Genomic DNA, 144179 nt, shown 5'->3' on the forward strand with positions numbered 1-144179 from the left:
AGCGAGGAAGCGCGGACTCAACAACGCGCAGTCGCGCACACTACACAGGCTAACGGAGGGGCATTTTGGTCCTAGATCACGGAACTGGATTTGAAACCTATGGGAACTTGACCCGAATCAATCTAGGAAAAGTCCTTCCTCACTTCATTCCTACTAACTTCGCTTTCCTGTCCTATTATAATTAGTTGATTAAATCATTAGAGTGTTTGAGTACGTCTCTAATGGCTGTTTGAATATGTAGGAACACCCCAGAACGAACAGAATATGCGAAGCCGACACAAATGACAAACAGAAGACAAGCGAAACAGCAAAGACGAAGAACAAGAGGTATGAAAGGCTAAAGCGTTCTTGATGCATACCTTCCTACCAAGTGGTCGAGGGCAGTAGCAAGCATGGCCGAGAAGGGCCGCAAGGGCCGGGCCGCGTCAGCCAGGCTTGCGGTTGCTACCATAGAGAGTGCCGAGATACCAATGGAGGTTAGCGACAAACTTGAAGTTGATGTAGCGGGCGATGTGGGCGGAGCATCATCAAAGCGCTGACCGCGGGCTGAAGACTTCAAGGCAGCTCAAGCACGGGTACAAGACCTAGATCCGGCTGAAACGAGTTCAAACCCAGAGTCTAGTCCTACACCCAGGTCAAGCGTGGCAGCCTAAGGCCGAACTTAGGCAAATTATGTGGCTAAGCCCTCACGAGTTAAGTTGAACTCAATAATCACCGAGTCTGGGCAACACCGAGACAAGTCCCCTCCTCGAGCTCACAAGGTTCGAAGGGTTCAAAGTTTGAGACGTATTGTAGGTACTATTTTCCCTTATGCATTTACTTTAAGTGAGTCGTTTTATGTTTTAAGTTCAGTGTCTCGATTCACTTAGTAGAACGGTTCTATGTTGGGTATATAAACCCTTTTGTAAGTCATTTCTCATTATCGAATAATAGAATTTGAAGTTGTGTGTGAATTAGCTTGTCTCTCTCCTTCCTCTGATCGACCTTACCGGCGATGACCGGAATTTGCAAAATCCAACCCGTGGTTCTAGTTGAAGTTCAAAAAGACTTGAATTCGATCGCATTTACTTTAAGTGAGTCGTTTTATGTTTTAAGTCTAGTGTCTCGATTCACTTAGTAGAACCGGTTCTATGTTGGGTATATAAACCCTTTTGTAAGTCATTTCTCATTATCGAAGAATAGAATTTGAAGTTGTGTGTGAATTAGCTCGTCTCTCTCCTTCCTCTGCTAGAGCGGTGACTGGAATTTGCAAAACTCCAACCGGTGGTTCTAGTTGAAGTTGGAAAATACTTGAATTTGATCGTAGGAGGCCGTCGGAAAACCTCCTAAGGCATCTTCATCCTAGGTGTAATCCCCGACAGAATTGCATACCTTTTCTCGGTGCAATCTCTTCAATCCTGGAAAAGATTAGCGGCCCGAAGAAGATTTCGAAAAGACTTGGAGAAGATCGTCTCGTGATTCTAACCGACTAGTACCTAAGTGACGACTTTAAGGCCCGTTTGATGGGTGGTTGAAATTCACCGAAGGAGGGAAAATTGGTACGGGCGGGTGAAATTTCACCCGCCCGATTGAAATCCCGTCAAACGTTTAACCCAGAAGGGAGCGGGTGGAATTCCACCCGCTCGAAAGTCCGAGCTCGGAGCTCGGACTTTTGAGTGGCGCTCGACCTCCCTCCTCAGCGCACGACCTCCTTCGGCAGCTCACATCGCACCGCAACTCCTCCTCCCTCGAGCCTTCTCACATCGCACCAGAGTGGAAGGAGGTCGCACCGTCGCCGCTGCCTCTCCGGTCCACCGCCGGTAGGCTTTTTTCCTTTCTCCCTCTGATTCCCTCCCTTTCTCTGATGCCCTACTGCTCTCTCCTTCTTCTCCTCTGTCGCTCTCTCCTTCCTCTTCTACCGCATGCTTGATCGCTCGCCGTGCACGGCCACCGCTCTGCCTCCAGCCATCGCCGTGGTTCTTCAAATTAGGGCTTCGAAGACTCATCCTTCGATTCTCTGCCTTCCTCTTCCACCGCTCGCCCCATCTCTCGCTGTGCACCGCCGCCGCCGCTCTGCTTTGGATGATAGTCACAGCTTGCAGGGAACTTGAGTTCCTCGATGTGAGAGGCTGTTGGGATGTGAAATTGGACGGGGAGGAGTGGCTGGCCAAGAGACAACTGGAGAAGGGCTTGAAGGGAACTTGAATTCCTTGATGTGAGAGGCTGTTGGGATGTAAAATTGGACGGGGAGGAGTGGCTAGCCAAGAGACAACTGGAGAAGGGCTTAAAGGTTTTGGGTCCAGAGGTGGTCGATCCCTATGAACTCCTGGTTTGGAAGATTAAACGTGAGTTTCTATTGATGAAATAGGTTCGTCTTCCCATATCCATTTAATTCCCCTGCCAAGTTATATCATGTGAAGGGTTTTGCAAGTTACTGCTTGTTGAACTGAATTAAATCGCTGGAAGTTGAAAGTTACTTTTTTGTGGTCTACAGATGCTTGTTTGAACTAAAGTGTTGCTTAATTCATTAAGTTGATTGATTATCTGTTGTCCATATCAGTTCACATATACATATCAGAGACCGTCTGCCACAGTTGCCTCTCTGCGCCGTTGCCTCTCTGCCACAGGTGCATAGGTGTTTGATTTGGGCGTTTGGGCTTGTAACCTTACATTGAAATTTCAAAGGGGATTTTGCCTTACATGTTATCCACATACACCAAAACTGTTTGATATCTTGATTTTTCTTTTTGATATTGAAAGGAGAGTGACTTAACTGCTCGTTAGAATGTTGTTCTTCCAGTGCCAGAACAAATCTTCAGCACCACATGCCCTGGTATTTACACATAGGAGGTGTAAAACCCTTTTATCATTTTAAAAGTTGTCAAATAAATGATTTCTGTTTGTGGTATTATTATTTGTTCGAAGGACTCCAACCTTCCTTGATGTTGAGATTCAATCATGCTGTAAAAAATTTGAAAATGTTCAAGAACTTCATATCTTGATTTCATAAAGAAAATCTATGTGTTTTTCTGAAAATCATTGATAGAAGAAACAAAATATAAACTTGTAGCCACTGTATCATCTCAAAAACACGAAACTTTTAGAAGCTGGAAGACAGTAGCAGTGAGTGTTTGTTGTGCATATGTGCCAGGTAAAGCAAAATTGGAAAAAAATTTCTCGTTTGACTTAATATGCAGACTGCTGATTTACTTCGTCTTCTTCACCAATCATCCTCTCTGCTGTCACTCGAGTCTGAAACACTACTTTAAATTAAGGTGAAAATACAACATTACAGTTGTCCATGCGTTGTTGTTGCTTTTGATACTCATAGAAGGTTGTCATGAGTGCATGCATGTGAAGAACAATGTCATCAATTTTGTAGTTGAAGAAATTAGCAGCAGTTTCAAATTACCTTTCTCGGCTACCCATTTGCAGCAGAAATTGATTTGACGACATTCTTTGTATTCAAGTTTTCAATATGTGTACTCATGTTTTTCACATATGCGTTGCATCAGGTTCAACAATTAATCCAGATTATCAGATGTGCATATATATTTAGAAGCAGAGGGAGAAGGAATGGTCTGCCGGAGCTTTTGGCATTATTAATCGGTCATGGTTCCCCGGTAGCAGTTTTACCTGTTCAGTTGGTGCTCCTATTTGCATCTAAGCAACTTCTTCCTTTGGTGGACAGAGGTTTAGCATGGAGAGATTAATCAACATGATTCTCTTATATCTTGTTCTTAACATGATTCTCTTATATCATGTTTTTACATTTTTGACAATGGCTGCATTCGAATCATTCTTTATTGTTTTCAATCACAGTAGCAAATGCCAATTTCTTCAGTTCCTCCTCTTGTCTTTCTTCAATTCCTTCCTTTGGTGGATTTGTAATTCGTCTTCCTACTTTCATTCTCACGATAATTACGCAAATAAAACTAAGAGGAACAGTTGATGTCATGAGGATTAATTGGCTCTGCATTATAGTCGGATCTAAACATAAAGAGAAGTTGAAAAGCTTGTAATTTAGTGTGATCACCAGCAATCTCGGGCCAATACCTGCCGATTTCCCATTTTTTTTAAAAAATAACTAAAGAAAGTTTAAGCTAATAAAGAAAACTAAAACATATCTTATGTTTTTGAAGAACACACATGGGCCCGTTAAGTCTTAGCAATGGTCCGATACAATGCGATGATAATGTACATGGCTATTGAGTGTACATGCATCAAACATATCACTTTTGAGTAAGCAGGATGAGTATTTCATTCCATATAAATGAATGGTAAGGTTTGGTGTGGAACACACACACTCAACATTTTGTTCTTATTTGTTTTTGGATGGTAGGGGCTACACCCTAAACATTTTATTTTTTTGGAAAATCATCTTCCAATTTTTTCTTAAATCAGATTTGGAGAGGAGAAGACACAAAAAAAACAACATTTACCACGTTAAATTCTTCCTGTGCATCAAAAAGGGTTAAATTTACCACGTTAAATTCTTCTTATGCATCAAACAAAATTAAATTTACCACGGTAAATTTCACCCGCCCATCAAACAGAGCCTCAGATTGGAAGAGGGAGAAATTTCATCCTATGAATTTTTCTGAAAAAATTTACCATGGTAAATTTACCGTATTAAATTTAACCCGCCCATTAAATTTAACCCGCCCATCAAACGAGCCCTTAAGTTGGTTTATCTCTATTGGACAATATCTCATGGTGAGAAATCGAGTCGATCATAGGAATTCACCGATAGACAGCGGGTCGAATTGCTGGGAACCCCTCCGTGGATCAGGTAGAGAAACTCGTCCACGACAGCAACAACCCCTCCAAAGTCTATCTTGAAAGCGCACCGCTGGTGGGCCCCAAATCGCCAATCGTCGTCCGACTAGGCTGCTGGCCGACAAATAGCAGGCAGAAGATTACGGCCAAATCTGAAGCAATTGGCACCTGAGTTCGACAAATGGATTTTGCAGATAGGATCGCCCAGGCTTCAGCGTTCTCCATGCGAAATTCTAGCTCGATCAGACCAAAGACGGGTGAGAACAAGCCACAGCCGGAATCCCCTTTGCGGTCGCTGGATAAACTCAACGCTGCTACTTTTCCGGCCTCCCTCCTATCATGTGCCATCATTTCCGCGCATTCCCAAATTGCCCAAGGTTGATTTAATTCGCTACTAAAGTCTGATTTAATTAATGAGGGCAAATCGATACTTTTGGTAACCCCCGAGTTAAGAAGAGGGCACGAGCTGCGAACGTTACACTCCGCAGCCTTCCTCTTGAGCTCCTCGTCATCAAGGCGGGAGTCACCACTCCCCTCACCGCATTCAACCTTAACTGTTCATCCTCCGCATGTCACACATCCACTGCTCCAAGGCCACCTCCTGACCAACGTGCGCACAAGAGGATTAAATCCTCTCCACCTCCTCCACCTCGCATTCAAGATGAGATCTCTCCTTCGTATGCCAAGTGTCCCTCGTCGACCCCCTAGCCTCCATTACCTTGTAACGCCCCTAGCAACTTCACGAGAACCTTAGCCTTCTCTTCCATAATAACTGACCCAATCACTCCACGCGAGTCCACCGTTACTCCCCATCTTGCCTCATCATTCCTTAGCCTTAAACACCACTCCCATAAGCATTAACCTAGCCACCCCTAGCCTTAACTCCCACTCCTTCTCGCGAGACTCTTGGATTGTCTCCCTAGCCGAAACCAGCTCCATTATTGCCCATCACCCCATCTCACATTAACCCTCTATCATCGGCCTTAACCCCCTCTTCAGCAGCCGCCAGCCACCTCTTGCCTTACCCAATCAGTAACCGCTTAGACTTAGCTCAACCTAGTCCTATCTGAGCTCAACCATCCAGCCGAGCTCACCAACCCTAAACCAGCCTACCTCTGGTCCTTCAATTCCCATTGGATAATCGAGAATAAGAAGGCCAGGAAGTGGGCCCGAACCCCTCTATTCTAGCCTGAACCTACCTAACCCACACTGAGTCCACTTCCTTCTTCCGAGCTAGGCCTGTCCCCTTGGAGTCCAGTCGCTGGGTCCATCTCCAAGGCCAGATCGTGAACAGCATCGGCGTCCTGCAGGCACCATCACTGTCGCAACCTATGCCGACGGCAGCCGACATCCTACGCATGCGTGTAAGGCAACCTCGGCCAGGCGAGCCGACGTCCTGCCTTCCTCGGTGCCCCAGCCGCATCCGTTTCAACACACAGCCGACCGAGGCCGACCATAAGCAAGACCACACCAAGTGCCCAAACCGATAGCAACCAGCTCTGTCACCCAGCAGTGCCGAGACCTCTCGGCCAACTCCTGCAGATATGCAGGCGTCCTCGGCCAGGTGGGCTGAGCCCCATTTCTATCTTGCTGTGATATCCGAGAAGTGGCTTTGCCACCGGTATTCTCTCAGATCTTCTTGCTGAATAGACAAAACTCCTCTTTGGCCAAGTAAGCTCTATCTCCCCCTATAGAACGTGGGTACTGAGAGTGCTTGTTTTTCCAAGCTGGGCTATAGCCTATTACTACCTTCGGCAGCCCCTCCGAGGCACCTCACCAAGGACACGGCTGCGGGTTACCGAGACCTCCCAAGGGAAAGGGTGTGGTTTGGCCATTCTTAGGCATGAATGTGCATGGTTTGTATGTGGATGTGAGTGAGTTGCGAGAGAATATTTTGTATCGCTTACGGTTGTACAAGCCTTGAACCCCATAGTTTTGTAGTAGGAGATAAGCTTGGGTTGGGATTAACATCCTTGTATCTTTGACCTAGGGTACTATTAAGTCGGAGTTGTTGTAACGGTGGGAACTTTTGTAAATATAACTTGTTTTAAGTTTGGACTTTTGGCTCCCGCGAGTGATCCTAGAGTCTAAACTCGAGCGGAGAATTCGCATGGTCGGGTCTAGGTTCTCACCAATTCTCGAGCGCTCGGTGAACGCAACTTGAAGGCTTACCACGTAAGCCTTTTGGCCTTCATCTCTTTCTCTCTCTCTCCCCCTCCCTCCCCTACAAACGAAGTCTCTCTGTCATGTCACACCTGCGCAATCTCTTTTTGGCCAGTGATGGTTTGTGCCATCGATCTCTTTTTGAAAGTTCATATACATACATATATATATATACACACACACACACACACACATGATGGCATCTTTTTTTAAGTCAAACACAAATTAAACAAATCGCTCGACTGGTGTGGGCCGTCCAACCCTAAAGTGTCTAATGCTCGAGCGAACATCGGGTGCCTTCCCCTTCTCTTCAACAAGGGCGACAAGGGGGGAGGCGATGGCCTTCCCCCACCTTTAAAAAAAAAAAAAAAAGTTTGGGCAGGGGAGGCTATCACCTCCCCCAGGTGGAGACCTTCCGCCGCCCTGCCGTTACTGGCAACTGCCAAGGACGCCGTGCCAGTGAGGACAGTGTGGCAGGAAGTCGCTGCCCGAAGGAGGCAACAACGTCCACTGCCCAAACCATTTTCCAATAAAAGCAAAACAGAAAGAGTCAAAGAGGCTGGCGGCGGCAATAGCCCCTTCTCAAACAGGTGGGGAAGGCGTCGCCTCCCCAGTAAAAAAAGACAGTGAGAGAGAGGAAAAAAGAAAAAGGAATAGAAGGACAAAACGAACGAGAACGAGAAAACGTGAGAGTGAGAGTGGTAGATCGAGAGAGTGAGAGAGCAAGGGAGAGAATGGGAGAATGCGAGTGAGAGATCGGCAGAGGGTCAGAATGAGAGAGAGAGAGAGAGAGAGAGAGAGAACAAGGGTGAATAACGTGTCGAGCTACTCGAGCTCGACCCGTAAGCGAGTTTGAGCTGCATCATGTGTTGAACGAGTCAAGCTTGAGTTCACGAGTCAACTCGTTTAACTAATCGAGTCGATTTCGAGTTCCCAGAACTTGAACTGTTAAAGCTCGACTCGGCTTGAAAGTGTCACCAACTTGTTTTTTAATTAAAAACCCAGTTTTCAAAAATGTCTCTGGCCGGAAACTCGCTTTTGTGTTTTCACTTTTCACTTTCCTTTTTGTTCTCCCCTTCTTGTCCCAAAACTTCTCCCTCTCCCATTTTGAAACTTTTTCCCCCATTGCAACCCTAACCTAACTCCTAAGATGCTCCGCCCGTGGGCCGCTTTAGTCTTCAGCCTTCAAGGTCATCCGGCAGCTCTGCTTCAGCCTTCAGCCTTCAAGGTTCCTATCACAACGGCAACTCCACTTCAGCCTTCAGCCTTCAAGGTTCCTGTCGCAACTGCAGCTCCGCGTCAGCCTTCAGCATTTGAGGTTCCTATCGCAGCCAACTGCTCTGCTTCAGCCTTCAAGATTCTTGCATGTGCCTACAACAAAGAGGCCAAGTTTCATACGTGCATGTATGCAGTTCTCTCTCTCTCTCTCTCTCTCTCTCTCTCTTGCTTTCTTTTTGCATTTTATTCAGCCCACTACATTTTATTCAGCAAAGAGGGCAAGTTATTTTTGGCACATATCGTTGGAGGCACATGGGCTAGGGAGGAAATCGTTCTAGTAAAAGGAAGGAGAATAGTATGCCTCAAGTTCGACTTTAGGTAAAAGAGAATTTTTTTTTGTCTTTCAGCTCTGTTTCTTTTCTCTTCCTTTACGCACAGAGTTCTTTCTTTGTTTTTGCTTATCTTTCTTCTCTAATATTGAAATGTTTCTGCATCTCATTCTTTTGTTTTATCTCAAACTAATCGCTAAGAGTCTCTCATTCTCTCTTTCAACAATAGAAACCTTGAATATTGAAATGTTTTGCATCTCATAAACAAATAATATAATGCAACAAAAGGGCAAAAACTCTAAAAAAGAGTAGATGTGATAATTAAAGACAAAATATGGATCAAACAATATAAATGTGAAAAATAAGTGTTGTTATCCAGCAAAAGAAAACAACTAATTGGGGAGGAAAAGCAAAAACTTTTCAGGCACTAGGATCTCAAATAGAAGAGACCAAGTTCGCAATATTAATTGGTATCAGGTAGGGACTCAGCATACACGTTGAATGAGTTTCATACATAGAGCTCTGAAGTCTGAAGTAGAAGACATGTAGAAAGGGGATGAACCCACAACTTTTGCTAATTCACCTCACCTACGCACCTCTAAAACATTCAAAAAATATAGAGAGAAAGAGAGACCTTGCTGCAATCAAGAGACAACTTTCAATAGAGAGGATTTACATAGAGGAACGCAGTCCAATTTATGTCAAACTATGTCTATTGTCTAGACCGTTGATCAATCTACATTATCAACATTTGAATGTAAATCTCACCTACTTCAGGAAAGGACTAGCCATATGAATGTTTTGTTTCTTATCTCACTTTCCACGAACAATCATTTGTCTAAGTTTCTATTGTACTTGCATAGTTAATTTGTTATGTAATCTAAATTACTATCAATAATTCATGCATAGATGTTTCTTGAGAGTTTGAACTATTACCAATAATTCGTCATTGGGCAAAATTTTTAATATGGCATTTTAAGAGAAAAATTAAATATGCTTCAACATCGAGCAAATGATAGAAAGATTAGGATATACAACATAAAAAATAAAGAAAAAATTTCATGTAAATAAGAAAAGAAAGCAAAAAGCTTAAACAATTATTCATCAACAGACTGACTGTTAAAGTGAAATGACATCCAAAGTTTTGAAAATAGGGTAAATATCACCAAGTGAAAACTTAGCAAGGATGCTATCTGCATAAATAATATAAAAGGAGGTAAATCTAAAATTTGGTTTCTGATGTTGAATGAATCCAAACCTGTCCCGGTAAGTAGGAAAAATCCCAAAAAAGACTCCCAATATTTCAATATCCTCAATATCTTCTCCTTGGTATAAAAAGGATATCAATGATAACAAAACATAAAAGACACAATTTCATTATTTTTAGAAACTTGAACAGAAATGTGTTGATATGATCCCATGCAAATTAGCAGCATACTATCTCTCAACACGACATACAATCTAAATAAAATGACACAAATGTAAATCATTGTGAAAATATTTATAAGTTCCAACACAGAACATTAGAATGAAGAGGATTGAGAAACGACTGTGAGCACAACATTGTAGAATGAGATGCATGTCGTTTCAAAATAGGAAACAAATTACAGAAGTTTGATTTCTAGGTCAGATTCTATGGATTAAAAACCTTTATAAGATCTGATCTGTACCTTGAATTTTCTGTATAATTTAACTGTTGATGCTTGTTCTGCAAGTTGGAAATATTGGTCTTGTGAGTGGAAGCATCCCTGTTTTTTTTTTAGGTAAACTTTGTTAACGTCCTATGTATGTATATATCTTGTCAATCGAGAACTCTTACTGGAAGAAGAGTGCCCTATATCAATCTAATGTGCTGAGCACAAGTTCTTGAAGTTAGACGAACACAGAACATGCCAACATGGATAGTATCATATTCAGAGAGAGAAAAGAGAGAGAGTAGCTATTTCTTCTAATACGAGAACTTTGACTGCAACTGAGATTTGTTATTTTTTCCATAACACAATAGAGAGACAAGGGGAGAGAGAGTAGCTGTGATTCTTATAACATAACTTTTTTGCAACTGAGATTTGTTCATTCTTGATACATCCAAAAGGAAGACATAGACTATGATGAGACATTCTCCCTAGTTGTCAAACTAACTTTTGTTCACCCCTTTGATAGTTGTCATTTAATATATGAGCAAAAAACTATATTAAATAGTTGTAAAGATAGTGTTTTCCAATAGAAAATTGGATGAGAAAATGTTCATTGAACAACATGAGAGATTTGTTGTCAAAGTCTCTAAGCACAAGGTTTGCAAACTCAAGCAATCTATTTGTGGACTGAAGTAATCATCCATGCTTTAATATTTAAAATTTACTGAAAATATCATGTCTCGTAATTTTGAAATGATCGATGAAAACTATTATGTATATATGTAGAAGGAGAAATGTGTTGTTCTTTCCATGTTGTTGATGACATTTTGTTAGCTGATAATCACATGATGTTAGTAAAGCCATTCAATTATTGGTTATCCATTTATTTAGAGGTAACAAACATAAGTGCAAACATAAGTGAAATGACATATCTGTGGATCACTGTAAAAGTCTTTTTGCTCTCTCATGAGAGAAGAACTTAAATTGATTCAATATGTAAAACTATAAACCTACACACTCCTACAGCTAAGAGTAATAATGTGTCAACTATGATGTGTCCATACACACTAGACGAGAAAAAAGGCAAACCTCCACTGCTCCCTATTTCAATGCAGTTGATTGTCTAATGCACTATACAATGTGTATACCATCTCACATATGTCATGTGATTACAATGCTTAGTTTATATCAATCAAATCCTGAAAAGGCTCATTAGGATACTATTCAGAAAATTATGTAGTGCCTAAAAAGCACAAAAAATTTGACAATGTGTTATTATGGTTATGACATGTGACTTAAGAGGTTGTTTGAATCGATTGAGATGTTGTGGAATTGTAACACCTATAGATTTCTTATAGGGAGAAATTGCAATGGACCTAGACCCAGTCCTCCCATTGGTGCATGTGAGCTAGTGAAGCCTAATATTTGGGAGGCTGCTTCGGTGTTATCTGCAGCACAAAAGAGAAAAGAAGAATAGATGAAGAAGAAGGAGGAGGTGGTAGAGCACATGAAGAAGAAAGAGGAGGCATAAGCAGAGGAAGAACAAGAGGAGGCAAAAAGGTAGAGGAAGAACATGGTACACCTTTTCTCTCCCTCATCTCTCTCTCATTTTATCCATTTCTCACTTCCTCCTTATCTCTCATCCTCTCTCTAGATCTCTCTTGTTCTCCCGAACTCTCACTATCACCCTCTGTCTCTCCCTTTCTCTCTCCAGTTCTAACCTTTCTTGACTTTTCATTCTTACTCCCACTCTCTATCTTGTTATTAGGGGTGAACACAAGCGGAGTTGAGCCCAAGTTCAGTCAGCTCGAGCTCGGCTCAACTAAATATAACCTCGAGCTCGACTCAGCTCGAGCTCAGAAATAGCTCGACTACAGTGGCTCGAACTTGACTTGATAGTCACGTGTTGAGCTCGAGCTCGACTCGATTAAGCTCGACAAACCCGTTTGATACCCTTCGTTACTTGTTGAGCTTGAGCTCGAGCTCAATTAAGGCTCGACAAACTCGTTTGAGTTATTATTGATTCATAGTCAAACAACCTCAACATAGATAATGAATTCGAAATTAATCCAGCCAAAGAAGAGCTTATGCCACTAAGAAAGTAACAACATGCATCATTATCAAAATATATCTTAAGCAACGCCTCCCATGCCTCCAATCAAAATTAACTTGGGCATGAATGATATATCTACATAATTAGCTTGTTCAGAAATATGTAAAAATATGTAAACAAATGTACAGACGACTGGTTTTACTCTTTTCTTTTCTTTCTGACGCCCAATTGAAAATGTGTAAAAAAAGGAAATCTTAACTCCAAGCCCTAGAGTTGTAGAGAGAATCATTTTAGTTTTTGAATGGTTACAAGGAGAACGAGACAGAAAGATGTGGTGCTAAAACTCTTGCCTGTGCACAGGAAAGAATCATCCGTGTAATTCCTGGTTTAGGTTGAAGAGACAATGATCATACCTATTCTCATTCAACAATCAACATGAACAAGCCATCATGACATTTATAAATAACTTAACATTATTAAATTGCAACAACAACTATGTTTTGAGAATCCTCTCTCCTCTCAAGGAACCAAAACATGAAAATGAACCATCCCTTCCTCTGGCCACAATAACAACAAGCTCCTAAATAACATAGAAAAAAGACGGTCACATTATTGTCAAATTTAAAAAATGACTTTTTAAGTGTACAATGGTCATAAACACTGAAAATAATGAAAAAAGGCACCAAAAAGCAAAAGATGCAGCAATAACATTCCTTAAGAGGTGAAGGAAAGTAAATAAATTGTGTCACTAGTTCGAATTCACATACTCACTTCATGTAGAAGATAATGAGATAAAGACTACTGCCCCAACAAGATTATTCTAAAACATTCTACAACCAACAATACACAAATGCTTTAGAATGTGCAACGAAAAAGCATCAAGTAACATTACATGCCCACTATTTAGGATTGAAAATGTGCATATGTTAATATGAGAACTGAATTGATGCTAGTATCTTGTGATAATTTGAAGTTATTTACGAATATAAAAGATATTGAGCCTTACACATTATTTAGAATATGGCTGAAAGCATCTCATTTCTTTAAAAATAACTGTGTGTGAATGGCATAGTTGATGCTAGCTTCCAAAATACTAAAAAATAAAATTATTTTATATCCCGAGAAAGGCTGATAACAGGAAACAAATAAAGAGAACTGTCATCCACATGCACACACACAGAAGCTCTTCACACAATCATGATTCATGAACATTGCACATCAAAGCAGAAAACTGCAAGAGGCAATGGAAATAGACACTAAAATCACATTAGATCAAGAAAAGAAGAAAACAAAAGAACGAGAAAAAACAAGCGTTACCAAGAGGCAACTTGAATTATTCTAATGATACATATTCACTTGATTGATTCATCCTCAACCTGAAAGAAATACATATAGTCAATTAACAAATGATTCATAAACTATTTAATGAATACAATTTCTTCAAAACAAACTTACTTTTGTTAACACTTCATGCATTGGATTACCATTATTCTTTACCAATTATCCAAACAAACCAAATCTTCAACTATTTTTGGTATCACTGAACTACGACTATGATTAAGAATTCGACCTCTTGTACTAAAAGCTTTTTCAAAAGCAATAAAAGTTATTGGAATTGACAACAAATCACGTGTCATTTGTGAAAGAATTTGATACTTGGATTCTTTATCCTTCCACCATTGCAAAATATTAAAAGAATCTTCATCACGATTATCATCATGCTTAATCAATCCATCCTCCAAATATGTGTCTATCTCGGATTTGGTGACCTGAAAAGCAACATTCTCAGCTTCACCTAAGAACTTAAAAAATAGCTTTCTTCCACCGTGTCGTGTGTCTCGACTCTCTCAACCTTGAATATTAGAGGAATTACTTTATATGGTAGAAATATTAGCATCCACTTCATTTTTTTGAATGTAAATTTCATAAACATCTTATAAAGATTGTTTTTTATCATTTCCATTTGTTCTTTCCTTTCTTCTCTTGATTGGTAGATTTTTGAAAAGACAAATTTTAATAATGTGAGTTTTACGCGTGGATCCAATATGGATGCAATAATCATTAACAAGTTACAGGATTTCTAATATTTATCAAATTTCTCATTCATTTTCATTGTCATTGCCTTCCTAAATCCACCTTCATTTTCAACCTTTTCCTACAATATTTCTTGAACTCTCCAAATTTCAAGAAAATACAAGTTTGCTGCTGCATCAGATGACCTATAAAATAAGGTGGAGACATCATAGAAAACTTGAAGAAAATCACACATTGATGCTATTTTTTTCGCAATCCTCAGGTCCAAGCAACCATATCAAGCCTGGGTCTTCCATTCTATATCTTGCAAAACATATTTATATGCAAGAGCTGTTTCCAACATAAAATATATTGAATTCCATTGAGTTGGTACATCTAACACTAACTTCTTTGTTGTTGAATAGCTATAATTGCAAAACCATGGAGTCTTGAAGGTGAAACTTTGATATATTTTACTGCATCTCTAATTTTAATGATTTCATCTTCAATGGCACTCAACCTATCTTGTACCATCAGATTTAAAATATGTGCACAACATCGCACATGAAAAATTTACCTCCATAATACAAAGTGATGCTGCTTTTTTCCTTGTTCTCGCTTAATTTTCTAACAAGAACATAATTTGATGAAACATTGTCAATTGTAATAGATATTATTATTTTTTTAATCCCCCAATTTGCAAAATGCTTGACAATTACATTTGCTAAAACTAACCCAGTATGAGGTGGCTCAACTTCGGTAAAGTTGATGATATGTTGTTGCATTTTCCACCTCTTTATCAATGAAATGTGATGTTAATGCCATATATCCAAGTTATTGGTTTGATGCCCACATATATGCAGTCAAAGCAATCTTATCAATACCCTTCAAGACTTCTTTCAATTTCTTCTTTTCATCTTCATACAATTTAATGACATCTCTCCTAACTATCATTTTTGAAACTTACACCCAATTAGGAAAACCAAGCTTAAGAAGGAACCTAAACCAATAATTATCCACTATAGGAAAAGCATGCTCTCCGATTGCCACTATTTTGTAATTAACTCTCTTATTGATTGAGCATCCATGTTGGAACTCATTTCCATAAGTCTTCATGACATCTGAAGTATTTGTGGATTTAAACCTTAAAATCGCTTGCTTTTTGTTAGCAAAACGTGTCAAACATTTGTGTCTTCTCATTGATGATGTAGATCCTCCTGTACTTATTATAAATAGTGTACTGCAGTACTTACATTTTTCTTTTTTCATACCATTTATAATTACCTCGTCAAAATCATTCCATATTATAGAAGTCTTTGCTCTTGATCTTTTTGCACCACTTACACGTGCTTCATGAACATCTATTGAAACTCCTTCATTTTCAGTGTCTTGCGAATCCATAGGAGTTTCATTAGAGGAATGTACTCCGATTGGGACATCATCTGAGCTTTGTCTCAAATCACATACTTGCTTGCCGTTATCAATGATAATTCTTTCTAAATTTGTCATTCTTCAAACAAGTAATTTTCCCTTTTGCTCAAGCTATTCTCCTATTTGAACATGCAATTTGACAGAAACATATTACAATCTAAGAGAATACGAAATCTTATTCATGAAATGCTAAAGTTCTTGACTGTCATTTTCAGTAAGAATATGAAAAACAACGATGCAAAAACAATCTGAAGGTTTTCTGAAAGATCATGTAGCAGAAGATAGAATAAAAGAAAACCATTTTGCAACCATGACTGCAAAGAAAAAAAATATCAAAAACAAAAAATGGGAAAATTGCCTAAATGGTGAAGCATCTTCTAGTAGGAGCGAGGGGAGGAGGGGAGCAACAGAAGCAAGACAGTGGAGCTATAGTAACGATCTTACATGAAACTACACATTGAAAGGAAGGAAAAAAGAAGAAACTTAGGCCATGACAAGCAAAATTTGTCTTTTAAGAGGAAACACATGATAAAGATTTTGTATCTGGAATATGACAAAATAAAAATCAGTGAAATTAAGATTTTACCAAGTTCAACAATACATTGAGGTTTTGGATTCAAGAACCAAAGTTCATTTTGAATAAGTGATTTGAATTCGTTTTGAAGATTAGAAGATTTTCAAGTTGGTTCAAGAACCTTTGTTTTTGTGCCATCCGATTTGAAATACATAATTCTTGAGGACTTTGAAAAGTGAAATTGAGTTTTTTTTTGTGAACTCTAGGTGGTTCATGAGTTGAAATTATGACCAACTTTTAGAAAATAGCTAAGTTTGTTTAGCAAAGAAACTTGATTTTTGAATTCTTCTTTTGCCAAATCGCGTGATTTGGTTAGGTAGAGTTCATTCTTTTGATAAAACATATGTTCCAAATTGCTAGAAAACATGTTGTTTTTCAAATATACTTTGGCCAAGATCATGAATGCATTGCTTGTGTTTTCTTTTGAAGTTAAAAGAAATTTACAAATTCTTGTTGCAATATGACTTGGTCACTTTTTGCAACTCAAATTTGAATCACTTAACTTCTTGAGAATGTGCATGTGGTGCCATTGATTTTGAATGAAAGTGAATGCATGAAATGAGAATGGAAACTATATGGAACATTCATTCTTCTCTCTCTCATAATCTCTCAAGTTTTATTCATATGAAACATACATTCTTCACTCTCTCATAATCTCTCAAAGTTCATCCATTGTAATTGCATATCATATAATTTACACATAAAGATTGATTTTAATTAAAATGTAGGACTTTCTCTAAATGTGCTTATTATATGATTAAACACATGAATTAGAGATGTAGTCCATAAGCTTGGGACTTAACATAAAATTATCAAAATGATGAAAAATACACAAATGATGCCAAAATCAATCTTTGAAATAGATGGGAGATATTGATGACATCCACTTTTGTCTCAAAGTAGCTAAAAAAATCAGACCTTATGTTGATTTAGATAGCTGAAAATTGTGGACATTGATTCCAATAAAGAGCTTGTTTCTTAGATAGAAATGAGAAGTCCTTGATCAAATTTCAGATTTCGTACTCATGAAATCGTCAACTTCTTTGAATGGTTCTAGGATAGTTGGCATTTCAAATATGTAAAATTTGACATTCTTAAACCAATTCCTATAAAACATGGTCTGATTTCAATAACATACATACATCTTACGTATGGATTGCTGAAATTAAGCAAATTTTAAAATGAAATGAAAATGATTTCATGGTACTATGAAAATCAAAATGAACCATCTTCTTAAAACCAATTGGGAAACGTGTTCCAATATGATTTTAAGAGATGAAATCAATTTTTAACAAGAGATTGAACATGCATATGTATATATATAATAATGTATACATATACGTACTTTACTCTTCAAAATGAAATTTCATGAGGGGATCACATAACTCACAAATCATGAAGATTCATGGCTGGGTTCTTTTACGTGGGAAGATTGAAAACTTGTTCCAAATCTCCTCTACTACCCTTGATCAATTAAATAAAGCATGAAACAAAATAACTTTAAATAGAAAGGGATAAATGAATGTTCAAGCTAGTTCATCCTTAATTTCGCCATGCAAAGGTGGATTGCATTCATGAGAATGCATCCATCCTTAATAGGCTTTTTCGTCATATATATTTTGCAGCAAATCACTCTCTCACCGTGATATTCTCTCATGGTGGGGAGTTCAAAATGGTTTTAAGCTTGTTATTTTGAAAGGGACGTGGCCTTGGGGCCCTTTTCAAAATTTGATACATGAGTTCATCTTTAAGAAAAACCGACTTATGCATGTATGATGCATTAACATGTACATTTAATCGTAGGTTTCCCTTAACTGGACATCATTCCCAGCCATGAAACAAATGAAATAAACCCTCCCACGAATTGCTGGAATTAAAATGAACTAATGAGAAGACAAAATAGATGAGAAATGGTTAAAATCACCTACCTTGCGGTCGGTCTTGATACTTGATCTTCGCCTTTACTTGTTTTCTAAATCGAGCAATCCTAAGCAAGAATCCAAGCTTGGATTCGAGCTTAGCAAAGCTAGAAGTAGAATAGCTTGCTTGCTTGCTGGAATTTATAATAGGAAAGAAGGCTTCTCACCATGAAAATCCTAAGTAAGGGTTCACTTAAGCACCCTAACTTAACAAAATCAATAGAGAGAATAGAAGAAAATGAAGAAGAAAGTAAGATAAAAGAGGAAAGAGTACTTGGACGAATCTCTCCTTTCTTCCTTGGTTTCTCCCTCTTATCTCCTTGGCTGCAGCACTTGATGGAATACCTCAAAATTTCGTTCCCCCCCCCCCCCTTCCCCTTGGTGGCCTAGGGGAGGTTTATTTCGTTCCCCCCCCCCCCACCTCCTTTAATTTGCCTTGGAAGATTAATCAAGGCTTAGGGAGATGAAAAATGGATTAAATGAGTTTTAATGACTCTATTTAATCATTCTTAGCCCATTTGCACGATCTAGGTGGGTTGGGCTAGGTGTGGTCATCCTTGGTTCAGACCTAGCTGACCAACTTTGACTAAAATTTTGGACGAAAATGCCCTTGCATAGGGTTTTGCCTTATTTTGTGCTATTTATTTATTTTTTGTTTGAAATCAAGCTTGTTATGTTAAAACCTAGTTTTAAAGCTCCAAATGCCATTGAATTATGATAATCCAATTTAAATTTGAATAAAATTTGAAAATTCTATCAAATTTGGCTCGAAAATGGTATTTTCATCCATAGTTTGATTGAAGACTGATTTCAACTGAATCAAGCTGAATTTTAATTTGTATTTGATTTATACATTTAACAAATCCAAATGTTTATTTGTCTTTCATAAACCAATTTGGGCTCTGTAAGTTCAATTTGACCATAGAAGGGCAAAATTGTCCGGATTGGTCAATTTCGACCAATTGACGAAAGTCAAAGCTCATTTGTGAGTAGTTTGACTTTGTTTGAGGTAATTTGATAAATTTGAGTAAAGAAAGCTCTTAGTTGAGCTAAATTGTACTTTGACTAAGTTTAGTCAAAGTGGGTTTGGTTCGATCAAAGTCTATTTTCGTTCATTAATTAGATCGTGAGACAAACCTACTTTTTTTGCCAAGTTGAACTCATGTTGACTGATTCTAACTAATATTTTGGTACACTAGGGTCGAACCTACTTGAATTAAGTGGGTTTGACCAGCCTAGTTATTGCTTTTCGAAAATTGAAAACTCTTTAAAGAGAACCTAGTTAAAGAAGAGAGAGATGCATAAATGTTTCTCTTTTCCTAGGTTTTTAGTTATGATATCATTCATTTCTCTTTGAAAATAATTTTTTCATTTAATTGGGGGAAAACATTTATTTATTTATTTATTTATTTTTTTAAATGGGAGGTGTGACCCTGGGGGGCTCTTGACCACACGGGCTAAGTGGGGCCCACAGGTGGGTCTCACAAAGCATTCTAGACCGAATTAGATCTAATTCTTGGATCTAAGTCAAAATTTGAATTTTGCAATTGGATTTGGATTTCAAATCGTAATTTGGACATAGTTTGAACTCATAATTCTGCATTGGGATTTGTGTCACAAGTTAAATTCATGATTCAAATCCAAATTACGTTTAGGTTTGAAATTGGCTTTGAAATTACAAAATTTCACAATTCTTTTGAGAAATTTTCACATTGATTCAATTTTGATGTGGAAAAATTTGAGGTGTTAACAACTCAGAAATTCACAGGCGAGAAAGATACTGAATGTTGCACTTCTCTTTCAAACGGGCGAAACGTACACAATCAAAGGCGAAGATGGCGTCCATGAGAGGGGAAACCAGCAAAGAGGGGAAGATGGGCTTCAACGAGAGGTGAGGCAGCGAGAGAGGAGAGGTGAGTGGTTGGAAGACTCACCAGGAAGATGGCGGGAGGCTTCAAACAGGCAAAACCAGCAAAGATGGGATTGCAGGAATAAGAAGCGAGAGAGGTGAGGCAGCGAGAGAGCTAACGGGTCTCAAAAAAATCCGCGTGAAAAAATCTGTCCTCCACAGGTTAGATTTTTTTGAGGGGTAAACTTCATCCATTCGTACACTTTTTTCATGTTAAAATTTTCAGCGTTTGATGCGCTCAATTAAAACCGGTTGAAATTTCTCACTGTCGTACAATTTTCAACCGCTCCTCAACTTTTACCCCTGCAATCAAACACAGCCTTATTGTCAATAAGATCCAACCCTGGTTGAACGTAGAATAGAATTCACCATTGAAATCAAGATTAAACATATACCAATTATATAATCCCGTTTAAATATAAAATGTGACTCTACTTCTTGTAATATTACGACACAATTGAAAGTCAAGATGACATATTCCAAAGTGTATCTCTAATGTGACTAATGCAACCGCAGACATGATCCGAAGTTTGGAATATCTTAGCGAGTAGCGACCTGAGTTGGTATCCCGAATTTAGCCCTGAAAATAAACACGATTCTCCTTTTTTCCTTGATAAAACAACCAAGGCAATAGTAGAATAGTAGGGGCATTTTAGACGATTCCAGATAGAAAAGGAAAAACAATTAATGGATAAAAATAATTGAGAAAAAAGGAGACTCCCAACGGCTCGCAGATTCAAAAACGACGCTGATTGGCAGCAGCAAGAAAAAAGTAGCCGTTAGCGGAGCGTTCCGAACTTGCCTCCCCTTCTTTTTCTCCGTTTCTCGACAAAAATCCTCAACTCAAGCCAAAGGAATCCCGTTGATCCTCTCTTCCCACCGGAAAATCTCGTTCCGCCCGGCACCACCTTTTTCCTGGCTTTATTCCGGCCACTTCTGGTGAAGAACCAGCGAAGGAAAAGCCTGCCAACAAGATGATGACACCATCGAAGGGAAGGCAAACCTCCAGCCCCCATGTCGATCGAACACGCAGGATTTCAGAGAACTCGAACCCTAATATCTCTCCTGGCTGCCACTTCAACAAATCCGGCAGCTCGCCGTCTGTTTCCGCCAAGGTGAAGCCGTCGTCTACTTTTGCAAACGCCCTCTGTGCAGCCTCCCAAAAAATCAAGCAAAGAAAGTTCGTGGTCGCCAAGAAGAATGCAAAAGCTTCCGTAGAAGATACCGTGATTTGCGAATGTGGAGAAAAGAAGGCTGTAAATTCAAAGAAGTGCCGATGTGTCGCCTATGAAAGCCTCCGGAATTCTCAGGAAGAGTTTTTTCGGCATCGGGAGATTGAAAAAGAGGAGGATGCACCAAATGATCCAGAGAAATCAAGCATCCCGGCCGCTCAAGTGGAAAACCAGGAGCAGAACGCTGAGAATCCAACCCAAACCAAAGAGGATAGTCCGAGGAGATTGAGAACGGAGATTCTTGAGCAGGCACTGAACAGCATGCCGGAGCAGGGATCGGGAAGAGTCAGGCATTTGGTAAAAGCTTTTGAGAGCCTTTTTTCCTTTCCCCAGCATGATGACGCGCACCAAGAAGGCAAAAAACCAAGCAAAGTCATGAAATGGGCATTGCCCGGCTTGCTACCTCCTGGTGCGGGAGAAGCTTCATCTTCGTTTAAGCCATTGTCCGTTTCCTCATCGTCCGAGTTCTTCTTTAATAGACTAAATTCGGGGACGAATTCCATTCTTTCCGCCTCTGTTAACACCAGCGAGGGAAGGTAGGTGCAGTAATTGTATATTTTTTGTAGTTTTCTTTTTTGTTACCTCTTAATTTCATTGGTGTTGTTTCTTTTATTTACAGCTTAGGAAGTAGAACATCCAGCGGGAGCGGAAGAAGCAGAAGAAACGTGATCCTTATTTGATCTCTCTTGAATTTTTACTTTAGTATATGCTTTCAGTGGCTTATTTGTTAACTAATTTGAGTTTGTTTTCCCACGGTACAGAGTACAGATTCTGCGAGCAGAGTGGGAGGAAGAAGCTGGAATAAGCAACTAAGGGTGACCAGTCAGAAACCTTTTAAACTAAGAACAGAGGTACGATTTGTCGTGAACTAGCTGCAGACTGCAGGAAGTCCAAAATTCGGTCACTTCCATGACAATGATTTCTGTTCTTTTCCTTCTTGTGCTGATCAATTAAAAATTTTCACAAAATGGAACAAAATTTTCATCCAATTCAGCAAAGAGGGAAGCAGAAACAGGATGATTTTTTTAAGAGAATACAGGATATGCTAGTAGTGGAGGCAAGCAAACGTATACCAATTGCTCAGGGTCTTCCATGGACAACAGACGAACCACAGGTATATGATGAGACTTCTACTTCTTTCATATGAACTTCCCCTGCTTGTTGCTGGTTCAGATCGCCATTGCCCCCACTACAGCTTCGCCCAATCAGTCTACAGTATGAGTAACTCATGTAGTTCGATCGCTGATTGGTTATCTCTTCCTGTATGATAAATTGGAATTTCTTTCAGTGCAATCCACTAGAAAGTGTTGAACATCGCATAACGTATTGTTCGATACATTACATAGCGGAACTATGGAGGAAAACGTCGTACCTTACGGTGAGAAAAAGGGTGTAAATAAAACTGTCAATTTGCTTTTTTCAAATTTGACGTTACATAAAATTCTTACCATTGATGGACATGAAATACATTCTTGCATATTTGAAATAAAAAAGTAAAATGTAGAACTGATTTCATGCTAAAAAGTAAAGCTTTCATGGTTTTTCTTATACGATCCTATGTTTATTCTGAAAAATGAAAAGAAAAATGAAAATTCATTTCTTGTGTCATAAGTTGCTTAAAGGCTCCAAAAGAATGCCGTAGATAATGAAAACTTAGTTATATTGATGCCCATCTAAGTACCAAAGTAATTTAAGCGGTCAATTTTGATTGTTTCTCGTGAAAGCATGTATGTTGTAGAACATATACCTGTTGTTTTTATGTTTATATAGAGATTTTTACTTTGTATTTTTTCTGATTTTTTAGAATATGTTTTGAACTTTTTAATATAGAGAATCAGGAAAATTAAATTTGTGATTTTTCTTTTGGTTCTTTATGTCATTGGACTTTACTAGTCTGGGTTACATTATACATTTTACATTGCTAGATACAGTTTTTGATTAGCAACTGCCTTGTTACTTGCTTGTATATGGATTTGTTCATTTAGAAGCACTCTAATACCAATTTCATCAACTAGAAGTATACTCAATCATCAATTAGGTTATTTGTAAGGAGTGGCCACCATGTTCTCTTTAAGTGCAATGGGTTATGTTTTGCATTAATTACTGTAGCAATATCTTGTTAGACTATTTCAGTCAGAAGCATATTAAAACCGATCAGTTATTGATTTGTTCCCATATTGCAAACAAAAGCATTCTGAATAACCGTTTTTAGACAAAGTTGAGGCGAGGTCCATGCTTGACATAAGTTACCAACACCATTTCTTTAGCTGTCGTACCCAGTAATCAAATTGTAGCATTATTGTTAATAATTATCAACACCATTTCTTTAGCCGTCGCACCCAGTAATCAAATTGTAGCATTATCGTTAATAACTACCCAGGGCTTTCTAATTGACTGTTGGTTTTTCTTCAGTAGATTCGCTGGAGACCAGTGGTCATTAAATCATTACATCTTTCTCTTGTATGCTTCGTGATTCATTGTTTTGTTACCTTGGTTGCAGTGCCTATTGAAGCCTGCTGTAAAAGAAACTACTAGACCATTAGATGTCAAACTCCACAGTGATGTCCGTGCTGCTGAGCGTGCAGAGTTTGATCAAGCTGTACGTTTTATTAACCGCAATCATCAAAATATAGCAATAATGTGTAAAAAGAATAGACATTGCCTGACATTGTCTCCTGATAATCTTGCATTTGAGTGTCCCTCCTCACCCACCTTTTTTTTTTCTTACTGACAAGGTTTTTTTTTTGGGTTTGTTGCCATCCTAGATGCAAGAGAAGTTGTCTCTCATGGAACAATATAAGCAAGAGCAAGAGAGACAGCAAAAGGTAATTTCTTTTACTAAAACTCCTTACTTTAGTGGTTAAGATGTAGTAGATAGCCCAAAACTTTGCATAATGGAAGAGAATATCGACTGCTACTCCAGCATGCTGCTTCTGCAAAGTTTTTTGTGATGTCAGTTTGACAGTCCACTTCAGGTTCACGCTATGCTGATCATACTTAAGCTAAATGAGCTGCACGGTTGAGATTCAGCTTTGCAGTACCTATGCTGTCCATATCAGGCCGACTCAAGCAAATAAGAAATCAAACCCTGCTGCCAGTTTGATGTGTAACATGGTATTGCTTGGTTTGTTTTTAGCAGCGTCAAGGGCAATTCCTCATCCAGCTTATATCTTCTACATTGCTAAGCTAACGTATCTAGCAAACAAAACCTGCAGGATATAAAAGAAATATAGCTTCTACAGGTTCATGTAATTTAATTATATGATTCTGGCTAGATGTCCCTCACATAGGTTTTGAAAATGTTATGATCTCATAGCAGCATTGCAGAGGTTGATCTAGTGCCAGAATAATGCAATGTCTTCCATCATTAAGGAAAGGGTGAGTTCTTTTAGTTAGTTAAAAAGCACAGTTAACTTTTTATGTCCCAGCTAGGTTATTGTTGACTGAGTTTGAGTTATAGTTGGTTTCCAATAAATATGTTCCTTTTGTCTCATCATCTTCCATCGATTTCTTTGCTATACAATTAGCGCAATCCTTTATTTTCCATTGACATTTGGTTCATATTAGTTGTATCTAAGTTACAAGCAATTCAATATATGTTCTCGCTTGATGCCATGAGGTAGTTGATTTTTTCCTTACTAATAATGCTGTATTTGATATTAGCCCAGTCTAGATGTGAAATTTAAGGTAAAATTAGCCAGTCATAACATGTACGACATCATGATCCAAGTGCTTGACATTTCACATTGCAGATGGCTGAGGAGGAAGAAATTAAACGGCTAAGGAGAGAACTTATACCTAGAGCACAGCCAATGCCATACTTTGACAGGCCTTTCGTCCCTAAAAGGTACAAGACGACAAGTGTGTAATCACACTTCAGCCAACAAATTTTCACTTTTTTCAAAAAATTCTTACTGCACAGATGATTTTTTTTTTTTTTTTTTTGGGGGGGGGGGGGGGTGTTTATCTTTGCATGTAAACAAGATTCTATAAGAATTTCAGATCAAATTTCCAGGAGCCAAACCTTCCAAAATTTTGGAAACCAATACTTGCCATGATGAATTGATCCAACAGATTTTCGTTTATTTTCCTAAAAAAAAAAAATCTAACCATAATTTTGTAAACCAACGCTGCTACATACCCTAATGAACTTGATTCAGCGCATGTAGAATGCAAGTGCACAGACGTGTGTTATATTGCACCCGATCCCATTCTAGGAGACAAGTTGAGTTGCAAAAATCTGTGATTTTCAACTTCAGCGGCAGTAACATCCATTTCTGCAACTACTGGTGGTTTCCTCAAGATCCTGTGGTTGCAGAACTGTGAAGCACTGTAGAGATTTTCTCATGTGAGCTTCAACTAGAGTGACATCTATTTCTGCAACTACTTTTGATTTCCTCGAGACCTTTGTGCTGGTTACAGACCTGTAAGTGCAGTTCAGATTTTCTCAGAAAAAAAGTGAGCTTCTACTTTCCTGGATTTGACTCTTTATCCCCACACACACACTATGAATAGTGTTCAGTTCACAATCAGCATTCAGGACACAAGAGATGTGATAAATATAATAATGTATGGGCATTTGCAGGTCACTGAAACACCCAACAATTCCAAGGGAGCCTAAATTTCACGCTCCACATCAGAAGAAGATAAGGTGCATGTCATGGAATGACATCAATTTCAACTAAAGTGGAATGTAAAGTGGAGCATACAATAAATTGCATTTTCTCATTTTTCTATCTTTTTTTTCTTTAAAGAGGAAATATTTGGAAGCATTCTGTCGCATTAACCTCGTGTTGGGCCGTTTCAAGTCAAAATGCCATTGACAAATTTTATGTAAAAACTCTGATAAGGCTGTCCATATACTATGCAATATTTGATAGAAAGGGTTGCTGTTGAGTTTTTTCGTTCTTTGACAACCTGTTATACAATATTTCTTTATTGCTTAAAAGTTGTCGGTTTGTATACTTCCGTGCTTTGATGATGTGACAAGTGCCTTGAGTGATAAACAGAGGACCAAATATATGACTGTTCTATAAAGGGAGAACAGAAAAACTATGTCAGATTTAGCATGGAAGGATCAGATTCAAATATTGGCTAGAAATATCTTTTTATTGTGTTTCTGGGAGGTTGAGGTGAAGACCGCGCCGGAGGATGCCGCCCTAGTGTTGGACGCCGTCAAATAGAAAGGTGCATTAACGTGAGGAGGAGGAAGTTGCCAAATCCGGGCAAGGAGTTACAACTGCCCTCGTTAATTTTGGAAGGCCTCTCACGTCCAAGTGGGGAAGTTTTCAAATTGATTGGCGAGAAGTTAGGAAGGGTCTAAACTCGGAAGGTAGAAGCACCACGTGTACCAAGGGGCCAAATCCGGAAGGATAATCAGCCCGATCTAGGAGGAGCGTGTAGGAGGAGCTTAAAACGGAAAGTGACTCTCTCGTGGAAAGATCTTGCATCAATTCAGGGAGAAGCTTTAGACTGGAACTTGTGACAATAGCTATCATCTTCTGCATGCACATTCTCTCTCAAGTGTTTGTAACATCCCGCAGTGCTGCATATATAATGGATGGATGTGCTGAGAGAATGGCCAATCTGTACCAATCAAGCAATTATAAGAAGCTGGATTTGAGTAAAACGAACTAAACAACTAGTATTAAACAACTAGTAATGTCCTTCACCAGACCTCAAGCGTCTGAAACATACAGCAGATCTGAATATATATAATCGATGGTTGTGCTGAGAGAATGGCCAATCTGTAATCATGCTTTACTGCAATTAGAAGAAGCAGGATTTGAGTTAAACGAGCTAAACAACTAGTAGTGTCCACCAGCTCTGAAATCATCAAATAAGTAATGGGCAAGGCCGCACCAGTTGCGTGAGTTGGCTTCCAAATGCTTATAATATTAGATAATCAGTATTCTTGGGCGGACCATGAAAGTCATATTCTTCCATGAATAATGCTGTGCCGCCAAATAGCGTCGTTTTTTGTGACAGCTGTAGTTGGGGACTGAGAGCAACGAGCCACCTGTTTCCAGCTGCGCCGACAATTGTATCTTCTCTGGCGATTCGATCCTAAACTTATACACCGGCGGGCCAAGGGATTGAGTCCACTTTCTCCTGTATTACTTTCCGCTTTCGTCTGACTCACGGGTAGCCGTTGAACGTCGGTTATCAGTCAATCCATGCGCCACCTCGGGCCGAGACGCTCGCCGGAGAAGGCAAGGTCAGTGGAAGACCAGGCCTTGGGCAGCGGCATCGACAGAACAGAATGGAACGATCGCTGCTAGCAAACATCGACGACCAACTGATCTGCAACGCTCCTTTTCTACGATTATGCCGCAAATAACTGCGGACGCGCCTGCACAAGTCAGGGGAACCCGCACAAAGGGCATTTTAATAATTTCTTACGGAGAGCGAGAACGACAGGAAAAGCGTTTAGCCACAGAAAATTTCATATTTTTTCTTTTCGTCTTGCGATGATATTGGCCGACAGCAAGTCGGTGGAGCCTTGGCCTTTGAAAAGGGAGGGAGGGCAAAAAAGGCTTTGTGTCACGACCTCAATGATTTTTACTTTTTCCCTTTACAGCAGCTTTGATGGCTTAGATTAATTGCCCATGGTACAAAAGTTCAGGATATTCTTGGGCAATTTATTATGAGTGAATCCATTGTCTGATTGCCTGGATGAAAGATTTTTCCTTTTGGGCGTTTGAGTTACAAGGATTTACTAAATCCGGATGGTGGGTGGCGATGAAAGAAACTGCTAAATCCAAGTTCTTTTTGTCATGTTTGATTTTATTAATTTTTTATCACATAATATGAGTATGTATGAATTGTAGTGGCATTCTAGTCATTACGCTAAAAGGAAGTCGTTGTATGTAACTTCATTTTTTTTCTTGCCACCAACGATAAACAAACACGAAACACACAATTTGAGATCTCATGTCTACTAAACTCACCGGTGTTATAGACTAATAGTCTGCATGTCCTCTAGCGCCACATGTCCCATGCATTTCATGGCTAGGCAAACACACCCTCTCCTCCCCTTACGTTTAAGACGTGGTGAATTTACTGACAGACTGGTGAAAATATAGTGGTTAATTTGATTTTCCTAAACATTACTTTCTTGTACTACAAATGGTTATTGTAAATGTAAATGGTAGATGTATGATACTTTAGTTGATAAATGTCTCACTCTTTACATAGATTTCGAAAAACATAAAAAAAACAAAAAAAAACTTCAAATATCCTCTCAAAATTAATAATTTTGACCATTGAAACAATAGTTACACTACACAACAACGACAACAAACTAAAGCAAGTTTGCTCAAGTCGTTGAACTCTCCATTAGGGAATTGAAATCAAAATTTGGTTACTTTTGGAAGTATGAACTTAATGGTTGTTAAAAAATACATTTTTTGTTTTATCTGTCACATTTTGAGAAATTTTAATCCAAGCGCACTTCATTCAAATAAACAGGTTTAGGTAGCAGCCATCTAGCAAGGCGATATCTCGGTTCAACTCAACCTCACAAAACCAGGTAAAACTCGAAGGAAATTTATTATGATTGTTTCAGTACTATTTTATTTACTAACATGATGTTCTGTCTTTCTAGTGTTTCACATAATTAAAGTGGCTACACCGCCCAGTCGCAGCGTTGACATTTTTTTTTTTAAAGGATACCAAAATAATTTTCAAAATATTCATGAGGACACAAAAACTTCTAGAAATGTTAATAGTAAGGGGCTATGGTCCATACCGGTTCCCTTTGATTCTGTTCTTGCACATCTTGCTTCAAAAGGTATAGTATTAGGGGTGAAGCTAGATTTTGTTTTTTTAAGAGATACTAAATATATGATTAGCAAAATTTCAGTCGTCGTGAGGTTAATCCATATAACTGGACCCAAGTTCATGTAAGTTTCAATACTAATTTAACATTTCAAAAAGTGGAGTCAGTGGAACCGAGACCCCACCTATCTCCACCCTTGTATAGCATAGTCACCCTAGCTAGCGGCATGAGGACCGATGTATCCCCAATTTGATGTTCATGGTGCTATGCTCTTGACTAAATGCAATGCCAAATTAAAGATATATTACCTTCTTACTAGTTATCGAGGTGGCCATTGAACCTGGTGACAAAGAAAAAGAGAGAAGTTTGCAGTTATGAATAATAATCCTTGAGTTTACTCGTAACTTGGGTGGAGATAAATGCTTGCTTACTTATATGTTCTTTGACAATAACAGTACATTGTAAAAAGTATGCAAATTAAACACTATAACCATGTTTTATGAATCAGCACAAATTTTATGATAAATTCATGGAATAATAACAATATGTTACTATTGTTAACAGTCTATTGTCCAAAATCACATTACTATAGTGGCAGAGTTATATAGGGCAGTGGTGCCCACACCAGCCCACGAAAAAAATAATTACAATGACTTAAAAAAATCATTATAATGACTTAAAATCATATTATTAAAAAATTAATAGTTCCCCAAACTACACCTATGATTCAAGTGCCTCTCAACAAAAAAAAATCTCTGATTCTGCCATTACCCCTTTTCCCTTTTCCCTCAAAGCAAGACATGCAGTGAGATATTGGGAAGATAGATGAGCACTAACTCACAACGGCCGGCGGAACTGCCGCTACTGCTACGCAGGTCCTCCTTTGAGGTGCCTCTTAATTCCACTTAATCATTGTTGTAAGAGTGTCTTTTTTATAATAATACGATATTTGCGATACATTTGTTAATAGTTTATAAATGGTAGGTGCTTTTTTTGAATTTTTTAGTCGTTGTCTTTTTACAGCCCGCTGCTGATTCTGTGTGTGGGTGTGGGCGTGTGAGCGAGCAAGAGAGAGTGTGAAAGAGTTGAGGAGGGGGCTGAGTGCTGGTCCTTGGTCTGTCGCTGTGGCCTAGCACATTTGAGGTGACTTCTGGCGATGTTCAGAGAGTGAGAGAAGAAGAAGAAGAAGAAGAAGAAGAAGGATGTGGAGATTTCTTCTTCTGCTTGTCTGCACCTTGACATTGACTCTGGGATCCGTTGGTACGAGCACAGATCCGTCAGATGGTGAGGCCGTCCACTTCTGTGCTGTTCCACGCGTTAACAAGCCTCTTGATTCTGTACTCTCTCTGTTTCTCTGTGTGGGTGCTTGAAGGATTTGGTCTACGACTTTTATTTTTTCATTTCATGGATGAATGCATCAGTTTGATGCCCTGTCTTTATGGGAAGAAATCGAGCTGGTTTCTGAGGACATTGACAATCGATGTCCATGGAAAGTGAAAATGCTGGACTAAGGGCTTTCATACGATTGCTTGTTTTTTCTTTCATCTGGAGCAACATTTGATCAGACTCTGAGAGAGAGAGAGAGAGAGAGAGAGAGAGAGAGAGAGAGAGAGAGAGAGAGAGCCTGATGTGGAAACATCTAGGCTCGTCAAAGTCGAACTTTCTTGTCGTCTTCAGGATGAGTTTAATTGTATTTAGAAGAAATTTTTTCTGCTTCTTCTGTCTGCGCTCTCGCTCTATTTTTCTCTGGCCGAAGATGGAAAACAAGTTGTTTTGACCACTGATCTCACCTGTTTTTGCCTGAATGACGTTTGAATGCAGCTTCTGCCCTCAACATTTGGTATTCTACCATTGGTTCTCCCCCTCAGCTGACCGGATGGAGCGCAAGCGGAGGAGATCCTTGTGGGCTGCCCTGGAGAGGCATCACGTGTTCTGGGTCGTCAGTTACAGAAATGTAAACAGTTCTTGCACCTGTTTTGTGTTTCCGAACTCTCCATATTAAACGTTTTATTTGACGTTTCTTGCTGATGGACAATACCATTTTATTAAGAAAAAAGAGAAGAAAAAAGAAAGGAAAAAAGAACAGACAGTGAAATGTCAATGTCGCCTTTGAGTTGTTGGATTTTGGTACTTTTTTTTCATTGTGAAGTAAATAACGTTTACGTCGCATGCGCTATTAACGTTTACGTCGCATGCGCTATAAAAATTGCATCCAATATTTATTCTGTCTACTTGACCTTGAGCAGCCAGCTACCTAATGCGGGGTTAAGCGGGCAGCTGGGGTACAATCTCAATAGCTTTAAGTCTCTGGTGAACTTGTGAGTTTCATTCTTTGGTTCTCCAGTTATGATCAATTTGGTGGATCTTTCTTTCATTCTGAAGCATAGTTTGATGGACATATATCCTGCAGGGACTTGAGTAATAATAACTTCAATGGAGATATAAATTACAATCTTCCTTTAAGCTGTGAGCAGATGTAAGTTGTTGACATGATTTCTATTTCCGGAGCAAGTCTTTTTCGTGATTATCTGAGTTGTATCAGTGGACATTTGTCTAGAAATCTTTCTGGGAATAAATTCACTGGACGTGTCCCCTATTCAATTTCACAAATGCCTTCTCTTAAGTATTTGTGAGTCCCATTCTTCCATCTCTCTCTCTGTTTCTCTCTTTTTCTTTCTTTACAAAAATGCAAAAATCCCTTATTTTCATTTGACACTCAGTAAAACTTTCGTGTTCTGGATGGTTGCAGAAATCTTGCCCACAATCAACTTCAAGTTCCACTGGATGATATGTTTGGAAGCTTACCAAATCTGGCAAAGTTGTAAGTCGGCTCTTCTTTTTTCCATTTTTTTTATATGATATTCCCAAAAAGTAAACACATAGTTTGGTCCCGAGTGTAATATTTTTTCTCCATGTCTCTATATTGACCTATAGAAATGAACAGGTACTATTGTATTCCTGAGTGTGGAGGTACTTTTTTTCCAAGAAGTTGTTTTCCTATTTTTTACATTTATTATCTTTACTTGCCTTTACCATTCCTGAACCCAGTTATTGCATTCTGATTGCAAAACGGAATGGTAAATCACCTTTCCTGTCCTTTCCACAAGGCATTATTGAAGCTTGAAAAATTTTTCTTCATTGTTTAAACTCTAGGAGAAAATGAACAACACGATGGTATTACCCAAACCCATCTACCTCTCAAAGTTATTGGCCAAAAAAATACCCTAGGTCATAAAGCAGCTCTGCGTCCACTTGACTTGAAACTGACCTAAGTGCCTTGGTGTTCTTGCTCTCTATATCTTACTTAATTTTGAACACTCAAAATGGTTTTGAACCAAAGTAGTTATTAGGTTTATGTATATATCTCCACCATAAATTTCTCAAGATTTTCAATATGAGACTGTGTCCAAGGCATTCAGAGGCATGAAATGTTGTAATAACTTTCTTAAGGAAACACTTAATTGCATGTTCTATCTTAGACTTTAAAGTTCAACACTGCATAAGTATTGTTACAGTCGGCAGTCTTTGAGAGAGAAACTTATGTTCATTCACTAACCCTAACCTCCATAATAAAGAGATTAGGGAAGAGAGATTTACAAATTACATCAACCAAAAATAGAGGAATGTTTAAAGAGAACTCCTAACTATTAAATATTGTAAAAAACCACCTACAAACATAAAATCTTCTAATTCAACACTCCTCCTCAAGCTGGAGCATACATATTAATCATGCTCAGCTTGACACAACATATAGAAAAATCGCCAATAAGAAGAGCTTTGGTGAAGACATTTGCAGCTTGATAGCATGGATTTAGCGCAAGTCATTTCAGCGGCAGTTTGAACTTTGAGCCATAACTCTGTATTTAGATTCTGCACTAGATCTTGACATCACACATTGCTTTTTGCTTCTCTATGATGTAAGGTTACCTCCCACAAATACACAGAATCTTGTGGTTGACTTCTTGTCTTCGACTGAGCCAGCATAGTCAACATCACTATAGGCTTCCACTTCCAGGGTCTTGCCTTTTGTGAACAAAAATCCTTTGCCAGGATACAATTTCAAATATTTGACCACCATTAAAGCAACACCCCAATGAACTTTCCTGGGTCTTTCCATAAATTGACTTAGCTTCCCCACAGCAAAGCTAATGTCTGGTCTGGTTACAGTAACATAGAGGAGCTTTCCAATACCAGATTTGTATGATTGATAATCCACTGATTCTGATTGGTCATCATAAAGATGTATGCATGGATTCATAGGTAGATTGGCTAGTTTAGCTCGTAGCATCTCGGTGTCCTGCAACAATAAATCAAGAATATACTTCCGTTGAGAGAGAACTACACATTCCTTGTTGCGAGCAACCTCTATTCCCAAGAAAAATAGTAGTTGACCAAGATCTTTCATCACAAAATGTTTTTGAAGAAACAACTTTGTATCAGAATTTTCTTGATCGGAGTCACCTGTCAGGATAATATCATCAACATAAACCACTAGAACGGTCATACCACTAGAGTTTTTCTTGATAAATAGAGAATGATCAAGAGTGGATCTCGGAAAGCCACGCTTTGAGACTACCTCATAGAACTTGTGAAACCACGCACGAGGACTTTGCTTGAGTCCATAAATAGCTTTCTTCAGTTTGCACACCTTTCCACACTCCCCCTGTCGCTCAAACCCCGGTAGTTGTTGCATATAAACAGGGGCAGAGCCAGGATTTTTTTTAGGGGCGACAGTCCAACCTCTGAATCCGGGTAGGGCCAACTGAATTCAAATACAAAAAATACATCGCGCAATTAAAAAATTTTATTTTTTTCAATGTATTTTTTTTTTTTCATTGGCCGGGGTGGGGCCATGGCCTAGGCGGCCCCCCCTTCCCTCCGCCCCTGCATATAGACAGTTTCATTAAGATCACCGTACAAAAAGACATTTTTGACATCAAGCTGATACATGTGCCAATCATGGTGGACAACTACAAAGATGATAAGATGAATGGTTCCCAACCGAGCAACAAGAGAGAAAATCTCAAAAAAATCAACCCCGTAAGTCTGCGTGTAGCCCTTAGCAACCAACTGAGCTTTGTATCTTTCCATAGAACCATCAGAATTATATTTCATTGTGAATACCTACTTGGAGCCAATAATGTCACAATTAGGAGGAGGATCAACAAGTTCCCAGGTGCTTCGTTGAACTAATGCATCCATCTTATTTTGCAATGCTTGTCTCCATTGGGTATCTAATAAAGCATGTTGGTGACAAGTAGGAACTGCATGGGCAGTCAAAACTTGAATAAACTGTTGCATACTTTTATCAATACGTCAGTAGAAAAAAAATGAGATATAGGATGCAGAGTACATTGTTGCTTGCCTTTGTAAACAACAATAGGTAAGTCTTGACAGGGTTTAGAGCTCGCTATCGTGGGTTTAGATGGACTAGGTATACTCACTTTAGATGTACTTACCTCCTAAGAAGTGGTTGGGGAAGGATCAGGAGAAGGGTCCTGTCGACGTGTGTAGACCAGCGGAAGATCACGAAACTTGGACATCCCTAGAAGGAGACTCACAAGGGAATGACTCCAAAGGAATGAGAAGAATAAGTAGTGGGTCAGATGATGGTGGCATCTCAGTAGAGATAGGAGAATGACTATAATAAGGTTGAGACTCAAAGAATGTGACATCCGCACTGATATTCTCCTTTTAAATCATGGGGTCAAAACATTTGTAACCTTTCATGATTTTTGGAGTAGCCAATAAAGATACACTTAATGGTTTGAGCACCCAATTTATCACGTGTAGGTCCAAGGATGTGAAAAAAGTCTGTGCAACCAAATACTTTGGGAGCTATTGAAAGCAATGGTCATTGTGGGTGCACAAGTTTAATGAGAACCTGGTTGTCAATGAAGGATAAAGGTAAACGATGGTCAAGTAACAAGCAGTGAGGATGACATCTCCCAAAAAATATGCAGGTAGATTAGTAGAAGCATTAGGGAACGTGCCACATTTGAAGGTTGGCGATGTTTTTGCTCAGCTACTTCATTTTGCTGGGAGGTATGAGGACAAGTAAACTTAGGAGAAATGCCATTATCAGAATAAAATTTCATTAAGGTAGACGGTTTGAACTGAAGAGCGTTATGAGTGCGAATACTTTTAACAATAATACCAAACTGGGTCTTTATTTCAAATATAAGGTTCTTGAGAGTACATATGACTTCATACCTTTCTTTTAAAAGGAAAACTTAAGAGACTCGAGAATAATCATTAACAATGACAAGAAAATAATAAAATCTAGACCTACTAGCAACTCTGCTAGAACCCCACACATCAACATGAAGAAGATCAAATAGTCCACAACTGGATGGACTAAGACTCGATGAATAACTGCTACGGGTGTGCTTGCCAAGTTGGTAGACTTCACACTAGAACGACTCTGGTACTGATAGATGATGAAGTAGGTGACAAAGCTTGGAGACAGATGGATGACCAAGTCTGAGATGCCACTAGAAGGAGGAGGACAATGAAGAAGTCGAGAAGACTGCAATGCCCACAGAATCATACAAGAAGTAGATGCTCATTTCTCATAGTCTCTACCAATCGTCTTCCCAGTTTTCAAGTCCTGAAATGAACATACACCAGAGTCAAATGTAACACGACAATGTAAATCATTAATCAATTGTCCAATTGATAAAAAATTAGTGGGAAATAGGGGCATATAACACATTATAGACTGAGAAATCTTAATATCCTAATAACCCATAATAGGAGACCATCTACCATCTACCATCTGCAAGTCTCACATGACGTGTTTGAGGTAATGTGTGTACCACGGTAAACATAGAAGGTTTACTACAAAAGTGCCTCGATGCTCCTCAATCACTAATCCAAGTAGTACCTATATCAGGTGAAGCAATATCGACAGACATAGCATTGTCTATCATAACTATAGAGGCTGACAAATGAATAGATTTGTGTGCTAAGAACTCCTCATACTCTGACTTGTTGATATTCACAGTCACAGTCTCAGGATAGAAAGAAGATAAAGACCCCTCTACTACTGATGAAGCTGCCTGGACATATCCAATAGTAGACTGTAAGGAATTCTTGTCCTGCTTAGATGCAACATTGTTTATCCCAATATCTGTCTTCAAAATGCCTTATTTTTCTATAGTAAGTGCACTGAAATCTCCCCCGACCTTCTCCTGACCTTCGACCTATGCCCCTCCCCTGGAGAAACTACATCCACGACCTCCTGAAGCCACCAAGGCAGAGACATGAGCATCACTAGAAGGCAGAGAAAGGGTCACAACAACACAACTGAGTCTGTTGTAAGCTTTAGCTAGGTCAGGGATTTCTGTTCTAGTCAACATCTGTGCCTTTGCTATTGAGTATTCGGAAGAGAGACACTGTAGAAACTTTGCAACCATAGACTGTTCACCATGAGTCTTATGGCATGTTGGACGTGGGGGACGTAATGTTTTAAGTCTTTCATAGATTAACTTGAGGGAAAGCAAAGTACTCAACAAGACTTTACAGTAGAACCATAAGAGAATGAATTTCTTCAAATTTTAAACTCATAAGAGAAATCAGGTTTGAGATTTTTAACCAAAAAACAGAGAAGAACATATAGAGTAGAATGAGACTGATCAGCAATAAACAATTGTCCAACACCACATAGCAGGAGTAAACACTATCATGTAGATGCACAACACTTCTTCCAAACAAAAACAAATACCTCCACAGTAGATTGTTGTCCACCTGCTAACAGCCACCCCACGTATGACAGAGACTAATCCACAACTACTTGTGCTGTCTCCAACAATGACTAGTTTTTTTTTAGTGCATCTGACATTGCTGTATCAGTAGATTATCCTCCACGAATCTCGCAAAGCCACACTTTGAGATTACCTCAGAGAACTTATGAAACCACGCACGAGGACTCTTGAGTCCATAAATAACTTTTTTTAGTTTGCACACTTTTCTACACTCCCCTTGTCATTCAAACCCCTTGCAGTCTTCCACGTGCCAAATCTGGAAAAATATAAACCCCTTGCAGCTACTCTTCCATGTGCCAGATTAAAAAAAAATATTGTACAACAACTCCCACACACAACTTCCACATAGTTGCTTATGCTCCACTACATCCACGTTGGGGACCTAATCACACATACCTCTCATGTGTGATTAGGTTCCCCTTCCACGTTGCTCCACTATTTCCAAATCAGCAGAGAGAACAGAAAAAGGAAGGGTAGAGAAAGAAAAGAAATAGGAAGAGATGGGAGAGTGAGAATAGGAGAAGAGGTCGCCGGAAAATCACGTCGCCATTGTTAAAATATAAATCCTTCACCAGCACGTTGAAGAGGAGTCTCTTAGGATTCCACCTCCTTATAGAATGTGTTATTTAATGTCCTTGTAACATGTGAAGAGTCTCCTAGGATTCTATGTTGTAGTTAATATCCTTGTTATTTGGGAAGTCTCCTAGGATTCTATGTTGTAGTTAATATCCTTGTAATATGTGAAGTCTCTTAGGTTTCTATGATGTAATTAATGTCCTTGGAGCTTGTGAAATCTCCTAGGATTCTACGATTGGAGACTCTTAGAATTCTGGAAATGAGATTATAAATAGAGGCCGTGCAAACCATTTTGGCTACGGCTTCTTCTCCTCAGTTTCTTCTTGTTTTCATTCTCTCTCTCCCTCTCTCTCTCTCTCTCTCTATCTCTATCTTCCTGCGTGAGTGCTGTTTTCTGGTTACAGATATTGGTGCTAGATTTCTATCATGGTATCAGAGCGCCAGGTTACGTTATCTCTACCAAACGAAATGCCCAAACAGGTCTGATCTGGTTAGAACTCTTTTCTCATCTTGTCTCTATCCTGAATTTACTTTTCTCTTGCGCAATTCTTGTTCCTTTTTCTTCTTGCTTACCCAAGGACACATCTTGTTATATCATGTCTTCTTTCCCTCTCATCTTCTACCTATATACCATTCCTTTCTGCTGTCATGGAAAACCTTTCGCATTCTGGCATGTCCTCAAGTTTTCTTCCTCACCTTATTACCGAAAAACTCAACCATGAGAATTATCTGATCTGGAAAAGGCAAATCATGCCTTTCATAAGAAGTCAAGGCCTCTTTGGACATCTCGATGGTTCAACAAAGGCTCCACCAATATCCGTCTTACAGGAAATAAAAAATGAGGCAGGAGAAGTTATTGCTGTTCATGAAGACAACAATCCTGAACATGCTATGTGGATGAGACGTGATCAAAGTCTGGTTGCGTATATTTTGTCCACTTTATCTCAACAAGTGTTACTTTCAGTTTCTGATGATTGTACTGCAGAAGAATTATGGAAAACCCTTGCTGATACCTTTTTCCAAATATCAGAAGCTCGAATTATGTACTTAAAGAAAGAATTTCAGAATTTGAGCAAAGGTTCAACGTCTATCATGGATTATTTGGGGCGTATTAAGGCCGTCGCAGACCAACTTGCTGCCTCAGGGAATAACATTTCTGATAAGGAAAAGGTGCAGCAAACCTTGAATGGACTTGGGCATGATTATCATGCTTTTATTACAGCTCTTGAGGTCCTTCCTGTTCTGCCTTCCTTCAACGAACTACAAGGTAAACTTCTCCAACATGAAATGAATATGAAAAGAGTCATTGAAAGGACTGATCAAGGGAACTCTCAAAATGTGTTGGCTATGAATGTAAAGTTTGGTAAGAGCCATGGGAATTCCAACCATGGTGGTCGTGGCATTCTACCAACACCACATAACCAAGGTATGTCTCCTTTGGATACTTCAAGAAAAATACCAATTTGTTTTCAGTGCAACAAGAAAGGACACATGAAGGCACAATGTTGGTTTAATCCTCAAAATAAAAACAAATGGGTAAGACATGATTATAAACAAGGAGGACAAAGTTCTAAATCCACCGCTGAAGATATGCAACAGCTATTGATGACCGCATTCTCAAAGATGACTATAAAACAAAATGAGCAGGGAGAATGGTTCTTTGATTCAGGTGCAGCTACCCATGTGACAGGAAATGCAGGTAAATTGACTAACTTATCCCCTCATTATGGTAGAAGTTGCATTATAACAGGTGATGGAAAATCTCATCCTATTACACATATTGGAAATGCACATATTCCATTGTCATCCTCGTCTCTATCACTGTCTAATGTTGTTCTTGCTCCCAATATCAAAAAGAACATCATATCCATTTCTAAACTCATTGATGATACAATCTCTTCTGTTGAATTCACACTTTCTTCTGTCTATGTCAAGGACCTCCAAACGAAGAAAATGTTCGGTAGAGGGGAGCGTCAAGGGAATATGTACGTCCTCAAGGAATGTCTACCCAAGGATTCATCCACTTTTGATATAGGATTGAAGACATTTTCTCTTTCTCATAATGCGTCATCAGTGCCAAGTTCTTGCCATTTTCAATCAAAAGTAAGGGGCCCTAACCAATTTTTGGAGTCTGATTTGTGGCATAGTCGGCTAGGACACTGTGGTCGACATTTCATTGAAAAACTTGTCACAGATAGTCTCATTCCAAGATCAAGTTTACCTCTTACTTCAAGTGTCAAAAAATGTTCAAGTTGTGGACTTTGTAAGAGTCATGTTTTACCTTTCCATAATATAAATCAAAGAGCTTTCAAACCTTTTGAAACTATTTTTTCTGATGTATGGGGGCCAGCCCCTATTGATTCCATGTCTGGGTCAAGATATTATGTCTTATTCATTGACTCTTACTCACGTTTCACCTGGATTTACTTCATGAAACACAAATCAGAAGTACCTCACATATTTCGAAACTTCTATGCCATGATTCAAACTAAATTTTCATCCAATGTGGTGCATTTTCAATGTGATGGAGGGGGAGAATATTCCTCGCTTGATTTTATTGAATTTCTACGTGAAAAAGGGATAACTAGACAAATTTCCTGCCCTTACACACCACAACAAAATGGTGTAGTTGAGCGGAAACATCGACATATAGTTGAAAGCGCCATGAGCATGATGCATGATACTAATGTGCCCATTTCCTTGTGGACTGAAGCCTTCCATACTGCTGTATACATAATAAATTGTTTGCCTATGACACTCTTGATGTCTAAATCGCCATATTTTACACTCTTAGGCAAACAACCTGATTACAAGAACTTGAAGGTTTTTGGTTGTGTATGCTATGTTCACGTTGATGCTGCCTTGAGGAACAAGTTTCAAGACAAAGCTATTCAATGTAGATTCGTTGGATATGCTGATGAATATAAAGGTTTTCGATGCTATGATCCAACAACTAAACTAATCAAAACTTCAAGAAATGTCATTTTTGATGAACATAGTTTTGATAATACAAATGAAATGCCTATGACCATTGAATCTTATGATCCCTGGACCAGTACACAGTTATTCAATGCAGATCCTGTTATAGAAAATGATGTGCCTCAAAGTGAAGATTCAGAGAGAGCAATACAACCGTCGGATATGGCTCAAAGTGAAAATCAAGAAGATCCAACACAGTCGTCAAGTCATCACGAAAACAATAATGAAGAACAGAGCAACGATGCACATCGGTATTCAGGTCTTATCTACAGTCGACGACTAAGGGACAGAGATGCTCACAGTGAAGAAGACAACATGCCCCACCTTAGAAGATCCCAACGCATTCGTCATCCCATTCACAGGTGGGTTAGCTATGATTCTTTATCACTTGATTTTCAGTTATTCATGGCAAAAGTTGGCAAGGAGGAAGAACCTACTTCATTTGATCAAACATCAAAATCACATCATTGGAGAAAGGCTATGAAAGAAGAAATGGATGCCTTGCATGAATGTGGAACATGGGAAATCGTTCCGAGGCCACACGAAAAGAACGTAGTGGGCTCCAAATGGGTATACAAAATTAAATACAAACCTGACGGCAACATAGAAAAACACAAAACAAAGTTAGTAGCAAAAGGGTTTACACAACAATATGGAGAAGATTATGATGAGACATTCAGCCCTGTGATCAAAATGGGAACAATTCGCGTGATTATATCATTGGCAGTTGAATATGGATGGAGACTACATCAAATGGACGTGAAGAATGCTTTTCTTCATGGTGATTTAAGGGAGGAAGTATATATGGAACAACCTCCAGGATACACGAAAGGAGACTCTCATGCATGAGTTTGCAAACTAAGAAAATCTATTTATGGACTTAAGCAGGCCTCACGTTCGTGGTTTGACAGTTTCTCTTGCAAGATTCAAGAATGTGGTTTTCGGAGATGTCCTCTAGATCACTCTCTTTTCATTTATCGAAAGGAAAACATATTTACTTTACTTCTTATATATGTTGATGATATTGTTATCACAGGCAATTCAGAAAAACACATAGAAGAAGCTAAAGTTTTGATGATGCAAAACTTCAAAATGAAAGAGCTTGGTGATTTACGATTCTTTCTTGGAGTGGAGATTGATAGGCACAATAATCGCCTCACATTGACACAACAGAAATACACGTTGGATCTGCTGAAAAAGTCAGGTATGTCTGATTGTAAGCCTGTTGGAACTCCTAGTGTTCTAAATCAAAGACTAAGTGCTCAAGATGGGGAGTTATATGAAGATCCTACGCAATATCGAAGTATTGTTGGGGCACTTCAATATCTTACATTTACTAGACCAGATATTATATATGCTGTGAATCAAGTATCTCAATTTATGCATGCACCTAGAGATACTCACATGAATGCTGTCAAAAGAATATTAAGATATCTTAAAGGGACAGCAGGAGATGGCTTAGTTTATGGTAAGAGTGAAAATATAACTACTGGACATCAACTTATGACATTCACAGATGCAGATTGGGCTGGAGATCCCGATCAAAGAAAGTCCATTTCTGGTTTTTGTATTTTCATTGGACGTAATCTTGTGTCTTGGAGTTGTCGAAAGCAAAAGGCAGTAGCAAGATCCAGCACTGAAGCTGAATACAGATGCATGGCTGCAGGTACTGCTGAAGTTACATGGGTTAGACATTTGCTAGAAGACATTGGAGAAAAGATTAAAACATCAATGTTAATGTGCGATAATCAAAGCGCTATTAACATTGCCTTTAATCCCGTACAACATGGTCGAAAAAAGCACATTGAGATTGATCAACACTTTGTTAGACAAAAGGTGGAAGACAAGGAGATTCAGCCTATTTATGTTCGTACAGATGAACAAGTTGCAGACTTATTTACAAAAAGATTAACAAAGGAACGATTCTGGTTTCTAAAAGGCAAGTTGTACATGGTGCAAAACCATGCACAACTTGAGGGAGGGTGTTAAAATATAAATCCTTCACCAGCACGTTGAAGAGGAGTCTCTTAGGATTCCACCTCCTTGTAGAATGTGTTAAGATATTTAATGTCCTTGTAACATGTGAAGAGTCTCCTAGGATTCTATGTTGTAGTTAATATCCTTGTTATATGGGAAGTCTCCTAGGATTCTATGTTGTAGTTAATATCCTTGTAATATGTGAAGTCTCTTAGGTTTCTATGATGTAATTAATGTCCTTGGAGCTTGTGAAATCTCTTAGGATTCTACGATTAGAGACTCTTAGAATTCTGGAAATGGGATTATAAATAGAGGCCGTGCAAACCATTTTGGCTACGGCTTCTTCTCTTCAGTTTCTTCTTGTTTTCATTCTCTCTCTCCCTCTCTCTCTCTCTCTCTCTCTCTCTCTCTCTCTCTCTCTCTCTCTCTCTCTATCTTCCTGCGTGAGTGCTGTTTTCTGGTTACAGATATTGGTGCTAGATTTCTATCAGCCATTGCCGGAGGAGGATGGAGATCACCGGCTCTGATACCATGTTACAGCCGGCAGTCTTTGAAAGAGAAACATATGTTCATTCACTAACCCTAATCTCCATAATGAAGATATTAGGGTTGAAGAGAGATTTACAAATTACATCAACCAAAAATAGAGGAATGTTTAAAGAGAACTCCTAATTATTAAATATTGCAAAAAACCACCTAAAAACAGAAAATCTTCTAATTCAACAAGTATCAACTGTAACAATTTAGTCCAACACTGACTCCAGTAGCTAGTCAGACAGTCTCAACCTGCTGCATAGCCTAGCCTTGTTTGACACCTAAAAGAGCTATCTCAGGAGATTGTATGTCGTAAGTTGTAACTTAGATTTAAATGTTGAATGTGACTTTATTACCACATTTAGGAACCCAGTCCAAAGTTGACCTGAATGCCCAGTCTGATGGACTTCAACCTGTAACATAGCTATCTTTTGTTTTGATGCTTAAAAGTGCTGAAAGTGATGGCAGAAGTGATATGAACCATCATTAATCCTCAAAAATCAATATGACCCTGGCATTGGAGGTTATAGGACTCGTCTTAGGTACGAGCATAATATGGAACAAGTAACAAATCCATTCTCTTGAAGCTAGTCCTTCCTTTTGTGATGAAGAATACGATTGTCTGAAATCACATAACCAATGCCAAAATCTTAGGCTGTTGAACCTCATGTTCTTATTATTCCTCCACCTTTTGCACTTTTTTCATGGTCAAGATTGCAAAATACAGTGCAATCATCTTTATTGACAACACTACTCTCTGATTGCTAACTGATGCTAGATTCTTCTATCTCTGAAAGGTAGTAGCAAGTTGCAAATGGTTATTTTCTGCTTTTCTTTCTCAAATACCTCAGAAAATTTAAAATTTATGACATTTTCTACAATATTTCAGTTTAGTCCACAGCTTGTACCACAATTTGCATGCTAAACCAGGCGCTTAAATATTTTAAATCATGGATCACTAATTGACTTTTAAATGGTAATGGAATCTTTTCTTTCTTGGTGAGCTTCCCTCACTAACCACTTTGGTTTTGCTGCACTAATCATAAGTTGGCTATCTTTGGGTTCCAAACATCCAAATGCTTCTCATAAATTTCTAAACATAAAAATGGCAATACTCATTTAGTACAAGAAACAGGTCAATTAAGGACTAACTGTTAGGTTTGTGATGCTCATTATTTACTTTATTACTTCTTTCTGTACTTGGAATATCATTATTTTTCTTCTGGTTGCACATCAGTTCTCTGTTTGATTGCATTTCAGGGATTTATCTTATAACAATCTGTCTGGCAATCTCCCATCTACTTTCAGTTCTCTTGCAAGCCTTAACACACTGTAAGTGAATACTGGGAGCCTATTGATTGTTCACATTTTAATGTTTGTTGTCCTAAGTCACACGGGTGCGCCAACTATGGTGGCACACCCACACCCACACCCCGCATCGGTACAGGTGCTGGTGCGGCCTGACACAGCGTCACATGAGTTTTGGCTGTTTTGAAAAATGCTTTGGCCGAGTTTTCATTGATATATCGATTCAAGGTGACCTTGATAAAAACAGTTTAAAAATATAGACAAATAAAATTACTTATATAACAAATAACATATATATATATATATATATGTTATTTGTTATATATATATATATATATATATATATGCTCTTGCTGCACCCTCACCCAATTCTTTTTTGAACTTGCTGCATCCCGCACCGGCACCCGCATCTGCACCAACACCGGCATCCCGCACCCATGTGACATAGGTGTTCTCATGCAATTTCATTTCTCTTTTCTCTTGCAGGTACTTGCAGGACAACCAGTTCACAGGCTCCATTAATGTCCTCGCCGATCTTGCCCTCAAAGACTTGTACGTGAATGTGTACCTTTTTTCGTGCAAAGCATTCATCTCAACTTATTAGGTTATAGAGTACATTACAAGTTTGTTCTGCTTTCAGAAATGTTGCACATAACCATTTTACTGGTTGGATACCTGCCAAGTTGAAAAATATCCATATCATGTAAGTAATTATAAAATATTAAAAATTTCTATTTATATGTGAGGAAGAGACTTGAAACAAAATGGTCGCTACCTTTTTGACATTTTAAGGCATTGATTCTGAAAGACTGATGCTTTATCTCATTAATTTTCCAGAAGCGATGGTAATTCTTGGAACACAGGTCCAGCACCACCACCACCACCATATACGCCACCACCACCCGGCAGAAGTAATCATAATTCTGATGGTAATGACAATCCAAATGGTGGTGGGAAAAAATCAGGTGTCAGTGGTGGAGGCATAGCTGGCATAATAATCACCCTTTTGTTTATTGGAGGAGTTTTAGCATTTTTCCTTTTAAGGAAGAGGAGGAGGTCTAGGAGGTCCTCTGATGAAGAAAAGCTCAACCAAGATCAACCCGTTAGCATTCTTGGATCAAATGAAGTTAAAGGTAACTAGATATGTTCCTATAGTGTATGCATTTTAGAAAATGTATGTATTCATCCTCTCTTGGATTACTTGTGCTCATTGTGCCGCTGATGTAGTCTGTAAATTGTGTGTATACCTGATTGTCAGGATAAGATCTAAAAGACTAAAACATCCTATTCCTCCTTTAAGAACTATTTATACTTCATTTTCATGGCAATGCTACATGATTTATAATCAAGCTTTAGGAACCCATAATCTAGGTTTAAGGTTTTAAACCAATGCCAAACAAAAACTATGCTCTGTAATCATTTTGGATGCCATGGAGCTTAATTTTCAAATTAAGTTTCTGGTGACAACTGAGTTTTCCCTAGAAATGAAGGGGCAGGCTTCCTGCATGCATCAATCGAATGCATGAATAAATGGTCCCATGACTACTCCATCATTCTCTCTCATGCTTTAGTGGCCACCACCATGGCATTGGCAATGGAGCTTATGCTGTCTGGTCAGCCTCTGGCTGTATGCACTCCATCATCTTTCATGGTCATGGGAGCTGGTTACTGTGAAAGAGAAGCAAGGAGGGGTCACAAGGCTGTTAGCACCAATTTGCCTCTTTTGGCCTAGAAGGTGGTTGGAAATTGGCCAAAAGAATATTTCTGATGGGCTCCTTTTTTCTTTGTCAATGTTTGGTGGCACATCCTTCGACTGCCTACTGATCTTGCTCAGTGCTCCTTGTAAATGGGGTTTCCTAAGAGTCTCTCATCTTCTTCAAGTCAAGTTTATTCCTTTCTGCAAGCCCTTCTTTTTCTTCTCCTCACAATTCCCAAACAATAAAATTGTTTTCCTCAAGTCCTTTCTTCTTCTTTTCCTTCTCTTGATTCCTAAATGGAAATTTATATTTTCCAATCTGTTTTGTTTCAACCTATCATTCCTCTTATTGGTTCCTCGCTGTTAGGGTATTTTAATAAAACCTAATTTCTCCTGGAAAAAAACTACTTTCTCTTTGTGCTCTTCTTCCTTAACATTATCTTAAACAGGTGTCCTTAAGTTATTTCATTGTTCCTGCAGATGTTGCCTTCTTTTTGACCTATTTTTTTTTAATATTTTGGGTTTACAGTAAAAATTCGGCCAAGTTTAGCCTATTGATTGAAGAATCAAGTTTCTCAATTGCTCACAAAAGATCATTCATTTATTGCGTTAGACTAGTACAAATTAGTGGAATTGTCTGCCTGCTAATTGATCAGATGAGCGATCTAGTTGTTCATCCTTTCTGTGTTCCCAAAGCTCGATAAAGGAAGCGAGGAAGACAGAAAAAGAAGAAGGAATAAAGAGAAGGACACCTTTTATCATCAAGATTTGGAATATATCCAAGTATGTCATTGAAACTGCCTTCTGGTCCACAATTCTCTTTTTTATTTTAGTTGTCTTTCTTTCGTATGTGGTTATTTATCCTTCAGTCGTGGGTTCGTTTTATCCTTCAGTCGTGGGTTCGTCTCATTATTGATCTAAGTTTTTATATTTTTCTTGAGCCAACTGGTTTGTGGGAAACTCAACAGTTTTAGCTTTCTGGCTTATGAAAGACGGATTGCTCCTATCATCAGGAGCCAATATTTCCCTGGGTGCTTAGATGAATGAATTCCTAATCCCTCCAGAATTACTCATGAAACAAAGGATGAAAAGAAGGTTGCTGCCACTAAAGTTGATTCAGACAATGTAGCAAGATCAAGCTTTAGTTGCATATATTACCTTTACTTTGTCTCTGCTCTCCGGAGGCACTAGTGACTGTTCAGAATGATAGTTCAACCACAGAACAACGGGTTAAATTGGTTCTCACATCTCAAGTACCAGAGGCAAGGGTTTTGTACCTCAAACATGAATTTTTTGGCTTTTTTAGAAAGGGCTCTATATCAGTGATGGAATCCTTAAATCAAGAGCATTACCAATCAACAGTTCTTGGTTGTAAAGTGTCTGATAAGGATAAAGTGCAAAAGACAGCTGGTTGGGGCCAGAATATCATGTGCTTATAACATCACTATTATGGACCAGAATATCATGTGCTTGCAACGTCACTATTATTTCTGCTGTTTTACCTACATTGAGGATCTGTGTGCAAACTGCAAGGCTCCTGCTTAGATGGGACAACTGATGATTCTGGTCTGCAGTCTAACCCAAATGATTTCCTTTCTGCTTGCATGTCTTGTGGATGTGAGCATGGATTTTTTTTTTTTTTTAGGAGCGAAAGGTTGAGATATAAATGCACAAGGTGGTTGAGGGCTGTCACGTACTCCTAATATGAATGTAGAAACTTGAAATTTAGAATTTGAGGACCGTTCCCACATGTTTGCTATGCAACAATGAGGGCACCTTAAGCAAACTGCTGGTTACACCCAGAAACAAAGGGAAAATTCAGAAAGGATAGTCCTTGTTGAGTATGAAACAACCATAAATGCAAAACATTAGTGGATGTCTGAAGGAGGTTTTCTTGGTTGCACTATTAATGTTGAATTTGAGACAAAATGATCAGACTTTGGCACACATCTCATGTTACAAAAAATGCTAATAAGCTCTTTGACGGTTTCTGAATTTGGTAAAACATTATTGTAACTAGAGATGGATCTTATTACCCTATTTCACTTATTGGAAATGTCTCTTTATTTGTCAAACTCCTAACCACTCAACAGACAGAACATATTCAGCCGACAGCCTTCAAAAGTGTTAAACCAGATTTATTTCCCAGAACTTCTGGTTGATTTTACAGTCATGTTGGCCGTGGCTCCTTATCTTGCACCACTTTAAGCCATTGTATTCATTTCTTGTGTGTCTGGAAAAGGTTGTCAGCTGCACGCTGTCCATCAAAATCCTTCTTTCAACCTGCACAACTCTCCCTATCCTCTATTTTGACTCGATAGGGTTGGCATCTAAAGCTGGACTATTGATAGATTCCTTTGCCCTAGTCTGCACTGTCTTTGCGCAGATTCAAATTCAATATTTTAATTTTTTTTTACCGAATGGCTGTCATGCTTAGTGTGTATCAGCAATAACCATTTACTAAATTTATGGTGCGTATGTGTATGTCTCAGTTAGTGCATGCACACATGCATGGGTGTGTGTAAAATAGTTACAATTTCGAGGTCAGCTTCTTAAAAATAACGGTGCGAGTTTAGTACTATGTGAGTCACTTTCACTTTTCAGGTAAAATTATTGATGTGAAGACGGTCATTTTTGAAAGATCTTCAATTTTTTTTCCCTGTAAGCAGAAAGACTAATTCAGGCTAAAGTGGCTCTATTCTTGATACTTGGTGTTTCAATTTGTTGAAAAATGCTTAAATACTTGTTTAAGGTTATACCTATGTAAGCAGACATGCGTATGTACACTGTGTTATACGTATTCATACACTTTTCAATTTTCATTATTCATTTGTTTTTTTTTTTTTAAGATTTTCTGCTATGTACATCTGGCTTTGTTTTTCTTACTTAATGTAGTCAGAGACTTGTTTTTGGTTTGACAGAAATGAAATCTGTGCAATCATCTACTTCTGCTATGCACGTGCCCTTACAGCCAGCACCATGTGACATTGTTAAGCCCTTAGCTCCTGAGCATCACAACCCATCCAACGATGATGAACCTTTCAAAAAGAAGCCTACTGTCAAGAGAGCTAATATTCCTCCAATAAATGCATCAATGTACTCCGTAGCAGACCTGCAAATGGCAACTTGCAGTTTCAGTATAGACAATCTTGTTGGTGAAGGGTCAATCGGTCGTGTTTATAAGGCTCAATTTCCTGATGGGAAGGTATGTTTTTCTTTCATCTTTAACAAAATTCTGTTATTCTTGTGTTTTTATTTCCTTGTATTACTGCAATCCTGCTGATAGCAATAGTTATAAATTCTGCTACCTGTTAGTCCTGTACTATTGCTGAATTTAATAATTGTCATCTGCCTGTTTATCAATCCTTAGCATACAAGCAAGCTTTTCTAAATATTGCAGCCGTAGGTAATATCAGTGGAGGCCGGAGTCTTGAATTGGCAAAAGAGTTTCTCTGTGGTGAATAATGCATAATAGCAAGTAGCTGTAGGAGCTTGCCTGAGTTTGACCATTTCCTTGTAATTTGAGCTATTCTAAGGAGTAAGGATAACTAGCCTTTCAACAGCAATCACACTTAGATGACCCAGTATTTGAATTGCCCAGCCTTTAGGACGACTCAAAATTTCTGTTTCCTTCTTTCCTTTGTATCTGGCCAATGCACAAGGCCTTGGAAATTAATGGGGTGAGAAGTATCTAGCGTGGGTCAAATAAAAGCAATGGCTGGACCATGTCATTGATTAGCTGGAGTGATCTCCAGGAATAGCTTAATTGTCAGTTGTTGCTTACCAGATTCTGGAGCTACAAATTTGACTAAATAGCTCTTTTTGACCCTCAGGATGGAAAAAATATTTAAATTCAAGTTACCATGGGAAGATAATCATTCTGTGACTTATTTAAAGATTTGAGGAGACATTCAAATGCCAATTCTAAAGGTCAAGTTCATTATTGAGATTTTATAAGGTTGTCCCATAGAATTGTCTTTTTTTTTGTAGAACTGAAATGTACATCTAGAAGCATCATAGACTGCTGGTAAAACAATTGATAGTTAATTCTTATTTTGCTTTGTCTTTTAAGAAAGGGATATCACCATTAAAAGTGGATGTAGCTCCATTTCTAGAAGGCTTTTATGACCAATTATTATAACCTATGCAGACAAAAGCACCAGACAGTGCTCAGGAAGTGGACCTTCAAAAAGACCTACACGGCTAGATTGGCTGGCAAAAAACAATTGACTAAAAAAATGAGCTACATAGTATTGGCATCAAATTAAACATGTGAAACACAGTAATTTAATATTGAAAGTCAAACTTAAAACATGCATGATATTAGACATCAAACACGATGAAAATGTTAATTGAGGGAGTTCAAATCTGCTAGATGGTTGTTGTAGCCAGATGACTAAAAAATAAAAATCTATGGCTAAATAGCAGTCACCATAGGAGCATTAGTGGCAGTCTATAGTGCGGCAGAGTTTGGATCTAATAAATATATGTTCCATTATCATAAACATTTTTTTTAGAAGTATCCCACTTAGAATATGGGAAAAGAAGCATGAAAAATTGAGATTTGAATGGCCTATCAAACAAAAATAACATGTTTCCTTTTCACATAATTTTTACATTTAAAAAAAAAGATTTTTTAATATATTTTAATTTTTGGGGTTTCGTTTGACATTTAATAACTGTTTTGAATTTGTCAAAATTTTCATAAAAGAATCAGTGGAAACTTAAAATTTCATCAGTTTTCCGACTGCATAAGTAGGAGGGGTGGCTAATTGAGGAATGGCTGGTGGAATGGAAGCCCATGCGCCTGTGGAAGCTACGCAGGATAATGCAGGTAAAAATATCCAGAGGTTTGCTCATTAGCCATTTTACACCTTGTGGATAAGGTGTTGTCTTAAGGGGAGGGAATTGATGATATAACCTTTTTGACCTTTTAAAAATTTTAGTCTTTATTTGTAGATGAGTGCTTAAGCATTATTGGGCATAGTGAAGAACTTCAACTTTCTAGTCCTGGGGCTTGTTTGGAGACATGACCCACTTTATGAACATTTGTATATAGAACTCTTTTTACCCCAGTTAGGGCATCCTGAATGTCTTTTAAATGAAACAAAGCTGGAAGGCCTTTTCCTTGAATGAGTGTGAAACCTTTTCTTTAACGCTCTTTTTCATCTCTGGGAGCAACAGACACCTTTTCCTTGGAGGTAATTCATTGATGCCTAGACAGTTCTTGGGAGACTAGGCGGGGCCCACGTTGCCCATTATGTACAGTGGCCTATATGAAGAAGGAGCTGCCCGGTGCCTTGACCTTTTTGCAGCCACAAAGACTATAATGAATAACTTATTCATATGTAAAGTTGATGCATGAATAAACTGTGAATTATAGGTGCCAGAGGATGACCAGTTTAGTCAGCTTCTCTTCAGTGCATGTAGGGTTATAAGGGTTGTTAAGTCATGCAGGATTCTGATGTTGCTGTTATTCTTCTCTAAAGGCAATCCATGTTCAACCAGCCCTTTTGCCCAGTGGATAGGAATTTATACGTCCCTATTATGATACACGGGTGCACCATTTTGGGTGCCAAACTGGCATCAACACGATGCAAGAGTAGTTTTCTGGCATGGTGATGCTTTAGTGTGGCAGTCCTCATTTGTGTCACACAGAGTTCAGAAAAGGGGCAGCACCCATGTCGATGCGACACAGGTGCAGCTTTGACATGCATCCTGACTGCCCTCACGTATTCTCTTTTAATTTTTTTGCCCTCTTTCTTTCCTTTTTCATTTTATTTTTCTCTCTTTTTATTTCGATCCAGTTTTCCCTCCTCTCTCCGTCTCCTTTTTTAAGTGATTTTTAAGTCATGCCTGCTCTCTCCCTCTTTCTCTCTCTGTCTTTTGAAAAGGAGTACACCTCTGGTATAGGGTCTACCAATATTAAAAAAAAGACTTTACTTTATTCAATATAAAATTATAAGAACAACTAGAATGTCCTTTGTTAAGAAGAGAGAGAGAGAGCCCAAAAGAAAATGATCATTACCATAACCCTAATCTCAAGTTAAAAGAGATTAGGGCTGGTGATACAGAAATTACAAAAACAGTCCAACAAGTATAAGAAAATATTTAAAACCTCTTCTCTAACTTTCTACTATTTCAGAAACACTCTTTAACATCCTTCTTATAGAATTTGATTTACAGCAAAAAGTATAAATATATAACATTATACACACACACACACACATGTATATATATATATATATATATATATATATATAGATTAATGCCACCCCCCTGCACCCCTTTTTTTTTTTTTCTGCACACGCATCCACACCCATATCAGCAGCCTCACCCTGTAACCATGAGATATAGGCCTTCATAAGAACTGACATGGAAGAGCAAAGAGGAGGAAAAAGGAGGAAAGAGGAAGAAGGAGGGAGGAAGAAAAAGGAGGACTGGAGACTTATCTGGCTATAGCTAGAAAGGCAGGGCCTGGGTAACGATGGATAGGGTTTTTGTAATATGTTTTTTGCTTTTAACCTCTCTTTTGTTGCCATTTACAAAAAGAGATTTATCTTATGAAGTTTTTTTTTACTTTTTACATTCTTGCTTCTAAAATTCTTTTCTATTACAATAGGAGGCTCTCTCTTTACTTTCAACTTTTTCACGCACACAAACACATACACATACACATAGAGGAATTGAAATAAGATAGTTGCTGAATGTTGCTTGATGGTTAAATATTTTAAATTCATCAATAAAAATCTTTAGCCAAATGGTTTATGATGTAACAATGGTTTTATGATGTTTTTAGTGATGGTTTTGTGGCATTTGTAGCAACATATTTTAAACATTTAGCCATTTGGCAACATCCTGCAACCAGCTGATCTTATATATATATATATATATATATATATTTATATATATATATATATATATTAAATCATTCGATTGTCAGATGTTGCTAGATAACAACATATTTAAAAACTGTTGCTAAAAACATCATATAATGGAAGCAGTAGCAACAATTTACATATAGAGACAGTTTATAGTATTTTTAGCGATGGTTTATGTTGAATTTAACCATAATTTTTAAATATTTAGCCATCTAGCAACGTCCGGCAGTTAGCAGATTGATGAAAAGTGCCGCACCTGCACCCACACTTGTGTAGCATTACCTATTACCAAAGCCTAAGGTTTTGTTCCTAGTTTTTTTCTTGTCGATGCGAACTGGATATTTATCATTCTTGACAAAGTTTATTTGTGAGTTACTTTCAAGGCCTATGTTTTGTTCAGGAAAGCCTCCAAAGTTCTATAAATTGAAAAATTTAAAGATCTAAGAAAAAAACTATGAAATAATACGTCTCAACATTGTGTTAGAACCTTTTTTAAAATGTAAAAGAGAGAGAGATGTATGTACAACATAATCCTCCTTTTGTGAAATTTTTAAAAATATCATGCTATCATTGTTATACACACACACACACACATACATACATACATAATGTATATATGAATGTGTTTGTGTGTGTAAGATCCCAAATATGGGGATATTTTCAAAATCTTGGAGGAAGTATTTTTTCTGATTGATAAAATTTTAGAAGGATCATTATGATTGACAGGTTATTTGGTTTAATATTTAGTTGTTTGCACTCTTTGCATAAGACTTAATGTGTGCCTTGTTTTACAAATTATAACCATGGTCACCAATTTCCTTTTTGACAGGATTCTCATTTCAAAAAGTGGTTTCCTCACAAGAATTCTGACAATTCTAGAAACTGAACAGGTTAGAAAAATTAAAGGACGTAAGACAGTAGACGCCTAATATTCTCCTGCCAAAGAAATGAACAACTAGGAAAGTCCAAAATTTTGAGAAGAAATGAGAAATAATATACTCAAAATATATTAAACGAGGACTTTTTTTTTTTAAGAAATCTAATGATGTTCATGGTATTGTTGGCTTTGTGGAGATGACATTATTGTTCTGATGTTTTTAAAGCTATTTCCAGGATTGGTACTCAAACTTTAGGACCTTTGGAATATGCAAATATATATATATATATATATATATATCAGGAAATCAAATTGAATAGAACTGATGTTCATAATATAAAACATAGACAATAGTATCCTAAACTAGTTACCACTGGCCGACAGCTAGTGGTCTTAAATGAAAAAATAACAAAGGTTATTTGTAAAAAAAGGTCAAAAAGAGTAGGTGTACCAGCAGTATACTATTTTGAGACAAATTTTAGATGTGCATTACAATCCACAGATAATACACAACTTACAGAAAGCAGTAGCATGCATTGTTGATGACCATTAGCGTCATAACCAGATCTTCATTGTACACCAACCAAGTCTAGCAATGAACACTAAATTGTGTAAGCCCAAGAAGACGAGCAGAAGAAGGGGAAAGAACAAAAGCACACCTCAGTATACTCGTACTGTATACATGGGTTTTCCCACAAGGAAAATGAGAACTTCATATCAGCATCAGGCTGTATTGATGTTTTCAAAGGATTTTAGAAGTTAGAACTTGTTCTGGAATGCCTTTTTCTAAAATTTTCTGTATTTTTGGTTCTTTCCTTACAGGAAAGAACTAAGAAAACTTTTCTTGTCCTACAACTGTGGATTGTGCTTAGCAAGTTTAAGACACCATGGCACTTTTATTTCGTCAATAGTACAGAGAAAGAACTGAGGAAGAATGCTCACTTTATGTTTAAGGGTGTCCAAACTCCAAAGTATGCATATTTGCATGTCACTAGTTCTCAGGAGAGTTCATCAAGTGCAACTGAACTTGAAAATGTATTCCAATCATATTGTGCAAAACTTCACTTCTCTGCTATTGCCTTTTCCACTAGTTTGTAAGTGTATTGATCAGTAGCTGAAAGTTCAGATAGTCTTCCAGAAGAGTGGCAGCTTGTGGATTTTAATATGATGAGCTGATTAATCATCTCTTATAACATTGACTTACTTCTATGCTATATGAGCTGATTAACATCCCCATTAAATTGACTTGCTCCTATGCTACCACTTAATTCACTATGTTAATTGTGTTAGTCAGAAACTTATATTATAGCTAAATTTAACACGATGGTGGGTTCAGCAGTTAGTATATGTGAGCTGGTGTGATGATTCCCTGTGAAGCATTCTTGAGATTTTATTTGTGGTTTTGTTAAATGCCTTGAACATGCATCCTCAGCTGCTCCTGTATCTGTTATATTGATAAGTGCTGTCAAGTGATTCTTTCTATACTCCTTGCAAATGGTTTTCATTTCTTCCTACAATGTTTTGTCTTTTAACTTTCCAAAGAAATTGGTGTGCCATAGGTTCTAGCTGTGAAGAAAATAGATTCATCCTCACTGCCAAATCAAGATCCTGAAGACTTTGTGGAAGTTGTTTCAAATATCTCGCAGTTTCACCATCCAAACATCACTGAGCTTGTTGGATATTGTTCTGAACATGGTCAATGTTTGCTGGTCTATGAATTTCTGAAGAATGGGTCACTTCATGACTATCTTCACCTGGCTGATGATTTTAGTAAACCGTTGACTTGGAATACTCGTGTGAAGATTGCTCTTGGCACTGCTAGAGCATTAGAGTAAGTACCTATATGCCAATTTACATCAGTTGGTGTTTGCTTGGAAAATGATTTTTTTTTTTCCATGAGTGCCCATTGTTAAAGTTGGTGAAAATGAAAGTGGTGGACAGGTTAACCTAAGCGAATTACTTTTTTCTCATGGCTTTTTCCCCTGAGGTGCTACAAGTTCGTTTTGGCAGTGCTAGTTCATGTTTTTGTCTTAATGTCTCCTATGTTACAGTTTTCTGCTCATCTGACTGGAAAGTCATAGTACTTTTAATTCCTGAAAGGTCATAAAGGACTACAAACAATGTTCACAACAGCCAACAAAAACAACTAAATCGGCTTGGGATATCACAAGTGCACTAGCACAGAAAGTAATATTGTTGAGGTAAAATTTTCAAGAGAAGCATCCATAAGAAACGAACCTCATGCCTTTATTCTAAGAATGAGAGGTGCACTAGCCATTACGAGCTAGCAAAGGGCTGCTTGTGGGGTTGGGCAAAGAAACCAAACTGCAGAATATATATATATATATATATATATTGTTGCTGGAAACAAGAAGGAAGAAAAGAAGAGGTCGAGAGAGAGAAAATTCTGTACGTTATTTCAATAATCGGCCCTATCCTCATGTTAAATGGGAATTAGGGTATAAGTCCACAACTAAAACATTTATTTGTAAAGAACTGTTCCTAAAACTCTTAAATATTCAAAACACCACCTAACACAAATATTATTCAACACTCCCCCTCAAACTGGAGCATAGCTGTTAATCATGCTTAGCTTGTCACAACATCTAGAAAACTTTGCAATAGGGAAGGCTTTAGTGAAGATATCAGCGGCTTGATCTTCAGAGGCTACGTGTATAGTAGAGAGGGTTACCTCTTGAACCATATCACGAATGTAATGACAATCTACTTCAATGTGCCTAGTCTTCTCATAAAATACAGGATTATCGGCAACGTAGGTGGCAGTCCTGTTATCACAAAATATCTTCATAGGTATAGGAATAGAAATTACCAAGACACCATATCATTTCAGTTGGGGTTTGAGCCATAGCTCGATATTCAGACTCCGCGTTGAACTTAGAAATAACATTCTATTTCTTGCTTCTCTAAGATATGAGATTTCCTCCCACAAACACACAAAACCCTGTGGTAAACTTCCCATCATCAACTGAGCCTGCATAATCTGCATCGCTATAAGCTTCAACATCAAGAAATGGACCCTTTTTAAAGAAAAGACCTTTGCTAGGGAAGAACTTCAAATACTTGACAATTAACATAGCTGCATCCTAATGTGACTTTTTTGGTTTTTTCATGAATTGACTTAATTTTTCCAGAGCTTCACACTGGACTTACAAACAACATTCTGTTTCTTGCTTCTCTAAGATATGAGATTTCCTCCCACAAACACACAAAACCCTATGGTCTATGTGACACAGACACGGCAATCTGGGTCAAGTACCAGTGTCGACACGCCGACACGTGGATCCCGACACTCCGACACTACTGGATACGTTTTGGATCAGGTCTGGGTCAGACCCGATCCAATCTACCTTTCATAACCCGATTTCTGTTTTAACCCTCGATGACTTACGCTTTACCCTTTACCTTCGACGACCTCGACGACTTGCGGCGACAACAGTTCGGCAATGGCGGGCTCCGGCGACGAGCTCCGGCAATCAACGGCGACGGCGACGAGCTCCGGCGACGGCGACGAGCTCCGGTGACGGCGACGAGCTCCGGCGATCGACGGTTTTTCTTGCCGATTTGGGGATGTTTTCGTTTGAAGATTGGACGGTTAATGATCTTATTCTTCAATGCTATGTGCAATATTTTCTTTTTTTGTTTGATTTGGGGACTTTGCCGATTTGGGGATTTTGCCTATGTGCAATATTTTCTTGCAGATTTATTCAGAAATAAATCTGCGACTGCATGTTTATACTGTCAGTTTGTTGTATTGTTTTATTTCATAAATTTTATGTTCATTATATATTTATATGTTTTTTTACATCTTTTTATTATGTTTAATGTAGTAGGACTTTCTTTCTTATGAGTTATGACTTATGAGATTGGTGATGAAAAAACAATGTTTTGTATGAGATTCTCATGTTTTTTTTTTATTATCATTTTTATTTTTTTTGAATATAATATTCACCATGTCCGCGTATCTTAAATTTTGAAAAATGCCGTGTCCCTGTACCGGTACCCATAGGATACCCGTACCCGTATCCGTGTGACATAGCCTGTGGTAAACTTCTTGTCATCAACTGAGCCTGCATAATCTGCATCACTATAAGCTTCAACATCAAGAGATGTACCCTTTTTAAAGAAAAGACCTTTGCTAGGGAAAGACTTCAAATACTTGACAATTAACATAGCGGCATCCTAATGTGACTTTTTTGGTTTTTCTATGAATTGACTTAATTTTCCCACAACAAAGCTAATATATGGCCGAGTCACTGTCACTTAAAGAAGCTTACCAATCAACGATCTGTAGGCTTGTGAAGCTATTTCTTTTGAGTCATCATCGTATAGATGTACCCGTAGGTTCATAAGAAGAGTTGCAGGTTTAGCTCCTAGCATCCCTGTGTCCTGTAAAAGATCAAAAACATACTTCCTTTGTGATAACACCACTCCTTCCTTACTACGAGCAACTTCAATGCCAAAGAAGTACCGTACCTAGCCAAGATCTTTGGTAACAAAGTGTTTATGTAGAAATTTCTTTGTTTGAGCTACCTCCTGCTCACATTCACCTGTCAAAACAATATCATCAACATACACCACTAGCACAACTGTACCTCTCGATCCTTTCTTGATAAACAATGAATGGTCTAGCTGAGACCTCTTAAAGCCACATTCTAACACAACTTGTGAGAATTTGTGAAACCAAGCACGTAGACTTTGTTTCAAGCCATATATAACTTTCTTCAGCCTGCACACCTTACCACACTCTCCCTGACGTTCAAAGCCAGAAGGCTACTACATATAAACCGTCTCATCAAGATCCCCATACAAAAATACATTTTTGACATCCAACTGATATAAATGCCAATCATAATGTACAATAACAAACACAATAAGACGTATGGTGCCTATCCTGGCCATAGGAGAAAAGGTCTCAAAGAAATCGACACCATATGTTTGAGTATACTCTTTTGCAACAAGACGAGCTTTGTAGCGTTCCACTGAGCCATTAGATAAATACTTTATGGTAAAAACAAAAAACCATTTGGAGCCCACAACATCACAACCAAAAGGGGGATCAACTAATTCCCATGTTCCTCGTTGCAGTAGTGTCTCCATCTCATCCTGCATTGCTTACCGCCACTTCGGGTCAAGTAATGCCTGTTGGTGACTAGGAGGAACCGAATGCACTGACAAGGCCGACACAAACTGCTGTAAGCTACCACCAATCTTGTCAGTAGAAGCAAATTGAGATATAGGATGCAAAGTATATTGTCGTTTTTTTTTTGCGTAAGGCAATTGGTAAGTCCAAGTGAGGTCAGGTATACATACATCCTGAGAAGCAACTGGTGGGCAGTCATGGGTAGAAGCATGTCAGAATAAAAAGAGAGAGAGAGAGAAGAAAACCGATCAACCTTCATTAGCTAACCCTAATCTCTAATTAAAGAGAGATTAGGGGTCGGTAGATGTTCTTACATATGAGAGACACACAAATATATAAAATGACTAAAGAAGACTAATTCTTTAAATAATTAGAAAGCTATCAAACTTAAACATAAACTTTCTAATTTCAACACTCCTCAAGCTGGAGCATAGATACCAACTATGCTCAGCTTGTTACATCATTTAGAAAAATCACCAATACGAAGAGCTTTCATAAACATATCTGCTGCTTGATCTTCAGAAGCTACATGAATCGTAGACACAACACCTCCTTGTATAAGATCCTAAACATAATGACAATCCACCTCTATGTACTTTGTTCTCTCATGAAATACTGGATTATTTGCAATGTAAGTGGCAACTTTGTTATCACAATACATTTTCATAGGAAGAGGAACATGAATACTCATATTTGTTAGAGTATAGGTTTAACCCAAGTCATCTCAGTAGTCGTTTGAGCCATTGCTCTATATTTAGATTATGCACTTGATCTAGAAACTACATTTTGTTTCTTGCTTTTCCATGATATGAGGTTGCATCCAATAAAGCTACAGAAGCCTGTGGTGGATTTTCTGTCGTCAACAGACCCTGCATAGTCAGCGACTCAGTGTTAGATTTAGGGTGTCGAAGTATAACCCACGTCCAGATTGAGCAAAGGAAAGATAAGAGAGAGAGTAGGAAAAGAGAAATGAGGAAGGGAGGTGAGTATTCACATTCTCACACAACCCATTTATATAGTGATCCTTCTACACAACTTACAAGAATCTAGAACGAAACAATCACAATAATCTAGAGCCTAGAGTGAAGCAACACATTAATCTAGAGCCTAGAGTGAAACAACACAATAACCTAGAGTCTAGAATAAAACAATTACAAAAATTACAATCATAACCCTGCCTAGATAAATGCGCTCAGACATGGTTAGACGTGTTGGAACTGGATCAGATCAACATCTTATCATCCTCCCTCAAGTTGTATATGGTTTTGCACCATGTACAACTTGCCTTTTAGAAACCAGAATCGTTGCTTCGTTAGCCCTTTTGTAAATAAGTCTGCAACTTGTTCATCTGTACGAACATAAATAGGCCGAATCTCCTTGTCTTCCACCTTTTGTCTAATAAAGTGTTGATCAATCTCAATGTGCTTTGTTCGACCATATTGTATGAGATTAAAAGCAATGTTAATTAATAGCGCTTTGATTATCGCACATTAACATTGACATTTTAATCTTTTTTCAATGTCTTCTAGCAAATGTCTAACCCATGTAACTTCAGCAGTGCCTGCAGCCATGCATCTGTATTCAGCTTCAGTGCTGGATCTTGCCACCGCCTTTTGCTTTCAACAACTCCAAGACACAAGATTATGTCCAATGAAAATACAAAAACCAGAAATGGACTTTCTTTGATCGGGATCTCCAGCCCAATCTGCATCTGTGAATGTCATAAGTTGATGTCCAGCAGTTATATTTTCACTCTTACCATAAACTAAGCCATCTCCTGTTGTTCTTTTTAGATATCTTAATATTCTTTTGACAACATCCATGTGAGTATCTCTAGGTGCATGCATAAATTGAGATACTTGATTCACAACATATATAATATCTGGTCTAGTGAATGTAAGATATTGAAGTGCCCCAACAACACTTCGATATTGTGTAGGATCTTCATATAACTCTCCATCCTGAGCACTTAGCCTTTGATTTAGAATACTAGGAGTTCCAACAGGCTTACAATCAGACATACCTGTTTTTTTCAGCAGATCCAATGTGTATTTTGTTGTGTCAATGTGAGGCGATCATTGTGCCTATCAATCTCCACTCCAAAAAAGAATTGTAAATCACCAAGCTCTTTCATTTTGAAGTTTTGCATCATCAAAACTTTAACTTCTTCTATGTGTTTTTTTGAATTGCCTGTGATAACAATATCATCAACATATATAAGAAGTAAAGTAAATATTTTTTCTTTCGATACATGAAAAGAGAGTGATCTAGAGGACATCTCCGAAAATCACTTCCTTGAATCTTGCAGGAGAAACTGTCAAACCACGAGCGTGAGGCCTGTTTGAGTCTATAAATAGATTTTCTTAGTTTACAAACCCATGCATGAGAATCTCCTTTCGTATATCTTGGAGGTTGTTCCATATATACTTCCTCCCTCAAATCACCATGAAGAAAAGCATTCTTCACGTCCATTTGATGTAGTCTCCATCCATATTCAACTGCCAATGATATAATCACACGGATTGTTCCCATTTTGATCACAGGGCTGAATGTTTCTTCATAATCTTCTCCATATTGTTGTGTGAAGCCTCGTGCCACCAATCTTGCATTGTATCTTTCTATACTGCCATCAGGTTTATATTTAATTTTATAAATCCATTTCGAACCTACTACATTCTTTTCTTTGGGTCTAGGAACAACTTTCCATGTCTCACATTCATGTAATGCATTTATTTCTTCATTCATTGCCTTGATCCAATGCGACGACTTGGATGCTTCCTTAAAAGAAGTAGGTTCATCTCGTTTTATAACTTGAGACGTAAAGAGTTGAAAATCTAAGGAGAAATGATCATAACTTACCCATCTATGAATGGGGTGTCGCACTCGCACAGATCTTCTAACAGGCTGATCATAGACTTCAACGTGGGAAGAGGTTAGATTGTCATCTCTCCTTCTTTTCTGACGAGTATAAACCTGTCCTGAAAATCGACATGAAGCATTGTTTTCTCCTTCTTTCATAGCTGGAACAAGTTCTTTGTTTCCTTCTGTTTGTATGATATGTGAAGATCCTGTCTCATCATGTAGATGTGATTCTAGACTGCCTCTTGCAAATAACTCAGCACTTACCCAAGGATCATATGATTCCACGGGTTGAGAATTCTTAGTAGAAATGTTAAAGTTGTGTTCATCAAACACAACATTTCTCGATACTTTGATGCGTCTGGTTGTAGGGTCATAACATCTGAAACCTTTGTATTCATCTGCATAGCCAACGAACCTGCACTGCATTGCTTTGCTCTGAAATTTATTTCTCAATGACGAGTTAATGTGAACATAGCACACACATCCAAAAACCCTTAAATCGTTGTTGTTTGGATTTTGACCAAAAAGAGTGAAGTAAGGAGATTTTGAATCCAAAACTGTCATAGGCAGACGATTTATTATATGCACAGCAGTGTTAAAAGCCTCCGTCCATAAAGTAATAGGAGTATTACTATCATGCATCATACTGATACCACTTTCCACGATGTGACGATGTTTTCGTTCAGCTACACCATTTTGTTGTGAGGTGTATGGGCATGAAATCTGTCGAGTATATCATGGCATGAAATTTAGACGAGAACTGTGTTTGGATCATGGCATGAAATTCTCGAAAGATACTAAACACTTCTTATTTTTGTTTCATGAAGTGAATCCAAGTATATCGAGAATAAGAATCTATGAACAAAACATAATAGCGAGAGCCAGACAAAGAATCAATGAGAGCTGGCCCCCATACATCAGAATAGACAATCTAAAAAGGTTTAGAAGCTCTTTTATTGATATTATGAAAAGGAAGTATGTGACTCTTACATAGTTCACAATTAGAACATTTTTTGTCATAAGAATCAAAAGATAGACTGGATTTTGGAATGAGATTATCTGATGCAAGTTTTTCCAAAAAACCACGACTACAATGTCCCATACGACCATGCCATAAGTTTGACTTACTGATGTCTGATTGGAGACAGCTAGAACTTGGAATTTGTGAAGGTTTGGAAGGAAAGCAGGTCGCTTGAGCTGGACTTGAAGAGGACTGGAAGAAATAAGGATTTTCCTTGAAGACATACATATTTCCTTGGCGTTCCCCTTCAGCGAATGTTTTCTTCGTTAGAAGATCCTTGACATACACAGAAGAAGAAGTAAATTCAATAGATGAGTTTGTATCATCTACAAGTTTAGAAATAGAAATAATATTCTTTTTGATATTTGGAGCAAGGGCAACATTTGACAAAGATAGTGGAAATGGTGATGTTGGAAGAGAAATTTGTGCATTTCCAATATGTGTGATAGGATGAAAACCTCCGTCACCTGTAACTATATTACTTTTACCAGAATAAGGAAGAAGGTCATGTAACTTACCAGCATTTCCAGTTACATGAGTAGCAACACCTGAATCCAAATACCATTCGCCTTGATCATTTTGTTTCACTGTCATCTTGGAGAGGGCAGTCATAAGTATTTGTTGTGCATCAGCTTCAGGTTTATTGCTTCTGTTTTGTGGATTGAACCAGCAATTTGCTTTGATGTGACCCTTCTTGTTACATTGGAAACACGTCGGCACCTTTTTTGTGGTATTAGTTTGAAATCTTCTTGTAACACTTGGAGTTGGCAGAATACCTTTGCCAGTTTGTTCATCATGCCCACGATTCATGCCTCCTTGATGAGCCCCATTCCCTTTTCTATGACCTGCAGCAGCTTCCATAACTAAAACATTGTGAGCATTACCTTGGTTTGTTCCTCTCATCAGTTGTTTCATGTTCATTTCATGTTGAAGCAGTTTGCCCTGAAGTTCATTGAAGGTGGGCAAGATAGGCAAAACTTCAAGAGCAGTAGTGAAGGCATAAAAATCTGGTCCAAGGCCACTAAGAGTCTGATGGACTTTTTCTTTGTCGGAAACAACATATCCAACAACTCCCAACTGATCAGCTATCCCTTTAAGACGTCCCAAATATTCCATAATCGACATTGATCTTTTGCTAAGATTTTGAAATTCTTTCTTCAAATATAGAATACGTGCCTCTGAAATTTGAGAATAGGTTTCAGCAAGACTGATCCATAACTGTTCTGTTGTACAGTCATCAGAAAGAGAAATGAACACTTCTTGAGAGAGCGTTGATGTGATATACGCAACAAGGCTTTGATCTAGTTTCATCCATGTTATAAATTGAGGGTTACGAATTTCCTGAGTGGCAATTGTCTCTCCTCTCTCATTCTTAACCTCTTGTTGAATGAACTGTGGTGGGATTAGAATGGAGCCATCAAGATGTCCATACAGATCCTGACTCCTTGTGAAATGAGTGATCTGCCTTTTCCAGGTAAGATAGTTGGAGTGGTTCAGTTTTTCAGAAATAAGGTGTGGCAAGAAGTTGGAGGACATATTGGATTGTGAGAGAATATCCATTATATATCTACCAACGTAGATATATATGAACAGAAATATAAGAGAGTTGTCAAGATAGATGAAGGATTAGGAGCAGAATGTTAGAAGGAGTATAAGAGAAAACCAACCAGGAATTTCAAGTCTGTTCAAACATTCTCCTTGGTAGAAACAGCCAGACCGTGCTCTGATACCATGTTAGATTTAGGGTGTCGAAGTATAACCCACGTCCAGATTGAGCAAAGGAAAGATAAGAGAGAGAGTAGGGAAAGAGAAATGAGGAAGGGAGGTGAGTATTCACATTCTCACACAACCCATTTATATAGTGATCCTTCTACACAACTTACAAGAATCTAGAATGAAACAATCACAATAATCTAGAGCCTAGAGTGAAGCAACACATTAATCTAGAGCCTAGAGTGAAGCAACACAATAACCTAGAGTATAGAATAAAACAATTACAATCATAACCCTACCTAGATAAATGCGCTCAGACATGGTTAGACGTGTTGGATCTGGATCAGATCAACATCTTATCACTCAGCATCACTGTAAGCAACAATTTATAGAGATTCACCTTTCTTGAAAAAGAGGCCTATGCTCGGGGATGATTTTAGATATTTCAAAACCATCAACGCAGCATCCCAAATGACTTTTCTAGGCTTTTTCATAAACTGACTTAGTTTCCCAAGTCCCAACAACAAAGCTAATGTCTGGTCTAGTCACAACGATATAAAGAAGTTTGCCAATGAGAGACCTGTAAGATCATGAATCCACTAGCTCTGATTGATTATCATAGAAATGAAAACGTGGATTCATAGGAAGATTAGTCGGCTTGGCTCCTACAACGCTGTATCCTACAGTAGGTCAAATACATATTTTCTCTGAGACAAAACTATAACTTCTTTGCTATGAGCAACCTCAATCCCAATAAAATATTACAAGTGACCAGGATTTTTCATGACAAAGTACTTTTGAAAGGAAAGTCTTTGTAACCAAAATTTCTTGATCACAATCACCTGCTAGGATAATGTCATCAACATATACTACCATAACAACTATACCTTTGGAGGTCTTCTTGATGAATAGAGAATGGTCCAAAGAAGATCTTTCAAATCGACACTGTGAAACAACCTCAGGTAATTTGTGAAACCACGCCTTGGGACTTTGTTTGAGTCTATAATGTTAAGATAGGATTCAGGTCAAGACATACCCGACCCATCTTCACCACGCGCCACACATAATGGGTGGTGGCCTACTTGTATTTTTTTATTATTGTTTTGTGTATTTATTTGTAACAATGCCTGGATATTCCTGAACCAATCATCCATATCATAGTTGGGTCATTGGTAGGGGCACCAACCGAGAAAGCCGACTCTATTGCAGCAATGCTGGTTGATGCAGAGGAGGACCTCTGAGCTAGAACCAGATGATATTCCTCCTTACTTAAGTTGAGAGAATGCGATGGAGGTATAGAACAGGTAGGGGACTCAACCATAGAAGCTGTAGCCTATGAGGAAGTTGCATTAGATGAAGAAGACCTTTTTCCTGCAATGGTTCTCCCTCCACCATGCCCTGGTGGACCAGCAGAACGGAGATGAGGATGCTTGTCCCAACATCGGTCCTCTAAATCACCTATTTTGCCACAATAAGGGCACTGAAATCTGCTGCGTCCTACACCATTGCCTGCACCATGTCCCCTAGTTCCAACAAAAGAACTATGGCCGCGTGCTCCTGACATCACAAGTGTAGAGACTGGTGTGTCATGGGTAGGCTGAGAAAGAGTGACTGCAAGACGACTCAACCTATTATATGTGTATGCTAAGTTAGAAGATCACTGCTTGTGAGGATTTCAGACTTTGCCACAGAGTACTCTGAAGATAACTCAGATAGAAACTTTGCTACCATATCAGTTTCAAGATGTGATGCATATCAGTGCTTGCAAGGTAGGTGAAGAGCTTTTAACCGTTCATATGCAGCAGTCGATGTAGCAAAATATTGTGACCAGTCTTGATCACCATGCCGTATATTACAAAGCTCATCTTCTAGTTGTAAAATCTTAATAACATTAGTAGCATGAGAATATGTCTTCTTCAAGAAAGACCACATATCTTTAGCTCTAGTGTAGTATGCAATTGTTGGAGCTATACGGGACTCTACACTGTTTACAATCCACGACAGTACAATGTCACGTCAAGTGCAAAGTTAAAACAACCTCCACGATCATCACACCTTAAACATCATCCAATAATAACAGATTTGCTCCACACGATCTGCTGTTCCACATACCAAACAACAGCCGCGAGATCCATTTAAGGATCTGATCACGCCTTCCACATAAGCGTGATCAGTCCCTCTCCACGCAGCACACCCAAACTCTATTTCCTTAACGCCTCCTTGTTGGTGGATAAGAAGGAATATAGATGGGCGACGAGAAGAAGAAAGAGGAAGGAAGTCGCCGGAGAACTTACTTGGCTGTCAACGCTGGAGAAGGCTCTGATACCATGTTGCGATCAGCGAGAGAGAGAGAGAGAGAGAGAGAGAGAGAGAGAGAGAGAGAGAGAAAGAACTTTCTAAAATGTTATTCACGTCCTAATCTCAGATTAAAAAAAGATTAGGGGGGCGGTAACCAAATTACAGATTCAATCCACTAATAATAAGATAACAATAAAATAGACACATTTCAACTTTCTAATATTTCAAAAAGACTCTAACTGACTCCTAGAAGTATTTAACAAGTGCCATAAGTTTCTATTTATTTTATGAAGTTATCTGTTTTATTTTTTAATGTGTTGTTAACATGCCATGACTTATGAATGATGAATCATGAATGCTCATTATGTGTGTGATGAGTTTTTATATAGAACACATTTTTCATGATTTTTATGAATTTTCGTTATTATTTTTTATTTTTTATGAATTAAACAATAATTTTACGATATGTTTATGATACATTATGATCCATCATGATATGGCATACAGGTTGGCCCAACTGATATTATAATGTCTTTTACAACATTGAAGTAGACTACAGTGTCTAGCAACAACAATTAATGTGAATTGAAGTTCATGTACGGAAAAATAAATGGGGAAAGTAGATTCATTTTCCTTCAGTATAAATCTTCAATGCATTAACTGTCCTCAAAATATTGCTTGACCTGTTATAACTTTGTCTTCACAACCTTGATATGCTTAATTCATATCTATTTAACACCCTTCAGGACATGTTTTCTGAACTACTTACCAGCACAACACTTTCTAAGTCAACACAAGTTACCTGAAAATCCAACCAGATATTGCAGCATACTTCGGATGTTTTCAATATCTTGCCTTTACGAATCCAGACATCTATTCTGCTAAATAAATATCACGGTTTATGCATGAATGAGGAACTGGAGATAGGGAAGCAATGAAAAGAATTCTCAGATACCTGAAAGGGGCAGTTGGGAATGGTCTTCTCGACAGGAAATATTGGATGGAGGGTCACATGATGTCATCACTTATATCGATGACACTTATATCGATGCAAAACGAGCAGGAGATGTAGATTATAAATCATTTTTAGGATGTTGTCTATTTCTCACTGAACTTATATCTTGGAGTGGTAGAAAGCAGAAGGACATCACAAGGGTGAGTATAAAAGCTGAATACAGGTCTATGGCTGCAGCCAATGCTCAGATACATGGATTAGACATACTTTGGGAGAGTTAGGTGAGGTGGCTTCTGGAACATTTCTGTTGCTCGACAATCAAGGTGACATAAACATTTCCTTTAATTATATTTATCATAATCTCACCAAAAACATGGAGATAGATCAACACTTCATTAGGCAAAAGGTTGTAGATAAAGTAATAAATCCCCAGTATGTAGGAAATGTGATCAAGTTGTTACTTTGTCTACAAAAAGGCTTGGCAAGACAGTTCTTGTTATTTAAAGAATAAATTAGTATGGTTAAAAGTGAAGTACAACTGGAGAGACGATATTATGACATGATAGGTTTGGATTTGGATCTCAATTTAAATCTGTTTGATATCTACATGTGTATGTTATTTGGGTAAGGTTGTAAACCAGGGGTAATTGTACTTATTGTCGTAGGGTGTAGGTACTAGGTTTGCCCTAATATAAAATAAACGGAGTGCTGTTTTGTGCCCCATGTCAGGGATTGTGAGCAACACAACCTATCTCTCATCCTTTCCTCATATTTCTGAAATGTTTTGTGTTGAAACTAATAATAAGTTCGTAACTATAAGTCTATAATCCTTCGCTCATCCTTCTGAAATGTTCTGTTTTTAAACTAATAATAAGTTCTGATGCCCATGTGGCAGCCACATCATGTAGAAGTTGTTTTATACTAAAAACTGTATATAGCTCATATCTACAATGTTTCATGAATATTAAAACTCATCAACAATGAAAAATATAGTTTCTTTTTAGTAGATATATACATACCTTATGTAGCATTATACAGTCATTACCAAGATTTGCCAGTCATTGTCTTTTTTTTCTGTTACTAAACTTTTTCCGTGCTTGTTGAGCACTTTTGAACATCTTCATGGTTGTACAAAGATATTAACAATTTTTCACAAGCCTGTTAAGTTTGTTTGTTTGTTTTTTTTTTTTTAATTTTGTGCTAACTAGCATGTTAGTCTATTTCATGATGAATTTATGGCACTAAATTAAGCAGTATCATTGGCACTAGCACAGTGTAGGTTTTTTTTTTAGTTTGTTCTGACTAGTATGTTGATCTATTTCATGATGAATTTATGGCACTAAATTAAGCAGTATCATTGGCATTAGCACAGTGTAGACTCACCATGATCTCCTTTCATTAATTACTCCCTATATATATATATGTTAGATGAACAGCCATTACGAAGATCTGATAATCATTGTTTTACTTCTCTCTGATCAAACATATTCCATATTTATTTAGCCCGTTTGGGTGAGAATCCCATCCTTCATGGTTGTACAAAAATATTAACAATTTTGCTTGAGCTTGTTTGAAAAATTCTTTTCATTTGTGCTAACTGGTGTGTTACTTCCTTTGGTAATGAAGGCTAACATGGTTTTACTACAGGTATCTGCATGAAGTTTGCTCGCCTTCTGTTGTACATAAGAATTTCAAGTCTGCCAACATCCTGCTAGATGCAGAATTAAATCCTCATCTGTCAGATTGTGGATTGGCTAATCTTGTTCCTAGCACAGATCGGCAGGTTCTAATCTGACCCTACACACAGACAAAATGAATGCTATTACTATATTTGAGATTCTGAATATAATATAAAAAAAGATAGATACAACAAATATTCTTAGAAGGAAGAAATTATTTGATTGTTATATAAACTTATAAAGGTGGCAGGGAGGGAGCAAGAATGCCAGTCATTTTGCTTGTTGTACTTGGATATTCAATGGATGCCCATTATTTAAAATCTTTAAAGAGTATGGACATATGATATACCAATAGTGTGAAGTTTTACACATCACGCCACGAAAAAACTAGTCCATCTTTTAATTTAATTTATGCGAGACTCTAATTCCTATGAAAATTGGCAGTCATGAAAGGGAATCGTGACCATTTTGCTTCCCATGACAATTTTCTAGAATGAAATCCATTATATCTTTGTGGACAATTTCAAAGTCAATCATTGGTTTCTTATCTTTACCAAGTCATGAACAGCTACCATTTATTGCCCTCATGAAATAAGGTCTAATGTAGTGAAATGATGATGTCAATGAGAAATTTCCAGTAGGATGTCGCAGAGATGGCTTATGGATAGGAATCTATTACTAGGTTTAGTTGTGCCATAGGATATGTATATCCAGTTTCCAATCTTTCTTGTGCCCATAAGGCCTATCTAGTAGATAGTATGGTGAATGAAGTAATAAGAAGGTGGTTTGTTAAACAAAGATGCTGTTACAAGAAAATATTGAGCCATGCATTATAAGTTTTACATGTAGTTTGAAATTCTGCACAAACTAAAGGCTTCAGATTGTCCACACATAAAAGGAGCTCGACAAATGTATGTTTAAATGTGGAACCTAGTTCATATTGAAAATTTGAGAGGTGAAAGGTCAATGAAGACTTAGACCACACTCGCAGGAGGTAAAGAACCTGTGGACGATGAATCCATTTTTTATTATATAAACCAAAGTTGGGATATGTTCAGTATAAAAGATATACATATTTATCTGCAATTTTTTGGAAGTTTAATAATATTATTTGCCCATATTATCATCATTTCTGCTCCAATAATATCATGACATTGCGAATATGCCAGAGACGTTGGACCACCTTCTCAAATTTTATGGATAGTGGTTTTTCCTGGCCATTAAAGTCCCTTGATAACATTATCGTCCTCGGCACAGATATTGTATATTTGTTGAAATATTGCACAATAATATTGGAACACAGAGAGAGAAAATAGAAGCGGAAAATATTGTAATATTTTAAAAATGTCAGCAAAAAAGAAATTGTGACAGTATTATCGAGATGTATGACGATGGCTTTTCCCTATCACAACAAGAAAATAATATTTAATGTATTTTAAAGTTTAAACCTTTGTTTTCCATTGTTTTGTTTGTTTTAGCATTTCCAAATTATTTTAAATCTTTTATCGATGTATTTGAAAGGAAAATCGTAGAAAATCCTTGCCAATGAAAACCCAATAATTGGCATTTGTGACGATAGATATTTCCTTCTTTTATTCCTCGTGGTGCCTATATTTCATACAAGCACATCTCAAAGAATGGATCGTGTGTTTTCTTTTATCAGGCCTCACATCAAAATTCTGGTTCTGGCTACAATGCTCCTGAGGTTGCAATGTCTGGTCAATACACCCTTAAGAGTGACGTGTACAGCTTTGGGGTCGTCATGTTGGAGCTTATGACTGGTCGCATGCCATTTGACAGGTTGGAATTGATAGCACAAATGCATCAATTGAATATGATTTTTTTTTTGTTCCTCATCCCAGCAAGGATATTAGTTGTCAATTGCTTCTGTAGAATTGCCAGAGAAAAAGTCAGTGTTGTGGTTCTCCTTTTTAAAGTTATGTTCTGAGATGGTTAAGGTTTGGGATGCAAAAATCTATGCAGCCTATGATCTGGATGCGGGTCACTTGATGGACTAGTTCTCCCATTTTTTCGTATTATGTATGCATGTGCGTGTCTTTGTCCTTTCTGGTTGTGTAAACCGTGCATGGTTTATTCTTGATCTTTGGCATTACATGTGAAAGTTCTCTGATTTACTTTTGCTTGCACCAGTCACGTACTCTGTCTGGAAGATGGGGCATTAGCTTTGTTCTTCTGTGGAAAAGCCAAGTAGTAGCGACTTCATTTTTTATGGAAAACCACTCCTTTGGTGTAGAACCCTGTGCTATTGCTTTGGCTTATGCATGGGAAGTTGGGAACTGTTACTCTTGCTAAGAAGTCAGTAGATGCTCTTGCTAATCAATCCTAATTTTCTTGGTGTACCTAATGATATGGCCATTGGCGTGGATGGCTTCCTTTTTTTCAAATGGTGTTTAGAAGCTTGGTTTACCCTTATAAAACCTAAAACTGGGTCAGTTCAGTATGATAATGGAAAGCTAATAGTTTCCTAAATGGTGGCGGCTCTTAACTCATTTTGACTGATTCCACCTTGGAACAATTCATGTGCAGCTCAAGGCCAAGGCAGGAACAATCCTTAGTTAGGTGGGCAACACCACAGCTCCATGATATTGATGCTCTGACAAAAATGGTCGATCCAGCCCTCAAGGAACTTTATCCTGTCAAATCACTCTCTCGGTTTGCTGATGTCATCGCCTTGTGTGTACAGGTATTTTTTTTACTTTTGTCTTCCTGATACATTGGAAATGGAAACTTAATATGCTTTATTCTCTCAAAACATTGGTCAGTGATTCTTGAACACTGATGGCTGGCATTTGTATGGTTTTATCTGCAACTGTTAAAAATTCTGTTTCAGCTGGTGGAGTAGAAAAATGGGGCATGAGATAGTTGGGGCTTTGGATTCTTAAATTTCAGAAAGTGTCAAATTGATGTTACTTCAGCTCCAAACTAACTTTTATATTTTCCTGTCTTAGGATGAAATATAATAGAGAATAAGAATGATGCGGCTTCAGAGGTGACCCGATAACTAACAAGTTCATTAGCACAGACCCTCTACTTGAACAACCCTGATGTCCATACCCAGTGCGCTGCATGCTCATCCTGTTGGAATAGGTTGTCAAACTGTAGAGAGGATAAGAATGATGTCACTTGAGAGGTGCTCCGATAATTAACTAGTTCATTAGCACAGACCCTCAACTTGAAACTTGATGTCCATACCAGTGCGTGGCAGGCTCATCCTGTTGGAATAGGTTGTCATACTATAGAGAGATCATATTCCAATGCTGTCAAACTATTCGGCTGGACAATTATCTATTCTGGTCCTGAAATTTTGTTCATGATAATGTTAGTTTGAATATTTTGTATAGCTTGCTATGCTCTTCTCAACTGCCATCTGTTCTTGCATAACTAACCATGACAATCTGCTCGCTGTTTCACAGCTGGAGCCTGAGTTCCGCCCACCGATGTCTGAAGTAGTGCAATCTCTTGTAACACTGGTGCAGCGAGCAAATATGAGCAAGAGAACAATCGGCAGCGACTCTTTTACTTCACGTCCAGTTGATGCCTAAATTTGATGTATAAAAGCTTATGGATGTACAAAATAGCCCCAATTCTTCTCAAGTGCTGCTCGGTTCTGCTAAGTTGTCCTGGTGAAGGAACTGTAGAATATAGGCTGTGTATAATTGTGGTACGCTGGAACCTCCTCCAACAAATTTGTTGTATTATTTGGATAGCGTTATTTGGCTTTGTTCTTATAAATGACAGACTACAATCGAACTGTTTTGACGTGGTATCAGAGTTAGCACACGAGAGAGAGAGAGAGAGAGAGAGGTGTTTTTTGATGGCTACAAATGCTTGGTATTTGAACGTTTAGCATTTTTATGATTTTCTCATGGGCAAGTCTTTCATAAATTCTCAGAAGCTGAAGCTGTGCTAGGTGGCATTGGAGGCGTGTTTATGAGTAAAGGAAAGGACGGACGAGACATGCCTTTTGACCAAATTGTGGTGGACAAGAACAAGTTTAGAATGTTATGAATACCTTTCCAAGAGTAATACCAAGGTTGCCGTATTGCTTTTCTATTCCGTCGGATTTTGCAGAAAACAAGTGAATTCTTTTACAACCACTGAACAAGGAAAGAGGAATCTAAAGCAAAACATTAGGCCTGTTGTAGACGGACTTTTCTTGTGTTGGCCAAGTGGTACGAAGCAGTCACTTGATCAGGTTAAGCATTACCCATAAAACATGTGGAAGCAGTTGAAGGTAGGTAGGAGAATTTGCCTTCTGGTGTAAAGATCAAAATATTGGTGCAAACTTATATTTAAGAAAGTTGAAATCTTCCCCACTAACGACCATCACCAAACAAATATGGATAAAAAAAATATATATTTTGCACAGCAAGATCTTGACAAGAAGCGTAATATGAACGGGAGAAACCATGCACTAAGGCAGACAATAAAGTTAGTAATTCACACACAATAGCTTCAAAGAATCTTACAAAGAAGAGAGTTATTTATGCCCTTAAATAGAAGAAAGAGAGCTGTTGGAATCTCCAATAGCTAGAAGCTTAGTAGTTGTAGGGTCTAACAACTCTGTTGGCTGAGATTTTCTTAACGGCAAATCATTAACGAATAAGATGCAAAAAAAAAAAGAAAAAAGAAAAGGGAAATGAAGATGGCCTTCTACTAATTCTTGACAGCCCCTCAAGCTTAATTAAATTATCAAAAGTTTACTAAGATGAAATGAAAGCTAAGGAGCTTTCAAGTTTCAACATAGATTCATTTTTTTCTGTAAATTCTCATGCTGGTTGGAGTGTTGATTTTGAGGCTTTCATTGGCATTGAATATGTGTTGTCTTCCATGTTTTCTATTTTATGTTGAAATATATTTGTTTTGCATAAACTTTTGTAACTATCTTTGAGTCATTAGGTATTAATAATGAATTATTTATGGCGAATTATGGATCCCATTCATATCAAACACATTTATTTTTTTGTAGTTGATGTTTCCTACAAGACGTTTAATCATTTGAAGTTGATATTACAGCCAGGTTCCCTTGTTTACTATACTTATCTATTGAAAATTTCAAATTAAGAACCTATGTTATTGTCTTCAAAATTATTGATTAGTAAGCCCATAGTTAGCTTGTTACATGTACTTGAGTATGCATGTTTTTGTTCATTTCTCTCACTCCATCTATTTATATTAATTTATTTAATATCAATGGTTTTTGAATGTAGGTTGTGTTTTGTTGGCAGTCACTCATGTTTTCTTTTGATATAGGATATGGTGTGCGTGCAAATGAAATTAATGATAATAATTCTATTGAAATTGAGGTTGCCCCTCACCCGAAAACAAGGACTTCAAATGTGTGGGTGGATTTTGAGCTGGTTAAGTACAAGAAAAAAGTACGAGCTAAATGTTCACATTGTGGTGAACAATTAAATGGGGACAACTCAGGGACCAGTCACTTCATTCGGCATAGGAAAACATGTTAAAAGAAACACACAATTGACAGCAGACAACAAACTTCGTCACTTTGACCTAATGAATCTGTTGCAACTTATCTTCCATTATAAAAAATCGATATGGATCGTACAAAGAAGTTGATAGTTAAAGCAGTAATAGTATATGAGCGTTCATTTAGGCTGGTGGAGGAAATATCTAATCAAGGCTTTTGTCCCCTACCCAAACAGACATTTGTGATGGTAGCAACTTGTGACCAGCCGTTATAGCTTTCGCACAAGCTTCAATCGCTATAGAGGTCCAATAAGCCACCACAAAACTTGGCCGGTACTATCTGAGAAGAGGAAAGTACCATGACCCAATTGTATGGGTCCAGAAAATGCGAGTACCATGGCATAAACTAGGTGCAGGCTCCCTCTGCACGACGACTACAGTTACAATCATAATTCGTCTTTCAGCTGCACAGCCTACATTCCTCACTGGTGCCCTCTGTGGGTACTTGAGTTCAGCTGTTCCTGGCTGAGTCGACTAGAAATTTAAATTTGATGAGCTATGACACACACATCACTTCCAATCCAGCATATCCAGAAGCCACAAAACCTCATCCTCAGAGTTTGCAGCATCAAAGAAATCCATTTCGATCCCAAAAACAACATTACCACCATCCCCGTCTTCCATTAACAGCAGAGACAGCCAGGCCCTGATGCCTGATATAAATGGATGCAAAGGTGAGAATTCCAAATAGTCATAAGCAAATGCCCTGCCCATCCCATCCACATAATCAAAACTTGACTTATTGATTATGCGAGCAAGCTTCTTCGTGTCTTGTCGAGAAACAAGAACAGAAGCACTAATACTCTCGCTTTGGACCATTGGGAACCATGGGTCAATCGCCATCATCATCTTGTACCCAGGGCCTTCTAAGCGAAGCCTGAGAACGTCAGAAATGCCAGGAGGTGGATTCTTGATGCCTGCTTGCAAGATAGGGCCAGGAACAACCTCTGAAAATACAAGTTTCTCATCGGACCAGACATCAATATAGAATTCCAGGTTGGTAAAGGAGAGATTTGGAGGTAGGAGCGGCCGTGGAGGTTGTTTCTTACAGAATGTTAGATAGAGTTTATAGTAGCCAAAAGGTGGTGGTGAAGACTTCTTGCAGATGGATGGCCATCTTTCTGCACAAAGACCTTTCCAGAAGTACTCATCTCTGCCTATGTCTCGCCATTGGCGGCACACACACATGCATGCTGCCAAGTCTGAACCACTCAACAAAGGAAAGACAGCCTTCAAAATCACCTCATAGGGCCAATCCTTGCTCATTCTGTATTTGTTTCCAATAATGTTGAGTTCTGGTTGTTGCCCAGAGATGGCTGATCAACAACAAAAAGAAGCAGATAAAACTGGATTTAGTTCAAGAAAGAAATATTTCATCATTTATCACCAGCTTTAGAGAAGACCAAGTCAATCTAATCACATAGTGCCTTGTTTGTAATCATAAGTTGCAGTGTATAATCCTAAAAACTCAATCACTTGATACTGAAACCAGTGTTGTACGTATTGTATGATACGGGGCTGTATCGTACTATATGTACCGTCACTTTTTTAAATTTACAATATGATACACCACCTGTATCGCAAACAGGTGGTGTACCGTATGTGTATCACATGTATCATGCAATACACAATTGTATTGTACGATACAAGGCGATACACCCAGTATCGCATGATACATGTCTATTTTGAAAAATATGAGGTTAAAACCATCTTTTTTCAAACTAATTTTTAAAACTTGCCTCCCACTTCATTTCTAAACATATCTAATAGTTGAAGGAGGGGGAGATTGTGACAATTTTCAAAAGGAATAATCACTTTCACCATGAATCGTCAATTTGAGGGCAGATTTATGCATGCATAGATAAAGCGGGTTTATATATTCTACGAAAGATGAAAATGAGAATGAGATGATAAAGATTATGAATGAAGCTGTTTTCATTTGTTATTTGCATTAACATTGAATGATATTATGACCACTTATTAATGTTTGTGAAGTAAATTCATACCTATAATAAGCCTGCCATTCTCTATAACATGTTTTTTCATTAAAAAATACATAATTTTTATTTTATTGACATATCTGTTTTTTCTTTATATTTTTCTAAGTTTTTCTTTTTTTTAATTAAAATAAATTTATGATACACATACGATACATTACGATACTAGTGGCCGAACCGATACGACTTACAATACGCTTTTTACAACATTGACTAAAACAGGCTTTTCTTTGCAAATTCAAAGCTATCTACATTCTGACAGCTGCAGTAGTTCATTAGGTTTTCAGATAAGTACCTTTCAACCTCAGGCGTGAAAATCCTGACTAGTCCAACTAGCCAATTGAGTTGGTTATTGACTGACCTTTGTGTCAACCCAACAACTTGTTTGTCAGACCAATCAATTAGTCAGCCTAGTCATTGACCAGCCAACCAATCATTGACCTAGAAACATATTTATGTATTTGACAATATATATTTAATTGTTTATAGTCAATTAACTTGGACTAAGTCGGACCAACTAGTCCCAATTAGTTCTTCTACCAAACGTTTTAGCAAATTGAACTTAAATTTTTGGATTTGCATTTTGTGAAAAGCACCACCACTCACTTCTAGCTTATCCATATAAGATTCTGCAACTTCACTTGTTCCGCATGAAGGAAAGTTCAATATTTGAGACCAAAAGATCTAAATACTCTTGTATGGTCTTGCATGACTTTCAATCAGGAAGGAATAAGGTATTTCAAGACTAGTTGCAGATATTATGATGAGCAGTGTAAGGGGCTATAATCAAATGATGACACATGATATCATTCAACAAACTCAAAAGTCATATGCCAGTGGGAAGTTCATATCCAGTCCATAGTCACAGATAATGTTTTGGAGTTTGAGACGGCGAGGTTTTTCTTGGCTATAATATGGCGAGCTTGAAAAAAGGGGAAAAAAAGGGAGAAATATGGTAAATTTTTAAAAACTTAAAAAAAACCTTAAAAATCCTAAATATTAGGGAAGAATAAAATAAATGAAAGTGGCATGCTTTTTCTGATATCAATACTAATAGCTATCAACAAACCAATTGTGTATGGCATGCTTTCTCATATCATTTGTCATTTGTAATCTGCTGTAAATGTAATTTGCATAGTAGCATAAGGGTCTTAGTTTTTCTAATTGAAAATATTGCAATGTGATAGTATTCTATAAAAGAAATGACATATACATCATTGTGACCACTCAGATTTAATTTTAAATAGCTCTTATGGCCCGAGAAAGGCTATATAGGAATACTTTAACTTATGCTCTGCGTTTTCCTGTATATAATTATAAACAACATGCAAGAAAACTTCTCCACATTAAAGAAAGGCAAAGTCGGAGAAAGGGAATGAACGTGGCCTGCATTGTTGGCTAACGCACAAAAAAATAATTGAAGGCATGGAAATTCCAACGCACAAAGTTTCTAAGCTCTAACTTCTGACACACATATGCAAATCGACTGAAAAATCGACATATGCAAATAGACTGAAAGAAAGCAGAAACTAGAAAACTACAGATCCTGTACTTTTCAGTATTGCTTACTTCAAAAAATCCAACGCAAATCTGCAAATCTACTGAAAAAACTAACGCAAATCCTACCTGAGCAGGCGTAGAACGAGGTCCGACAGGCGGAGGTTTGCAGGGTGCCGGCAAATGCACCCAGCCGTCGGAGGTTTGCTGTGGCTGCCCCTCGACGGAAGCCGCCCAACAAAGAGACGCCGGTGTGGTCAGCCGGTGAGTTTGCAGGTCGGAACCTCGCCGGAAGTCGGAAATGTTATCTCCCACTCTTTTGTTCCCTGGATATCAATCCAGAACCCTATAAATCCCTCACCTTTCACTCCACCAAAATCCGAATTCTAAACAGGTTCTCGCCATCATAATCCAATTCAATATGCATATAATACAATTCATTCCCAAACTCCTAAACCGCTACTTATACGATAACGTTCAAGCAACGATTAGAACATGAAAAATGCCAGAACGAAGAAAAGAAATTATCAGATCAGACACGAAATAATTCTCTTATCACGAAAACAGAATCAAATCAAACTCTAGCCATAATTCAAAATTGGCGTTCTCCAGTTGAAAATACCAAACAAGAGAAGATACCTTCGAAACTCATAAATCAATGTCAAATAGAAGGTCAACAACGGATGGTAGTGAACGATCGATTTACAAAACCAACTCCAAACCAAAAGCCAACATCTACTCCACCACCGAGAGAGAGAGACCTGACGATTTGATAGAAAGCCCGAGAGACAGAGAAAAATGAACCGAGTCCGATGGTTTTCGAAACGGAGCTTTATAGACCAGTTGCAGTTACATAATTACCCTCGAATTGATCAGCGAAGGGCAGGAAAGAGTTACATTTGTTACGAAAAAAAAAAAAAATACTACGAGGGTGAAAAATGTTAGCCGTTTAGAATATCCTACGCGGCGAATCATGATTGCGGGCTGTTAAAGAGTGGATCTGGATCACGTGGTGCCTTGTAGTTTCAGATCCGCGTGTAATTTCTGGTGTCAAGTTTGGTTAATAGGCAGAAACACCCAGAACAAGTGAGGATAGATATTTCTTATTAATTTGTTAAGATGTTCGGTTTGGAAGGGTTTGGTTTTGTTTAGTTTGGTTGCAACAGGAACACCCAATTAAAAAAAAAAGAAGTTTTTTTAGAGAGAGATGAAGAACATGCCCCTTTAGGTTTTTGATCCTAAAACCTAGTTTTGGCAGCGGTGGGTCATTAAGGCCGGGTGCTTGTCGGGCTTGTCCAGCTCTCAGCCCAGCTTGACAATTAATAATCTGGCCAAGGTCGGGCAGTGCTTGGCCGGACTCGATTTGATCCAATAAAAAATATTATTATTAACTTTTAAAAATTATTATATACTATACACATAATATAAATATTTTAATGTGAACGGGACCGAGCCTAGGCTGAATCATACCTGGGTCAGCCTGTGCAGGAATCGAGCAGGGGCTGCATCATTGGCAGGTCCATGAATGGCCACTGTGATCGCAATCTCCAGTCTCTCGCTCACTATAACTAACGATTGCACATCCTTTTCTTGCAATCCCTAGATTCAGGTACTCTCTAGCTCTCTCTTTATTTTGTTGATTGTTATTCAATATTAGTGTATTTACTCAATAGTGTGCTGCTGTCATGGTCTGACTCCTTCAGCCCGTGCGGCACGGCAAGAACCTAATTGCCGTCAACCTTCAAACCACCGAAAGGAGTGCAAAAAGCATTTCAAAAACAGTGTATAAAGAAAACAGTGTGAATAAAGAACTCGCAATGTATTTAACTTGGAAAACTTAGTACATCACGAGGAAGGTATGAAAGGAGAAAAGATTTCAACTTACCTATAGGATGGCTGAAGCCACATACAAAGGATTCCAATGCCGACTATCCAAAACATAGAATCTCCATACATGACACTTAGACTGGTGGGAGCCGGGAGAGTACTCCCTTACAAGTAAACAAGCAATAAGCAAAAGACTCAACATAAGCAAAGGAAGTACATTGCAAAACAAAGCAAAAGACTGTACAAACTCTTAGGCACAGGAGAACAACCGCAATCGCAATGATGAAATTAATGCTCCCTACATTTGATGAAGTGCAATTTTGAACATTGACTTTTCTAGTTTGCTATATGAAGTGGTCCCATTGTTTTTTGGCTCTATCAATGTGGTGGTCCCATAGATTATCTTTTTTTGAAAATGAAGTATGAAAAAGAATGATTTTTTAGATTCTACAAATATGTTGTCTCCCCATGAATAACCTTAAGAAAGCTAAGATGCTTTTAATGTCCACCTTGTGGATATAACGTGTTCTTGCTTTTCAGTTTGTAAATATGTTTGCTCACTTTCTATGTTACAGAGACATGTAACTTCACTTAGGACAAAAATTAATAAAGTTTTTTCTTTTCTAAAAAATTAAACATGATGGCATAATGTTTAATTACTTGAATTTATTTTATATTTAGTGCATAGTATTATATTTTTATTTAAGTAGTAAAATTTTAGTGGTAAGTCATGTTACTGTTGACATAAAAAAAGGGCCGTCCTTGTGATGAGAGTTACAAATAAGTCAATATGCTAAAGGGAGCATTTAATTTGTTAGTCAATCCTTTTGTGATATAGCCATTTCCTTTTCCATGAGATTTGTCTTTCAGTTTTTTTTTTTTCAATTTATTCAGACTGAGTATGTCATGGATTTGGTTCTAGCCATATCTCAGATTCAGAAGCAAACACTCAACTTTCAATGCAAACTTGCAAGAGTTTAACTTAGTGACATTGGTTAGGGTTTTCTATTTTGGCCTAGAACACTAGGTTCTGTTCAAAATTTCAAATATGAGCCACATGAGAGACTTTCCAAACAAGAGCTGGATACTTTGATAGAACTGAAATATTCTAACTTCACGCTGTAAGTGTGGTAACCTTCTTCTATGCAAACACATATATTTTCTAGAGATGATACATCTAAAGACTGACCTTGGAAAGACAATTCCCATAACAGATTATTCTCTAGCGACCCAAAACTTTATAGCTCAGGTCTTTTGAATTTTTTTTCATTCACATGAAAAATTTATAGCGACCCATTGCATATGTGAAAGTAGTGTGCCTTTTGGTTTCAAAATAGTCTTCAATGAGGAATTTTAGGAGAGTCATTAAATAGTAAGAGGAGAAATTCAGTGTGGACTATCCATACTTGATTACAAATGTGCCAGTCTTATGTGACATGTAATGTCTTCTTGTTGATCTTTCACAGGTATTGTTTTGCAAAGCTTCGTGAAAGGTAAGTTTGTAGTCAATCATCTAATTACTACCTCATCGTGCTTTTGCTTTTCTTGACACGTTTAGTAAATTAGTCTTCTTTTTGCTGCATTTATGATAATAATATCCTTCATGTCTTTGTGCAATTTGACATGTACCATTAGAAACCAAAGACTAATGAAACTTTCATATAACTCATGACTTTTGCTTTATGTGCATGTTCATTATTATCATGAAGTTTAGCACATGCTGTTAAGATTGTTTGTGTTTATAGATATGAAAATGCATCCATTTTATGAGGAATGGGGCACTGAGTTTGTGATCATGAGACTGCTACCATTGGGATTCTACATATTTATGATTGATTGCTATTTTGAACATCATATATCTCCTCTTCATATGCCTTTAAGGTTCTTTATTCTTATCTTATCCTTAATATATTTTTCTATAGCTTTCAATTTATCTTGCACAATTTTTTTATCACTAGCTTCAGGTGTGTCATCAGCCTCATCCATTACAAGTTAAGAACACGATATAGAACATTATGGATGATAAAGCAAATTTAATGAGGCTTACCACTAGTTTAAAGGAACATTACAATCTGGCTTATTGTCTTATTGATATTATCCTAACAATTTTCTGCAGAGCAAGAAATATGATATGGATGACTACCTAGAAATATGATATGGATGGCTACCTTAAATTAGAGTTCTTAAATTACTCTTAGTGCTACAAATAAAAGTCTTTTACTTCAGTATTCATCTTCACATGGGTCTCTTGCTATTTGTTACAGGAAATTGGGCTTGCATTTATGATGGTGTGGGTTCTTTACTTTAACTATGTGGTTTGTAACAATATAGAAACTGCTAAAGGCAACTAAAAGTTTTTTTTTCTTTTTTTTTTTTATTTTTATTGTGCAGAGGTGTGATTTTGGGATATTTTGTCTTGTTTCCCATCTAAATGCCTTACCAAGAATGACTTTGAGTGGTGATTTTGGAGCTTGTTTAATGTAAGAAAATACCTTTCCTTTTTGAACATGTATTTTGCTGATAGGAAATTGGAATATTATGGTGCAAGATTGTAATATAACCGTATGTGTGTTGGCTAATTTCATATACACCTTGGTAATTTATGCATGTGTGATAACAACAAGCCAACTGTAATTTAACTACTTTCCAATATACAATGAATGAAAAACTAGTTTTGAAAAGAAAAAAACCTGGTTTTTTGCCATCCAAATAGACTAACCTGGTTTTAAAAACTGGTGAAAAAAACAAATTTTCACAAAACCTGATTTCTTCAAAACCAAGTTTTTTGCCTTTGTCATCCAAACACTGCCTATTTTTTTTGTCTAGTTTGCAAGGACATGAAACCACTTTGCCTAATTTGTTAATTGTTAAATGCAGATCAAATAAATTATCCATGGGATGCACAACTCCAAGTTTTCCCACTTTCATCTTTGAACTTGCATTTGTAAAGCTTGAGGGCAGGAGGCAACCATGCTCTAGCTCTTTTCATACATCTTTCATTTCTTCAAGATGTTTCAACCTTCATTGCCTTATGATATGAGTATATGTGACCTTTTCACAAAGCTAACATCAAGTGCGAATGGTGTGTGGTTTTTCTCTTTAGCACCTTCTCGTTCCTTAGGTTTACTTTCTCTTGGGTATAGGATCACACACCCAACCACATGGCCTTGGCATGGATATTCCTGCCACTGGTGAAGTGCAATTTGCAAGGTGGGAAAAATCCTAAGACTATGCCCTAGTACTCGCTAGTAGATGGTTCATACACTAATTTCTAAGGTATTATTGAGGTGTTGTCTCTATAATTTATTTATTAACCCACCTTTCTTTGTATGTCATCCCAAGGAAGGGCTACTCACATACCTTGTATATTCTAGCTTTTCTAAAATCACAATATAAAACCCATGATTTCTATCAGGATTAACGTAGATACACTTTCCTACAATATATTCAATGAGTTCAAGAATATAAAATAGGACTAAGTCATGATGTAAGTATGTGGGCAAACAAAGCCTATTCTGCTCACATCAAAATTACAAACTAGGTTTTTTACTTTGATACTAACATTGTCACTCGCTTTACTTCAATTCTTTTTCTTTAAATATACAAAGCACAGTAGACACAAAACTTGGAGATGTGTCAAATGCTTGAACAAATTTACATAAAATGTGGAACACCATATGTCTTGTTTATTTTTATTATATAGAAAACAAACATATACAATTACATTTAGACAAAATAGACATCTAGCTATTCTACATTTTATAGAAAGGTTTACAAAAGAAAAAAGAAAAAAAAGACACGAACCAAAGATAATGCATATGCAAACAAACTCTTTTCTTGGTGGGATGTGAACTATGCCCTCTAATCTATTTGTTGCCTTGGTCTACTAAATCTTGAAAACAAAATATCAATAGAAGATTGAGCCTTCAAAGTATGGTAGACAATTAATCATTTCATTAAACCATAGAGTGGTGCATTATTTTTAAAGTGTGTGCATGCTAACATGTTTAAAGGTGCTACACTACCGGATACATAAAACTTTTTTGCTATAATTCGTATTACACTACGAATTCTTATCAATTGTTCCTCACCAGCCACAACTTTCAAACTAAATTTACTATCATGATACAATTTCATATAATAATAAGCCACAATGCACTTGATCAACTATTCATCCAATTACCATTCACTTAGTCATTCATTCATTCAATCACAATACACCCAGTCATAATGCAATCGATCAATCATTTATTTGATTTTTCGATTACATAGATAGGATATACATAATGGGGTGATCAATCACTCATTCGATCTTTCAATTATATAGATAGGGCATACATGATGGCCCATTGTTCACCCAATCAAATAAGTTTTCATACAAACCAGGAACATATCCTTAGTATTACAATTTGATCAAAAATATCATTTCAATTACTTTGTACCATTGTAAACTCACTCATCCTATATCACTGGAGTGAATGTGTGTATGGGATTAATATGTCTACCTCTTAAGTTATATACTTAAAATGTGGTTAGGTGTGTTTTACTTTTAAGGACCTAAACTTTCAATTTATGTGGTCTTTTCAGTCTTTTACCATACCACATTATTGTCCATTGACATTTCTATTTTTTTGATTTTAGCGCATATGAGCATAAAACACATATGCATGCACACCAAGAGCAACCTCTTAGTAAGAAAAACTCCCATGATGTACAAAAACATTACAAATCCTGACATGTTAGAGTGGTAAAGCAACCTACTAGGAAGTCCCACAACTAGGGATGCTTGGCCTCCCTTTAGGATATCCAGGTTGGAAAGGCATCAGTGTTCCACTTTAAACACATAATATGATATGATAATTCATGGTCTTGCACTACCTACCGTTTGAGTAAGCTAGCCAATTGAAAGGAAGTGAGGCAAATCCACACAGAGTGACCCATCCGTTTGGCCTTCACACTTTTAGTACATTATTAAATTTAGATGTTGGGCATAAAATAGATAAGCTTCATTTTCAATTGAATAGCAAATTACAATATGCCCAAAAGCCTTGTTCAATTCCATTCAAGTTCATTGGCTCATAGTTCGATCAAAATAGAATGTGGATGTCAATTGTTAGATGAGACCCAGTCTAGGCTCTTTTATCATTAGCACTATTGAAGATATTAATGGCAAGACCATGACAAATAAGTTGATGTTTGATAATAGTTGACATCCAGACATTGGTGCATCACATCACATCATATCCATACAAATGTTAGTTGCATATTGTAGGTATCAGTTCTATCAATTTACTTCTTAATTGAACCCATTTTAGTTTAAAGTTTATTTTGCATATGTTGATGTCAACACCCCAAATTTTTTTCACCAAATGACCATTTTACCACTCTACAAGAAGGTTTTAAACTGAACTTTCAAAAGTGATCTTAAATATAAGAGCAAACTATAGAGAGAATTAGAGACAAACCATGTTATTTAGACATCTGGTACCTAGACCAAGGTCACCTAGGTTGTTGTCATCATGTCAAATGACCATTTTGCTCTTGAATGTTAGAAAATCCTAAAAACCCTAGAAATGATTTAAAACAAACACAAATAAGGTAATTCTGAGCTCTACAAGTCTCTGAGGGCAATTAAAATCAGCTCACCATCTCTTTTGAACAACTCAAGTTGGCTGGTGCTATATCAATTGAGCTCACAAGAACCTAAAACTGCATTTTTAGCTCGATCTTATATCCTTAAGTCCAACCAAGTTTAGAATAAATTTAACTTAGTTGAAAGAAATTATTATCACTTAGTTTGAGTTACCATGCCCAAATTTCAGTATAAAGTAACTCGCAAGTTTCCACTGGGTCATTGTCTCTCTTATTTAGTTGGGTCCGAGTTGAATTTCAGTTCAGCTGGTTTGACTTAGCTCGAACCGAACTAGAATCATGCATAAATCTATCTTCCTTTAGTTCATATTGAATTCATTCTTCCTGGTTTAAGTTCAATTTAGTTTCGAAGGTCCAAGAGGTCACTCTCTCTCTTCTCTTTTGTTTTCAAGGGTTTGAACTGAATATGAACTCAATTTGATGGTGAACTAAAACCAAGCTAGGATCATGCTTATTATGTAAAAGTTATATTTTCTTAGTTTGGTTTGAGTTCACTCATCTCTATTTGAATTCAATTTAGTTTTGAATGTCCTAGAGGTCACACTCTCTCCTATTTTCAAGAATTTGAGCTGAATTTGAGTTCAACTTGATGAAGTGAGCTGAAACCAAGCTTATCATGTATAAATTTATCTTCTCTTAGATCAGATTGTGTTCATTCATCATAGTTTAAGTTCAATTTAGTTCCAAAGGTCCCAATTGCTCATTCTTAGTACTTGTTACACTCTACAAATAGCTGTCAAACTGAATTCAGCAAAATTATATTAATTTTTTTTAATTTTTCAACATACTTTTACCGATAAATAGTTGATCTAAGCACCCTTAGCTCCACCAGTGGAAATTCCAATTTTAACATGATTTACAAGTTCTTAGGTTTCCTTTATAGATATGACATGTAGAACTTGTAAATTTTAGAAAATTTGATTTCTACAACAATCTAGAAGGAAATTTTCAGTAAAATTTTAACCAAAGCCGATACAGGCTGCTCTACTCGAATACATAAAAAAAAACTTAACCTAGGGTAAAAAATTTCTCTAGATTCATATCTTGATTCAAATCTCAGATCCATGTCAATATTTGTCTTCTCAAATTTACTCTAAATTCAGATCTTGATTTGAATGTCAAAGCCATATCTCAATCCAAGATCCAAATGCATAAATGTGCATATGTAAGAAAAATGTCATGCTTGATTTCGTACACTATGCATGATGTCAATCCAAATGGTTAGTCATGATTCATGTAGAACCTTGAGCTGAGCACTTTGGTCCAGACAAAATTGAAATGTGTGTTCGTATGGCTCCGATATGATCAATTTTTTGTTTCAATATCTCATTTAATATATGGTTTTAAGATTTAACATATGGTTTGCATGGGAGGGGACCTCTCTCTCTTTCCAAAACTTTAGTCCTGTATGGATGGAGAGGGAGAGGATTTTCTCTCTCCCCATGCTATAAAAGGGAACCCTTCCATCTCTTTACACATGTTTTTTGCACTTTGCTTGTACTTGCAAAGAGTTTGGAAATAATCAAAACAAGTACCCAAGCTACAATTGAGTAAAAACTTGTAGAGTTTAAGTGAGGTCTTGGATTCGAGCTGGAGTCGCACCAACCAAGAACTAAAGGAGACTCAAATAAGGCTTGTGGGGGCACACTCAGTTAGGTCTTCAGAGTTAAGGCAATTTCTTTTCCCTTCTCGTTCTTCTCTTCATTTTTTAGTTTAGTTCTTTTAGTAGCATGTCTTAAAATTTTCCTTTTAGCATGTTTAGTTTAAGTTATTTTTACTGTAGTTTTTTGTTTAATTTAATTTAAGCATGCTTAGGTTTAAGAATTTCCAGCTTTCTTAGAATTAGAGTTTTAATTTTTCAATCCATATGCTAGGGATGCGGTCAGGTATGCCCCTCCTTCCTCTCTCTCTCTCTCTCTCTCTTTCATTTCAGTACTTTAATTTTGGTTTATATCCTTTAATGCATGTGAAAATCTTTTGTAGTGTTGGAGGAAAGAAATTATTGAATCATGAATTTGATGAACCTTTCATGAATGTGGTATGATAGGGTAGACATCTTGTCCCTATTCCAATCAATAGAATGAGCTAGTTCAGAGAAAACATCAGCATACAAAAGAAAGCTGTTATGTATGATAGTTCCTAGTTTTAGGTTGACACCTTCAGACGTGCTGCTTATATCATTAATTAGCTCTCAAGTGCAAATACTATTTGTGCCTCACCATTTGAACTCCTTTTAAAAAAGAAGCCCTCCATGGATCTATCATGGTGTAATTGGCAACACTTATACCATTATCTTGTTCCATACAATAATAATAAGCTTGAACCAAAGTCTCAAATTGCATCTATCTTTGGGTAGTAGATAATTACAAAGGTGTATTATATTTTAATCATGTGATTATGAAAATTTACATTTCATGGCACATGCATTTTGATGAGATTACTTGCCTACTGTGCTGACAAGTGTGTGCGTTTTGAGGTGTTAAGTGCATGCCTCAAAACATATCAACACATAAAATGCCTCAATGCATTCAGGGAAGGTGCACATTTACCAGATGTGTGTGCACATCAGCGTTGTGTGCCTTGTTTCCTTTTGACAAACCATGTCAAACAATGGCTATTTTGCATTATTTTTTATTTTCACATTAAACAAGAAGAACACCCGCTTCTTCAAGTGCCTTAAGGTAGTGTTTGATGGCCTGGAAATCTGGAATTGGAAATATATTTCTGGAAATATATTTCCTAGAAAAATGGAATGGGAAAAATTTTTCCGATTCCCATTTTGATGTGTGTGAGATGACTGAGAAATAAATGTCCAAAAATTTATTTCTTAGTTTGATGAAAAGAAATATATTTCTAGGTCTAGGGGAAAAAGGGAGCGAGGAAGGAAGAAAGGAGGCGGAGGAAGAAGGAAGCGAGGAAGGAAGAAGGGAGGCGAAGAAAGAAGGAAGCAAGGGAGGAAGAAGGGAGGGAGAGGAAGATTTTCAAACCATAAAAGATGGCATGGTTGTGCTTTCCATCTATGGGGATTTTTTTCCATAGTTCACAATTGCTTACTTTTTAGTTGGAAATCAATATGCAACTGACTAAGTAGGCACATGAAAACTCTGCTCTTGTCACCTCATACTTGTTACTTTTTACTTGGAAGTCACAGTCGTCTAACTTCAATTGCAGCATCAATAAGTAGCTGAATTAGCAAAGGTAGTCCATAATATGATATGAAGTTCAGCAAATTGCTGCAACATGGCATTAAAAAGAGAATTGCAGAAACCACTTCAACCACCACAGAAGAAAAAAGGCAAGAACAGGGGACATGAACAAGAGGTTTATCTTGTTCTCCTGGCTTTCACTGCTGCCGTGATCAATTCCCCTGAAAGATAATGATGAAGTTGTTTCAGATGTTTTTGGATTGTTTTGCATCCACAACACTTGTACAGGCACATGAAAACTCTGCTCTTGCTAGCTGAAGCAATACCTCAAACCAAAATGTGGAGGATGAACCAAACGTGAAAACCTACTAAAACTTACAAACCAAAGATTGCATTGTACGTGCTTTACATATCAGACCCATTTGGGTAGTTTTCATTGAGAAGAAATGATGAAAGTCAAACTGATCATCAGCTAGGTTTTGAAAACAAATGTTCTTGGAGACCATCAGCAACCTAAGGTTGAAAGTACAATCAATATGCAACTGACTAAGTAGATATAGCTGTTGAACCTTTGGATAACACGAAGTCATCACACTGGTTTATGCTAGAATTCCTATAGGAAAGCACACAGAATCACATATATATTTTCACATCCCATCATCAAGAAATCAGTTGCATTTGTTCAACTGAAGAGCAAGGCAGGATTCAATTGCCATAACATTGTGTACATGACGAGCAATTAGATGCTGAACAGCAGAGCGCAACTAACTATCATCCTATCTCACACACAACTTGTTCGATGAACAACAGAGCACAACCTACAAGTCTGAGCTCCCTTGGTCGAGTGGGGCATTAAACGAAACGAAAAGCAAAAATATTAAACGAGGTGTTAACCCAAACCAAAAGCAAGGGAGAGATGGAAGGCGGCCTGGGTCGACGCTACAAGCGACCGTCTGGCTGGAGTAGGAGAAGGCCGGGGCAAGGGCTGAGAAGGGGAGAGAGAGAGGGAGAGTGAAAGAGAGTCAAGGAAAGGGGACAGGTACCTGCGTAGACCGAATGGGCAGAGAAGAGCAAGGTGCAAGAATCTGAATGTGCAAGGGAGACGACGACGATGAAGAGGCAGCGCAGTGGCTGCGGCTGCGTGAGGATGAAGAGGGCTGCAGCTGCGTGAGGCAAGTGGCGTGAGGACAAAGAGGGTTGCGGCTGCGTGAGGAACTCGTTTTCCGCGTTTGTTACGCTGGAAATATTTTGAAAATTTGGAAAATCTTTCTCGGTAAACAGTGGATTTCCAGGGCATCAAACGTGCCCTAAGGAAAACCACCCCGTCAAGAAAAAGTGACCCTCTTTCAGTCTTTCAGGTTTCCGAAGTTTTTTTTTTTTTGCAAGGAAAAACCCTTGCCATCTTTCACCCAGTGGCTCAGCCTTCCCCCACTCTCCAGTCGATGTCCCTTTCCACCTGACCACACTCTCTAGATGACGACCAAGCTGCCGCTGCCTCTTTGAACCTCCGACGATTTGTTTTCATTAAACAAGCGAGTGTTTTTCAAATTTTGACGTGTTCTTTCTCTCAAGCATGGTCTATCACTTCGTAATTTCAGTCCTGCCGGTCTCTTTCTGTGCATGAAGCCGGAACTATCATGTCTGACCAGCCATTAGCCATTACCTCTGCCTCTCGAGTCTCTCCGTCCATCCGTCTGAGTCCTCTCGCCAGTGGTCTTGCTTCCTGTTTCGACTTCTCAAGAGGCAATGATTACCCCTGGCTGATAGTACGACAACAATAACAATAAACAATAGTCTTCAGCTTGTATAACAATTTTTCAATTGCTTGGTAGTTGGCATAGCTGCGTTATAATTTGTCCCAAATAAATCTATGGCTGGGAAAAGGCCCACTATAAACTATTAGTTGAACACCCAGTTTCCTTAACAGTTTAATTAGATTCATAATAGGCCTAATCAAACAAGAAATTAACCCCATGAAAGCTAATAGGATGAAAAGTTATTGTCTCAAATTAATAAGATTAACGAGCATATCCTATACACCTAAATATGCAAAATATACTAGGTGCATCAACAAGCAAAGCACATTAAAACATTGTCCTTTGTGGCATTTGTTTCTATGAGTTAACTAACATACATTACATGTTCCATAAGAGAAAATTTGAAAAATGAAAGGAAAGTTGATTATTACAAGTCTGTCATGCTTGTTAGCCCTTTCAATGTTGTTGGTAATGGTCCTATGAATAATTTGAAGAGAGGATCGATATGTGCAATTGTATGATATTGTCAAGAGCAAATAATTTTTTCACATTGTTCTTTATTTTCTTTGTTGCTATTTTAATAGATGTTCATATTTTTAACATTATTTTTATGGATATTATATATTTAATGATTTTGGTCTTGAAGCTTATTCTTCGCTTCACCTCGTAGAGCTCCGCATCACTTCATAGGCCACTTCGCTGTGCTTCATCACATTTAACAACATTGATTTCTTATACGTTCAATCTCGTGAACATGTGCCACAATGGATGCAAAATCAGTCCAACAGTGGCTATCTAGATTGTTCCCACACTCTTCAAAGATAGAAGGAGAGATGAGTCTACAATCATAATCTGGTCCTCTTTGCTTGTTTATCCTCACCAACGGCTTGATGTACACAGACTTGAGGATAAAAATTGCAATGAAATTCGGTGACACAACAGTTGAATGGTTGCAGTGTGAACCTTATCTCAGGTAATGGGGCAGCTAGCTCCAATTCTAATGGGTCGGCTGAAATTGAGATGGCTAATGAAAGCTTGTCTGCTGCCACAAATTAAGCCTGGGCACCGGTCCGGGCCGCTGCCGGGTACCCGGCCCGACTCAGGCCTGGGCCCGGGCCTTGGAAAACCAATTTTGGGCCCGTTAGTTACCGGGCTCGGCCCGGCCCGGTAACTAATGGGCCGGGCTCAGGCCAGCCGCTTTGATCGCCAGCGGCCCGTGAAGCCCGTCTTTTTTTTTTTCTGAAAAATGAAGGGTTTAATAAAAATGAACTTAGTTAGGGTTTCTTCCTCACCTGTTTCGTTTCTCACTTTCTCTTTCTTCCCGTCGGCCGTCGAGAGACTGAGATTGCCTCCTCGTCACCACTGCCTTCTCCGGTGGTCGCTGTCGCCATCGGCTGCCTTCTCCGGTGACCGGTCCTCCCAGTTGGTCATCGCCGACGCCGTCGCCCATCCGCTGCCTTTTCCAGTTCTCCCCGTCGCCCATCGGCTGCATCCTCCGGTCCATCCGTCGCCGTCCCCGTCGCCCATTGGCTGCATCCTCCGGTCCGTCTGTCGCCGTCCCTGTCGCCCATCTGTTGTCCCCCTGTCCGTCCTTCTTGCAGGTGCGCCATTTTCCCCTTTCTCCCTCCCTGTTCGTCTCAACACTGTCTTTTTTTCAATGTCATGATCTTAAATGAAATGCTTTCTTCTTTTGTACTTTCTCAATGTGAATGCTTTCAGAAGGTTACGCTTTTTATTATTCGATACCGACATCCATACCGACATCCTGCAAATGTATTTTTTCCATTGTTGGTATTAATCGTGCAACTTTATAAAGTTCATCCTTGTGGAATTCTTTAGCTCTTTCTTTCTGTCGTTTTTCTCTGTTGCTCCTTTACTCACATTTTCTGCAACACAATTCACCCAATATTCATTTTTTGTTTGGTGTGTGTGTCTATATATATGTATGCTCATATGATCTACTGTGATAGATGGTTGAGAGCAGTAGTGGAGCCACAAAATTAAAAATAAAGAAACCTTGAGGGGCTGGTGCCCATATATGGCTCTGCTGCTCAAAAAATGGATTCTTTTTTTTTTTTTGAAATTTTGGTTTAGAAGGAATTGAACGAACTGAAGCAGACTAGACTAGAATAATATCCTAACTATAAAACTTTGTTTCAATGATTCATAACCGTTATAATATAATAAAAATATATTCTTAGCTAACTCGTGGGTCTGTATCAATGGAGCCAAGTTGGGCAGCGCTCCACCTTCAACTTCCCAACTCGTTTCAAATTTTCTTGTTTACTTCAACTTCTTTGTGAGCTTGAGCAGTGCTCCACCTTCATGGCTTATTTACTGCATATTCCTAACAATGTTATCAGAATCAGCTGATCAGAATATAATAGCGGCGAATGATTCGATTGGATGGATGGTTCGAGGGTGCAATGTATATTTTTTGAAAACATTTGAAAGTGTTCTGTTTTTATTTAAGTATATAGATCTCTTTTGATATCTTTCAAAAATGAACTTTTTCATATTTATCACCTAGTCACGATCGGCTCAGTCGAATCATTGAATTGGAGTCGCCATTGATTTCAAAACCTTATCCCTACTATAGAATATTCTTTCAAAATATGCATGATTCCATTCCTTCATTTTCACTGTCAGCATCATGGTCATCCTTGAACCAATGAATGAATGGTATTACTGTTTTTCCTTGCATTACTGTTTTTTGGTTCGAATGAATGATATTTTTCCTTGCAGTACTTATGTCAGTTATGTCGCACGGTATCTCTGATAAAGAATATTGTCCAACTTCTAATATGGAATCATTGGAATCATCTACCGAAAGAGAAGCTGTCTCTAAGAGAAAAAGGACTTCAAAAGTATGGATTGATTTTATATTGGTTACATATAAAAGAGAAGATTTTGCAAAGTGCAAACATTGTGGAGAACGATTGAAAGCAAGCAGTGCTCATGGAACTAGCCATTTAAGTCGACATATAAAATCTTGCTTAAGTAGGCAAATCAATGAAGGAAAACAAAGAACTTTAGCTCTTGCAGTTAATGATTCTGGTGCCGCTTCTGTATCTATACAAAAATTTGACATGGAGTCTATAAGTCAAAGTGTGTAATAGCACATGAGCTTCCGTTCAATTTGGCAGAATATAAATATCATAATTAACTTCTTCAAGTTTGCAATCATAGGTTCGTTCCATTTTCTAGAAGAACTTTGAAAAGAGAAATTATTTCAATGTACAAGATTGAGAAAGCCCGACTTGAAGGATTTATAAATGATTCTACCCAGCGAGTTTCATTGACATTTGATATGTGGACTTCATAGCAAACATTGGGTTATCTATGCGTGACAGGACAATATGTTGATAGATATTGGAAGTTGCATGCTCATATGTTCAGTTTTGTACATGTACCTCCGCCACATAATGCAAATAGTTTGTGTGAGGCTTTATTAGATTGCATCTCTAAATGGAACATTCAGTCAAAGTTATTTTCTGTTACTGCTGACAATTGTTCGACGAATGATAGTGCAATAACTACATTGAAAAGGAACTTAAGAAGAAGACATCTTATTCCAATGCAAGGGCAACATTTGCATATTCGCTGTGGTGCACATATTCTAAATCTTATGGTTCAAGATGGTATGCAGGATCTACATGATACAATTTCAAAAGTTCGTGAAAGTGTTAAATATGTAAATGGATCACCAAAGCGATTACATTCCTTTAAGGATTGTATAAGAACAGTGGGCTTGATTGGTACAAAGAAATTAACCTATGATGTTCCAACTCGATGGAACTCTACATATATTATGTTGAGAGATGCATTGTTCTACAAAGATGCATTTCAACATTTGGCTTCTGTAGATCCCAATTATATAAATTTGCCTTCTGAGGATGAATGGTCATATGCAACTACCTTCTGCCAATTTTTGAAGTTATTCTATAATGTTACAAATATCTTCTCTGCTACTAGAAGTGTAACAGCTAATGTGGTTTTTGAAGAAATACAGAAGGTACGCAACCATTTGCATACACATAGTGTGGCAGGCAATGATTATATAAGATCATTAGCCATCAAAATGCAAGAAAAATTTGACAAATATTGGAAAAATGACTACAATGTCCTCTTTGCAATTGCATTTGTCTTAGATCCCAGGTCCAAATTGGGATATTTGAAGTATGAGCTTGAGAATTTAAATGAACGTGATGCAATGGTACAATATGAAAAAGTAGAGAGAAGTCTTCATGAATTGTATGCTGAGTACAAAAATGTGTATGCAACATATGATGAAGAAAATGAGAATGCAAACAACACCAATGTGGAATTTAAAGAAGAGAGACCTTCAGCTTTTTCAAGAGATGCTTTCTTCACATATTACATGAGTTCTGTATCTCCTCAAGTACCTCGCACAGATCTGGAAGCATATTTAACTGATCCAATAAAACGACCTCGGCCCAATGAAAACTTCTGTATATTAAATTGGTGGAAGGCAAATGAAATTAAATATAGAGTTTTATCCAAAATGGCTCGAGATATATAGACCACTGATTAAGTGATTTTTATTTTGTCTATAGACCCCTTGGAGGGTTATTCAGATTTGTTAGTGAAACATATGTAACCAGGCCACTAATTAAGTGATTTTCAATTGTTCTTCCAACTTAGAAGGTTATTCAGATTGAACTGTTGAATGCTTCATTGAATGCTTACTGCTTGTTCATTGTTGGGTGATTATCATGTTTCATTCCAGCTTATTGAATTGGTCTTTCGCTCTGTAACTTGCTCAGCAAGATGTCCTTGTTTTTCTCCTTCTGTTTCAGAATTCTAGTTAGATAGCATACTCATTCCTGTCCTCTCATTTTCCTATATTGTTCTTCCAACTTTGTTGCCATTTTCTAAATTATTTCAGTATGTTTCCTTTCTGTTATTGTATTGTTTTGGTGCTTAGAACAATGATATGTCGCTTCTAACCTGAAAATCGGGTTCTCATTATAGCCTACCAGTCTACAAGGTACAGACCTGCAATCAGTTGAAGCTGACCAAATGAGCAGCGTTGGTGACTTGGTGTTGGCAAATTTTGTAAACGTTTGAAATCAAATACATTTTTTTATTGTCTATGCTGAGACTATAATTAAAAGAAATGCAGGGTTTTGCAGAACTTGATATGGCATGTTGCGTTATATGGGAGCAATAAATGAACTGATTGCATGAGATTATCTCTTTGCTAATTCTGCAATTATTAGCAAATTGTCATCTGTTTAGCTTTTGACGTTTGAGGTTCTTGCAAATGTGGCAGGCATTTATTGGGAAAAATTGTCTCTCGAGCCCGTCTCAAGGCCCGGCCCAACCCGCCCGGCCCGTGAACAATCTGGCCGGGCCTCGGGCATAAAGTGAAGCCCGAGGCCCGATATTATGTAAGCCCAGCCCGGCCCATCTAGAAACGGGCCGGGCCTCGGGCCGGCCCGTTTCTAATGCCGGGCTTTCATTTTTACATTGTTATTGGGCCGGGCCGGGCCGGCCCGGCCCGATGCCCAGCCCTACCACAAATCCTCAAACAACACATCCCATAATCAACATGATGGAACAAGAAGACTATAGGTGTTCATGACATCACCATATTGTTTAAATTTTGCCACGGCTTGATTGTAACTAATGCTAAATGCAAACCAATAGAATTGTCGCAAGCCCTTGCTCAACCTAAATTGCGTAATGATATGAACAACATGATCTGTTGATAAGGAACAATATTTTGGAGCTTGTTCCCTTACATATGTCAAATAATATTGTTGGTTGTTAGTGGGTTTTCAAAAATGATAAGTTTTATAAAACACATTTGGTCACAAAGGGATACAATCGCTATGAGGGTGTTGACTACTTTGAGACTTATAATCAAGCCTGTCACAATACATATTATTTTGTTTATTATTGTTAGTAAAAACTGGACCGTCCAACAATCAAATTTCAATAGTGCGTTCTCTCATGCACAACTCCAAGAGGAATACTTCATGCAACAACCACTGTGTTTTGAAGATAGAACGTGAAATTTTTGAATTGAAAAAAACCTTATACAATTTAACACAAGTCATACAGTCTTGGTTTGATTGCCTTAAAATGGTGGGATGTCATTGTTCTTCAAAATAACGAAGGAAATCAAATTTTTGGGCTAATGTATGTTCTTCCGCAACAATTTTCTATCAAAGACTTGAGCGAACTGATATTCCCTCTAGCCAAATCATGTATATTCTCTTGTGTATGTTTTTTTGTTTCTCTTTAGCTTTATACATTTCAAGCACAAACACAAAAACCATGTCAATCTACCATCTTAGGTGTTCAATTATATTTTTTGCCTCTTACATTCATTCCTGCTGGATTATACACTTGGAATAGGTGATCCTAAATTGCTATTCATATACAAAGTTCACCTGAGATAAATGTATTCATTATGTTATTATTTAATTACGGGTTCAAATTCTTTTTAAGTTAAATTCAATTCACAAGTTTATACACATTTGTCCAAACCACAAAGAGCAATCTCACTCTGCATTTAGTGAAATGCTGTTCTACACAATTATCAATCTATGATGTGTTGTGCTCGAGGAATCAATCACCACTATCAGATAGACCTACAACTATTGGAAACAAAAATAATATTATATGCATATGCATATTCATATTCAATTTGAAACAGATTCAAATTAATAGTAATAATCAGAATTCTCCAAAAATTCATAGTCAATCAATCCAGTCAAATGCTACAATTTACTATGTGAATATTGAGACACAATTTAACTGAGAAACAACCATAACCACTCAAAATTCTTAACTCTGGCACTTCTGCAAGCAACCACCTATCACTGCTGCCCCCATCTTTACCTGCATTTTTTTCCCTTCCTCCTCCTCCCTTTTTCCCCTTTCCTTATCATATTTATTCTTTCTCTTTCATTCTTTTCTTTCCTTCCTTTTGTTCTTTTCCTTTTTTCTCCTCACTGTGGTGGCTGCTTAATTGCAGGCTACTTTCCATCTCTCTTGTATCTCCATCCTCCTTCTATCTATGTTATTTCCCTCTTCTTTCTTTTGTTTCCTTTTTTTCTCTTTCCTCTAGCTGCTAAAGCAGACCCAATTGCTTCTTCTCCCATCTTGCAATAAAAAAAAAACATAACAGACCCTTCCTAAAATGTTGTAGATATTATGACATGAACAAGAAATCATAACTATGTATACCATAAATAGAAGGAAAACCTGAAATGATTCTGATTGGAGGATAGCATACTTCTATTCCAAAGCCTATAATAAGCACATACAGTCAACCATAACTATGTATAATCTTCCTACACAAAACCTATAATAAGCTCATACAGTCAAAACACCTGTATATCTGACCCAAAAACCATCATGATATGAACCATACCTAATGCTGGAAGCATGAAATCATGAACTAAACATTGAAGGATACAACAAACAACCTATTTAAGAGAACAATCAAAGAAATTGGCGAGTGAGTAGAGAGATACAACCAGCCAATATCTAACCTATGTTATATATATTATATAGAATACACAATAACACACACAGTACATTAATACTATAAAACGAAATACAGCCACAAGCACTATCAAAACTCAAAGACGAACAAAAGCTACCTAGCAATTGGCCATCAAAATTTTAAGCATTTTTGTTAAAAACGGCTCGAATCGATCTGAATTAGCCTATTTGAATCAAATAGGCCTCCTTACAATTTGATTCAGGGGACGATTCTAGGGCTACCCAAAATCAGTGGATTTTAAGTTTTTAACTCACTACAGTCACCATTGTAGATAGCATCGGAATATCCTATACGGGTGATGACATCACTGGTATTGGTATCAATAGCGAGTGACCTTTTTGACCGTTGTTAGCATTCATACTGGTGATGATTGGCATCAGTATAGTCTGTACCAGTGATTTTTCACTGCTGCTTTCCCTGGCTAATCGTTCCATGTCACTGCTATAGAATCTACACCAGTGAAAAATGTCGCTGGTATAAAAACTTATACCAGTGACAAGTGCCATGACTATAGTTCAGCGGGTAATATCCTCTACTGCGGTGAAATTTGTCACCGCTATTCCAGCATGAATGTAGAATTTTTATGAACGATTTACGTAAATCCTGCATACATCTAATGGAAATAACTTGTTGCTAGTAACAAAGAAAATAAAATATTAATATAAAATAGGCAAGAGATTGGTCAACTAATTGATGCATAAAGCCGAATACTTGAATTTCGCCACTAAAAGGAGGAACCATAACAACAAGAATGAGCTCTTCTTACATCCTAAAGATTCAAAAGTTGAAACACATAATCCACCAAATGAAATTCCATGGGCCACCTTCTCTTTCATTTAATATAAAACAGGGGAAATACAAAGGACAACACTACTTACAGCCCAATTTGGAAGCAATGCTAAAATTGTAGGTGAGAGGCCACGGAACATGCCACGCATGCCTGCCTTCTTGAATATTTGTTCCAAAGTCCCAAATATGAGACTTCCTGCAACAAACCCGAGAATAAATACTAGTATCTAAGATCAAACATGATACTAAAATCATCTACATGCATTGCACATGGAATAAAGACTCTTAGACGAAGTGCTAGCAGTAGATGACCAATTGATGTGTTCAAACTTTCAAAAATGCAATTTCTTTTGTCCCTTTACCTCATGTTTTAACAAAAGAACATGACTAACTAGAATGGCCAACATAAAACAAAAAGTACTTCCAAAAGATGTCAATATGAAACATGCATACCTAGGAAAAGAAAACAGCTTTCCTTTTCCATGTTAGCTTTTTTTTTCTTAGTATTTTTTGAGATTGGCATAAAGAAAGTTCTTCATACTGTATGCAGAAGGTTGACCAGGATGGACCAACTATAAAGCTTGAATACTCGATTACTTTTCATATTGAATTTAATACTACCAACCCGCATGGTATACATATCAAGCAACAATATCTCCAACAACTATAAGATTTAATATGTTTATAGCAGTATGTCAAAGTAAAAGAACTTCCCAAAGATAAAGAGACACTTTTACTTAAACGCTGTTGTTACTGAGCTGCAGGAGTCCATGAACCTGAAACCTTGCTTTGATGACATGCAAAGGGCACATAAAAATGGCGGCAAATAGCTCCTAAACATTTACGTTTAACATATGAACATCTTTGTTCCACATACGTGGCTCATGCTTCCAGGCAATTGGGAAAAATAGCAGAAGCTATTTCATGCACAATAAAAGCTTTCTACTTTCTAGTAAGCTTAAACTGTATATACAACTCAAAGAAAGGAAACAAACCAAACGTACAGAAATCAACACGATGTTCAGCTACAATCTAGAAAGAAAGGTATCAAAAGTAAGAAGCCTAAAAGCTTACAAAAATTGACCAAGTTTTAGAAAATATGTGCATCATGTGCTTGTGTATGAAACAATGCAAGTGCTGCTGGTTCACATGTGCATACATGAGTGAAGCGAGGGTTTGTTGGTAGGGTGAGAAGAATTACTAGTGGATGCCCCAGTAACACAGCTCCACCATGCACATTAATTAACTTTATCCTGCAATAATATAGAAGATCTTGTAAGATTTTGATATCTAATACCAAACCAACATATGAAGTTAGATGCAAGAGGAGGAAGAGAGAAGTAGGCTGCACGTCCAAGCAAGAGAGAGATGAAAGAGAGCAACAACAAATGACGTCTGTCTCATGTTATCATTATATACTAATCCCAATTTAGGGTACAACATAAAATACACAAAATAACAATAAAATTTACAAGTATGCCACCGCCCATGATGTGTTGGGTGTGTGGATCAAATGGGTTGGGTCTGGGTGACCCGATCCATATCGTACAAACTTAATAGTGCCTCTCAAGTTGTGCATGAGGTTTGATCATGCACAAATTGTTCTTCAATTCCTAGAAATGGTGCCCTGTGAGTCCCTTGGTAAAAAGATCAACCACTTGTTGAGACGTGGCTATATAAGTGGGAACAATCTCCTCTTCCGCAACCTTTTGACGAATGAAGTGTTATATCAATCTCTATATGCTTAGTGCGATTATGTAGAACAAGATTGAAGGCAATCTTTATCGCACTTTGGTTGTCACAAAATAGGAGCAGGCCCCCAAACATCAGAATATATGGTATCAAATAACTTCGAAGCTCTCTTATTTGTTGACTGAAAATGAAGAGCATGACTCTTACAAATATGACAACTTGAGCACATGCTAGACTCATTTACTGGACTTTTGTAATAGTCTTTCTGTAACAAGACTTTGAATGAAAGACCGACTACAATGGGGTAGATGAGCATGCCAAATAGATGGCTTATCATATTATGTTATATTGACTTCACTATGACTGGGGAAGGATAAATCTGAAACACAAGATTTGGACACCTTTGGAGCTTCTTCAATAACGTACATGTCTCATTTACAAACACCTTCAGCAAATGTCTTCTTGGTTCGAACTTCCTTGACATAAACAGAAGAAGGAGTAAACTCAAAAGATAAATGAGTATCATCGATAAGCTTTGATACAGAAATGATATTTTTCTTGACATTTGGAACAACAGAACATTCTTTAAAGGTATGGAGGAATGAGCCATGGATATATGTGCATTTCCAATGTACGATATTTTGTGATGGGAACCATCTCGTGTAACAATTGAGCCTTTAGCTAAATAAGGGAGAGCACTAGAAAGCTTACCTACATCACCGGTCACATGGGTTGCAGCACCAGAATCCACATACCATTGTCCTTCCTCATTTTGCCTGAGATTGACTTTAGACAAAGTTGTTATTAAAATTTGTTGCACATCAGGAGAAATATTCAATGCTACAATCGAGTTTGATACAATGAACCCTATTGCCTTATTGTCACACTTGACATGTTTTCCCTTGTTTTGAGGATTATGCCAACTTTCTGACTTCACATGTCCTTTCTTATTGCAATAGAAACAAGTAGGTATCCTTCGTGGTACATTTGTTTGTGCATTTGTGTTAGGTGTAGGAAGAATACCTTTCTCAATCCCTGCCTATGAGTTTCAAACTCTTGGATGACTACCATGCAAAGCTTGGGCTCCGGTGACCAACACATTGTGACTACCAGAATGCACTAATTCATGTCATTGTACACGACTCGCTTCATGTTGAATCAATTTCGCTTTCAGATCTTCAAAAGATGAAAGAACAAGCAATACTTCTAAAGCAGTGCAGAAAACGCCCACCAGGACTTCTTCTGATAGTGTGTAGGTGATATAGGCAACGAGAGACTGATCATGTGCCATCCACGTCTCATACTCAGGATTGACTTCTGTAATGGTTTCTTGAACTTGCCCTGCAACATTCTTCACCTCTTGCATGATCCATTCAAGTGGCGTAGGTGTGGTGCCATTGAGATGTCCATAAAGACAGTGACTTTTGGTGAACAAGACTATTTGACATTTTCATGTCAAATAGTTGGTATGATTTAGCTTTTGTGAGATAAGTTGGGAGACGAAATTAGACAACAAGATGTTGGAATTGCAGTGGGGATCCATAGATGTAATAATAAAAAAACAAGGGGAAAATAGAAGTTTTGAGGTTAGGGTTAGGTGGCTGACAGGAATTAGGGCAAAAGTGGCATACGGTAGGGATTAATGCAGGCAAATTAGGGCTGAAAATTTGGGGATTAGGAAAATTAGGGCAGAATTTTGGGGATTAGGGCAAACATAGGATTAGGGCAGAATTTTGGGGATTAGGGCAGACATAGGATTAGGGCAGAAATTTGGGGATTAGGGTTAGGGAATAAATTTGGGGATTAGGCAGATGTAGGATTAGTGCAGAAGTTTGCAGACTAGGGTTAGGGCAGAAATTTAAGGATTAAGGCAGAGATTTGAGGATTAGGGCAGAAAAGAAACAAAGATTATGGTAGAAATTAGAGATTCTTACCGGACATTCTTATTGGCAAAACCCTGCTCTGATACCATGTAAGATTTTGATATCTAATACCAAACCACCTGATGAAGTTAGATGCAATAGGAGGAAGAGAGAAGTAGACTGCACGTCCAAGCAAGAGAGAGATGAAAGAGAGCAGCAACAAATGACGTCAGCCTCATGTTATCATTATATACTAATCACAATTTTGGGTATAACATAAAATACACAAAATAACATTAAGATTTACAAGTATGCCACCGCCCATGATGTGTTGAGCATGTGGATCAAATGAGTCAGGTCTGGGTGATCTGATCCATATCATACAAACTTAACATATCTCAGCAGGTAGCAGGCTTTGAAAAGTTCCATAAACTCCACAAAGGATGACAAAAAGATATATAAATTTCAAAATATTTGGAAAACCAAAACCTTTTGTCTATCTATGATTTTTGTCTTGCCTTTTGAGAACCCTAAAGAGATTAATGTGGATACAGAAGCAACACCAACCACAAGTAGAACAAAAAAGGCCGCCAATAGACCACATAAAGAGAGATCCATGCTTCCTTCTTTCCCTTATATATTTTGTGATATATATGAAACACCAACAAATAAACAACCTTTCGTCGACATCAAAATCTTTTCAAGGAAGGTTGAGACCCAAGAGATGATTCACCAAAGAGGAAGAGCAAAAAAGACAGCCAAAATGAATTAAACTGCAATGCAAATGAAATCAACGATCTAGAAGAACTTCAAACATGATGCTAGCAAAAGCTGAAATATTTGTGACAGTTTGCAGACAACTCTCAATGAACTTTTAAAAAGTGGTATCATGCATTTTTTCCCAAAAAATGCACAACTCCCTACAGTCCCGACTTTCAAACTAACAAAGAAAAACACTATTTCCTCCACAAAAACCAATTATTTCAACTTCTGTGCCATCACAAGAATTATGGCCACCCAAAGACCCTCGCAAAATCAACTCCAAAAGACTCTTCAGCAAGAGAAAGAACACTACTTTCTGATAAGAGAACTCAACAAAAAAAAACTAAGACATAAGAGAGGAAGAAAGAGGAAGCCAACACCCAATACCTTTAGTTGAGCATCTGAGTGACCCATGATGGCTTTGGTAGGAAGGATATAGTACTGCTATATTATGGTCAAATATATTAGTAAAGTTAATAGACTATGAACTAGACCTATGTATTAAGAATTTAAACATGTCTTTCTAGAACCAAATAAACTAACTACACTAGGTCTGCAACATCCAGTTCTATATCCTTTCATAGTTATAGTTTGGCATGTAAAAATTTTGAGTTAGAATACCTTTTGATGAATGGATAAGGCAATTGAACCTTCTCTTGCAAATGATTAGGCATATGCTCCTGGAGAAAAATAAGTTTTCAATTCATAGCATTGCCCCTGGGATGCACAAAACTATTAGTATGTGGCATAACTCATCATGGGATGAGGATCAAAATATTCAAGTGAAGGGCTTACGACTGCCAATGATGGATACAGAAGGAAACATCATACAACAGATTGGCTTTCACTGTCATGATGCTTTTTGCCACTTATGAGAAAAGAAGATAAGACAATTTCCCACTAAAACCCTTATTGGTAATGACAAACTTGTGCAAATATAGGTTAAACATGCTGTAACTGGATTTTCTCAAGGCGCACTAGAAGTCTGCTCATTAGACAAGAAAGAAGAAGCATGTTGCAAGATGAGTATTGCATATAGAAAAAATACACATGAATACTTATCATATCCCAACTGCTAGAATGTGGGTCAAAGAATTAAAAAAGGCCAAGGCATGAAATGGACAGACTTTTTTCACATGAAATATGTAAAAATAGAAAAGAAACAATTTTGTAGAAGAAGAGTTGAAGAAAAAATCATTTTCTAAACTCAAGACCAAAGAAACCCCTCAATATTTAGTAGTAGACGATCAACATAACAGTCACAACTTAAAAAAAATAATATAGCAGAAAAAGATAGAAAGATATTTGCTTGACTTGCATCTTGTTTTCTAATATAGGAGAATGTTCATGGATGCATTGGACCTTATGGAGCTACTGATTGAGCCTTTTTTTCAAGGACTGTTCGTATAGGTGAGAAGGAAAATTTACTTTTCATTATTGATGTTCAAGTCTTCAAAAATAAGATACAGTTAACTGATGGACAAAGCAAAGTTTTTAATATCCATTCCTTTTTAGTTTTCAACATAACCCAACTTCTTTGCCATAACGTCATCCATATTACTGATTAGCAAGTTTTAATATACAACCCTTCATTTGTGGCTTGTATAATATCAAGAAAATTAACTAACAAGCTGCAAGCATTAAAATGCAAACACTTGGAGGCACTTGACAAATCGAGGCATAATGAGCAAGTCTCGATGCTGCTTCCTTGACATCAAAGGCAGACGGTCCATGGGAATGCTAACAACAGTACTATGCCTGTAAATGTGATTTTACTCTCGCAAATTAAACACGTTCAAGTTAAGAATTATATAGATGATCAGAAGCAGTTGAGGGAAAAAAATTGCTTATATTTTATATATCATACTTAGCTCAAGTTGTCTCTCTATTTCTTATATTTTATATATCATACTTAGCTCAAACTGATTTACCTAAAAATCTTTTACTTTGTCTATCAGTTCATATGAGTTATCAATTCCTTGTCTTTTTATTGCTAAAAGAAAAGGTATTCCAGCACACCATATTATCACACCACATGATTGGAGCTTTAGGCACTTGAAGCCTAGTTCAGGTAGTAATGATTTTATCCAAAGTAGTTCAACAACTCCTCTGCCAGTGCTTTCTATTCTGCCTCTGTACTTGATAGAGCAATGGTCATCTTTTCCTTGAATATCAAGTAATAGCATTGTTGCCTAGATACACGATGCAACCTTTTGTGACTTTCTGTCGTCCACACACCATGCCCAACATCGGCAAAAGCTTTCAAAAGAAGAGGATTATGGAATCATGTAAAACACAATCCAAGATCATGTGTGCCCTTTAGATAAGGCTAGGCACCAAGCTAGGCCACTGAGGGGTACCTGATACCATGCTTGACTTGGGCGGGGCCTGGGTTGAAAACATGACTGTAACAGTCACTAATGAAACATATAACAGAAATAAGCACTAAGGTAAAGTGAAAAAGTATAATCCTTATTCAAATGAACATTGAATGACTGTAAAACACAACTTAAATCTGTACAAAGAATAGTATGCCTATTTATACAAGAGAGAGGGCTGAACTAGCCGCGGGGACTAGTTCTAATTGCTCATACAAGAAACGTTGGAACTAGCCAACGACTAGAACATAAACAGAAAATAAAAACAAAAAAGAAAATAAAAATGTTAAAACCTAACTATGATAACATCTAACTAAGACATCCTAAATATGAATATTAGCCTATATTCCTAAATGTAATATACATACATAAACATAGGTAATATCTGTATACATATAGCCTATTTCTTAACACCCCCCTTAAACTTACAGTGCTATCACCAAAAGTTTATTTAAAAGAAAGGTGAATCTAGGAGAACATAGAGGCTTTGTGAAGAAATCAGCCAGCTGGAATTCTGAGGAGCTATATGGAAGCTTAATGGTTTTCTTCAAAAATTATTCACAAACATAATGACAATCCATTTCGATATGCTTGGTTCGTTCATGGAATGTTTGATTTTTAGCAATATAGATAGAACTCTTGTTATCGCAACACAAATCAGTGGGTTCTTCTATTCTTATTCCCACATCGAGGAGCATTTGACGAAGCCAGACAATTTCCATGGTTGTTTTTTGCTTCAGTAGAAGAAAGGGAGACCTTCTATTGTTTTTTGCACTTCCATGATATGAGTGATTCTTTTAAAAGAATGCAAAACCTAGTAGTTGAGTGTCTATCACTTGGACCTCCTCCCCAGTCAGCATCAGTGTAAGCAATTAAGTTTAAGGAGAAGGAAGAAGCCATAAATACTCCTTTTTTATTGTCCCTTTGATGTATCTAATGATACGAAAAACTGATCCTATATGAACCGTTGATAGAGCATGTTGAAATTGACTTATACTAAGTTACATTAAGCATCCCACAAGCTACTGGTAGGGAGTAGGATTAGTAAGAGGAATTCCATCATCGAGATTCATTTTACTTTCTATTGCTTCATGAGTTTCTGTGATCTTATCATCTGTTATACCTGACTTAGTAATAATCTCTGTAGTAAACTTAGTTTGTGACAAAAAATAGTCTCTAGTGGAGTATGCAACCTCAATACCCAAGAAATATATTAGAAAACCTAAAGCTTTCATTTCAAAAGTTTTTTGTAGTAATTTCTTATATTTTTTAATACATTCCTTATCACTACCAGTAATGATCATGTCATCAACATGCAGTAGGAGGATTATGATACTTGCAGTAGTATTCTTAACAAATAAAGCAGCGTCAGTCAAACATGAATGAAATCCATAGTTAGAGATAACATAGTTAAAACGATCAAACCAAGCTTTAGGAGCCTGTTTGAGGCCATATAGAGCCTTCTTAAGTCCAACAACTTTTTCTTGTGGAAGTGACAAACTTGGTGGTACTTTCATATAAACTTCTTACATAAGATCTCTATTTAAAAATGCATTTTTAACACCCATTTGATAGATATTCTAGTTTTTAATAGATTCTAAATCAATAAGGGTCCTAACCGTAGTCATTCTAACTACAGGGGTAAATGTCTTACATTTCTAGTGGATCTTCTAAGGTTTTCTTCACTCAAAGTTGGTTGGAGGTCAATAGTCTCATGATGTTCTTCTTCACCAACGTCTTATTGCTGGTTCCTTCTATGATATGTAATTATATCCTTCGCTACTCCACTTTTATCATTATCATTAATGTTGCTATCATCAATATCATACATTTCATCATCACATTGAGAGAGATACTTGAATAGAAAAAAATAATCATTGTTGTATTGTAACTCTCTACAATTTTTGAATCCATTTTTTTCTTCACTAAACTTTACATTCCTTGAAACTATAATTTGTCTTTGACTGTGTCATAACATTTGTAGCCATTTTGTGTCTTAGAATAACTAATGAATATACATTCAATAACCTTTGAACTTAGTTTATCAACCTTGTCATTAAGAACAAAACATTTGCATCCAAAAAATACAAAGCCTGTTGAGATTGGGTTCATACTTGAACAATTTTTCAAAAGGAGTTGTATTAGATAAAACTTTTGAAGGTGTTGTCATGTGTTATTATTTGTATCCTGTCTTTATCTGGGCCTGGACCCCATCCATGCTATAGTTCTGTTGGGCTTTATTTAAACCATTGTAACCCTAATTCAAAAGTGTGAATGAAAATCAAGGAGAGAGGTAGGCTAGCAGCTAGTGGGCGCCAGAGTCATCCCCATCGTGGCTTTTTCCTTGAGTCGAGGGTTTTCCACATTACGTCCATCTCCATTTACTGTTTTATCAGATTTTACTATTACTACATGGTATCAGAGCCAAGTTGGTTTTGATTTTTCTGTTCTGCTTGAGTTAGATGAGGGTTTGTGCTGTTGTTGTTACCGAACCATTATCGCCTGACCCTGCCGATTCTGCCATGAAGCTCTGGTGTCGCCCAACTCGGTCGACTCTGCTGATTTTGCCGTGAAGCTCTGGCATCGCCCAAGTCTGCGGACTCTGCCTGACTCTGCTAACTTTGCCTTGAAGTTTCAGCATCGCCTCTCTCTCCGTCCACTGCTCTTCAGTGTGGGGTAAGCTCCTCTGCCATTTCTTGCTCCTACTATCTGAGCAGCTACAGCTACTGTTGACGCTTGAGCTGCATCGCCTGATTCTTCATCGGAGACCCCTGCATCACCAACGTTGTCGCCTAACACGCATGAAGCTTTGCCACCGACTGGAGTTGTTGTCTGTTGCTACACTCTGCATCTCTGCCATTTCCCAAGCAGTCGGTCGACGTTTGATTCACACTCGTTGTCCAGTGGTCATTGTCTGCTCATTGCCTCATCCTACTGCGATTGCCATGGAAGAGTTCTTTCTCTCGATGCCCTTTGTCTATCTTCTGTTGGGATCGCTCTACTGCATTGCCCGGTAAAGTTTGCAGCATCTTCTGACCTACCGTGCCTTCACCTAGGTTTGCCCAATGCATGTGGAGGGCTATCTCTTTCTTCTGCCGACTGCATCTTTCGACGAGGTTGCCTGCACATCTCTTTGCTTGTTTCCTGCATTTTTTTTGCGCTTTGCCTAGTGTGCACTGTATCTATTGCATCTGTATTTCCTTGTTGTGCACCTGCACAACTGTTATTGTTGCTACATTGTTGAGCCTCTGTGATGGCGGGATCATCCTCCATTGTTGTTAGTACAAACCAGGTTGAAGTTGGGGCCTCTAGAATCGAAAATATCCCTGTACAAGTCACCACTATTCGTCTTACCAAGGATAATTATCTTCAATGGTCCGTTGCTATCACTATGGGTATTGCTGGTCGGGGGCAGATTGCTTATGTCAATGGGAAGAAGATTGAATTTCCTGAGAATAGTCCAACATGAGATACATGGTTTCTTGAGGACAACCAAGTCAAAACTAGGATTATCAACTCTGTATCTTCCGATATTCAACCCTTCATTCTTTGTAAGAGGACTGTGAGAGATATGTTAGTTATTTTAGATCAGATGTATGTCCAGAAGAAGAAGGATGTTCGAGTGTATGAACTGATGAATGATGTCTTTGCCTTTCGGCAAGGAGAACTTTCTGTGGCAGACTTTTATGCGGCATGGAATCAAAATGAGAGGAACTTGACTATTACTCTGATGATACTTGGAATTTTCCCCAAGACCAACTGCATCATCTGGCCAAGGAATGGAAGAGCAGAGCGTTTTTGTTCTTGGCAGGACTAAATGATGACTTTGAAGGGATAAGGAGTCAAATTCTTAATTCTGAAGAAACGCTTAGCATTGAACATGTCTACTAATGCATCGAAGCTAAAGAACAAAGACATCTTGTTATAACAAGAAAAAGGGGGTCTCATACCTCATATACTGAAAGGTCTGATCTTGTTACCTGTGTTCCTATGGGGACTACTCGATCATCTCAGAAATGTACTGACTGCAAGAAAATTGGTCACACCATGGAATTTTGTTGGGATTTTCATCCTGAAAAAGGGAATAGTCATGGGAGGTCTTCTATTGGGAAGAAGCCTATTTCTGATGTTACTAACCCTAATGGAGGGAAAACATCTATCTCTATTGAACAAATTCGTGAACTTCGTGCATATCTAAGCCAGATTGAGACCAATTAGACTGATGCATCAAATGATGTGAGAGTTAATCGTGCCCTTGCTATTTCTGGAGAAAAAGGTAATTCTTATATAAGAGAGTGGATTGTTGACAGTGGTGCTCCACCACATGACTGGCAATTCTAAGTTTTTTCATGAGCATAAACTTTTGTCAGGGAAGGAACATGTTTCTCTTGCGGACGGTTCCTCTATCTCTATGGCTGGGAAAGGGAGTCTCTCACTTTTAAACAATTTCTTAGTTCACAATGCTCTACATGTTCTTCACATTCCCTTGAACCTCTTGTTAGTTAGCAAGTTTACGAAAGAATTGAATTGTGAGCTTATTTTTTCTGCTAATCATTGTGTTCTACAGGACTTGGTGACAGGGAAGATGATTGAGATTGGTTTGGTTTCTGAGGGGCTATACCCATGCATGTCGCTACAGCTCTCATGACGGGGGTCAAGAAAACAAAGAAGAATAGAGAGGACCCCCTCCAATTGATTTTGTTGGCATGAGCACCTTGGATACCTTCCTTTTGGAATCCTTAGACAACTGTTTCCTAATACATGTTCTAGTTTAGATATGAGTATGATGTTGTGTGATATATGTCATTTGACTAAACATGTTAGGGCTTCATACCCTGTTTCTATGAATCGTTCTAATGAAGTTTTTGCCTTGATCCGTTCTCCTTCTTGTCATGGTTTTCAGTATTTTATCACTTTTATAGATGATTGTTCTCGTAACACCTTTATATACTTGTTGAAAAACCGTAGTGAAGTACCTAATGTCATAGAGACTTTCATTGCTCTTGTGGAACCCAATTTATAACCTTTATTAAGACCTTTCGGTCTAGCAATACTTGTGAATATATGTGTCAATCTGTTGATGGCCACTTTCAAAAAAGGGGATTGTTCATGAGATGTCTTATAGTTATACTCCTCCTCAAAATGGAGTTGTTGAATGAAAGAATCGCAAGTTATTGAATGTGACTCGAGCTTTTTTTTTTCAGCGCCATGTTCCAAAGAAGTGTTGGGGGGATGCTGTGTTTACTAGTGCATATCTAATTAACTGTGTGCCTAGTCAGGTATTGAATGGGTAGACGCCTCATTCTATGTTACCCGGGAATTGTGAACCCTTCTTTCTTCCGCCTAGAGTTTTTGGTTGTGTCTCTTTCCTTCACAATCACATTCCTAACATTAAAAAGTTTGATCCAAGGTCGATTAAAGGCATACTTTTAAGTTATTCCCCCACTCAAAAAGGATATAAGTGTTGAGTTACCAAAGATGTCTCCTTCCTAGAACACACTTCCTATTTTGGTGAGAATTCTTTTCAGAAGGAGAGATCCATAATGAGAGAAGAGTATTCTCCTAATCAAGAGATTCAGTTTATAGACTTTCTGGAATACAAAAAGGAAGAGATTTAGGGTACTGACCCTCTAGAACACAATGAGGATGGTGGCTGTTCAACTAGGAATGAGGAGGAACACAACTGCTTGTTTGGGCAGGTTTACTCTAGGCAAAGATTGCCTATGGCAGAGCCCACTGGTGACAAAAATCCTACTCCCAATCCTAATGCTACTCTTTCCCTAGATGACCCAAGTCATGCTCATCAGATGTCAGTTGAAGGTACTCAGGCAAGGGTTGAAAATGAAGAATTACCCATTGCTCTTATAAAGGGTATCAAGTCATGCACTCAATACCCTATTGGTAATTTTATATCTTACTCTAAACTGAGTAAGAACTACAAATGTTTATATCATCTCTTTCTACAATTGTGATTCCCAGGATTGTTACTAAGGCACAGAGTAATTCCAAGTGGGTTCATGTGATGCAAGAAGATATGGAAGCACTAAACAAAAACAGAACATGGGTGGTGGTTAATATCTTTGAAGCGGCTCAGCTGTGAGGATCCAAGTGGGTTTACACCATTAAGTATAAACCAAATGAGAGTGTAGACAGATATAAAGCTCGACTTGTTGCCAATGGGTTCAGTCAAAAATATGGAATTGACTATTTGGAAACGTTTGCTCCCATTGCAAAGATGAAGATTATCAGAGTTATTATCTCTTTAGCAGTGATAAAGGATTGGAAGATGTATCAACTTAATGTCAAAAACACATTTCTCAATGGAGACCTTAAAGAGGATGTATATATGTGTATGCTTCTAGGATATGAGAAACCTGAAAAATGTTGTAAGCTAAGAAAAACTTTGTATGGGCTTAAGCAATCCCCTTGGGAATGGTTTGAATGTCTTAGACTTGTAATAAGATACTATGGATATCATCAAGGGAATAGAGATCATACACTCTTTGTGAAGAGTAAGGAGCTTAAAGTCACTCTTCTATTGGTATATGTTGATGATATGATTGTCACACGTGACGATAAAGATGAAATAACAAAGTTAAGGGAACTGTTGGCCATTGAGTTCGATCTCAAAGATCTTGGTAAGTTAAAATATTTCCTTGGCATTGAAATTGCTAAGTCGGGTACTAGTCTTGTGTTAAATCAATGAAAGTACACTCTAGATTTATTAAAAAAGACTGGAAAATTGGGGTGTAGACCTCCTTCTACTCCTTTAGATGCTAGACACAAGTTGAGCCTTAAAGGTGTGGAGCTTCTCTATGAAGAGGCCAAGGAAAGATATCTATGCCTTGTTGGGAAGTTGATCTATTTTACTCTGACTAGACCCGATATTACCTTCACTATAAATGTGATGAGTCAGTTCATGCATCCTCCTATGGATGCTCACATGAAGGTGGTCGACATGATCTTGTGCTACTTAAAGAGGATTCTTGGCAAGGGTCTCTTGTATATTAAGCAAGATAATCTCGACTTGAACGTTATTCAAATGCTGACTGGGCAGGCTATGTTGATACTAGGAGGTCTACCTCATGCTACTTGGGAGGAAATCTTGTAGTGTGGAAGAGTAAGAGACAAGACATTTGCTCTCGCTCCAGTGCTGAGGCTGAATATAGAGCTGTGGCCATGGGAGTTTCTGAGTTGTTGTGACTGAAAGTATTATTGGCCAACATTGAAATAAAAATCAAGGAACCAATGAAGATGTACTGCGATAACAAGTCTGCAATTAACTTTGCCAACAATCTGGTTCTACACAACATAACAAAGCATGTCTAGATTGACCATCATTTCATTCGAGAGAGAATTGATGCCAAAGAACTTGTTATATCTTACATGAGGTCCAAAGACCAGATAGCTGATGTTCTGACCAAAGCCTTGTCATCAACTTCATTTGAGAGAAATGTATCCAAGTTGAGCATGTTTGATTTGTACGTCCAACTTGAGGGGGAGTGTTGATGTGTGTTGTAATTTGTATCCTGTCTGGATCTGGTCTAGACCTGATCCATACTGTAGTTCTATTGGGCTTTATTTAAACCATTGTAACCCTAATTCAAAAGTGTGAATGAAAATTAAGGAGAGAGACATACTGGCAGCTAGTGGGTGCCAGAGTCATCTTTATCGTGGTTTTTTTCTCGAGTCAAGGGTTTTCCACATTACATCCATCTCCATTTACTGTTTTATCAGATTTTACTATTACAATAGAAGGCATTCTATTTATGAGATATAGAAGCAAGATTTGTTTCAGCCCAAAAGTTTTTAGGTATTTTTTGCAATAATAAGAGTTCTTATTGTTTCAGTTATGTGTCTATGTTTTCTTTCAGAAAGTCCATTTTATTGAGGTGTTCTTGGACATGATTTTTGATGAACTGTTTAATAGTTTTTCAAATATCTTTCGAATTCATTTGAAATATATTCACCTCTAGAATTGGTCCTTAGAATTTTTAATTTAGCATTAAACTGTGTTTGTACTAAGTTGTGAAAATTTTTGAACATATCAAAAACTTCATATTTGTATCTTAGGAAATATATCCAACAATATCTAGTAAAATCATAAAAAAATATCACATAATACGATACCTCTCCTTTTGACATGATAGGGGAGGGTCCCCATACATCGGAATGAACAAGCTCAAAGGGCGTAGATGAAAAGAAGTTTCTTTGTCCAAAATATAAAGATTTCATTTTTTTCATGTATGCAATCATTACATTTGAAATTTTCTATTCAAATATCTTTGGTAGGAGTCATCATAGATAATTTTCTAATGTTTGGATGACCTAATCTTTGATGCCAAATATTGATGTCCATATTTTTGACATAGTGACAAAATTTTTCTTTAGGGATACATAAATTGTTCATGTAGTAAATGTCTCATTTTCTAAAACCTTCCCCAATCAATCTCCCAGTTTGGTGATCCTGCCCCAAACATTTATTTGACGAAAAAACTATATCAAAACCAAGATCTGAAATTTAAGATATAGAAAGTAAGTTAAGATTAAGTCTAGGGACATAACTGACTTTTTGAACAAAGAATTTTTTGTTTTACAAATTATTTTTCAAAATTCTCAATTCCTTTAACACTCAAAGATGTTCCATCAACGGTAAAAATATTTTATTCTTTTCTTGCTTATTTAAAATTGGTCAAGGAAGATATATTTGATGTCATATAAAAAGATGCAACAAAATCTAGAAGCCAAGGAAACATACCGGGAGTGTTGGAGGTGGATGTCGTTGTCACTAGTGCTCTAAAATTTGACTCCTTGATTATGGGTTGAAGAGCCGTTGTGATTTGGTTCAATGTTGTAGAGATTGACGTAAGATCATATCTTTCATTTTAAACATTTGCATCATTCCTTTGATCAAATTGTCTAGTGTTGTACTGCCCACCTTGAGGATATGAAGTTCCTTGGTTGTGTTGCCCGCCTGGAGGATATAAAGCTCCTCCTTTGAAAAAATTTCATCCATAGTTTCATGATTGTTCTTCATTGTTGTTCAACTGTGGACAACTAGGTCTTATGTGACCCGGTTCATGACAAAAGTGGCAAACAACCTTAGATTCTCCTCTATTTTGATTTGTAAAGTGAGGATGTCTAAAAGATCTAATGTTGTTTCCGGGTCTAGAGGCGGCTAAAACTTTTTCTTCTTCTTGTTTGGAAATAAGGACACCATCCATTTCTTTGGATAATTTCATTCTAGTTTCTTCTCCACTTAATTTTATTAGAAGTTCATGAATGAGTGGAGGACTAAGGATAGTAGGGCTGACCTTATTTGTTCAAATTTGGGTCGTAGTCCTTGAAGAAATTGAAAAAATCTAAATTCATCGACTTTATCTATTATAATCTCATGGCACTTACAATGCATTCCTAGTTTAGGACTAAGTTGATCTAACTCATTCCATATACTAGAGATTTTCATAAAATAATTTCTAACATTTTCCCCTCCTTGTTTGATATTTTGGGTCTTTTGAATCAAAAGATACTTTCGAGCTATATCTTTTTGGGTAAACATTCCTTTGAGATATTCCCATACTTCACTTGCTTTTTCATAATACATAAGGTTTTGGGTAATTCTAGGATCAATACTTCCATAAATCCATTCTTTAATCCTAGAGTTTTTGGCTTCCCAATCATCTAATTTCTTATAATATTCATTCATAGCATTTTATCTTTCCTCCCCGTCTAATTCTTTCACAATTCCATTTTCTACTTTGGTTAACTTGAGAGAAGGAGGGATGAACATACCTCTTATAAAACCCCATAAATATTTTCCTTTGATGTGTATCTCCAAACATTTTGCCAATAGTATGTAGTTCGTTCCATCAAGCTTGTATGGAGCATGATAGCTTCCTCCTTTGATCAAAATTTTGGAATCCTCAATAAGAGCAAGATTTAAATAACAATCTTCAAAGAAGTCAAAATAAAAGTCCTTCTAGAAGTTTTACCAAACATTTGGTGAACAGTGACAGTAATAGTCTTCAAGAAGCAGCAATAAGAAGGCTTTTATTTCTTCAACAAACAGAATTTGAAACCTGAATCTGGTGCAAGCATGTACTGGAAGTGCAGTGAAGACAACTGCCTATATTAGGCAAAACAACTGATTATGTTCACCAAAATGTGAGCAAGAAAAAAAAAACAGTTTGTAAACCTGAAGGATTGTATTTGACTCAATCTCAGCAATAACCATCTTCAGAAATCCTTCAACGAACCAACAGCTCAAATCAGTAAAGCAACTTCTAAAAATTCTTCAAGGAGCAGCCCAATGGCTCTGATACCATGAATACGTGACTGTAACAGTCACTAATGAAGCATATAACAGAAATAGGCACTAAGGCCAAGTGAAAAAGTATAATCCTTGTTCAAATGAACATTGAATGGCTGTAAAACACAGCTTAAATCTGTACAAAGAATAGTATGCCTATTTATACAAGAGAGAGGGCTGAACTAGCCATTGGGACTAGTTCCAACCAGCCAATGGCTATAACATAAACAAAAAATAAAAACAAAAAAAGAAAATAAAAAATGTTAAAACCTAACTATGATAACATCTAACTAGGCATCCTAAATATGAATATTAACTTATATTCATATATATAATATACATACATAAACATAGGTAATATCTGTATACATATATCCTATTACTTAACATGGGTACCATATGTGGCCCCATTGGGCGTAGACTTACTGAGTCTGGCCAGACCCAAAAAGCTAATGGCATGGGCCTGGGCATTACAGTCTCCTGTCTATGGCCCGGTAAAGTTTTTGCAATTTTTTTAGAAAAAATTGTTTTTAATTTTTTTAATTTTTGAAATTAGAGCACAATATATATCTTTTTTGGTATGCATTTTTCATATATATGCTGGGCTGATATGAGCTGGCTGGACCCGGTCGGGCCCAGTTAAGGCCCAAACAACCCATTAAAACAATCATTATAGGCCAGACCTCAGGCAAATGATTCGGCCTGAGGCTTGATAATCCATCGGCCCAAACCGGCCAGATTACTACTAGGCTGTGTCTCGGGCTGACCTGCTTAAATAAATGAGCTTTTATATGGGCATATTAAATAAGTTGGGCTGGCCCGGCCCAATGGGCTGCCCTACATTTAGATTCATGAGAATCTGTTTAACAACTTTCTAGTGATCCCCTATTGGGGCATGCATATACTACAAAGGATATATTAGGTCTAGTGAGGCAGACATATTGTAAAGCACCTTTAATACTTCTGTACTGGGTGACCATTTCAAAATATTGAGTAAATAGTTCCTTTGACTCAAGTACATGTCATCACCATGGCATTTGATTTCCACCCCGAAAAAATAAGATAGCCATCCCATATCATTAACAGAAAAATGCTTTGTCAGTTGAGATATAATATTGCATATAGTAGAGGATGATGTTGTGGTGATGACTATGACATCGACATAAACCAAGATATATATTTTGTTGCCTTAGATACAAATAGGGAGGCATCAAACTGATATACTAGGAAACCTTGTTCAAGTATGAATTGACTCAATTGTAGGTACCAAGCTTGTGATACTTGTTTCAATTCATAGAGAGCCTCGACAAGTTTTGCAAACATGATTTGGGTAATGTGGATTAGCATATCCTACTGGTTAGGCCATGTATATTTCTTCAGTAATAAAGCCATAGAAGAAAGCATTATTGAAGTTCGATTGACGAATATCCCAGTGATAATGTGTGGCTAAACATAGCAAAATTCTGATTGAGGTAGGCTTAATAACTGGACTAAAAGTTTCAGTAAAATCAATTCCAGCTTCTTACAAATATCCTTTCGTTATTAGTTGTGCCTTGTACCTATATATAAGACCATCTAGATTTCATTCAAGTTTGTATACCCATTTGGAACAGATGACATTAAAATGTGGTTCTTTGGGTATAAGAACCCAGGTCTTGTTATGTTGAAGAGCAACATATTCTTTATCCATGGCAGTGCTCCATTCTTTCACCTTGAAGGCCTCTTGGTAGGTTGATGGTTCATAAAGATATGGGGATGGCGTGGTTGACACAAAGGCTTTCAGTTTAGGGACCCTATCACTGACTTAGTGATCATTCTATGTGTGTGGGTTAAGGGTGGTGGGTATGGTAAAGTCAATTAAAAAACTCTTAAAGAAAAAGTTATAGGTCAGATTTTAGATATCTAATGTGACACTCGACATTTTTGCAGGTGGGCCGGATTGGGTCCAGACCCGGGCTCGAACCCACCCCTGCAAAGAGCCCGATGTGGGGGCACTTCTCACTTGCCTTCCTCAGTGGCTCACTCTTCTTTGTTCTCTCGTCTCGCTGGTGGGTAGGCGTTACAGAGAAGCAGGAGGCCAGAAAGAGCAGCAGCAGCAGTGGCAGCACACAGGTGAGCAATGACAGTCTCTCCCCGTTTCTTCTTTCTTTTTCTCTTCATGCTCACATTGTTCTCTGTCATTTTTCTTTCCTTTTTGTTCTGAGCCTTCTCTGATTGGTCTCTCTCTCCCTCTCACTCCCGCATGCTCTCATGACCATGATGCGATTGAATTGTTATGAGATAAATTTTGTTTTAAAAATTACTATGCAATTGCATGTGCATGCTAGAAATGATAACTTCTTATGACAGATTAGGTAGGGTATCGAGTCAAGTATCTCCTTAACTCCGATTGAGCAGTAGAAAACATCCTAGAATGATAATTACATCGGATAACTACAAGCCAATCACGGATTGAGACTACTCTCTATGGTTTGGCTAAGTTTTGAAAGATGTTGATGTGTTTGATTAATGTGAATGTTGTGATATGTTGCATATCTATTGTCATGGGCATTATGCAAATGAATGAACTTGAAGGGTAGTTGTAACCCGTAATGTTATGATATCTAGCTACGAATGTTGACTATATGTGTTGTCATCGTGTGGAGGCATTTGAAGGTATGGATGTACTCGTGAAGTGAACCAACCTCATGAGCTAGCCGGTCATATTGTGAATGTGCTTTTATAATGATAAGTAAGAAAGAATTATAGATGAGAGGCCAGTGGGTTGTGGCAATGTGTTTGAAAGATGTCCAACCTTCGCCACTGGTCTTGCCTGTTAGAGAGCGTAGCCGGTGCAAGGCCCCAAGGTATCGTTGTGTGATGTGCTTGGAGTGTTGGGCTCCTATCTTCCCAAACTGGGTGTCATAGGGAAAGCTGAGCAACTCTCCTTGAAATTCATACATCCATGGATGATTGCTCTTCTGCTGCAGTTTGAATGGATGAATCCATATCGTTTTGGGCCACCACTGGGGTTGTCTTCCGACTATAGGTCGCCTGTGGTGTGGAACTATCAATTCACTACAGCTAATGTAAATGAAAAGAATGTGAATGAAGTGAATGTGATTGTTAAATGTGTTTTTTGTGGCCATTGAGAGACCTTTACATGTCGGGGTATATGTGAGGGGCTTCCATGACAAGTCATGAGATTGCATGCCCCATCAAGACATGATAGTGGTTTGCTTTTGTAATTGTTATATTCCAGATTTGAGCCATTACCTTAAAGGGTTATGGATTTATCTGGTTTGTTGCCATACTGCGAAGGCTAAGCCTTCAGTTGTTTTTCTTTTTCATGTTTTGGCAGACCCAAGGCAACATGTTGATCAGATGGCTGAACTCACATCCTACTAGGAAGGTTTTGGGTCTATTGTAGTGCCGACGCATCATGTTTTGGTTTCATTGATACATTGTTTTTGTTAGGCATAAATGTTGTCATTTGAGGCATTTTGTCATATGTAATATTGAGAAATATGTGTAATTTTTATATGAACTGAAATTATTATATAATGAAAAGTTGCCCCATTGTTTTTGACTTGCATAGATCCTTTCTTTTTTTATCGTTGTGTCGTTGCACCTCAATGTTTTATGTTTTAACAAAAAAAAAGTTAGTTGAGGGTCAAAGTGTTGGGGTGTAACATCTAACTTGCTTGGAATAGAAGTATGCTATTCACAAAGACAACATTTGCTATCAAAGATAAAGTTTAGATGGAAATTAGAGATGGTGAACTTCTCAAAAATTCAGTACCTTATTGACAATTTGTTGGTCATTTATCGTACTTGACCATTACTAGGCCTAACTTACCTCATGCTGTGCATGTTGCTAGTCAATTCCAGCATGCTCCTGTCTGTATGGGAGTTATCATGAGAATGATTTGGCATATAAAGAATACAATCAGTAAGGGAGTCTTTTATCTACATGATCATCCCTAAGATTGATTTATTATATTGGTATTGATTTCGGAGAAGATGCCAATGACACATTTCTGTGTTTTCTTAGGCTCTTCTTTGATCTCACAGAGGTGCAAGGAACAACCAAAGATTTCATCACCATCTACCAAAGCAAAATGTTGTGTGACAACTACTATGAAGATTGTTTGGTTAGCAGGTCTCATCAAAGATATGGGAATAAGTGTTCAAGAACCCTCTAAATTATATTGTGACAAGAAAAGTACAATCTATATATGCAAGTAATCATACATTTCATAAAATAACTAAACATATCGAAATGAACTGCCATTTTGTTTGAGAGGATTTCCCTACAAAGCTATCTGCCATTTTGTTTGAGAGGATTTCCCTACAAAGCTATCTAGCTACCTTATGTTTCATTAGAATTTCAACTTGAGACTTCTTCACTAGAGGACTTGGAGATCCATGTTTTCCTTTTCTTCTTAACAAACTTTCAATAATCTCACCATAACTATGAAGAAAAAAGGTGGGGGTTGTGTTATAGTTGTAATTGTACTTTATATTTCTTAGTTGTATTGATTTCTTTTTCTTGTGTATCTTTATTTTCTATATTTTTAATTTTTGCTATTTTTTTTAATTGAAGTATCAACTGAACTAGCCTCTAGACTCTCCAATAGCTAGATTTCTGTATTAGTTGATTGAATATATAGATTTGTATCTATACCTTATTGAGTGAAACTTCTAGGGTTTGGCATTGGGGATATAGATTTACATCTATATTTCTCTCTTTGAATTTGTTTTTCTCTTAGTATTATGTCTCTTGGATCAAACCATTCAGGTTTAAATAAAGCTACTTTATTCCATAATTGTTTCATCTCACCTACATACTCCTTAATAGATTTATCTTCTTGTTGGAGACTTGCAATCTTCATTTGAAGGTTGCACATGTAGGCCACATCTTTCATAGTATGTGTTTTTTTAGGAATTCCCAAGCCATCTTTCATAGTATGTGTTTTTTTAGGAATTCCCAAGCTTCATGATCAAAATTATGTTTTGCTATTTGACTCATGGTTGTAGTATCAACACAAGCAAGAATCCATGTAATAATTTTGTGGTGTCCTATCTTCCATTCTTACCATTTTTTCTCATATTCATTGACAACCTTATCTTTTTCGATTCTATCTAGTTCATGGGCTTTTCCATCTATGGTTTTGGTTAAGACTAATTGTGGCTCACCTTTAGACCCATCAACAAGTCCCCATAATCCTTTACTTCTAATGAAGTGTTCCATAGTTCTTACCCATTGAACATAATTAGATGAAGTAAGTTTAGGAAGATAAATGGAAGTAGTTCTTTCATCCATAATGTGTACCTTGTATAGATGTAGTTGAATTGTCAAGGTAGTACTAAGATGAAAACAGCAACAAGAGAGCTTGAGGTAGCACTAGAACAGTCCATGAAATCAGCCAAAAGAGTAAGATAGACAATGCCAAAACAGCCACAAAAGTCAGCGACATATCCATAAAAAACAGCTACCAAAAAATCAGCAAGAAGACACCTTTTGTGCAAAACAACAGCCCGTAATAATGTCAAATAGTTGGTGTGCTTCACAGCTATGAATAGGCAGCAAGAACTGGTTTTTCAGACCTTGAAAATAAGCAAATGAAGAGCCAACCCACGGCTGTCCATTAAACCAGGCCCAAACTTGATGGTAAAAACACATCAAGAGTTACACTCTTGAATATACCAGCCACTCCAAGAATTCACACAAGGAGAAACCTCAAACTAGATGTGAAAATGAACTTGTATTAATCTCAAATGATATACAAAAACAGCTTTAAAGCCCCTACTAAGCAAGCGACCCAAGTCTCTTATTTATAAAGAAAAGGAAAGAAGAAAAGAGTAAAGAAACTAGCTGTTGGACTGCTCCAACGGCTAAAAATCTTGCCATTGGGAGCAGCCAACAGCTAGTTCTTCCTAGCTGATCAAAAACAAAAATAAAAAAACAGAAAAATGCAAAGAAAAAGAAGAGAAAATAAATACACAAAAACCTATGCATATATATATATATATATATATATATATATATATATATATTTATATATACAAATCATAGATCAAACTACTAAGAGTATTTGATTTTTGACAGTACATATAAAATATGCATATATATAATTACATGACGTCTAAACCTTAGATAGTTAGATTCTAACTGGTCCACCTTAAAGGTGGAAATGTAAGACATCCCACAAGCTTATTCTTAATATCAAAAATTTTTTTGGAGATAATGCCCATAAGTTTAGTTTTAGAATTTTAGTTTTGTAACTGGGGTTCCAAAATGAGTTGGGTGAAGACATGGTTCAATGATCCAAACTTATTGTTTGTGGATTTTGAGGATTTTGAGACAGACTTCTCTTTGGGTGAGGAAAATTTGTAAATTCTTCTAGAATAGAGTTTTGACTTTTGAGTTTGGAAATTGAATTGGTTTCGTTTAGAAATGGGGATGCCAAAGTGGATTTAGAACTTTGGTGAAGATGAGCTTGAATGATAACGAATCATTGTTTGGGAATTTTGGAAGAAATCTTCTCTTTGGGTGAGGTGAATTTGTGTATTCCTCAAGGATGAAAAAGCATTGACTCTTGGTTTAGAAATGGAATTGATTTGCACAAGTTTATCTCAACTTGTTTTTGGGCATAGGATATTGGTAAAAACAGGATTTTGACATCAAAACCTAATATTTTTTAAATTCTTGGTATCAGGTTCAGGGATATTTTAGAAATTTCTATAGGTTAGCATCTTTATAACTTGGTTTTTATATAATTAGAAAATGGTGGAATCTTGGGAAATTTGTTTTTCTAAGTGATTATTGGTTCAAGGGGTTTTGGATTTGGTCAAAGCACTTGTTTTGGATCTAAGAGCTTCTTTTGAAACCCAACTAGACGACTTTGTCAATAATCATTGATATTTTTAAAATTTCAGAAATGAGATAAGTTTGAAATGAACCTACTATTTGATTTGTTTCATTTTTAGTTTCAAGTCAATAGTATGCAGTTTTTGGGGTTTTATTCCAGATGGATTGCTAGAATCATGAAATGTGTAACCTCTGTGTCTTGTAGAATTCTTGTACATGGAAGGCTGGGAGAGAAGTTCGATGGGAGGCGCAGGCTGCGACAAGGTGATCCTTTGTCCCCCTATCTGTTCCTTATTGTCATGGAAATGCTTAATAGTCGGCTTATCAAGGAAACGATTAGCAAAAACATCCTTGTACCTAAAATCCGTCATGTGAGGCCTAATGGATATGCTATGTTGTTTGCTAATGATGTGATTATGGTGGTTAAGGCCACCAAGAGAACTATTACTGCTATAAAAGTTATTTTGCAGGATTTTGAATGCCTTGCTGGCATGAAGGTGAACAATCAAAAGTCTAGGAGTTTTGCTAGAACCATGGTTGACTGCCACATGTGGGATACTCAGAGGATCTTACAATGGTCTAGTGGGGACCTCCCTTCGGAGTATCTTTGGCTACCTCTGTTCTTAGGAAGTCTCACAAAAGATCTTTGCTTGCCACTCCTCACCAAGGTGGAAAAGAGGTTGGCTGGATGGAAGGCTCAGATCTTGTCCTACGCGGGCCAGTTATGCTTCATCCGGTATGTGTTGATGACCCTGCCTTACTATTGGATGATGACATTTAGATTGCCAAAGGTCGTGTTAAAGAGAATAGAACAAGCTTATACCAAATTCTTGCGAAAACGAGGAAGACCGTTCAAGACACATGCATCTAGTTAAATGGGAGTGACTGTGTCTACCTCTAGAGGAAGGAGGAGTTGGAATAAGAAGACTTGAGAATGTGAACAGAGCAATGCTGGGGACCCTTGGGCCAACATGTTTAAGGAGAAATATTTGAGCTCTCACAGTGTTACATTACTTATTTTGGGTAGGTCGGGTTGGAGCGGGTCCAGACCCGGACCTGAGCTCCACTCGTGAAGGAGCTCGACGTTGACCCCTCCTTTCCCTCGTCTAGCTCTTCGTTCCTTCCTCTATTGCATCACAAAGATGAAATAGGAGGCGGGAGGAACAACCGACGATAGAGGGTGTTGGAGCGACGACGCTTGGGCCAGCGGAGGAAGGGCGACAACTACGGCGGTGTTCTAGCAAGCCCTCTCAGCCTCTCTCTGCTTCTTCCTTCTTCTTTCTTCTCCTTCTTCCTCCTGCGCAACCCTCTCCCTTCTCCGTCAGTGCCCTCCTTTCACCCGCACACGCTCTTTCTCTCTCTCTCTCTCTCTCTCTCTCTCTCCCCCCCAGACTCTTCTGTCTCCTCCTCTTCATCTCCCCATCTCCCCTGCTCGATTTTCCCCTCTCTGTCCATCTCTCCCCTCTATCCGAACCCATTCTACTCGTCTCCCCTCTCTGTTTGCACTCTCTTCTGCCCACACTCTTACCGGTCGAACTCTCACCTTACCGCCAACTCTCTCCCTCACTGTCTCTCCTGCACTACCCTCTCTCCACCACTAGACCCATTCTCACCATCTTTCTCTCTCCCTCAACCGAGCGCTTTCCTTCTCTATTTGGGTCTCCTCTCACTTTCAGCGTATGTCGCCTTCAGCCTTCCTCACAGCCGACTACCTCCTTCTAACGACAGACCCCTCTCTTGAAATCCATTTTCGTTGATTTTTGACTCTTTTGTGGCCTTTAGGTTGGATTGTAGCTTGTAGACACGTCATTCCCCTCCTACCAGTGAGTTCAACGTTTGAGAGGTGACAACAACAGTTAATCATAGCCATTTGGGGATCAATCAAACATTTGAGGTGGCGGCCAGGACACTACGACAGTTTGGACTCTAAAATTGGGGTGAGTGAGGCCTAATCGAGCCGAAATTATTTAATTTTTTATGTTAGCATACATATAATTAATGATTGATCATGCTAGACTTAAGATTTGATGATTTAGAATGCATGCTAGCGATGTTGCTATTTTAGAGAAAGTTTAGGATTATTTTAAGACAAATGAGAATCTACGTGTATAATTATCTTTTTAGTATGATAAGTTGATTTTTGAAGCGATTAGGAAACATGGTAGAGATTTGATGTGGTTGAGAAGATTTAGAACCGTTTCAGTAAACATGTGGCACATGCGATTGTCGATGGGCGTACTGCATTGTTGGTTGGAAAAGAGCTTGTGAGTTGGGTGTAATTATTGGGAAGACGCCTCAACTAAGGAAAACAAGTGAGAAACGTGCATGTGATAAGTCGAATTCAAGTTTTGAGTTCTAATCGTTTGATGGCAACCTCAAAGAGTTGGGAAGAGACCTTTTTGAGTGCTTTGTGGGTTGATACTACTCGTCGACACCCTCTTGAGGTGATGCCAAGCCTCAATGATTATGTTTCATATTTGTATATATTGTAAAGCGAAGCGAGTAGAGAACTTATCGCTTGATTGTGTTTGCAGGTGCGCCGGCCACGTCTAGTAGACCTTGAGCGACCAGATTTGAAGCATCAGGCATTTTGGATATTTTTGGCAACGTGCAACAGGTATGGAGGCATTCCAGGCAAGTCCCTACCTGGGGCCAACTTTAGAATGTGTGATTTCAGAAATATTGGATGTTGTGATTGTGATGTGATTGAATGATTGTGAGGCAATTGAATGAATGTGCACATGAGAATTGAATGCTTATGTGATATGTTTTTATTTGAAAATTACTACGCAATTGCATGTGCATGCCAGAATTGATAACTGCTTAGGACAGATGAGGTAGGGTATCGAGTTGAGTATCTCCTCGACCCCAATTGTGCATTAGAAAGCATCCTAAAATGATAATATCATAGGACAGCTATGAGCCAATCACGGATTGAGATTACTCATCATGGTTTGGCTAAGTTTTGAAAGAAATGATTGATGTGAATGTTGCAATGTTTCATATACATTGCCATGGACATAACACAAATGAATGAAATTGAAGGGTAGTTGTACTCGTGCTGTTATGAAGGCTAGCTAAGAATGTTAATGATATGTATAGCCCTCGTGTGGAGACAATGGGAGGTGTGGATGCACTCGTGAAGTGAACCAACCTCATGAGCTAGCCAGTCTTTTATGAATGTGCAATCATAATGATAAGAAAGAAAGAATAAGAAATGAGAGGTCACTGGGTTCTGGCAATGTGTTTGGGAGTTGTCTCGCCTTTGCCACTGGTCTCGCCTGTTCGGAGCGTGGGAAGTGCAAGGCCCCAAGGTATTGTTGTGCGAAGTGCTTGGAAAGTTGGGCTCCCGCCTTCCCAAACTGGGTGTTCTAGGGAAGACTGAGTATTTCTCCTTGAAATTCACACATTCATGGATGAGTGCTCTTCCGCTGCAGCGTGAATGGATTCATATCGTTTCGAGCCACCAAGGGGGTTGTCTTCCGGCTGTAGGTCGCCCGTGGTGTGCACGTGTCTGTGTTTGCACCCACAAGAATTGTAAATTTACTAAAGCTAATATAAATAAAAGGAATGTGAATGAAGTGTATGTGAATGAAGTAAATGTGATTGTTAAATGTGTTTTGTATGGCGATTGAGAGGCCTTTACATGTCGTGGTATATGTGAGGGGCTTTTATGATAAGTTTTGTGACTGTACACCCTATCACGACATGATAGTGATTTGCTTTTGTAATTGTTATACCCCATATTTGAGCCCTTACCTTAGAGGGTTAGGGATTTATCTGGTTTGTTGTCATACTTTGAAGGCCAAGTCTTTTATAGTTTTATTTTTTAGGTTTTGGCAGACTCGAGGCAGTAGGTTGATCAGATGGTTGAACTCACATCCTACTAGGGAGGTTTTAGGTCAATTGTAGTGTCGACGCGTATTTTTCTTATTGATGCCTAGTTTTTGTTAGGCATCAATGTCTTGGTTTGGGGGCATTTTTGTCATATGTGTTATTGAAAATGTGGAGTAATTTTGTGTGAATGAAATTGATATATAATGGAAAGTTTGGCCATTGTTTTGAATTACATGGCTCATTTTCTTTTCAATTGTTGTGTCGTCGCACCTCAATGTTTTATGTTTTTTTAAAAAAAAAGTTATTTGAGGGTCAAAATGATTGGGGTGTGACAACTTTTGTATTAGAGCTATGGCAAACCCCACTATGAATGTGAGTTAAAGCATATCTGTGAAGCCATGTTGCCCAGGTGCGCGTTACTTGATTGAATTTTTATTCCAGCTTTGATTTTATAGTAATATATACGTACAGAATGTGATTGATGTTTTGAAATATTGTGTTGATGCACGTTTGTGATTTGGATCGAAAGATCGGTCATAGACATTGTTTGAGAATGAGGGTTCTTGTTTGTACAGATGGAGTACGAACATAGGGGTAAGAAGCGAGCTAGGCTAGCTGCAGAGGCACAAAGACTATCAAGTTCGTCTCATTCTGATGTGCATACCCCATTGGATGATAGTATGTCTAGGCAATAGTACGCTCAGACTAGTGTGGGTGCCTAGACCCCACCAAGGTAGACACCACCTGTGGATCAATAAACTATACTGCTGACGACCTTGTAGACACTGGCCTCACTAGTACAGTCGATAGTCGGTAATCAGAGGAGCCATGCATCTCCTATAGGAGACATTACTGCACCACCTAAGGAGAAGACAACTTCGGTGTCATTCAAGCGATTTATGTCAATGCAGCCGCCTGTCTTCACTGGAGATGGCAGTCTAGACAAGGCAGATGAATGAATTGAAGAGGTAGAATGCACCTTTGAACTTCTGAAGTTCCTAGAAGGAGACAAAGTGAATTATGACTCTTATTTGTTGGAAGGTGATGCCAAAAGATGGTGGCAATCGACCTGTGAGATCCAGTTTGCAGACCAACAATCGATCTCATGGAAGCGGTTCAAAGATTTCTTCTTCAGGACTTACTTTCCAATGCATGCCAGAAACAAGAAGATGCAAGAGTTTCCTAAATTGCAGCAAAATCATTTGAACTGGGAAGAATATGTTACTAAGTATCGGCACTTGGAGGTGTATTTCCTGCACCTCTACACCACAGATGAGGCCAGAGCAAACAAGTTTGTGCATGGGTTGCATAATGAATTGTGAAGCAGGGTGATGTTAAGCAGATCTCGTGATTTGGACGAGGTGGTTACTATGGCAAGACGTATGGAAGAGGACTAGGCGAGGACACAGAAGGACCATCACAAGAAGACAAGCCAACGCACACATTGTGGACGTATACAAGCCAAGCACCACCACTTTGCAGGCATGGCAAAGCCATATGAGAGACGTGATGACCGAGCATTCTGGTGAAGTAGGCCAAACCACAGTGACACCACTCGGGGTGCGGTGACTACTCTGACTCCACCGAGGTGCCCCACTTGCTCACGTGTGCACCATGGAAAGTCGTGCTATCGGGAAACTGGAGCGTGTTTACACTATGGAAGGATAGAACACTTCATCAAAGATTGTCCTACGATGTAAGGTAAAGAGTTGAAGAAGCCCGATGCCAGTCCTTCTAGTGCACAAAAGATTACTGGACGTGTCTACTCAACTACTGTGAAGGAGCTACAAGCACACGATCTTATTGAAGGTACTTTCCTTGTTGGCTCTCATATTGCTAGATTATTGTTTGATGCAAGGGCAACTCATTCGTTTATATATAGTCAATTTGCCACTTCACTAGAAGTATCAGCTAGGATGATGTCATATGTTTTAAAAGTGGTTAAACCTATGCATACACAAGATTCATGTAGCCAGTATCTACTTGATGTAGACGTGGAGATCCATCAACACCACTTACTTGCATAGTTGGTGATCATAAGTCTTAGTGGGTTTGATGTCATTTTGGGTATAGTTTGGCTATACATGCATGCCAACATAGATTGCAGGAAGAAGCAGAAACAATTGTCGACTAATGAGATGAAACCAGTGGAATTCCAAACACGAAAAGCTAATTGAACCAATAAGATATTGGTGTCTGCACTAAAGGCTAAATGATTGTTAGAAAATGGGAGTATTGCATTCTTGGTCAACGTGTTCACTAGTGAGACTGAGCCAGTGAAGTTAGAGGATGTTTCCATTGTAGATGAGTACCCTGATGTGTTCCCTGACGAGCTATCGAGTTTGCTTCCAACACGAGAAGTTGAATTTAAGATAGAGTTGTTACCAAAAACAACTCCTACTTTTAAGGCACCATATCATATGACACTAGCAGAGTTAGAAGAATTGAAGAAGCAATTGCAGGAGCTCTTAGATAAGGGCTTCATTTGACCCAGTGTGTCACCTTGGGGAGCACCCGTATTGTTTGTTAAAAAGAAGGATGGAACGATACGCTTGTGCATAGATTACCGCATGTTGAATCAAGTCACCACCAAGAATAAGTATTTGCTTCCTAGAATTGAAGACTTGGTTAATCAGCTTAACAATCCAAAGGTATTCTCCAAGATCGATCTGAGGACAGGTTATCATCAACTCTTGATACGGGAGGAAGATGTTGATAAGACTGCCTTTCGAACTAGATATGGGCACTATGAATTCAGGGTCATGTCTTTTGGGTTGACCAATGCTCGCGTAGCGTTTGTGGACCTCATGAATCATACTTTTCAAGACTAATTGGATCGATTTGTTATTATGTTTGTTGATGATATTTTGGTGTACTCAGATAGGGAGACAGAGCATAGAAATCACTTAAGGAATGTGTTGGGTATTTTGCGCAAGCATAAGTTATATGTCAAGTACTCAAAATGCAAATTTTAGCTAGAGAAGGTAAACTTCCTTAGTCATGTGATCTCAAAGGATGAAGTTTCCGTTGATCCGGCTAAGGTGTCAACTGTACAAGACTGGAGGACGCCATGCAACGTAACTGAGTTATAAACTTTTTGGGATTGGTAGGATACTATCACAGGTTCATACAAGACTTTCCAAACTCTGAAGGACAAGCTTACCACCGCCCCTATTTTGATGCGTCCATCGAGTCATTCTGGATTTGTGGTATACACCGATGCATCGAGAATCGGTTATGGTTGTGTATTGATGCAACATGGTCGTGTAGTGGCTTATGCATCTAGGCAACTGAAGACACATGATAAACATTATTCCACCCATGATTTAAAATTGGGAGCAATTATGTTCGTATTGAAGATATGGAGACACTATCTCTATGAGGCAATATTTGAGTTGTTTATAGACCACAGGTCATTAAAGTACATATTCTCTCAAAAGGATCTCAATTTGAGACAAAGAAGATGAATTGAATACTTAAAGGATTATGATTTCAAAATATCATATCATCCCGAAAAGGTAAATGTGGTGGTTGATGCTTTGAGCAGATATGCTAAGGCAACAATGTGCAGTATGTTGACTCGTTCTTGGATATTGTTGCAAGATGTGATAGCATGGTAGCCTCACCTTTGAGACGAGAACAAAGCAACAATGACCGCCTTGATATGACATCCTTTGTTAGAAGAGCTTATATTGAAGCAAAAAGAAGATCCTGATTTTGCTAAAAATACAAAAGAAAGTAAGAAGGCAGATTCTTCTTAGTATCGAGATGGAGATGGTTCATTGTGGTTTCGACAAAGATTGTGGATCCCTAGAGATGAAAGGGTGAAGTGTCAGTTGCTTGATGAAGCTTACAAATCCAAATTTGCTATACACCTTGGTAGTACAAAGATGTTTTAGGATATGAAACGAAATTTTTGGTGGCCTGGAATGAAGCGTGAAATTATAGAATATGTAGCGAAGTGCTTAGTTTGCCAGTGGGTCAAAGCTGAACATCAACGGCCAAGAGGCTTGTTGCAATGGATAGATATTCTAGTGTCGAAATGGGAGGACATTATGATGGATTTTGTGTTTGGTTTACCTCATACCAGAAGACAACATGATGTCATATGATTGATTGTTGATCGACTTACGAAGTCCGCTGACTTTCTGCCAATCAGAATAAGCCAATCATTGGAAAGCCTCACAAAGTTATATATTGGCCAGATAGTGAGATTGCTTGGAATGCCAAGTCAATTATTGTGGATCGAGATCCATGTTTTACCTATAGGTTTTGGGGGATTTTGCAAAAGGTATTGGATACCAAGCTAAGCTAAGTATAGTGTTCCACCCTCAAACTGATGGGCAATCTAAGAGGACAATTCAAACCTTAGAGGACATGTTGCGTGCTTGTGTTTTGGACTGGAAAGAAGGATGAGATAAACATGTGAAATTGGCAGAATTCACTTATAATAATAGTTACCACTCTAGTATCGGGATGGTGCCTTCTGAGGCATTGTATAGGAGGCCATGCAGATCGCCTGCTTGTTGGATTGAATTGGGTGATGGCAAGATCGAAAATCCTTTGGCATTGCAACATTACACCGACCAAGTACAATTGATAAGGAAAAAGTTATTGACTCCTTAGAGTAGACAGAAAAGTTATCCCGACATTCGACGTAGAGAGTTGGCTTTTGTGATTGGTGATCATGCGTTCTTGAAGATTTTACCTACTAAGGCGTTTTTTGATTTGGTATTAAGGAAAAATTGAGCCTGGGGTTCATTGGACATTTTGAAATGTTAGAGAAGATCATAGATGTGACATACAGATTGACACTACTACCTAATTTGAGTCATATTCATAACATTTTTCCATGTTTCCATGTTTTGAAAGTACGTATTGGATCCTGCACATGTGATTGACTTTCAAAGTATTCAAGTGCAAAAAGATTTGATAATGAAAGAAAAACCTATTAGAATAGTGGATCAAAGAGAGCAAGTGTTTCACACTAGAAGAATTCCTCTAGTAAGAGTGGAATGACAACACCATGGGTTGAAGGAGAGTACATGAGAACTCGAAGATGATATGCGAAAGAAGTATCCACACTTGTTTTTGCATTGAGGTATGATCTAATTTCGAGGATGAAATTTTATTTAAGGAGAGTATGATGTAACGTTACTTATTTTGGGTAGGTTGGGTCGGAGTGGGTCCAAACCTGAACCCGAACCCGAGCACCACTGGTGAAAGAGCCCGACGCCGACCCCTCTTTTCCCTCGTCTTCCTCTTCGTTCCTTCCTTTACTGCATCGCAAAGAAGAAATAGGAGGCAGGAGGAATAGCCGATGATGGAGGGTGTTGCAGTGGTGATGCTTGGGCTAGTGGAGAAAGGGCAAAGGAGGCGGCGGTGCTCCGGTAAGCCCTCTCGACCTCTCTCTGCTTCTTTCTTCTCTTTCTTCCTCCTGCACAACCCTCTCCCTTCTCCATCAGTGCCCTCCTTCTGCCCGCCCACGGTCTCTCTCTCTTCTATCTCCTCCTCTTCATCTCCCCTGCTTGATTTTCCCCTCTCTGTCTATCTCTCTCCTCTATCTGAACCCATTCTGCTAGTCTCCCCTCTCTGTTTGCACTCTCTTCTGCCCACACTCTCACCGGTCAAGCTCTCTCCTTACTGCCAACTCTCTCCCTCACTGTCTCTCCTGCGCTACCCTCTCTCCATCGCTAGACCCACTCTCACCGTCTTCCCTCTCCCTCAATTGAGTGCTCTCCCTCTCTATTTGGGTCTCCTCTCACTTGCAGTGTATGTCATCTTCAGCCTCCCTCATAGCTGACTGCCTTCTTCTAATGACAGACCCCTCTCTTGAACTCCCTTTTGTCGATTTTGACTCTTTTTTGGCCTTTGGGTTGGATTGCAACTTGGGGACACATCATTCCCCTCCTACCAGTGAGTTGATGGCTTGAGAGGTGACGACAACAGTTAATCATAGCCATTTGGGGATCAATCGAACATTTGGGTGGTGGCGGCCAGGAACACTACAACAGTTTGGATTCTAAATTAGGGTGAGCGAGGCCTAATCGAGCCTAAATTATTTAATATTTTATGTTAGTGCATGTATAATTAATGATTGAGCATGCTAGACTTAAGACTTGATGATTTAGGATGCATGCAAGCGATTGTCGATGGGCGTATTGCGTTGTTGGTTGGGGAAGAGCATGTGAGTTGGGTGTAACTTTTGGGAAGATGTCTCAACTAAGGAAAACAAGTGAGAAACGTGCATGTGATAAGTCGAATCAAGTTTTGAGTTCTAATCGTTTGTTGGCAACCTCAAAGAGTTGGGAAGAGACCTTTTTGAGTGCTTTCTGAGTTGATACTACTCGTCGCCACCCTCTTGAGGTGATGCCAAGCCTCAATGATTATGTTTCATATTTGTATATATTGTAAAGCGAAGCGAGTAGAGAACTTATCGCCTGATTGTGTTTGCAGGTGCACCGGGCACGTCCAGCCTTGAGCGACCAGATTTGAAGCTTGAGTCATTTTGGATATTTTTGGTGACGCGCGACAGGTATCACGGCATTCCAGACAAATCCCTGCCTGGGGCCAACTTTTGAATGTGTGTTTCCAAGATCGTTGGATCCTATGATTGTGATGTGATTAAATGATTGTGATGTAATTGAATGATTGTGATGTAATTGAATGAATGTGTACATGGAAATTAAATGCTTATATGATAAGTTTTGATTTGAAAATTACTACGCAATTGCATATGCATGCTAGAGTTGATAACTGCTTAGAACAGATGAGGTGGGGTATCGAGTCGAGTATCTCCTCGACCCCAATTGTACATTAAAAAGCATCCTAGAATGATAACTGCATAGGATAGCTACGAACCAATCACAGATTGAGATTACTTTCTGTGGTTCGGTTAAGTTTTGAAAGATATGATTGATGTGATGAATGATGTGAATGTTGTAATGTTTCATATGCATTGCCATGAGGATAATACAAATGAATGAAATTGAAGGATAGTTGTACCTGTGTTGTTATGACGGCTAGCTAAGAATGTTAATGATATGTGTAGCTCTCGTGTGGAGGCAATGGGAGGTGTGGGCGCACTCGTGAAGTGAACCAACATCATGAGCTAGCCAATCATTTTGTGAATGTGCAATCATAATGATAAGAAAGAATGAATAAGAGATGAGAGGTTGTGGCAATGTGTTTGAGAGTTGTCCCACCTTCGCCATTGGTCTCGTCTGTTCGGAGCGCAGGCAGTGCAAGGCCCCAGGGTATTGTTGTGTGATGTGTAGCATTGGGCTCCCGCCTTCTCAAACTGGGTGTCCTAGGGAAGGCTGAGTATCTCTCCTTGGAATTTACATATCCATGGACGAGTGCTCTTCCGTTGCAGCGTGAATAGATCCAAATTGTTTCGGGCCACCACGGGGGTTGTCTCCCGGCTGTAGGTCGCCCGTGGTGTGCACGTGCCTGTGTTTGCACCCATAGGAATTGTAAATTTACTAAAGCTCATTCTCTTTTGAATTGTTGTGTCATCGCACCTCAATGTTTTATGTTTTTTTAAAAAAAAAAAAATTATTTGAAGGTCAAAATGGTTGGGGTATGACACACAGTCTTTGGACCCTTAAGAGATCCCCTAATGAAAGCTGAGGCTGGTAAGGACTGCGATGAGGATGGAGCTAGATACAAAACAAAGTTGAGTGGAAAGTTAGGAATGGAGAACAGATCAGGTTTTGTTTTGTAGTGAGTTTAATATCAATATTCGAGAGCAAACTTGTGTGAATCAGGAAAGTCTGTCCCTTGCCATTGCTACACATCTTGGAGTGTCCATTGCTAACATTAGGCTAAGGGTTACTAAGGATAGTTTAATTTGGATTGATGATGGTAACGCAAATTTCAAGGCGGGAGAGATTATTAAAAAGTGATGAATTCAGGGTGCTAAAGAGTGGTGGTGGAAGAAGATTTGGAATAGCTACACCCTGGCCAAGGGCTGCTGACACTCCTACATTGCTTGTGAAGGCAGACTACCCACAGTTGATAGAATTCAAAAGGCCGTGATTCAGCTAGCAAACTATTGTTCCTTTTGCCATTGTGCTGAGGAGACTAATGTCCATGTCTTAATAAAATGTAAAATATCTAAGGAAGTTTGGAGGTATATTGCTGCAAAGTTTGATAGAATGAAGTTTCCCCAAGGTGAAATTGTAGTTGAGTTCAAGAGATGGCTACAAGCTAGGATAGCAGGGAAGTGGAGGCATCAGTACTGGAGGATGGTCTTCTTAATTATTTTCTGGAATATGTAGTGCCTTAGAAATAGACGTTTCCATGACAGTCTTGAACCCCAGATTAGTAGGTTCAAAAGAGAAGTTTGAAGGAACTGCATGGATAGCTTCTCTTCTGTCAAATGGCCTCTTGAGAAAAAAATTAAATTGAAAATTTAGATGGAAACTAAGCTCTACAATGTAGACGCCATTGACTCAGATAGAAATGGAATATGTTAATTTACATTTTTAGAGCTCATACCAGGCATGGATTGAAAACAGCTGGACTAAGCTATGTGGATAATGGACAAATGGGTTGTGTGGTGATTATCAAGAATCGTGGAAGGATTCACGAAGGAGAAACTGAAGTATTGGGGCGCATTCTCACATTCCATAAGGAATATGGTGGTAACTATGTAATCGATTCCCTTACTAAAGATTGGGTGAGGAAAACTAGACAGAGACTAGAAGGAAGAAAGCCAAATGTAGGCTGGACTGGGTGTCTTGACCAAATTTAGATGAGAATTTTTGTGGAGCAGGGTGTTGCTACAGTTGACATAGGACATCTGATCATGGATCATGCCAATGATCCTCATGACTATTTTGCTGACTTGAATATGTATAGGCATAGCTTGTAGGCTATGTTTGCTATCAATTTTTTGGTGAAGGGTTGGGTCAATCCATTGTGCTTATTATAAAGGTTTGTTTTGGCCTTCCCTTATATATAATTATTTTATTGGAATAAAGGTAGGGGGCCTAAGCCTAACCCCCAAGCAAGCTTTTTACTTCAACCTAGATCATACTCATGGATTGAGTAGATCCAACCCTTGATGGAATCGTTTTGGCAAAGTTGTGAGATCCAATCCATCGTACATTCAAGAAAACATTCATGCTTCATTCTTCTCTCTCTTTGCATTCATTGATAGGGTTACATAAATGAAAGAATGACATTTTTGCCCAAATCATGGTAGTATTCCTCCAATATTGTACAAATGAGATTTTTTTAAAATCAAATTTTAAAAACATCATTTTTTGATTTTTGGAAAACCAAAATTTGGCCCAAATAAGTTTGGACAATCTGGGAATAAGCCTGGGCACCGGCCCAGGCTGCCACCGGGTACCTGGTACCCAGCCCCACTTGGGCCAGGGAAAAAGGAACCCAGGCTGGCCCGGGTCGGCCAGATAAGCCTGGATCGGCCTGATAATGATTTTTTTATTTTTTTTTTATTATATATATATTTATAATATTTTATTAGGATTAATTATATTTATATAAATTTTTATGTAAAAATATATTTTTAAATTTAATCGGGAAAGAATCAGGCTCCGGTTTTGGATGTCAGGCCGGCCCGATGCCCATGCTTGTCTGGGAATGCATGTATATATGCATTAACATCCGATGCCCAAGCTTATCTAGGAATGCTTGTATATATGCATTAACATGTACATTGTCTTCTTATTGACCCAGCTGGACATCATTTCCAGCTTTAAAAATAAAAGAAATCCCAGCCCAAACCCACAAATTCATTTGCCATTTTCATTAGTCATTCGTATGAAGAGGCATGCATATAATCTGCATCATTTTCAACAAGGTAATGGTTAGAAAAATGTCACAAATTAGGGAGGTTATAATGATCAAAATCATGCATAACGGTTGCTGTTTTAGAGCAGCAAAAGGGATGTGCCATTTTTGAGTTAAATGACTTGGCGAAGACCTCAAACCAAAAGACTGGTTAGGATATTCACCATTGTGATGAATCACCAATATTTGGTAAGCTGAAAATCAAGTTGTTGGTTTTAATTGAAAAACAAAAACGGAACCCACTGATTTGGGTCTTAGGATGTTAAAAACCAAGGGTATTCAAATTCTGGTTTTCAAACTTTGATGGAATTGGGCATCGGCCTCACCAAAACTGCTGCAAAGCAGGCCATGGTGGAATCGTTCTGCCCCTAATAGCAGCCAGCCACTTTGTGGCTACTAGATGAGGTCTAATCCTCATTATTTTGGGGAAAAATTATACATGCATGACAATATAACTAAATTTCATGCAAGTTATAGGGATTACCGACCTGATTTGCTGGAAATCTTGGGGTGAGGTTGAGCTTGGATTGCGCAAAACAGGGCAGAACATGGCACCCAGTTTGGCTGAACGTTGTGGCTGAAATCGACTCGAACGAAGGGCAGCTGGTGAGCTGCGTGGCCTACCTTGGTGGAGTCCCACTTGAAGTCACTTAGAGCAGCTAGGTGATGCTGGACTGGACCGGCTTGAGAGGTGTTTTCTTGTGATGCCATGAGCACACGACCAGCTGAAGCAGGGTGCTATCTAGGAAGCTTGGGAGCTAGTTGCAGCAGCAAATGGCTTGAGTGATTTGGAATCCGCTCAAGCTTAGGGATGCCTAGGCTGAAAATGATTTGGTACCGAGGCTAGAAACATCCAAGGTCAGGACGCCTAGCCTGAAGCTGATCTTGGGCTGAGGCATTTTGGGTAGCGTCACCAAGGTTGTGACTTGGCTGGGCTGAACCGGCTTGAGCAGGGGAAGTAGACTAAAGCAGGGGCTACCTAGACGACTTGGATTTGAGCTGAGTTGAGAATTCCTACCTCAAATACAGCTTGGAGGTAGAGGTCAGCTGGAGTAGGAGCTGCCTTCGAGGCTTGGGCTGACGCCAAACTAAGGACGTCTTGGGTTGGAGGAGGTTGCAACTAAGGCTGATGTCTTGATGGCATGGGAGCTTGAGAGAGACGTCCAAGGCTGCCCAGGGATTGCTAATGGGGTTGCCAAGGGTCCCTAGCTGCTTGCAAGGGGTGGATCATGACTTGGTGCTAGACAAATTTTTTGGAAAGCCAAGAAGTCATTGAACAATTTCCATGATTTTGGCAGGAGAAGGAAGCAAGGGCAGCAGTCTCCCTTGCCAATGAGCTCTCTTACTTTGGCTTTCTTGTCTATTTTGTCTAGCTTGAGAATCAAGGAAGCATGGAGGGGCTGTCTTTTCATGTCAGCCATGAAATCTGATCTTTGATCAGCTAGTTAGGATTCAAATGAGAAAGAAAATGAAGGGAGAACATCTTTAATGGTTGGTTTCCCTTCCAATTGCACCATAATGAGTGGAGAAGGTTACAGGGCAGATATACTTATAAGTTATAACAGGGAATTGACTATTTTTATTATTGAAAATCAGAAAAAACCATTCCTTTGCTAAGTTTAGAAGGAATTAGAAATTTAAAATTAAGAGGTTATAACTTAATCCACATATGTCTCATCGTTATAAAAATCCGACCTGTTGACATATGTTGTATTTGGGTCACCTATCCGGGTCTGGATCTGGACCCGATCCAGTGTGTTACTGTTATGGCCCTACTTAACCTGTGTAAACCCTAATTTTCTGCTTGTGAATGAAATTCTAAGAGAGAAAGTCTAGCTGCTAGTGGGCACCAGTCCTCCTCACTGTGGTTTTTTCCCTCTTTTTGAGGGGTTTTCCACGTTACATCGTGTTCATCTTTTTGTCTTTATTTCTACATGGTATCAGAGCCAAGTTGGTTCTTATTTCTCTACCGTGCTCGTGTTGGAGGAAAGTTCGTGTTCTCACTATTCAGATTGGACCGAATATCCCTTGTCACAGTTTGGGTGAGGATTCCCTGGTCCGCTGCTATCACCATAGGGATCGCAAGTCGAGGCCGAATTGTTTATATGAACGGGAGGAAGATTGAATCGGCTGAAACTAATGTTGCTTGGGACACATGGTTTCTTGAGGACAACCAAGTTAAGACTTGGATTGTCAACTCTGTGTCCCCCGAGATTCAACCCTCATTCTTCGCACGAGGACTGCAAGAGATATGTAGGTTATACTTGATCATATGTATGGTCAGAAGAAGAGAGATGTTCGGGTGTATCAGTTGATGAAGGATGTCTATTCTATATGGCAAGGTGAACATTTTGTGGCAGATTTCTATGCAGCCTTGAAATCTAAGTGGGAGGAACTTAACTACTATTCAGATGACACTTGGGATTGTCCCCAAGATCAGGTGCGTCATTTAGCCAAGGAATGGAAGAATAGGGTGTTCCTATTTTTAGCAAGGTTGAATGATGACTTTGAATGTACAAGAAGTCAAATCCTTAACTCTGAAGAACTGCTTCGTAGTGAAGATGTTTACTCCCATGTAGAGGCTGAAGAGCAAAGATGCCTTGTTATTACTGGGAAAAAAGGGGATCACATCTCGTATAATGAGAGGTCTGTCCTTGTTAGCCATGGCCCTATAGGAGCTGCCCGACCTCTTGGCAAGTGCACTCACTGCAAGAAGATTGGTCATATCTTGGATTTTTGTTGGGACCTCCATCCTGAAAAAAAGAATAGTCGAGGGAGACATTCTAGTGGGAAGAAAACCAGAATTTTCTGGTTCCATCCTTGGAACCTGCTAGGGGAGGGAGGTCCAAATGGGCTGTCCAATTTTTTGGTTTTTGAAAACACTTGTTCAATTTTCTTGAAATTTGAAACTAGTGAAAGGGATTAGTCTTTTTGGACTTTTCCTCTTGCATTTTAAAAAATGTTAGATAAGGATGAAGAAATATTTATTCTCTGAATGCCTCCTCGGTATCTCACTATTTTGAAAAACCTCTTAGTTAATTTGAAAAAAACTTTGAATAGAGTATGCTCGCTTGAGCCACCCTTTATTTGATTGGTCTAAATCACGGCAGATCTAATTTCGAGTGCTTTGTCATGGCGTGTCGAGGTAGAGAGAGTCTTTCGACTCTCTTGATTTGGGAATAGATTATTCGATCGTACTTGATCTGAGTTAAATCTGGATTAGGATTCTTGTGAATTGTTTTCCTAAATGGGTTTAGGAAAATTGAAGAAATGGCCACTCTAGGTGATTTATTCCTAATTTTTCTGAAGAGAGAAAGAGAGAGAAAGAAAGTCATGTCGACTTATTTTTTTCTCTTTGTGTTGGAATAAGATTACAATTCTCACTAATAAGAATTTTGATCTTGATTGAAAATTAAAGCTTTAGATATTGATTTGCACCGATCTCAAAACTTATTCTTGATTGTCTAAATTTGACAAAAATTTTAATTTTTTAAATTCATTGAATTTTTGCAAGTGGCGTCTAGACTTGGATCTAGAATTGGATTTGGTGGACATCAACTCCGATCCAAGAATTTTTTAGAAAATTTTCAAAATTACCATTGGAGAAGATTGAGAAAAGTTGGGGTGTAAGCACAAGCTCCATAGAGACAACATTATTTGGAGCAAAATTAGAGAGTGAGACCTAATTGTCTCCCATGACTTTGGTATAGTGGCAATCATCTATAGCCTTACAACTTCATCCTCAAATTTAATTTATGTCAAACAATTGATTAATAAGTCATTGAAACTCATTCAAGTGATCAACTACAGAATTTTTTTCCTTATACTTAAGTTGCATCATCCGTCTAAGTAAATACAACTTTATTACTGCCAGTTTTTTATGCATACAAGTTTTCAAATTTGTACTACAATGTGTTCATGTAAGTCTCATGGTGAATATGATTATAAATATTCTTATCAACAAATTGTCGAATGAAACCATGGACTTGCTGACACTCAGATTTTCATTCTTTATCACTCCTAAATTCAAGCTTTGAGTAGCAAACTCCAAAAATGCCTAACCTTACTTTCATTTTGTTCTAAAAGTATAATTTGTGTCTTTCAAACTAATTATATGATGATATTATAATATATTGTTAAATCAGGAGCTCCAATACCATTTATGTTGGAAAAAATGAACGCAAACCAAATGATTATGCTACATAAATGGAGATGATGGCTCACAATAACTTGTAAATAAACACTTTTATCCTGTACATAAATACAACAAAATACTTCTTCCACCCGATCTCCAAAAATAAAACTCTTATCAACTAATGGATCACACAATATATATATTTCAATGCACAAGAGTGCAACAAATAGCAAATTAATAAGCTTCAGCAAAATAAGAGAGACATTTTTAATGTGAAAATTATCAAAATTAATGGTAAAAACCAAAGGGTTCAGAGCAACCCAGTAATAATCTGCTATGTAATATAGAAATGGCTACAAGAGGGTAATACGAAACGCCTATACTTCAAAGTCCAACAATCACCAAAACAAAGAGAATAAAGCAAATGAAAAAGAGCAAGTAGAAGAATATTGCCTAATCAAGAGTGATGATCTTCCTACAACAAAAGCCTTCTTTCTTTTACCCTAATCTTTACTAAACAAAGAGGAAAAAATAGAAAGAAAAAAACCCTAAACAAGAATGAAAGTTTCTGCATTCTCATTCTCTTACCTTCTCTCTTTTTTACTCTCTCTAATGGCTCTAAATGAGTGGAGAAGACTACCATCCCTTTATTTTTCTCCAAAAAAAAATGCTCCCACAAGGAAGAAGAAAACCCTCTAATTTAAGAACTCCAAAAACCTGGATTCCCCTTCTTTAAACCCACCTTTCCAAACTTTTCAAAAATAGTTCACAACATGTTGTGAAATTCTTCCCTTTCAACTCTTCTCAAGTATAGATGATTCTTTTTCCTTTCTTTTTTGACTTGGATTTGGATCCTCCCTATGGAGGGAATCCAACCCAACACACTGTGTCGACGAACATAGATACTGTAGATGGAGAAGAGCTCTATGCATTGAGGAAGAGTTCCCAGGTTTTGCATAAGCCTGGGCACCGAGCCGGGCCGCTGCCGAGTACCTAGTACCCGGCCCACCACGGTCCCGGGTCCGGGCCTTGAAAAATTAAGTTTCGGGCTTGTCCTGGCTTGGTAAATAACGGGTCGGGCTCGGGCTTGCCGCTGTGATCGTCGGCAGCCCGAGAAGCCCGACATTATTATTATAATATTTTTTTTTCACCAAAATGAACTTAGGTAACTAACTTAGGGTTTTGGACTTTTGTTGAAAAAGTTTCACCCGTCGTGACTCGTCGAGACTGCCTCCTTCCATTCTCCTCGTCGCCTCTCGGTCTCGGCTGCCTCCTTCGGTCCTCCCCATCTCCATCGTCGTTGCAGTTACCATCGCACAGCCGCCGGTCCTCCCCATCGCCGTCGCCGTGAAGGTCTGACTTTTTTTGAACATTTTTTTTTTGCCTGTTAGGGCTTCTTCCATCGCGCTTCTCTCCCTCGCTACCGCCTCTTCATCACGCTCTTCCTCGCTTCTCGTTATCATTGCAACCAGTCGATCATTTTTTTCATTTCATCGCCAGATTTTGCATTCCGATCGACTATCCACCACAATCACTCGATCGATTTCTCCTGCGAGAAGGAGGAGAAGAAAGAAGAAATAATCAGGATCTGCCTCTGCCATCTCATTCAATCAGGGAAATTCTTGTCTGCACTGAAACCCTTTGAAGTTCTCATCTGCAGCCCCCTACCTTTGAAGCTTCCATCTGCAACTTGCTTTGCCCTGCCGGCTGTTCATAGTCACCGTTGTCGCCAAAGGAAAGCCGAAGACGAAAAGGTCAGACCCCTCTTCCTTCGTTCGTGCTTTTCTTTTTTCTTGGAAAGCATATATGCATCATCCAAGAGTTTTATTCATCTGTTGTATTCATCCGAGCCTTTTCCTCTTAATGATTTTGAAGACTGTATCATTTTCCTTCCCTCTGTTTCTGTTATTGTCACTATGTAATTGGGCACATGTTTATAACCAATTTTACATTTCATTTTAATAATTATCTATATGTTAAGTAGTGTCATGTCTACGTTTTATCTGTTTAATCAAGTTTATAATCGATTTTAAGTCATTGACTGTGTATATGTTAATTTACATTTCCTTTCCTTTTTAAGTAGACTGATATTGTGTTTTTAAAAAAAGTAGTAGACACTGTACATGAGGTTCAAAAAAAGGTCATAGACAATGTACATTAGGTTAAAAAAAAAGATAGTAGACACCGCACATGTTGGATCAGATCACATGAAGGCACTTGTCGCTAACTAACTTGAACCTGTTAAGGGCAGATTTTAGGGCTACTTGCCTCCTAACTGGTCTGCCTCTGAACTAATGATGATATATCGGCTAGGAGTCGTCTGGTCCTATTAGCATTTTACATTGCAAATAGTTTGTGTGAGGCTTTATTAGAATGCATCTCTAAATGGAACATCCAGTCAAAGTTATTTTTTATTATTGCCGACAATTGTTCGACGAATGATAGTGCAATAACTACACTGAAAATGAACTTAGGAAGAAGAAATCTTATTCCAATGCAAGGGCAACGTTTGCATATTCGTTGTGGTGCGCATATTCTAAATCTTATAGTTCAAGATGGTATGCAAGATCTTCATGATACAATTTCAAAAATTCATGAAAGTGTTAAATATGTAAAGGGATCACCAAAGCGATTACATTCATTTAAGGATTGTATAAGAACAGTGGGCTTGATTGGTACAAAGAAATGAACTTACGATGTTCCAACTCGATGAAACTCTACATATGTCATGTTGAGAGATGCATTGCTTTACAAAGATGCATTTCAACATTTAGCTTTTGTAGATCTCAATTATATAAATTTACCTTCTAATGATGGATGGTCTTATGCATCTACCTTATGCCAATTTTTGAAACTATTCTATCATGTTACAAATCTCTTCTCTGCCACTAGAAACGTAATAGCTGATGTGGTTTTCAAAGAAATACAGAAGGTACACAACCATTTGCGTAAACATCATTTGGTAGACAATGATTATATAAGGTCATTGGCAAGAAAAATGCAATAAAAGTTTAACAAATATTGGAAAAACGACTACAATGTCCTCTTTGGAATTGCATTTGTCTTAAATCCTAGGTCCAAACTAGGATACTTGAAGTATTTGCTTGACATCTTAAATGAAGTTGATGCAATAGTACAATATGAAAAAGTAGAGAGCAGTCTTCATGAATTGTATGCTGAGTACAAAAACGTGTACGGTACAAATGATGAAGAAAATGAAAATGCAACCAATGCAATTGTTGATTTTGAAGAAGAGAGAGCTTCAACTTTTTCTAGAGATGCCTTCTTCACATATAACATGAGTTCTGTATCTCCTCAAGTACCTCACATAGATCTGGAAGCATATTTAACTGATCCAATAGAACGATCTTTGTCTAATGAAGACTTCAATATATTATTTTGGTGGAAGACAAATGAAAGTAAAAATAGAGTTTTATCCAAAATGGCTCAAGATATCTTGGCAATCCCTATATCCACAGTTGCATCTGAGTTTGCATTCAGTACAGGTGGAAGA

At 38.0% G+C, this 144179-nt stretch overlaps 4 protein-coding genes and 1 long non-coding RNA gene across 7 annotated transcripts in view; 2 read left to right on the forward strand and 3 right to left on the reverse strand.

Annotated features, from left to right (window-relative positions):
- LOC116257771 (probable mitochondrial-processing peptidase subunit beta, mitochondrial) overlaps positions 1 to 38 on the reverse strand; it is a 20780-nt gene extending 20742 nt beyond the window's left edge. Inside the window, exon 1 of one of the 2 annotated variants that reach the window (XM_031634746.2) lies at positions 1 to 38. This exon is cut by the window's left edge and continues 754 nt beyond it. The gene's annotated coding sequence lies outside the window, so the exon portion shown is untranslated. The other variant, XM_031634747.2, reaches the window with a different exon arrangement.
- A 20752-nt stretch (positions 39 to 20790) lies between these two features.
- LOC116257305 (microtubule-destabilizing protein 60-like) lies at positions 20791 to 26149 on the forward strand. The gene is made up of 8 exons (XM_031633919.2): positions 20791 to 21769; positions 21853 to 21898; positions 21995 to 22084; positions 22228 to 22347; positions 23734 to 23832; positions 23999 to 24058; positions 24986 to 25080; positions 25819 to 26149. Exons 1-8 carry the CDS (start codon positions 20976 to 20978, stop codon positions 25916 to 25918), a joined length of 1404 nt encoding a protein of 467 aa, XP_031489779.1. The 5' UTR covers positions 20791 to 20975; the 3' UTR covers positions 25919 to 26149.
- Positions 26150 to 26403: 254 nt separating this feature from the next.
- Positions 26404 to 27945, reverse strand: LOC116257306 (uncharacterized). Its single transcript, XR_004173342.2, has 3 exons — positions 27096 to 27945; positions 26911 to 26996; positions 26404 to 26819 (listed from the first exon to the last, which is right to left on the reverse strand). It is a non-coding gene; the product is annotated as an uncharacterized LOC116257306 (long non-coding RNA).
- Positions 27946 to 30036: 2091 nt separating this feature from the next.
- LOC116257764 (protein STRUBBELIG-RECEPTOR FAMILY 7-like) lies at positions 30037 to 73073 on the forward strand. The gene is made up of 16 exons (XM_031634740.1): positions 30037 to 30297; positions 30835 to 30967; positions 31260 to 31331; positions 31424 to 31489; positions 31571 to 31642; positions 31763 to 31834; positions 44106 to 44177; positions 44640 to 44705; positions 44794 to 44856; positions 44991 to 45286; positions 48771 to 49054; positions 55167 to 55438; positions 69265 to 69400; positions 70960 to 71096; positions 71844 to 72000; positions 72731 to 73073. The coding sequence occupies exons 1-16, from the start codon at positions 30216 to 30218 to the stop codon at positions 72857 to 72859; spliced, it is 2109 nt and encodes a 702-aa protein (XP_031490600.1). The 5' UTR covers positions 30037 to 30215; the 3' UTR covers positions 72860 to 73073.
- A 1766-nt stretch (positions 73074 to 74839) lies between these two features.
- On the reverse strand, positions 74840 to 79119 carry LOC116256997 (F-box protein At5g39250). Of its 2 annotated transcripts, XM_031633568.2 has the most exons (3): positions 78941 to 79117; positions 78431 to 78627; positions 74840 to 76123 (listed from the first exon to the last, which is right to left on the reverse strand). In XM_031633568.2, the coding sequence occupies exon 3, from the start codon at positions 76071 to 76073 to the stop codon at positions 75318 to 75320; it is 756 nt and encodes a 251-aa protein (XP_031489428.1). In that variant the 5' UTR covers positions 76074 to 76123; positions 78431 to 78627; positions 78941 to 79117; the 3' UTR covers positions 74840 to 75317. The 2 variants fall into 2 exon arrangements, with proteins under 2 accessions (XP_031489428.1, XP_031489427.1); XM_031633567.2 differs by lacking the exon at positions 78431 to 78627 and having other exon boundaries at positions 78941 to 79119.
- Between the last annotated feature and the right edge of the window lie 65060 nt (positions 79120 to 144179).

This window comes from Nymphaea colorata, chromosome 7 (assembly GCF_008831285.2).
Source record: "Nymphaea colorata isolate Beijing-Zhang1983 chromosome 7, ASM883128v2, whole genome shotgun sequence".
NCBI lineage: Eukaryota > Viridiplantae > Streptophyta > Magnoliopsida > Nymphaeales > Nymphaeaceae > Nymphaea > Nymphaea colorata.

Bases quoted from the DNA above. Each gene is read 5' to 3' on its own strand.
- LOC116257764 (XM_031634740.1), top strand. From the start codon at position 30,216: ATGTGGAGATTTCTTCTTCTGCTTGTCTGCACCTTGACATTGACTCTG. The intron at 31,490-31,570 runs GTAAGTTGTTGA...ACATTTGTCTAG, and splicing joins CCTTTAAGCTGTGAGCAGAT to AAATCTTTCTGGGAATAAAT. The intron at 44,178-44,639 runs GTAAGTGAATAC...TTTCTCTTGCAG, and splicing joins CTTGCAAGCCTTAACACACT to GTACTTGCAGGACAACCAGT.
- LOC116257305 (XM_031633919.2), top strand. From the start codon at position 20,976: ATGATGACACCATCGAAGGGAAGGCAAACCTCCAGCCCCCATGTCGAT. The intron at 21,899-21,994 runs GTGATCCTTATT...CCCACGGTACAG, and splicing joins GCGGAAGAAGCAGAAGAAAC to AGTACAGATTCTGCGAGCAG. The intron at 22,348-23,733 runs GTATATGATGAG...CCTTGGTTGCAG, and splicing joins GGACAACAGACGAACCACAG to TGCCTATTGAAGCCTGCTGT.